Source organism: Cordyceps javanica, chromosome 4, assembly GCF_051103115.1.
Source record: "Cordyceps javanica chromosome 4, complete sequence".
In the NCBI taxonomy this organism is placed as follows: Eukaryota; Fungi; Ascomycota; class Sordariomycetes; order Hypocreales; family Cordycipitaceae; genus Cordyceps; species Cordyceps javanica.
In genome coordinates, this window is record NC_139298.1 from 1,802,076 (window position 1) to 1,903,260 (window position 101,185).

Genomic DNA, 101,185 nt, shown 5'->3' on the forward strand with positions numbered 1-101,185 from the left:
CAGCGAAACTCGCTGCATTTTTATCAGTTGGACCCCGCAAGTTGGAGATCGGCGTCTAATCGGGTCTCTTTCCAGAGCGAGCGGTAAATGCTCAACGTTGATGCTCGCATACTCGCCTCTTTTCTTGCGCGAAGCCGCCGTGTGTCTCATAGAGGGGGCTGGCTACTTACGCCTTTCTATTTGTCACGTCGCTGCACGGTTGCAGATGGGGGCATCACGGCAATTGATGAGGACAGGCAATATAAAGTTCAACAATATTAGGCAATATGTATCCGTACTTGAACGTGTTTGCCACTTTTTTTTTCCCTTCCAAGACAGCGGCCGCCCTATCAAACTGCGGGGTGCTATGGAGGTGCCCGTTCTGCCCCAAGTCCGCAAGTGAGACAGATGTCGTCTCTTGGTAGCCCCGGGGGATAAAGGGGGAGGACAAAATAACGAGTCAACTTTCATCAAGACTAGCTACCCTCTTGCAAAAATTACTTCGAGTGACGATAATGTATTAGTTCATGAAGAAGGACACAAATTACACGATAAGTTGGAAAGTAGTGTACTTACAATAAGCTTAACATAATTTCAAGGTTATATAGGTATCTAGTTTCCTTATTCGGGGTCAAGGTTATTAAGCAGTTATATTGCTCAGTCTGCTGAATTCATATCTTCATTACTTATAACCTAACAAATACCCCCAAAAGCTTCTTTCTTTTGGCGCATCTAGTTGCTTGTTGACCGTGATAGTTGTCCTTGGACGTAGGAGGCGGTGATGATGATGATGATGGTCGTGGTGCCCGAGAGGTGAGCTAGTTATTTTGTCCCCCCCCCCCCTCGAGGGCAGCCCTTATTCCGTCACTGCGACCTTTTGCCTTTGGTATATCACCCAGCACCGCAAGGCCTTGTCAGACTACGCTTCATGGCCGGACATGGTTGTTAGCAGCTGCCGGAGTGGTAGGAAATAGAATGCAAAGGTCAAAAAAGCTCGGGAGGAGGGTCGAGGCAACTATGCATGAGGGTGCACTCTGCACCAAGTAGCAATAATCTGTAGCAAATGGCCAATTCGACGACAAACTCACAGTTTGGTGTTTCTTGAATAAATAGTAGCGCCAGTTTCAAGCGTCACTGCTGCTTTTCTTCTTCCATGTTCGCAAACTTGACGCATTTCCCGCCTTTTCCTCCCATCTTTGCAACGTAGACATCTCAGAACCATCATGGCACCGACCGTTCTAGTGACTGGAGCGTCTGGATTCATCGCCACCCATGTTATCAGAGCCTTTCTCGCCAGGGGCTACAATGTCAAGGGCACCGTCCGCTCTGCAAAGACTGCCGCCGCCGTCAAAGACAGCCACCCACAGTTCGGCGATCAGCTTAGCACAGTGGTGGTCCCGGACATTGCAGCTCCAAACGCTTTCGATGCGGCTGTCCAGGGCGTCGACGGGGTAAGGCTCTCATATTCGCACACCACAACGGTAAACATCACACATCTGACTCCTTAGCATAGATCATCCACACGGCATCTCCGTTCATCTTCGATGCCACTGACTTCGAAACTGAACTATTTCAGCCGTCTGTGCAAGGTACCACGTCAATCCTTGAGGCGGCCTTGAAGTATAATTCGTCTCTTTCCCGCATTGTCATCACTTCGTCTTTTGCGGCGGTTGTCGACCCTTTGCAGGGCTTGCGCCCTGGATATAGCTATACTGAGAAGGACTGGAACTCCATTACCAAAGAAATGGCCATGGATAGCGGCGACGGCGGCCTAGCATATCTTGTGTCCAAGACCTTGGCAGAAAAGGCAGCTTGGGAGTTCGTCGAGGCAAACAAGGTACGCAGCATTGAATTAACAGGACGCTTGGATCTGCACTCAGTTGGACTGACCAAAGGCAATCGAATAGCCCAAATTTTCCGTGGCTACAATTTGTCCTCCGATGGTGTATGGCCCATTGGCTCATCGTGTTGACAACACTGGCGCATTGAACACGTCCTCCATGGACCTGTTCCGCCTCGTCGACGGATCAGAAAAGACAGTCCCGCAAACAAAGTTTTGGGCTTTTGTAGATGTCCGTGATGGTACGTGTGCCACCAAAGTCCCCCTTTCGTTCAATTGATATATACTTAATCCCACTCCTCTTTGCAGTTGCAGAGGCTCATCTGAACGCATTCGAAAGTCCCGCTGCCGCGGGGCAGCGGTACCTCGTCGCTAGTTCAGCTTTCAGCTATCAGAAATTTTGCGATATTGTGAGGGCCGAGTTTCCAAAGCTGCGAGGCTCAACGCCGGAGGGTGTCGTGGGCGAGCCACTGCCACCCGTTTACCAGTTGGATACCACGAAAGCCAAGAAGGAGCTGAAGATGACGTTCCGGCCGCTCGAAGTGACTGTCAAAGACACTGTTGGAGGATTCATAGGATTCCTCAAAAATTGACATGGAGGAGTCTGCTCGTGGACAAGTGCTTGCGGATTTGTTCAAAAATCAGGAGATTGCATAAGAGAGTTCTAAATAATCTATCTGTCTTTTTGCAGAAGCTCCCTGTTTGCGATGCTACTCAGCGCTTCTGTTTCGGACCCTAGCAATCGAAATTGCAGTAACAATGTACGACTTAAGGCGCCGTTCTCTTATGTTGATAATATCCGAGAATATCACGTCACGGAGTGTTTAGACTGGGAAAGACCTTGGCTGCTTCACTAGCTACTTTGTCAATGTAGATGCTCATGATGCAGCGCTCATATTGGTTCGATGACGCTTCTGACTCCCAAGAGAAAGAGGAGTCCCGCTCCCAAATTCAGCACATATATGCGAATCGAGTCTATATGACGATGTTCCGTGTAAAGATGTACCGGAACTGGCCCGCGCCAGTGATACACACCTACTCGGGAAACGAGCTTTCTGCCGCGGTCTGACCTGCTTTCCACTGATATTTCGAAGCCACGTGCTCCTCTTTAGGGTAATTCTGACCCGCCTCAGTGTAGAAGTTCTCGCGATACGTCCCGCCGGGGAATGCGTAGTCGTCCCAGAATAGACCGCGCCGTCTCAGCTCGGGAAGCAACAGATCAATAATGTCTTGGAACGTTTGCGGGAAGACCGCATATGCCTAGAATAGTAGATTAAAAAATTGAACCCTCATCAGTCTCCACGTATGATTTAAAAAACGTACCAGATTAAAGCCATCGACATCGGCCTCCTCTACCCAAGCCTCGAGACTGTCCGCGACTTGCGCCGGGGTTCCGACAAGCAGCGGCCCGTTACCGCCTAGGCTGACATGTTCCGCAACCGTATGCTTTGTCCACTTTGAGTTGGCCGGGGAGAATCTTGCATAAGCTTGAACGGTGGATCTGCAGAGTGTTAGAAACATGTGTGCGTGTGCCTGGCATGGCAAATGGAACTACTACGCACTTGACTGCATTACTTTCAACTTCACGCAACTCCTCGTCGTCACCATACGCGCTGAGATCGATGCCAGTCCATCCTCCAAACAGCGAAAGCGCCCCTTCGAGGGAAGCGTACTTCTTGTAGTCGTTGTACTTGGCAAGTGCTTCTTCTTCAGTGCGGCCCAAAATCGGCGTGACAAGGGCGAGAACTTTGATGCTTTGAGGATCTCTGCCGAAAACATCGCGCGCCGTCTGCCGTATCTCGGCAATGTTCTTCTTACACGCTTCGGGCGCGTGAGCAGAAGTAAAGATCGCTTCTGCATGCTGGGCGGCGAACAGCTTGCCCGATTTGGACGCCCCGGCCTGCAAGAGTAGTGGTGTTCGTTGCGGGCTGGGATGTACGATGTGCGGGCCGGGCACGGTATAATACTTTCCTTGGTGATGAATTTGACGAACAAGATCCGGATTAGTATAGACGCCACGCTCACGGTCGCGTATTACAGCATCGTCTCGCCAAGAAGCCTGCAACAGTTTGTACATGACTTTCATGTACTCCTCCGCTTGGGCGTAGCGTTCGTCATGCTGCAATCGTTAGCATCCCTCGCCGTTCTGAGCCATGTAGGCAGCCTACATCCAGTTGCTCATTGCGTCCCAGATTCTTCGCAGCCGAGTCCAAGTAACTAGTAACAATCTGTCGTGATATAAGTATAAGTACTGGCATGCAAGTTCACATCACACATACGTTCCAACCAAGTCTTAAGAATGCTCATTAGTTGAGTGGTCGAGAGCGGTTCAAAGAGCTGCACTTACCGGCCCTTGGTCAAGTGGTCGATAGTTGAGATCCTTCTGGCCAAATGATATGGCTGCTCGTAGGTGGTGGAAATTGTCACGCCAAAGCCGATACTCTTTGTCGCCGCGGCCATGGCGGGAACTACTGCCAAGGGCTCTGTCACCGGCCACTGAGCGCCAGAGATGATGGCGGGCTCCAGTGACTTTGAGTACACATCATAGCCGCCTTCACAGGTTAGCTTTGAACTTTTTCATGATCAAGAGGAGCCTACCGAGCACATCGGCAATGAAAATGCCATGAAACTTTGCCGATTCCAGCAGCTGGGCCAACTCAACCCAATGATTTGTTTCGTCAAACTTCCACGACTTGTCATCCGGATGTCGCCACAAGCCTGGCGACTGGTGTCCGCTGCCTAATATAGAAATTAGTTATTGTGTCATGTGTAGCGTATATACGAAGGCATACACATCATTACGAAAGCATTGAGAATGAGGGACTTCTTGCCCTGGGCAACGGCTTCGTCAGCCATATTTTCGATTGTGTTTGAGATTGCTTGAATCGAGATTCGGCGCAACACCTTCACTTTCTATACACAGAGAGCTTTCGTTTCCGAAGATTAAATAGTGGTGTTGCGATATTCGAGCTTAGTACGGTCGTCTGGTATCTGGCACGGCAGCCTCCGCTTAAGCATACCAAGAAGCAATGACGTGATAGTGGCGACGCAATTGCGACGCACGTGCAACGATCAGGAACACGACGTTTCAATTGCCTTATTATGTTTCCAGATATATCCGAATGTGGGGGTACATTGATTGTCCGATCATCCATAGTCCAGCCTCTTCGCCGACGAGCGACGGTGTAGGCGATGACGCAATTTTGACCGCGTCTTACGAAGAACAAAGGCTCACAAACGAGTCCGGTTTCGGATATCAAGGCCTAGTAGGGTCTTGATACAGCTATTGGAGTTCATTGAGCATTTGATGCCGTCGAATTTTCATCCTGTGTTATGTCCCCTCGTCAATGCAGCAGATTATTGTAGCATCCTACCACACGGTCCCGGTTCCTCATCGCGACGATCTTTTTATGGACGACCATGTAGCCCGTAGCTAATTAATTGGTCGAAATTACTCATAAATTATATGCCGAAACATTATCAAGAATCAGTTCAGTTAGTCACCGCTCCAGCAATCTTTGCGTCGCCAGGTTCGCTGACGCTGTGCTCAGAATCCTCGCCGTCCGCAGGTTTCGCCACGCCAATGTGGCGCAAGACGAGCCAAGCTGGAACAATAGCAGCCGCCCAAAGACCAAAGTTCAGATAGATGTTTCCTACTTGTGCCATGATCTCTATGGATCCTAACCCGTAACTGATGGCCTGCCAGGCAGACTCAGTTCCGCGTAGCAGAGCAGAGTACCGGATAACTTGCTCTTGGGAATCAGCCAAATTTTGAATAATAAAGTATCTATTGCCCGTGTGTTAATAAGCAATACTGAATTCAAAGACGCTTGTCACTCACAAAAACATGTAATTCAACTGGAATCCGAGCAGTAAAAACACATAGACAGCAAAGCCGGCACCAAAGCCTGGGCTCGTCCAGTCGTAAGTAGGCTGCGTGCGATGATATCTTGTGGACATTACTGTTGCCCATGTCCACCATGCTCCTTGCAGAGTCAAGATTGTCCAGAATGTAGATCTAGCTCTTAATTTCAGCGGAACTCGAGTCTTATCTAGCCAGTACTGTTCAGACACGCTTGTTAGTGGGTTTTTATAGCTGACACAGAAGAAACGACTTACCCCCAGGATATTGCCACCGATCGCGGCAATGATACCCGACAAGAATGACCCCAAGGCACGCGAGCGAACAGAAAACCACACTAGGTCGAACTCGTCAGGTGTCTCCCTTTCATGGCAAAGTAAAGAGTAAAGGGGGGTGTAGAACTCACGTGAGAGGTAGGTGAAGAATACTGCTTCGGCATAAACAGCCTGTCCGATAAGTAGGAGCAGAAGAAGGAACTTTCGGGAGAAGAACAGTCTAATCGTCGCCTTGATCTCGAACCACGGATTGTTGAATATGCCAAGCTCTACCTTCTTGCCGTCTTGGCGTTGTACCTTTTCGGGTGGTGTAAGGAAAAGCGCGCCAGCAGGAGCCAGGCATTGAAGGGCAATGAAGACGAGGAATACAGCATATGAAACCTTTCCAGCTTCACTGCGAGAAGAGTTCAGACCGAGATTGATCGCACCGCCCAGAATCTGGCCACTGACTCGGAATGTCAACCAGTATCCCAGTGCCTTGCCTTTGTTCCAAGGCTCAGGGTAGGCAATGGCAATGGCTGCTTCTGCCATCCAAAATACGCCAGCAGAAATGCCACACAGTGCCGCCCCAAGAATAACCAGCCATTCTGTACCGAATCGGTTGTTTGTATATAGGCCTGCGGCATACGGTGCATAGCCAAGCCTGCATTGTCTAGTCAGGGACGGGTGCCTCCTCCAAATGTGCCAGTTTTGCATGGTACGTACGTGCCGAAGATTAAAGCTCCTTTGATGCCAATCAAGCGGACCAGAGCACTTGATAACAGACACGAGACAACCATGAGAGAGAATGTCAAGGCATTTGCCGTATTCACCAAGTACGGCTTTTGTGCTCCTCCTGCGCCTAGAGAGTTCATGGCACCCCATATTCCGGGCGCCGCAAAGTTGCATAGACCAAGAATTGTGATGTTGAAGAAGGTCGAGCGATACCATTTTACTATAATCATTAATTAGAAAATTTGATGCCAGTGGCTTCCATGTCGCTGAGTAGTTAACTTACTCGAGGTTGACGCAGCTGCCATTTTTACCAGAGGCTGAAAGTGCGTACGATGTAGTTAAGTGGCCAAAAAAAGAAAAAGAAAATGGAAATGAAAATAAAAAAATGAAAGAAACGATGATTCCTAGCTTTGGATGTATATGTATTCTTTTGATCAAGCCCAACCAGACGACGTGTCAGCGTATGTAACAAGACATCTACCCGCCGTTTTTTATCCTTTCTCTTATCTCAGGGCTACCTGGGTCCCTCCGCTCTGCGGCACTGACCGAGCACGTCATTTCAAGGGAGTGAAACAACATGCGCCAACGGATCACGTTTCAAAGAATTGTCCCGTATATGTTGAAAACGTACGAGAGACAATGCAGGGCTGTCCTCGCAAAGTACTCATGAAGCCTGGCTTGGCTTCGACATGCCCACAACGCCCCGGCAAGCACTCCGGCATGAAGATGGCTGCGAATCCACCCAGTAGAGTCGTCTTTTTGTTTCATTTAATCTCCAGTAATTAAATAGTACTCTAGTCTATGGGATACTCCACCAGCTTTCGTGCACATCCTTTAAATCAATGTCCTCCGGATTCCGGATGTACGAGGTCATGTCAGAATCAGGGTCTGCCTCTTGCTTCGTAGACCCATTGCCCAGGTACCAGTGGAAACGATTGCCCGAACCGGACAAATACTCATAGTTCCAATCTTCCCATCGAGGGTCACGTCGCACAATGGTAAGATGCGCAGCGCTACCCGGCCATATGCCGTGAACTCGAGCACCCGGCTGGCCACCGTTATACCATGAGCTGCAGTTGTCGGTAAAGACGGTAGTTTTGAAGAAGGCGTCAGAGAACTCGTTGAAGTCGTCAGCGGCCTTGGCATCCGGGTCAATAGACTTGATGCCTTCCCTGGACACTTTCCGGAGCAGTTTCGCGACGTACGCTAGCTGGCTCTCGACACTCTGAGGCACAGTTCCGGACGGCCCAGTGCCATACGGGCCGTGGACAAATAATAGGTTGGGAAAGCCCGGGGTGGCGATTCCCATGTAGGTGTATGGGTAGCCTTGCTCTCCATCAGGAGCCCAAATATCGGCTAGTGTCTTCCCATTAGCTTGGATTGGAAAGCGAGGGATCAGGTCAGTCTTGGATCCCGTGGCACAGAAGATGGCATCAACTTCTCTGTGCACACCATCTTCTGTCTCGATACCTGTCGCGGTAATTCTGCGAATTGGTGTGCGTATATAGTCCACATTGTCTTCAGTGATTGCTTCCAGATAACCAGGACCAGGTGTAAGGCGTCGACAGTTTGGAGAGAAGTCAGGAACCATGTGCTCAATCATTTGTGGCTTCTTGGATAGTCGTTTCCTCATAACCTCGATAAAGTTGGACTTGAGACTCTCATTCTTCGTGTTACCACGGAGAACAGACGGAAAACCACGCCAATATTTGTCTTCCAGCTTTTTCCTGTAGCTTGTGTATGTCGTGGAGTCCTGGAAAGTATCCTGAAGGGTTTTCTCGATAGGTTGGGCTCCAGCAGTCCTTTCATCTCCTGCCCAAGAAGTTGCAATCCATGTCTTGTTTCTGGCGTAGTGGTCCAGGCGAGCAACAGTTTTCTGTAGTGTAGCAACTACTTGGATCCCACTCGCTCCATTTCCGATAACTGCAACTCTTTTGCCTTCTGGGTCAAACGTAGGGTCCCAATTTGAGGTGTGTCGTATGGTGCCTTTGAAGTCGTCGATACCAGGATAGGTTGGCAGCTTCCAATCATTGAAACGACCGTTGCATGTCAGCACAAAGTCGTACTCCATCGTTCTGGCTTCATTCTCTTTCAAATTTTGAGCGGTAACACGCCACTTTCCTGCGTCAGAATTCCATGCCGCCTCCTTCACCAGGTGCTCGAATCTGGCATACTGGTATACGTCGTACTTTTTTGCGACGGATTGCCAATACTCGCGAATCTCATGTCCAGGTGCGAACTCATCTGACCAATCTTTCTTTGGCTCAAACGTTGACTGATAGACGTGAGATGGGATATCACACCGGACACCAGGATAAGTGTTTTCTAGCCATGTCCCTCCCTGCGTGCTGCGTGAGCTTTTGGACATTGCATAGAGTGCTTGAGGCAGCTCACAAAATCGGCATTCTTCTCGTAAATAACCAATTCGATCCCAGGGACTTTTACTGGTAGCAGGATGCCGGCCAGAATACCCGCTAAACCACCGCCAATGACTGCGACTTTGAGCGAGCGCGGCTCATCAATATATCTGTCCACGATTTCTAGTGTTGTTTTCTGCTTCTGAGTTTGTCTTGTACCGAATGAGGCTTCTCTCGAATTTAGCTTCGTTTCTTGGCGCACTCCAACCTCGGAAGCTTCCCAAGGTGGCAGGCTGCGAATGCTTTTATCGATCTCAGCATCCTGATCTATGAGCGCGTCAAGAACCGCAGGCCGTGTGTCAATTACTACCCCCATTGTGAAAGACAGTTCGGAAGCTCGGCTATCTCGCTTCCCAGGTTTGCAGAAGCTCTATCAGGGATTTTTAAAGTGAGCTTCGAAAGAGTGTGAGGGTTGAAGGCGCAGTGTAGAGGTGACGAAATCTCAACCTCGAAGCACGTAACCACCCCGCAAGCAGCGACCGCGCTATACCCCTAGGTTTGGGCTAAGCGCCAACAAATCTCGCCTGCGCCATTTTTGTGAGATTCCCTCTTTATCAATGGTAGTGTGGACGGACTGTGAGCCAGCACGTCCAATTTGTTCCGTCATTGGTCCTGGCCGTGCTGGTTATGGGCTGTGTCTGGGGGGCAGCCTACCATTGTTAATGGAGCAACTCTCAACTCCGATGCAGGATCTTGGCCACTAGCTTCTAGTAAAACTACAGTGCCGTTTCGGACTGTGGTAAACACTCGCGGCCATTGCACACGCAGTTGTAGCACTGTAATGCAGCTGCCAGGGCGATGCAGGTCTGCGCTTGGTATTGGCCTCCTCAACTGGGCGTAAATTGTTCCGTCTGCTGATTCTGTCTACGGACTCTGATTCACTAATTGGAGAGAAGAAAGAGGGTAGCTAACGTGGGGGTACCTGTACATGAACCGCAGTACATGTGATTAAATACAGCAAGCTTATAGGCCGTCAACCAACTAGTACGGTGTTCAGCATAGATAGTCACTTCGGGCCCAACATCCGTGTTTGAAAACATATTCAACGCCTGGTGCAAGTCTCACTTTTCTCTCGAATAGACAGGAATAGTACTTGGACCCTGAATCAATCGTGTATATTACTACCACTCTGCAACCATTGAAGAAAGAATGGGAGATCAGACAGTCGATAAGCTTACACCACCTTGCCTCGGTCAATAAACGAAATTTGTTCCATCGCCATATTAATCTTTGCTCTGCTGCTAAATTATCTTCATTCGTTTCAGAAAAAATCGGCAGTACAAGAACTGCATGGTACAGTACGGCACAAAAACGGACACATGTTCTCTATTGTCCATATTCCACACAAATACAATTTAGCAACGATCTATTACCAGCGTCCTCGCGCGAGGCGTTGACCGTGACTAACTATGGTATGATAGATGTATTTTGACGTTTTTTCTGAGGGCGATCATTTCTTATACTTGAAAAATATCCGGCGGCCCAAATGCAAGCACATTGCTACTATATCTATTCGATAGCCTAGGCATAGGTTGGCAGCCCAAGCCAAGGTATATTTTCAAGAGAATACCTTCATGACTTAGAACTCTATAAACGTTACAGCTGGGCCTGAGGTTCGTCGTCTATTTCAATGACCAGTTTGCCGAATTGCCTCGCAGTCTGCATGTCAACAAACAATGTCTCGATGGCTTCTAGGTCACTCAACCCTCGCACAGTTCTACTGACAACTGGTTTGATCTTGTGCTTGTCTACAAACGCAACCATGTCACGAAACTCTCTTCTCGAGCCCATGGTCGAGCCCTTTAGCTCGAGGTTGGCCAAGACAGCCCGCATCTGCCAGTCCATTTTGTTGCCGGCCGTCATGCCGTACTGCGCAATGACGCCGCCGGGGCGCATGATGGGTGCCACCTCGGCGATCAGGTTACCGCCCGCGCCGTCGACGACTGCGTCAATGTACGGGTGGCTGTCGGGCAGCATCTCCAACAGCCCGGCGGCCCAGCGCGCTTCCCTGTAGCTGACCCCGCCGCGAGCCCCCATCGCGACGGCCTTGTCGATCTTCCCTTGGTCCCCGGATGTCACATACACGTTGCTCCCAAACGCCACGGCGAACTGCAGGACCTGCAGAGCCACGCCGCCTCCGATGCCCGTGACGAGCACATTCTTTCCGGGACCGCAGACGCCAGCCTTGGAAACAAGGGCCCGCCAGCCCGTCAGCCCGCAAAGGGGAAGCGCTGCGCACTCTGCCGGGGTCAGATGGCGGGGTGCGAGTTCCACCTCGTCCTCGTGCACGGCCAGGAAGTCTTGCCCGGTCCCGTCTTCGCAGAGGAGTGTCGCGCCAATGACGGCAAATCGATGAGGATCCTCGGGCGAAACGGGATCGCTCTCCCAGCCACGCATAGGAGTCAGGACGACAGCTTGACCGAGTAATTCGGTCCGTTTGACCCCAGACCCGGCCTCGATGACTATGCCAGCACCATCGGCCAGCAGCGGGTTCTCCAGCGATAGACCCGGGTATAAATGCCGACGAGCCCATAGATCGCGGTGATTGAGAGCCGCTGCCTTGATTCGGACAAGAACCTCTCTTGGGCCTGGTTTTGGTTTCGGGACCTGCTTTATCTGGAGACTGATATTATGCAGTGTCAACCTTCCGAAGACGCCAGCCGTTCAGTGTGAATGGAACCTACGGGTAGTAGACCTTGCCCGGACGGCCGCCCTCACCGGCATTGAGAGTTAGAGCACGTGGCATGGTGAGAATCAGCAGTCAAAATAGCCACTAGAATACAAGAAGAAGTACTAGAAATGCTTAGCACTTTTGTCGAATGGTTAGACGTTAAAGATAACCTAATATGTGTTTTCGGGATGGCAATCGGCTATATGCCCCAACCCCACAGATTGCGCTCCTAGCCGCGACCAGGGTCTGTGAAGAACGAGGCAGCGTATAGTTTGTCTACGGGAAAAATGATCGGACATACGCATAGGTGAGGTTAAGCATTACGTTCGATGATACTCGAGGGTTTGCCCCCCTGTCACTCGCATACCTACCAATACTGAGGTACGTTGGTCCGTCACAAGGGTAAAGGCTCAGGAGAGCCAATGATAGCATTGTACAGTACTAGCGAAACACCTGTCTGTCGGTAGGCCCTTGACAAGTCAAATCATTCTGAATATGCATTGACTGAGTGATTCTGCTCTGATGATTCGACATCGCTGGGCTCTCCTCAACATCTTCTGTAAGGTATGTCTGGCAGCGATCTCGCAAGCAGTTTGACTCTGTGCTTCGGGCTAGGAGAGATAAATAGGCACAGCTCGTCAACTTTTTCAATGCACACCCCCAACATATCGGATGATTTTATCACACGTCATTCCGCCTGGTATTTTCTCGTGTTCGGTGCACGGGTTTGCAGTAATGCACCTCCACTAGGATAGAAGCCAACTCATAGTAACTTTCTTTTTTTTTTTCTCCTGACCAGACCGGGACTGACGAAGGTTGGGGTGCCAAATTTTCGTTGGCCAAGATAGTAAATCAGGAAAAGAGCAATGTCTCGTATTCCCGTGGCCAAAAGTTCACCCTAGAGTAGCAACTGTCCTGCACAGGTCCTGTTTTACAATGGCGACTCGTTGGTCTTGTTCATCTCACCTCCACAGTCCCCACGTTTTAGTAAATCAGCCCTAGACTATATCCAGTGTTTTAACGCGGGAGGCGACATATGTGACGATACGGCCCCGTGCAGCCCCATGCGGTACAGCTTTACGGCAACTTTCATGATCTTGCGGATTTTGGTTCTCTGTTCCTTCCTGTGTTAGGCTAAGTTGAATAATAATACTAATAACAGTAATAAAAGCTAGAGGCATTTCATATCAAGAATCAAGATGCAGGGGAAAATATTAAGACGAAGGAAATAACTACCTCAGTGTTCCTTTAAAAACAGCGACATACCCTAGATCATTTTGTGTCGGGGTACAGCGTCCTCTAATCCCCCGACTACGAAAACTATATGCCAAAGATAGTGGAGAAGAGCCCATGATGGTTCGGCGTCTGAATCTATGGCTCCTTATAGACCTAGCTACGATTCTAAATAGTTGGCAGACAACTGTTTTCGCCAATGTCGGACCAATCCAGTAGTATGCTCCGCCCAGATATAACATGACCCAACTTCGGTAAAAGTCTTCGCACACTTGAAAGAAGGTTGCTCAAACAGTCATTAAACATCGAGAGAAGCGTGTGTTCATTTGAAAGATAGTCACCTTGGCGCTACTGTTCCGATGCTGAACCATGTCTCTGCTGATGAGAATCACGGAAAAGAGAGACCCCACGCTCGGCGCCGGGCAAAGCGAAAACGCCTTTCCTAAGCGGGGAAGACTTGAATGGACGATATTTCAACAAGTTTAGGCAGCTTGTATAAATGACATCATGGCCCAAGGCTTTCGCTCCAGCCTTCCAGTCCGGGAAAATAATGGGCAGGCTGGTCCGTTCAGCCCGCGCTGCCGAGATCTGTGCAGCCACTAGTGACAGAAGAGCCACCCATGATCACTAAGAATAGTAACTGCTCGAGCCAAACGCCTCGGATATCGCAAAGTCGGCCGAAAAGAGTTATGCGGCGCGGATGTGATTGGTAACAGGCTGAGCCTTGGCAGGACTTGAACAAGAAGCTTGCGGGTGAGCGTCTTGTCCTGGAGCGAAGCAATCGGTCCATGATTTCATATTCAAGTATAAAACTGTCTCGATATCCTATTCAATGTATTCTCTTGTCCCTCATCACAATTGCATCACATAACTCACAGAGCAATACATTCTACAGTCACTACCAACCATCTCTCTCCATTCTTCATACGGACGAAACTCTGCCAACATGCTCTTCACCGCCGCAGCCTTTTCTCTCATCGGCATGACCACCGCCTCCCCTCTTCTCCCCTCTTCCAGCAACTTCCCTCCGCGCGACACTGGCAAGGCTTTCAACATTGTGGTCAACGTCACCAATCTCTCCCGCGACTTTGCGCCGTCCGTCCACGGGGCGTTTCTCACTGCCCTCCACCGCGAACCGTCCAAGAACTACATCGGCGTCGGCGACGGTGCCTCCGGGCCCATCTTCTTCATCAACGGCACGGACGCCGAGGCTGCCAAGGGAACCACCAGGATGCTGGCCGACCTCGGCGTCCCCGGCATCCCGTTCAGCACCCAGCTCGAGGACGTCAACGGCCAGTTCGTGAACCAGATTGCCGAGCTCAATGCCGGGCCCGACGGCGAATACATTACCGTATCTTCCGACGAACCTGCCTCTGTCATCAACCTTTCCAGCCCCGGCCTGTGCAGGGAAAACATCAACGGCCAAGAGTATGCCGTCCTTCACCGGTTTCTCGTGGGCAACGACCACGAGCGCATCCCCAAGGAGTGCGTTCCCGTCAACCTCATTCCTCAATGCGCTGAGCAGATTGATAGCCCCGAGGACCACCACCTGTTTGCCAGGGAAGTCAAATGTTACAACGATGTTGGTTCCATTGACTGGTCCAAGTACGATGCATTCCGTCTTTAAATGGTTACACTTGAGTAGAAACAAACCTATGTGTTATTAATATCAGCGCACTTGAAAGTTTCTGGAGGCTATCTTACCTTACGAAATAGACTTGCATATAACCTTCGAGCAGCACGGTCGGATTCAATACTATTATCTGTTTAGTTGCCGCCCCTCCCCCAAATCGTGACCTGCTACTCACGGAGAGCCTAAGCTGCAAAGTAAGGTATTAGACGTAACTGAGAGGCTACCCTGTGAATTTTATCACGGCTGTTGAGAGGCTAAAATAAATGACAATTATCCCGTTTTCCGGCATCAGGGATCGGAAATCGATAGTAAATGCAAAATCGCCAAGATACGTTTCTAGGAAATCATAGACGGCCAACTCGGTTTACGGGTCATATCAGTCAGTATTTCGGGTCGTGTGCGCGGCTACGTCTTTCACCGGTGTAGCATGATCGGGCACATTTGCTGGTGCCCAAGGCTCGACGGCGGCGCTGCATCTGTCAGCACGCCTTCCTATAATAAATCTGACCGAATATTGCCCAACATGATGTGTATGTACATTACCAAGTGTAAAAAAAAAATTCTTCGGCTTTGTACTACCTTGGCTGCAAGGGAAAGAAAGGTCGCTCAACATAGAGCAGGTGATTAGAAGTAGGAATAGCCACGGTGACACAGGTGACTGATTATTGTACTTGCGAGCTCCAGCAGCAACCGTTCTTTCAGCCATACGACAAGAGAATACGACAAGTTGAAAATCAGTGTCACATACATCTTGCTTATTACAAGACAGTCTACCATTGCCTCTCAGACATCAACAAGGCTGCAATCGCAGGTCCCCTTTGCGTACTCTGAATTATGAGGCGCAGCGACAAGAACGTTGTATGCTCAAGGGCGCGAAGAAGATATATCGATACATTATCATAATACTTGCCGAACAGCTTCCCCTGTCTACTTGTTCATATCCATGTGTAAACTTGTCATACGGAAGCACCGCTGCGGTGTTGACACGATCCAGGAGACCAACTACTGCGACGAGTCCGTGACGAACCAGTACACAGGCCAGCGCTTCACATGCGGGAAGACATCATGGAAAGAGCCAAAGGGCATATCTTGTGAGCCTTGCCACTTGGACCGCTGCTTCTTCTGCCGATACGGATGGAGGTGGCGCTGTTGCCATTGCGGGACAGGGCCAAACGGACAGCAAATCTGCTGCTTTGACGATGGCGGCAGAATCTGCGAGCACCGAGTCTGCGACTTTTGCGTGCCAATAAGGTAATTTTTTCCGGCTCGCCTGTCTCCTCACATGCCTCGCTCTCGGTTTTGCCGAGCGCAGAGCGCAGAGCCCAATCCAAAAGACGGTACTAATTCACTGGTGTGCAATAGGGACGGTCGACCAAACTACGCGCGCGGTTAATTTTTGTGAGGCAGAAAAATGATGAAAAGAGTGACAGCTTATCTGAAACCGTGTTACAAACGTTGCATGTCGTGCGGAGTGTGCTGCTTCGAGTGCTTGACATATGAGAGAAGATGGATTCACACCATGATTTGTGCGGTTACTGTGCGTGTAACCTGGTGAATGGGAGTTGGCAAACGGGACAGCAGGCACAGCTCTAGGAAAAGCAAGCACTGCCACTGATTCAGGGCTGTGTTTCTGAAGGATTACCGTCGTTGTTATTTCGGAGGCAACGGTTGCCTAACCATGCGTGCCAGTGAACCACTGAGCTGCCGTTGTTTGGGGCGGTGTAGTTGGATATATATAGAGTCGAACCTCTGTCGCATTTCGAAAGCAAACCTGCCTGTCAGCACTCCGAAATTGGCCGATTTGATCTCTTTTGATCTGCGGTTATTTACTATTGTCAACATGTGCGGCCAACAATATACTGTCTACTGCTGCGCTCATCGGCTTCTCACCAAGACCAGCCCTTGCGACATGCGTCAGGCCATGGCAGGCTCGGATGCACAAGGATTCGAGTGCCCGAATCAAGTACCCGCTGTCGTTGTGCATGCCAAAGATACTTGTGATCAGTGCACGAAGCTCCTCGGCTTGCTCACGAGCAAGATGAGTATCCAATGAGGTCGCCGAGTGCTGTATTGGCGATTCGAACTTGGTTGGCCGCGTGGAGCAAACACAAAGAATGAAAAAAAAAAAAGAACAAAAGAACCATGGAACGAGCCCCCTCTCTTCAAAGACAAGAAACAAGATCGCTCCCTGCAGTTCGTCAGGTCATCTCTACTATTATCAAAAAGCACATGGGTCTGTCTATAATGCGTCGCAATTGGTGTGCTGTGTCGTATTTCTCACTTCGTATTGAGATTGCATTGGTTCTGACGAAAAGGATTGAAAAACAAAGGGGAAAAATGGCACTGAAGAAGAGGAAAAAAGAAACTTAATTTATCCATAATATTCTCTTGAATCGCTCGCTTTATCCTTTTACGAATATTGGTATCAAGGACTGACAAATCATCTCGTCTACTCTATGCATCCATCGACAACGGGCGCTTGCATCCCTCCCTGGGTGCATTACGCGGCCACCACGCTACGGGATAAACGGCATCTAGCAAAGCGGAGGGGGGCACATCAGGCTTTTGTCTCCACCGATCAACTTTTGGGAGTTTGAACCCATTTTCAACCAGAGTCACCACTTACTTTGTCGACCTACATCTAACTCTTGCTATTGCCTTGATCATCTCCTATTGACAATCGCCTTGGACTTTCGCCTTCGCCCTCAGCCTCAGACTTACCCTTACTCTCACCCTCTCGCCCTCGCCCTCGCCTTCGCCTTCGCCCTCGCCCTCGCGACTCTCCCTCCCCTAGACACGATGGCGCCTCGAAGCTGGATCGCCATCGTCGCGACCTTGGCCTCGCTGGTCGCTGCCTCCTGGCCCGACCCGCCCTTGACTGGCCGCGATTTCGACTTTTCGGCCGACTTCAGAGCCCCCAAAAAGGACGGGTCGCAGCAGCAGCAGCAGCAGCAGCAGCAGCAGACGAAGAGCAAGTCCGGCGGCGACACAATCTCCTTTTCCACGCAGAAGCGGCCCGAGGCAGGCTCCGTCGTCCAGGCCGACCCGGCCCTCTACACGCCCGCCGTCATCACGATGCTCAGGCCCGGCGACTCGCCGCCGCCCGCGCGCTACACGGCCTTTTTCGAAATCTCCTACATACCGACGGCCGACACGCTCGACGACGTCGTCTACTCGTACCCCTGGATCATGTCCAACCTGACCGTGGACGGCGGCTCGGGCGAGCTGGCGCCGACGGCCGACACGCGGCGCTACTCGGCCGTGTCGCCCGCCATCACCGGCGGCGAGGTGCGCAACGCGACCATCCAGGTGTGGCTGCAGGACCCGAGCCTGGACCGCTACATCTCGTCGGTCCAGCGGGCCGGCGTCCCGCTGCCGCTCAACTTTGCCATCTCCCAGGTCTTCTCCGACACCACCGGCGACGTCTCGTACGATTTTCCCCGCGCCAGCATCGACTTCAAGATCCAGAACAAGACGGCCCCGGCCCGCTGCGACGTCAACGGCAACGGCGCCCCCATCCCGGGCGTCTCCCGCGGCGCCACGGACTGCCTGGCGACGGCGACTGCCGCCACGGCCGGCGGCACTGGGGGGCCCAGCGGCACCGCCGGCTCCAGCTCCAGCCCGACGTCGACGTCGTCAAAGAAGAACGCAGCGGCGGCGATGACGATAGCCGAGTCGGCGGTGTACGGCTGGCTAGCCATGGCTGTGGTGGTAGTCTTGGTTTTGTAAATGATCACAAGGTTGGCGCAATCTTGTTATTTTTTTTATCTTATTTTTTTTTGGAAACACGAGATGGCGAATTTTCAGTATAGCAATGATACCAATGTCCATATAGGAAAACAATCAACATAATTTTAATCGATTCTACCGGTAAACACACTCAGAAATGGCGATAACCGGTCTCATGCACGCTATTTGGACGACTATTCTTTTAGGCCAAGTGCTTATTTCCGGCCAGCAAACTTGCGTTGCAACGCTGGCTAGGTCCGACAATACTGTCGGTGCAATAGTCGTATATACGCCGCGTCTTCTCGTCGGAGTAACACCACTGATACGGAGTTCTTTTATAGTTTTTGGTTCTCCGAGCGATGCGATTGGGCTTTCAAGGTGTAGGTGCCGTCAGACAAAGCGTCACGACGGAAGAAACTTCGCGAGTCTTGCCAGCAAAAATTCCTGCTCCTTTGTGAGATGCTGTGCCAGAACTTGCCAAGTCCTGGTCTAGTACTGCCATGTCGGCGGCGCCTTTGTCTGCTTCCTTCTCGTAATTGTCGTCAGTAACCGCGTCACTGCTGTCGCAAACCTTGACCACTCCCCCTGGCACGCCAAGTGCTTCGGGGTCCGCCCCATAAGATAACGGCATAAAAACGGCGTCAACCCCTGCGCCTCTGTCATGTCCCGCCTATTTAGCTGGCCAATGACGCGGTCGGCGGTGTAGCGGCACGAGATGCCGGTGGGATGTGTCGCAAGGACACGTTTTGTTGAAATGAGCCGGGCTCTACTTTGCATGGCGTGACAATTCTGGCAAGCGTAGTGAATCGGAAACCTGGCGCGCCGTTAATCGGGCATCAAACACGTTGTGTCCCGTGGTCCTGGCGGCGCGGGGACCAAGTATACTACCAAGATAATCTTGGTGCCGAATTTTGAGTTTCCGAGTGCCCCCGCACAACAAAATTACGGGTGGTTGACAAGGGGTAGAAATTACTGCTGTCTTGGCGAATACATGCGAGCAATCTTGCCGAGAACATGGCTGGCTTCACTTGATTCAACCACTTTGCACAGACATGGATGTAGCCTCGAATGAGGCAACGAACGAGCCCCGCGCTTCATATTGTGCAATTAAGAAATCCTACTCTAGTTGTATTATTCACATGACTCATTAAAAAAAAAGAAGTTCTAAAAACGGACAAAATTCGCTCGCTGCGCCAAAAGTTCACACAAAACAATAGAGCTAAATCACGAACCTGCTATGATGGCGGTAGCGGATGTAATTCGTGACCGGCCTCCTCATCTCTCTGTAGCGCTTGCCGTCGATCTGGATTGTGCCATTTCTGTGTCCATTTCCGAGTGACAATAACACCATCCACCAAACTCTTGTCGCTACAAGTGTCGTGAGCTGCCCATACTGGACTGGGGTCCTGGGATCCTAAACTGTTGGTGCGGTCGCGTGACTTTGGTTGAGAGTTGTATTGTTGCGGGCTTTGGTTCGAGTTGTCTTCATATTGCGCTTTTGAGGCAACGACCCGGCCACGAATGAAAATGGCAAACGAGGGAAGGCAGCCCACAATGATGGCTAGTGGCATGTTATTAGCGATGCTGTCGCGCTTTGGGATGGCGAGACTGTGCATACCGACAGCCCCTTCAATGCCAGCCCACAACATGAGCCACGTCGTGCTCACTTGTCCGGTGCTCGAGCTCGAATTAAGTGATACACTTCGAATAATGGCGGTGACCATGGTGATGACGCCGACGGCGAATACTACCCCAATACTGATCTTCTCGATGCGGGAAATTCTGAGGTTCCATAGAACGCGAAGCGGCACAGCCATGACTGAAAACGTCAGTTTCCCTCCCAGACGAAATCGACGCCAAACTTACTCAGAAGATCCGTAGATAAATCAGCAGCCAGACTGAACCATAGGCTTATCGCTTTCGCGCGTGCATCTCGAGCTGTATTGCACGCGCCTGCTGTGAACCACGCCTGCATTGATGAACAGCTAGTAAAGTTGCTGATGCAGCATCCAATGAAGACGAGGATCGAGTACACCAGGACCCCCCACCAGATTTGCGTGTATAGAGGCAGCCCTTCCGTGAGTCGCTTGAACATGAACAAGAGACTCCATTTCACAGCCCATAAAGTGAGCCAAAAGAAGAATTGGACGACGAAAAACTCCTTGAGCATGACGAGAAGATCCTTCGGAAGATCGGGATACGGTTGTGCTCGACCTTCTGAGATGGCCATTACCTTGAAGAAAGTGCCGATTGTTGCGTAGTATAATGCCACCGTGATGATGAACGATATCAAGGAAAGGTACATAAATATGTCTTCCATCTGGTAGGGAATCTTTCGTAGCTTAAACCAGCGTGCGCCGGTACGCATAATGACGAAGACGATGCCAACACACAAGCATGCGATCAGGCCTTGCTAGTGTAAAGGAGAACAGTTCGAGTCAGTAAACAGCCTAACAACTCTATGCAGCGGGAATAGTGCGGCTTTGGGTAAAGTGCGTCGGACGTACTCTGTCGGCGCTCTCTGACACATTCTGCGTACTCATGGTGAAGATGTGGCCGGCACCGGCGAGCCACCACACCCGCGTTCAACGGAAAAAACAGAGAAGAAGCAGCAACAACAGCCTTTGCCTAGGTTTGATAGAATTTGAGGTAACAAAAATCGAAAGGTGGCTGACGGGATGGGGGCATAAGGCTACATAATAAGAATTCGTGGAATTTGGGGTCGCGCTAACTAACGACTGTGTGCCAGACCAAATGGCCCGCGGATGAGACCAAGGCGGCGTCGCGCAGGACTCTCTCTGTTGGAGATTTTGGTTGATCTTTCAGCCCAGCTGCAGGACAGTGCCCCTCCCGCCCTCTGGGCTCCCAAGCAAGCCCGTCAGCGCCGCCGACGAATGACGGTGCCCTGTGTGGGCAGGCCTCTGCGACGGAGAGCGGAAGAAGCCGTGGTGGCTATTCATCAGAGTGAATGCGCAAGGGTGTTGGTGCCCCATCTGGGCTGCATTGCAACCCTCGACCGCTGACCTTGATGAAGTCGCCAATCGAAAATCATCAGCTCCGTGGATGTTGCGAAAGGGTATTCGACAACCAAAGATCCTAGGTCCAGGATGGTGCCAAGCTACTTGGGGAATTTGGCGTCGTGCGTAATAGTAGTGGTTACCACCCTCGCGGTGTCAGCAAAGGTTGGATCCTGTGTCTGCTGATTACTCTGTCTTGACCGACCTGTATGGCAAGTCTGACATCCAGTTACTCGTGATGTTTCATAGAACGCCAAGCCACAGACTGTCTTGTTTTGCTTCCCAGAGAGCCGTAACACAGGTGGGCCTTGTTTGGAAGAGCATTGTGATAATGACAAGGGAAATCCTTCTAGTGTCGTCGCAGTTATGAGGGTGTTTTGAGCGGACCCGTCGCTATGAGGGGTTTTGGGTGGCTGAGGCTCCATCACTGATTAGTTAGTGATGGCATTCGGTAAGAGAGAGAGCAACGGGGAATCGAGGTCATACTTATTGCCGACAGTTCCATCGCTTCGAATATATTGCAACTTCAGGTGGCGCAGGGCGAACTTCCCGTGGCTGACCCTGGGGCAAGCCACACCCGACAGGGGGCACGGGAGCACCATCTGGCTGGTAGAGCTAGCTGCTAGTCACTGTAGCAAACGGCGAAACAAGGCATCATCAGACGAACAAGCACAGGCTGTCATTTGCACACGCATCACCACCATCGGCCTCGTCCGCATCTATTTGATTGTAGCAGCGAAGACGAAGTCTGCCTTTCGGATCGCGCCCTTCCCGTGGACTAACTATTTGTTAGTCTGCGACGGTCCAGTTGACCAAAGCCAGCTAGCGTCTCCGTGCCACCACTGAATATCCTTCCCAGAACGCCAAAACCTGCTCCAAACTCCCGACATGGCCCCCCCAACCGTCGGAGCTATCGAGCCTGGCTCTCCAACATGGGGAGTCATGTCCGTTGATAATTTCCACCTTTTTCGGGCTATACGACTACAATTGATGGCGTTGCTGGTCAACGAAAACACCGGCGGGCGGCCAATTCTTCCGAAGTCTCATTCTTGACTGAATATGTAAAGGCTAAGCACTTCCTCGTTTGACCTCTTCCCAGGAACAACGATCACCGACACGATTTATCTCCGCGCGCGGCATTCGCCAACCCAGCCAGCAGCAGCTTTCCAGTGTCACTCCCTCCTCCACCCACCTCCATTGCTGACCATCGCCCACGTTCTCTCCCTTGGCCACACCATTCGCAAGGCTCGGTCGCTTACCTGGCCGTACAGCTGAAGCAATATGCGCCTCATATCCCTGGTAACGCTGCCGCTTCTATCGCGCATCGCTGCGGCTGAATCATTCTCGCCCTACACATTGGAAGGTGTCAAGGCCGAGATATCCGCCTTCCTCGGCCACAATGCGTCCCAGCACACAAGGGCTGTTTCCAATTTTGGCTGCGACGTAGCTGTGAGTGCTGCCCCAGGATCCCATGACGGCAACCTCCGCGACCCTGTCGTCCCATGGCCACGGCTGACGGACTTGTGAAACAGTGTGGCTTTCTTGCCTTCTCCCGCCCCAATTCCGTGGCTTTTCCAAACTCAACAATCTATGACTTCCAAGAGAACCGATACTGGTCCCAGCAACAGGAGCTCACGCGCCCGTCTTGCCGCTTTTCGCCAACCCGCGCCGAGGATGTTTCGTTGGCTATACTGACATTTCGTGTGACCCATTGCGAGTTTGCCGTCAAGAGCGGCGGCCATGGTGCCTTTTCAGGAGCCTCCAATATCCAAGATGGTGTGACAGTTGATTTCATTCATCTCACAGATCTGCAGCTATCTGAAGATAGAAAGATCGCATCCGTAGGAGCCGGTAGTACATGGTTCAATGTATATGAGCAACTGACCCCGCAAAACCTCACCGTCATCGGCGGTAGGGTATCTCCCATCGGTGTTGGAGGACTGACCCTCGGTGGTGGCGTCTCCTTCTTTTCGGCTCGATACGGCTGGGCATGCGATAATGTCTATAACTACCAGGTCGTACTTGCAGACGGCTCTATCCGGGACATCAATCACAAATCATGCTACAAGGACCTGTACTGGGCGCTGCGCGGCGGTGGTAACAATTTTGCCATTGTCACGCGCTTCGACCTGCAAACCTACCCACAAGGCGACATGTGGGCTGGTGCACAAACTTTTATTAATACTCCAGAGACGAGCAAGGCCATCAACGAGGCTTTTGAAAGCTTCGCCATCAATTCCCCCGAGGATGATTATGCTCAGATCATCACTGCCTATGCATATGCCCAAAGCCAGGGGGTGTATGTCATTGCTTCGGATCTCCAATATGGCAAACCTGTTGCGAAACCCCCCATTCTGCAGAACTTCACTGCCATCCCTGGAGCTGTGGCCGATACATTGCGTGTGGTCGACTTGCCATCATTGACGCAGGAGTTTAATGCCACTAATCCTTATGGCTTCCGGTATGTCTTTTGCGTCCACGCGATGTCAGATCCTTGCCCGTCATACTCACTATCACAGCAAAACCTACTGGACCTTCACCTTCAAGAACAATGCAGCTCTCATGGGCGATATCGTTGCTATATACACGGAGGAGGTGGACAAGGTCAAAGACGCTCCTGGCATCGTGCCGGCTGTCATTTTTCAGCCCATCACCACATCGATGACGAAGCATTTTTCCAAGAATGGAGGCAATCCCCTAGGCCTAGAGGGCCAAGGTCCGCTCAACTGTCCGTACAATGCCTCCCGAATATTTCCTTGCCAATTGCTAATAATCTTGTAATAGTGGTCAATGTTGACTTTTCATGGACCAAAATTAGCGACGACGAGCGCATCATGGCTGCAGCCCAAGCCATCGTAGATCGCTCTATTGCAGCGGCCAAGGCGCGGGGGCTAGACCACCCCTACCTGTACCAGAACTACGCCTCTCAGAAGCAGGATGTGTTCGCTGGTTACGGTGAGGCAAACCTTGCCAGACTTCGAAGCATTTCCAAGAAGTATGACCCAGAGCAGACCCTACAACGGCTGCAACCCGGTTACTTCAAACTACACTAAACCCCTTTTTGTCTGGCTGCGTTTAAACTGTACATAGCAATGCATAAGAGGAGACAGATCTGTGATAGACTATATACGGGGTTTTGGAGGATGCATGGCTGGTGTTGGGGAAATTCATGGTTTCTGGGATAATATTTGCTTTTGGCCAACCAAGGAGCCGAGCGATGTCGGCCCAGTATATACCACCCAAAGCTGCTACATCGTCAAATGCCTGCCTCCGCTCAATTACAGGTCAGTTCTCAATTTATACGGACCTCACCACGTACAAACCTCCGCGAGGCCTGCTTTTTTTTATGATCGGGCTTTTTTTAAGGGTTTGACATAGGTATGGATCTCCGACAGACTTCAGGATTGTAAAATGCCTTCATGATTCTGGTGCATCAGCAATTCCAACCCATTTTGATAAGATAAAATTTCCACAAAATCTCTTCAAGCCGTTATTTCCTCCTGCTCTCTTCCCTTTGTTTCTTCGCCTAGAAACAAGTATTGCAACTAGGCACCGGCAGAGCAAGCCAGCCTCTGTCTGACATGCCAGATGTTCTAAAATCGATTTTTGGTGTGCTAGCGGACCTGGTCAATAAGATGGATGCCGCATTCGACACATGTATTTGCCCATGTCTTTCCCGCCCAGGTAGTTCAAAACCTTGTAGTTCTTTAGAACTTCACCCAACAGGCGCTGCATGATTGCGAAGGTATTGGGAGAGCACAGGCGCTTTGCTCGCCGCATCACAAGCTAGCTTCTATTTGGTGGGTTGGGCGGATTTTGGGCAGCAGGCGACTGGTTTTGGCCAATGACGCAGCGTATAGCGGAGAACATCAGCTGCCGCTGCATCAGTCAACATCTCGGCCTCTCGGCGCTCTTGAGCAAACACTCACCGATTTTCTTCCTCAACTGCAACTCTCCCACAAAAATTCAAAATTATACCCGCCTGGTCTGTTCATGGTACCGTTTCCTTCAACGTGATAACCCAGTAAACCGAGTTTCGCCTTGGGTCAGCGACGCAGCTTGAGTCCCTCGCGATGTGTATCGCTATTTTGTCCACCGCCCACCCGGATTACTCCCTTATTATCATCGACAACCGAGATGAGTTTATCTTGAGGCCTACATCCAGACCCCATTGGTGGACTCATCCAACCTCGGGCGCGCAGGTTCTCTCATCGCGTGATCTTCAGAGAGACGAGCAAGGCACGTGGCTGGCCGTGAATAAAGCTGGCGACTTTGCTGTGCTCACCAACTACCAGGAAATCGTGGATGAGGCGAGTGGAATCTCTACTACGCGAAGTAGAGGCGGTATGCCCAGCCTCTGGGTTGGCGGCGCCGCAAACGAGTCGCTGACGGACCGTGTCCATCGGTTGGTCAAAGACGGCGGAGTCAAAGGCGTTGGCGGATTTTCTATGATTTGCGGAAGACTGCGTAAGAATGCTGAATATATCTCTATTGTTAGCAACCGAGCAGATCATGTGGATGACGTTCCAACTGTGGGTAGCGAGAGGGGAAGGACCTGGGCGTTGAGCAACACTACGTACACAAACCCTGAAAAATGGCCCAAAGTATCAGACGGCGAGGAATTGGTCAGCAAGGCCATACAGGATGCAGTGTCCGAGAAACTGAGCGAAACTGATCTTGTCGAGTCCCTCTTCACCGTACTAAATCGCGATACACTGCCGCCTGCCGAAGATGAAGAGGGCACCGTGCAGGACAGTATGAAGAGATTTCGGCACAGTATCTTCTTACCTCCGGTCGGCACTGCTCAACAAAAGTCCGAGTTCCTTCAGTCTGCAGCCAAAGGTCGTGTCGACTGGGCAGATGCTTGCCCTTCAACCGCGGGCCCCGACCAGGCGCGCCCTAATCCAGTTGGCGGCTACTCGACTGGCCTGTACGGCACTCAACGCCAGACTGTCATTCTTGTCGACTTGGAGGGCACAGTCACTTTCATTGAGAGGGCCCTTTTCGACCCAAATGGAAACGTAATTGAGCGAGGCGCGGCTGACGTCATTGTCAAGTTTGCTGTTGAGGGGTGGGAGGGCTGAAGAACCTCATGTGAGGTATTGTGTATGCTCTTGGTCATTATGCGCTTGTTTTTTTGTTTTTCATGGAATGCTGTATATTGCACCGAGCACAAACGGTGTCGTGTCCGGCTGTAATTGAGAAAAAGAGCAAGAGATACCAGTTAAGATAAGTAGTCATCCATACCGAACTGGCATTGGGTATTTCCAAGCTACCTAGGTTTCGATAAATGCCTGCCTCGTATTAATACATCTGTTGCCAGATTCATAAAATGCAGTCGTTTGCCTTGTTTCCGCGTGCCAGCTGGCAGAGATGGGCGCCAATATTGGCAGGCAGCTGTCAAGTGACTGCTCTGCACCTCAAGTAAACGAAAGTCCTGCCAATCGCATCTGTTCCTTCACGCCGCTTTATGCAAACTACAGACCCACTGAATAGGCGAACATTCATACGAACTGCATTAGCTCTTTGCGGTGGAGGCGCGCTTCCCGTCGCGTTCTGCTTGTAGTCATCGTCGGCTGGGCTGTGATCCAGCGGGTTTGCGTATCCTCTTCTTGACCAACACCATTACAGAGCTTTTGGCTTGCTTCAAAACATCTGCTGTTACCCAGTACTTGGACTATTGATCTCTTTTTGGATTATACAGCACCTGTATCCGCCCACTGCTCCGCTACCTTTGGACTGTCCTGATATGGGCGTTGGCGCCAGAGTAATCAGAAGCCAATGAGCGACGCCTGCTTCTCACGATGGGTAAAAGCAGAATCGGCATCAGTCATCTGTTTACAAGTCAGAAACTTGATTCCAAACTCGGCCGGGTTAAGCAGCCTCTGGTGATATCTTCGCCCATTGGACCTGTCAAAAACTCTCGAGGACCAGACTTCACACGCAGTGACGGATTGATCATTGTCGACGGCATCAAGGACTGTGGTCCAACGCAAGATAATGATGCAATACGAAACCTTGAGGCATCGCTGTCCGAAAAGAAGATGGCTATGAGCATGTTCGCTAGAAAGACGCTTTTGAAAACGCAAAGCCTGGCCAGCCTTTCCTCCAAGGCAAGAGACAATACGCAGACCTCAGCCACGACGCCACGAAGTAAATTCGACGACCCAGTTTCATCATCTGTTTCTAAACTCAAAAGCGCCTCAATATCTACCACTACTGTCTTCACAGACACTGGGGAGGAAGAATATACGCACAAAAGCAAGCCACCGGAGTCTGCTGGCCCGCAGAGGAGCAAGATTCATTTGACCACAAGACTTCCGAAATCCAAAACTATGAATGTCTTGCAGGATATCAAAAACTCCGTCCCCCGTCGAGCGAATTTGCCAGCTTCAGTACCAGAACTTGAGACAAAGAAGCTCGACAGCGCCATCAAGCAACCGGATATGTCTCGAGTAGTCGTTCTCCGATCGCTTAGACGCCGCTCTCAGGGAGAATCTGCATCCTCGAGCAGACACTCCTCTACGACCAATATAACAACCCCAGACTCATCAGGGCAGATGAATGATGCTATGGAATCTAACCCTCGAACTGGGGAAATTGTCCATGCCCAGACGTCTGCCTACTGGACTGGTCGTTTTACCACACTGCGAGATCGTCTGTGTGACGAGCACATGGCGCAAGTGCTGTCAAAGGTTTCTGACACAGTCCAATTTGGCACGTTCGAAAACCTTGACCAAACAAGTAAGACTGAAAATTCCGAACTCTCCGGTAATCCGCCATATCCACTCCGAAACGAGGATGACCTTTGTCGGCAAGTTTTTATCATGCTCGAATCACAGTGTATGACTAGAACTTCTAAAGAGTCTTTGCGGCTCTGGCGAGAAAATTTTGCCCGCATACACTGCCGACCAGATCTTTTACCCAAACGTTTCGGTTTTTTTGGAGACTCGCGGATCTCAAAACGCTTCGCATCACAAGCACGGCATCAGGATGTACAGAGTCTGGCTTTTTTAGAAGACGCTTATTACAGCAATGCCTCCAACGCTTTTGGGATGACCAACCCTCACAGTGTCGAAGGGCGTTACTTAAATTTTCGATAATCCGGTTGATGCATTCAAAAATGCATGACTCGCTTTGCGGCATTGCTGCACTCCCTCTTTGGTTCAACACGTGCACACTCTTGGACTTGGTTCTTTTCTGGCTTCAACTTTGGCAACCGGCAGTATACAAGAAAGTCTTGGTGATTGGAGTATTTGATTTTGGTATTGAAACACACGCGGTTTTGGGGAGTAGGGCCTTTTTCCCTCTTTTTTCTTTTCTTTTGCTGTTGCTGAATGGAATTGCGCAATGGAGAACGAACTCTGGCAGACTTGGTGCATACGCTGATTGGCTTGCATGAATAGGTTGATACCCGATCGAAGGTGTATGGCTCGGTGGTGGTGCGATGTAATGTAATTCAAGCGGGCTGCGCTTGATTATTGTGTTTTTATAATAATGGTTTAATTTAAATACATATGGCCGGCCTAAGCCCCAACAATACTCCCAGCCCGTGTGTGAGTGAATGCTTCGAACTTCTAATCATGAACGCCGGTGACCCAAAATCCTAGTCCAGGGCATTCGCCCATGGGCTGGATCTGCATTTATTGAAATGGGATTCAAAACTCGCGCTGTATTTTCTTCTTCCTTTCTCGTCAGTGCTTTCAGCCCATCATATTCATTCAGCTTTTTTCCTGCTCTTGAGGTAATCCCGTATCTGCTCAAATTTGCTGGCAAAGAACATGCCCGACTTGTCATTGCTCCAGACGAGAACGCCAATCTCGTCGGCGAAGCGGCGGGTGTCCTGGTACTCCTTTGGGTCGTCAAAGTCGCGAAAGAGGAAGCCGCCGGTGGTCTTCATGCGCTCGTTCTCGAGCTGCCAGAGGCGGATCTGGTCGACGACGGTCGGGGGCAGAACGGGCTTGTTGGTGAGGGCGGCAGTGCGGTGCATCTGCTCGTGGGCGTGGGCGGCGAGGTAGGCGATGATCTGGTCGGCGGTGATGCCGAACTGGATGGCCTGCCGGATCGAGGTGCGGGTGATGCGGCCGGCGACCATGTCGGGGAAGCGCATGGTGAGCTTGGAGAAGAGGGCGAGAACGGCAATCTGCAGCGTCGACTGCGTGTAGGCGTACAGGCGGTAGTTGGTCTCGACGACGATGGCGCCGGCCTGGTCGCCGGAGCTGCCGAGCGGGCCGCCGCCCCGGTCCTGGCTGGAGGGAGCGGAGGAGGACAGGGCGGCCGAGGTGGCGGCGGCGACACCGTCGCTGATGCTGCGCAGGCTGCTGCTCGCGCCGCTGGTGAGGGTCGTGGCGAGGCGCGTGGGGAAGAACATGGAGCGCTTCTGAGGCGGGATGTAGACGAGCCCAAAGTCGGCGAGGGCCGGGAGCATATCGCGGCGCTGCTCGGTCAGGGCGTTCGTATCGTAGGCGCGGCCGAGCTCGAGGCTGGCGAGCACGAAGAGGAAGGAGAGCATGTCGACGGCGGCGCTCTTATCGGCGTCGAGGGCCTCGAGCCACAGCAGCAGCAGCGTCCAGACCTGCGCGTTGGCCTCCTGGAGCAGAAACGTGAAGCCGGCCTGCGTGATGCCGACGGAGCCGTTGGGTCGGCGGTCGACGAGGCGGCCGGCGATGAGGATGTCGCGCACGCTCTTGTTGGGCCCCTCGCCGCCCGCGCCCCCGGTGCTTTTGAATCCCACCGACGACACGACAAAGTGCAGGATGTCGTCCCAGCGGCGGCGCGCGTAGCGGTCCAGGAACGGCAGGTCAATCTCGGGCGGCACGGCGAGGGTCGAGGGCACGCCGAACGAGTTGTGGTTGCCGCCGCCGGTGAGGGCGAGGCGCATCGAGGCGCGGAAGTTGGCCGTGAGCTGCACCTCTTGCGTCTTGTCCTTGGATGGGGCCGAGATTTGCACAATGTGGAGGCTTCGGAGCGTCGAGAGCACCTGATCTTTTTGTCTGTGGTGATGCGTGCGCGCACGAGCATTTGTTAGCTTCTTTTTTTCTTTTTTGGGATGATTTCTGCGACGCGAGGCCACGACCAGAGAGAGAGGTTTCGCGAGTTCTAACCTTTTCGCTTCCGGCTTGACCCATGCGTCCAGGTCGGCCAAGCTCATCGGGCTGGGCATGTACAACATGCGCATCACAAATGTCTTGGCTGCAGGTACATTGCGACAAAAGAAGAGAGAGAGCAGATGTCACGGGTCAGCACCTCTTGTTTTCTCACGACCACCTGAGACGCCGCGAGCACCTACCCAGTTGCGGGAGCATGCGCCGAAAAATGGCAAAGGCTGTCGAGGGCTGCTGGTAGAGTTTTCTAAATGTCGTGCCTGGCAGCTTCTCCAGGTAGTCGGCCAGCTGCAGCGCGGGCTGCGGATTGGCGGCCATGGCTGCTGCCCCCCTTTCGCTTGGCCCCTTTGCTTCGCTGAGAATGATTTCGTCGTCGGTCGGTTCGATGTCACAGAGCGGGCGCGCCGGAACGGCGATGCCAGGGTCGTTCCGTGGGTATGAGAAACCCGCTATACCATGGTCTGAGACGTCGCCGTATCTCGAGGATATCTGCTTCCACTGTCACTTTGCCGAGGAGGGGAGGCCGAAAAGGGCTGGTGGTGGTTGGGAAAATTCACGGTTGCAGGCAGCCGGCGGGCTATCAAACAAATCGGATGATGATCGGATAATTTGGGCAACCTCTTAGAGGCACACTTAGCGGCTGTGTTAGTGGCCGGCGCGGCCCCGTGTGGTGGTGGTGGGGGGGCGGCGTGCGGAACGTGAGGCGCTGCAACAGTCGGCCAACGTAGCTCCAACAACGTCACTGCATAGCCGATCATCGTACCGATAAATCTGTCAGAAAATGGCCAAGAAACTGTCCCCTTTAGCATTTACCCAGACTGTGCGTTCATTTTGCAACACGACGAGAGCGCTCAATCGCTAAACGCGACAGCAGGTGGCCAAGTCTTTCATGGCCCAGTCTGGCCTGGAGCCGCAGTAAGTACCTGACAGCTGGTGACCTTTGCTGTGAGGTGTGCTCACATAACCCGACACGTTGGATAGATTGCTTGGCGCCAGTCGGGTAAGGGCTCCAATCTATTAACTTTGGAATCGTTGATTGAACTCAATTGGCCTAATTTCTCCGTCGGCAGTTCCGTGTAACAAGTGCAGCCAAGGGCAAGGTCCACTTTGAGTTGGACATTCACAAGGACCACACTGTATGCTTTTCGCCTCGACGAGATTGCTTTCCCTGGAACTCCTTGCATAACAACTCTCTGTATAGAACCGGCTAAACACCATACACGGGGGCACATTGGCCGCAATAGTCGACCTAGGCGGTAGCTTGGCCGTCTCATCCCACGGGAGATGGAAGACTGGCGTGTCGACCGACATTAACAGTACGTACCTGCTTGTGCACGGCGGGGCCAGTGGACAATTGCAGACCGGCTGACATGTTCTGCCAGTCAGCTACTTGAATCCCGGCGGCAACCCTGGCGACCTTCTCAAGGGCGTGGCCGTCTGCGACAAGAGTAAGTCGCAGCCCAACACCAGGCCGACTGCAAGTCAAACACCCACGCACGCAAATCAGCTCACACTGTAGTGATAGTTGGCAAGACGTTGGCATACACGACGGTGCAGTTCTTCAATGGCAAAGGCCAGCTGGCGGCCCGTGGAAGCCACACAAAGTAGGTAGCATGTTGATCGATACCGAGCATCTCTCGAAAGCCAACTGACCAAACAGATTTGTTGCCGGCACGGAGAATGAACTAGGGGATTACGTTGTTCCTCAGGAGTTCTCCGAGGTGGATTGAAAGCGTCACCGTGAAAGTGTCACCGCGAAAGCATCGCCGTGCTACACGTATGCATCTGTGTTACGTATTTGTAAATATATTATAGAAAAAATAGACAATTGTAAACCAAAATTGGCATAATGATGATCCAGTATCAAGTTCATGGAGGTGTCCAGGTGACCCCCGCGTCCGCCTCCCCAGCAAGTGGCGCCAAAACCCAAACTCCCAAATAATATACAGTAATGCAGAAGACCATGTCCGAATAGCCGCAAGTGAAACGCCTGCCAATATGTACTCATCGTTTGAATATGAACAGTAGTCCTGCAAGTCAAAGAAAGAATTTGCTTGAGGATCCTGTTGCACGTGATATCACATGGATTATCTCTTCTCCTTCTCTTTTTCAGGTGGCAGGATTTCTGACACAGGCACCCTACCGTCCGCCTGATGATACAAGCCCATAGCTTCATCATGCGATGGAGGGGCAGCCATTATTTCCGCTGCAGCGGAAGAGGATGGAGGGAGGTTGGTATTCGATGTTTCCGACGGCATGATGCCGCCATTCGTTTCGGGTGGTCTGCCGTCCGCTTGGTGGTACAAACCCATCGTCTCTTCATGCGAAGGCAGCACGTCAGAGGTTTCGGCGTTGGATGTTGGTGGCCGTCCATCAGCTTGGTGGTACAGGCCCATCGCTTCGTCATGTGATGGTAATGAACTAGGCGATTCTGATTGTGGAACACGGCCATCAGCTTGATGGTACAGGCCCAGGGACATATCATCATCCGTCGCTGGAACGCTGATTACTTGTGGCAGATCCTGTTCCACACTCCCTTGATCAGGGGGCAGTTGTCGCGCAAGTTCTACTGATGGCACTGGGCCTGGCGAAGTTGCTGTGTTAGGTTGGTGAGCTGCTTCAGCCTCCTCAGATCTCGGTATCACTTCTCCAGTAGCTTGCGAAGCTGACGGCGGAACGGGTCGTCGGATGATGGGTGCGTGCGTTCTAGAGGAGCCGGCAGAAGGGATGACTTGTTGAGCAGCCGGGGGTGAGTACTCGGGGGGCGCATCAGCAACGCCATCCCAGGCGAATAAGCTCTCGGGTCGTTGGCTGACAGGCGTCACGGCTGAGGCGCTGGTACGCTCGGTCATCGGGGTGACGATGGGTTGCTCCGAGGAGAGGTATTCTGAGGAAGTTACTTGGCTTTCTCCGTCTTCCCTGAGCAGCGGACTGCTCGTGGACGATAGCCCAGTCTTCTTGTCCAGGCCGAGGTAATATAAAATGACGAGAATAATGAAAACAGGCCAGTTCATGAAAATTACAGATAAAATTTCGTTAAAGCTGGTGGCGATGTCGACTGATGGGGCGGAAAAGGCCGGGTTCACTGTTTCGAAAATAATGGAGTATACTTCAAAAGCAGCACGGATGACCCAGAGGCTGCAGCAAACAATGAGGTATCGCAAGGGCTTCCGCACCAATTTTGAAGCGCGAAGTTTGCGACGTAGAAGGCAAGACCGGATCAGCATAGATACGGCGAGGAATGCGAGAACTGCTTGGCAAATGAGCGACATGACGGCGGCGGCGACAATATAGCTGTTGTAGTATCTATCCCAAGCAATACCGTTGATGGAGGAGGAGATTTCCGAAAGAACAATCCAGTAGATGCCGACACTGAAAACAGCAAGAGAAAGAATGGTGACGCCAAAGGAGATGGCATAGACAGAGTACCGAGAGAATTTATGGCGACGGGAGTGTTTTTCGTCGCGAGGACCGACGAGGCGGATGCAGCGAATGAAGCTGGCGAGGGTGAGAAAAATGAGGACTTCGGCAAACACGTTGAAGCAATGGGAGAGGGCGGAAGCGCCAGACGATATGCGCGCAAGCAAGTCGACCTCGCCGTCCTGCACATCGCTGGTAGAATAATAGGCTGTCTGGTAGAGGCGGGAGGTGACGGTGACGGTGGCCATTTCGAGGAAGCAAAAAAAGACGGCGCTGCAAAGAGAGTTTGTCAGGGCATGGTCAGGTGAGACAAAGCGATGTTGAAGACATCACGACGAGGGGGGCAACGTACATGGTATTCATGAGCCATGCTATCTTGACCCAAGAAAAGACTCTACGGGCTTGGTCGCGGCGGCGACGCAGGCGGATGACGGCGCAAATGGTGAAGCATATCGATGCTATCAAGGTAACAAAGAGGAGGGCGTCGGTCACAAAGTGAAAGATTTCATAGCCGCTGATGTTGGGCATGATGTCGATGCAGAACCGTTGGCGAACGGCCTGCGTCGACTCACATTATCGAGCGGAAGGACGTCGAGGCGATTTGGGGTGGCGCAGCGCGCTGGCGGTCGGGGGTTGTATCGTCGTCGCGGAGCGGCCAAAGGGGAGATGGCAAGCAGCCACAACAAAGATGTCTCTTGCAGCGACAGCGAGACAGGGACGAGCCGATAAGTATTTGTCGAGCGCCGGATGGAACAAGAATTGCAGTAGTGGTGGTGGTGGTGGTGATGGTGGGCTTTGTCGGAAAAGGTGGAGACGAAGCCGCGGTGCGACCGACCGACCGACCGAGGTGAGGTTGTCGAAATGCTTGATTGGTTGGTTGTTTGTTTGGTTGATTTCGAAAGAGAAGAAAACAGAACGAGAAGCAGGAAAAGTATGGAAAGTGTGCAATTAGGCTAGGACGGTCAAGGATGAAAAGAATTAGCACCTATCTGGGAATCTTGGCAAGAGAGTCTCTGCTGCGCCTCGAGGGCGGTGATCTTACCGAGTGCGCAGTACTTAGGTACCTAGGTAGGTATGTACTTACTATCCGTACGTAGGTACCACTTATACATGGCCGGTGGTGCTATAAGTACTGATTGCCCCCTGCAACAGGACCTCACAGTCACAGTACTATTAGGCTAACTGCTGCAACCAGGTTATGCCGCAGTGCCGTTTCGCTCTCCGTCCACTAGAAACCCCTGTAGTGCCCTGGAGGCTCCCCTGCAGAGAGGGGCTTGCTCCAGAATTCTTTCTTGGCGACAAGGGCGAGCAAAAAAGGTGTGCGTGCTTGTATATGGTTAGGTGTTGTGGGCAGTCCAGTCACGAACCATTTTTACTTTTTGAAGCATGCAAGCAGCAAGACGTACGATGGGTTTTCCTTTTGTTTGATCCTTCTCTGCCTTTTTTTTTCTTTTCGAAAGGACTTTTCTCCAGTATTACTCCCACAAAGCAAGCCTGTTCGCGGTGCAATGCAAGTTTCCATCTATAAGCACCGACATGTCCGCTGGAGGCACCTTGAGTTTAGTTTGCGTGGCTGCGCAAGACAAACTACCTTACTTACTGATACTAGTAGTAGTACACATGCCTTCGGGTGAAGTCGCCTTGCAAACATGCACACACACAAGCCATGCGACTCTTTTTTTTTTTTTTTTTTTTTTTTTTTGCCCTTCAATCCACCCACGGCAATTAATTATTGCCAAGCCTGTGTTTGTTTATTGAAAAGCCAGTTTCGGTTCCTCTACTAGTCATTCATGCCTGATAACTGCCACACATCCCCCCACTGGCCTCGTGGGCGATGACGCGCAATCTCGGCGCTGTTTACTGCCTGTATCCCTCGACGTCGACGCTATATTCAGGTAATTATATCCGTACTCAGTACGTACAAACAGGCGTTTTTAATATGCCCCAAAAACAGCACGCTAAGACAAAAATGACCCTGCCAATACGAGGTGCAGTGCGCCCGGACATTATTAGACCCAACACAGCCTAGTGTGCATCAACCAGACAGCCTCGCCGAGCACCAGACCACAATTGTCTCCCCCCTCAGAGAACAGACTACCGATATGATATGGAGTATGGATTTCCTCATCAATCACTTACTATTACTGATAAGTAACTTGGAACGAACGGTCCGCTTTCTATAGCGGTAGATCACTAGTGAGACGAGGAAAATCTAACAGCCTTTTGTGAGACCCCTAACTGCCAATTCTAATTACTACCTGTTAATAGTACCCCGTCAGCCCGTCCATGTCTTCGGCGCAACGGTGGGACTGAATCTCACTGGATGGAGCGTCGCATTGATAGCGGTTTGAATTGTTTTTTTTTTCTTTCCTTCTTCTCTACTTCTTATTCTTCTTCTTCCGACGTAGTGCTTTCTTGAATCGCGACCCAGCTTGTGTCAGACTGCGGTTCCTTCTGCAGCTGGTTTCCGAGGCGGACTCGGTCGACCTCAAGAGACGCACTCTGTGGAGAGTGGTAGCTGGATACTCCGGTCCGTCAATCAAGAGAGGTGCCTTGGGATAAAAAAGGGAGCAGGCAGTTGACGCTTGCAGAGCCGTTTCCGACACTCTGAGATCTCGGTATCAACTCGAACAAGGACAATGGTACGCACCACATGCGGTTCGATATCGCGGCACCGAGGAAACTTGATGTCGCAGTTTACCTGTTCTGGAAATACGGCCAACGAACCGAGAAGGAGCCAAGCAAGTCGAGACGACGCCGACCAGTCTTGAAATGGTGGGCAGTGGTGATCGCGGCGTCTACAGTTACTACTAACAGTCCCGGAAATCTCTCCCAATACTCCCTTTTAATGATTCTTATAAACATCTTGAGTTGTAGTACGTATTTCTTTGTGGCTATAATTAGACAAGTAGCCAATGCTAGCCAGTAGCGTGACGCAGCAAATGCGCACTCAGCTGGCGCAAACAGGCTGTTCATGGTATCAAATTGGTATCGTTACTTCCCATGTACAGGATAAACAGTGTATTCCTAGCTCTCCAGTACCGTCAAACAATTGCAACTCATTCCATCATCACTAGTCGCTCGTGCAAGTCGCCCTTTTGCCATCTTAGCCATAGTGTGGCTGCTGCTGCTGCTGTTGCTGCTGTTGCTGCTGTTCGTAGTACTGGTGGTGCTGCATCTCCTGCGCACCATGCTGAGGCTGCGCGTAATAATTGTTGAGCTGCGCTTGCGAATCGTACGTCTGCGGCTGCTGTGGTACCGTCTGGTGGGTGACATGATAACCCCATGGCGTCTGATACACTGTCTCGCCAGCCGCGGCTTCCTTGGTCTGGAACGGCTGCTGCGTCGACCACACGCCGCCAATCTTTTTGCGACCGAGGACAAACAAGATGAGAAGGATCAGCGCATACGGCCACATGCGGAAGATGACATCTGTCACAATGGTGGCCTCTACGCCTGCCACGTCTGACGAGCTGAGGTTGAATATGATTAGGATAATCATGTTGTAGAGAGGCTGCGCCACGAAGAGCATCGCGCAAGCCACGAAATAAGTTGAAGCCTGCGGGGTGCGTTAGCTACTATTATAATAAGATTGCCAACTCGAATGACATACGGTTCTGGTTTGAGGCGCCGATTGACTCAACGCCCGCGTCCGGACGGCCAGGCACAAGACGCCCAGCGACAGGACCAGCCAAACGCAGTGCAACGCAAAGTCAATGTCAATCGCCACCCTGCTGACCCTCGCCAGGTCCGCCGCGCCACCGCTGTGCTGGTCTCTCAGCGTCCGGCCGGACAGCGATTGCTGCTGCTGCTGCTGCTGCTTCTCGTCGTAGACGTGCGCCCAAAAGTAGCAGCGGAGGCCAAAGACGCCGAGGGCGGGCGCCAGCGTCAGGCCTCCCGCGGCCCACGCGAGGGCCGGCATCCTGGTCCAGCCCGCCTGCGCGGCGCCGGCAGACGAGCGCGCCATGGCGATGCCCGCGCCGAGCATGGCAAACGTCACGAGCAGTAACACGCGGAAGAGGGCCTCGCACAGCATCCAGATGCCGTCGAGGAAGCCGCGCGCCTGCGAGAGGCCCGTCTTCTCCGACTCGAAGAACTCAATGTGGCGGTCGGTGAAGCGGCTGTACACGGTCGAGATGACCAGACCGCCGCACAGGACAAACATGGTGCTGCTCGTTTCGGCGGCAACGGTCATTGGGTTAGCACAACTCGACATGTGCAAAAAAAAATCAATCGGGCGAGGGGGGGGAGCGCGCGGCAGACTGGCGCACATACAATGTAAAGAGGGCGAGCGAGTGTCGAGCCCATTTGACCCAGGTCCGGGCAGCGTCGCCATGGCGGCGCACGAAGCAGAATTGCAAGACGGAGACGAATAAAAGGACGAAAAAGGTGGCCAGGTCGAGAGCGGCTGCCGCCGTGTACATGCTGGTGACGCGAGAAAAGGGAATCATGGTGACGCGCGGTGTGTTCGCAATGGCGACTTGTTTCCCTAAGTCCGCTGTTTGGTGTATCCCGGGGGCGGTTTCAATCGAAAATTGTTTCTAGGGCGTTTCTGCACCTCGCACAGCGAGCATAATCCAAGGAAGAAAAAGGAGGACAAGAACGCTGGGCAAGTCAAAAGGCGCGCCACGACGTCCTTTTCAAGAATCTCATCGTGGTGGTCGCTCACCCACCCGGCTGCAATACCGGGTGCATCGAGCAGACGCGCCCGATGCAATACAGGCTCCGCCAGGCAACTTCATCCGCTTCGCGAGCAACGATGCAGGGGGGTTCAATGAGAAAGCAGGCTTCTGTTTGGCCTGGTGTTGTTCTTGCACAGCCTCAAGACCCCGGATGCTGCATGCAACTGTCTGGGTTGCCCACTTATTCGGGGCGAATCTGCGCTCAGCATTAAGCGCCCGACTTGCCGAAGACCCGAAGAGCCACGGGGGTTCATGGACAAGATTGGACAGCTCCACGGTGCGAAAATAGAGTGCTGGCAAAGGCGTTGCTGAATGTAAGTAGATATTACGTTGAATGTGTCAATGTTGCAAAGCGTGGCAATATTCTTTTTTTTAAGACAGCCCTCAAAGGCCGTAGTCATCATGTCGCCGTCAATTAGTGAGAGTATTCACCACAACTTTTGACCCAAGGTGAATTTAGGGTTCTCTTCGGTTTGTATATGCATGTGTAATTAAAATGTCGTGCTTCTATGCCAATTAACAATGTACTCTGCCAATGAAGCCCGCTAACCCCAGCCACCACCAATTATCACCAGACACCGGTATCTCTCCACCACTCATCGTACACGACACAAGACAGACATCCTTGGTCATCCTCGGAAGCTACTGCTTCTTCTTCATGCTCGCCCGATCCGACTCATCCGTACCGTGGAGCCAGTCCAAGAAGCCGAACCCGCCAAAGTACACGTCGAAGCGCTCGTGGTGCCTGTCATGCTTCCTGGCCAGGCCGTGGAAGAAGTCGTAGCCGCTGTGCACCGTCGCCGTCTCGACCAGCTGGTACGCCAGGAAGGCCCACGCCGTCAGGACGTGCGCGCGCAGGAGCGCGAGCGGCAGGACGATGGGCAGCGTGTTGGCGAGGACGTGCTCCAGCGGATGGGCGTACTGGGACGCGAAGGCGACGGGCGCCGTGAACCGGTGATGCGTCTTGTGGAAGCGCCGGTACAGCGGCCGCCAGTGGAGCAGCCGGTGCGCGTAGTAGAAGAGCACTTCCCGGCCGAGCGCGGCGGCGGCGCAGTCGCGCGCGACCTCGGCCGCCGGCGGGAGGTCGCCCGTCACGCGAAAGGCGGCGGGGCGGCCTGACGCGGCCAGTAGGGCGCCGCCGGCGACCTGCAGCCCGAGGATGATGGCCTGGTTCCGGAGCGAGACGCCGGCCGCGTGCGCAATCTCGGCCCGCGTCGGCTGCCTCGGCGCCGGCTGGATCTTGTGCGCGGCGGAGAAGGCGGGCGCGGCCGTGTCGAGCAAGACGTACACCAGCGAGGGCAGCCACCAGAAGACGACCTGGACCAGCTGGCTGCCGACCGCGTCAATGGTGTGCGGGCTGTAGGTGGCCACGATGTGCTTCCAGAGGGCCTCCATGGGTGAGAAAAAAAAATGGTCAGTCCTTGACAACGCTGCCTGCCGCCTGGCTTGCAATACCGAGACAAGGAACAGGTAACCCGTACATCAGATGAAGGTGGCCCCGCTCGCCTATTTATAGGCAGAAAATGCCAAAAGTTTTTTCAACGTAGAGAAAAGAGAAGAGACAAGGAAGTGGTGGCAACCCGCAGGCCGTTTCTGTAGTGGAGAGCACGGGCAGTCTTGTGCCAATAGTTCAGCCGTGATTCCGCTGACCAGAGTGGAGGGGGTTGTCATGACTGAAATCCGGGGTAATTCCACTTTATCCAGAAAAACACGCGATTTTTATACACTCGGCCTGATTCTGGATTGGTGGATAGTACTCGAGCTATGTACGACTAGTCTTGGTGGCTTTTTTTTTTCTCTCATCGCCATCCATTGTGCAGCCATCGTTGGAGAATATGGTAGCTCGCCTCGGGAGCGTCACCGGGAACCATGTGACCGGCGTCGTCGACAGCCATAAACACCAGCCTTCCGTCTTTGGTTCCTTTCCAAGACCCCGTCCCCTTGACCTCGCCCTCCTCCAGGTCCTGCCAGTCGGCGATGCGGTACTCGCCCATGCGGCTCCAGACGATGCGCTCGTACTGGATAACGTTGCCGTGGGTGTTGATGCCAGAGTCCAGGTTTCCGTTGAGGGCCATGATGCGGACGTCCCCGACGCTCTTGCCGTCGTCGACGAATTTGGGCGTCTTGTACGCATCAAGAATGTCCGCGACCTTGGGGGTGGTGGGGACCCAGGCCGATCCAGACTCGACATAGGCTGAGTTGAGGTCCAAGTTGATGTCGTGGTAGGTGAAGGATTCTGGGAACTTGAGCGCCTCTTTGACTTGCTTGCGGTTCAGATATTCGGTGAAATTGCCCATCTCTGGGTTGGGGCAAAACGGGTGGGCCAGGCATGGGCGGTGGACTTAAACAAAGTTAAAAACCAAGTCAGCGACAGAAGTCGTCATCAAAATCAAGATTATTGCCGCTGATTTTGTGGCGCATTGGCAGAAACAAAACTTACCATGGTACGGGTTGCGCTCTCCCTTCTCAACCAACTTGTCATAATAGATCATGATGTTCTCATTGGCAGAAGCGACGAGAGCTCCGCAAACGCCGGCATCGAGTGACTGCTCGCACTGCCGGGAAAGTTTTTCGTGGTTTGGCAGAGCTGCCAGCATCTTCTCGCACTGCTCTTCCGTGATGATTCCAGCGGCGCGCTCGTCTTTGCAGAACAGCTCGTAGGAGCCCGTAACTGGCCCGCCAAAGTCAAGCACAGCATCAATCAGAATCATGGACGTGATGTTGCCCCAGAATGCGGTCGGCGCACCGTACTTTCGAGATTCCAGGATGTGGTGAACATATGTTGGTCCGTAATGGCCTCCGTAGGACTCGGCTGCAATGTGGATAGGCAGGTGTGCTTTGTCTGGGAAAACGTCACGGAAGAGAATATTGAGAAACTCTTGAAAGTCTTCTGCGCCGTCTATATCTTTGGTGGGCAGCTTGCCGCCCTCGGCGATGCTGGAGAACCCAACGCTGGCGGGTTGGTCGAGGAAGACGACAGTAGCATTGTTGTTCCAGGACCAGGGGTTTGGCTCGGGGATCTTGCTGCCGTTGCGGAACATGCAGGCGCCCATCTCTGTGAACGCGCCAGTCATTGAGGAACCGCCAGGCCCCCCATTCATCCAGAAGATGACAGGGTCGTTGGCCGGATCGTTGCGGCTTTCAAAAGCCCAGAAGAAAAGGCGCCGGGTGTCGGTCACGTCAATGGTGCCGGTCCACTGCTTCTCGCCGTACGTCGGGCACACGGCGCCGTCCTGCTCCACGAGGGCGTACTGGCCGTGCTTGTAGGCCGGGAGGTCTGCAGGAGAGAGTTTGGGCTTGCGGTCATGGCCGCGCAAGGGGCGCTGGGATTGATGAACAGCAATGTCGGCATGGTTCCCGGAGCTTATCGTGCTCGCGGCCTTGAAGCGACCGCTGTAAGGGCCAAAGGGCACAAACAGCTGACAGATGGCAGCGCCGGCGAAAGCCGTGAGAGCAATAGTTGAGACGTGCATTTAGATTGAATTGTACTCGGAGGAGAGCATTACTGGGAATAATGAGGAGGAGGATGGGTTTTGTCGTCCTGGCCCGGCCCTGAAGCTCAGGAGGATGACGGGACGCGCAATCGCTTGCCGTACCCGCTAGCGAATGTCAATCAGGCTGAAGCTGTACCGATGTCTGCCAGTTATGACAAGGTAGTGGGCAGATCGACGTCGGTGCACACACCAATAGATATCTTGATGCGGTGTATTCCAATGTTGGTAGAGGAGAATTGCTGCGATTCATGACCTGACTGTTTGGATCAAAACCCGCAGTACATATTCACACATCACTGGTGTGGGAGGGCATATAATAACTGTTGTCTCTGTCAGCTATTTGTAGCTCGACGCCAGATTTAATAACCAGTGTTTATATTCTTTTCTTGTGTTTGTTTTATTTTATTTTTTATTTTATTTGATATTCTTTTTTGCACCCAGTTGCTTCGTAGCCGCGACTTCATACTTGCCCCCCTCCCCTCTACTTTGGCACAGTGTCAGTACAGTGTGAGTTATTTTCCTAGCCGCCCCTCCCTGCTCATGCGTACAATGACCATTTGAACAGGCCAAAAAGAAAGATGCGCTTAACTAACTTACAACAGCTATGCACAGCTACCGAGCATATTTTCATCGGCAGTCAGGCCGTAGATACAAATAAATGGGACGCTGGATCCTTGGATACGTTCTTCAGGGTAGCATCCCCGTCATGGCAACCGAGTGTGTCAGCCAATGGGGTAGCCAGAGACTGCTTGGATAGGCAACCACGGATAAGTACAGCTCTTGGATACATGACCAAGAAAGACACCGGCCAAACGGCGTCAAGTAGACACGCGATGTAGGTTTACGATGGGATGACCGGTAGCGCAAGAGCAAAACCCAGCAGCTTATCAATGACAACTAAGCAGAACAGACAAGGTGGGTGGGTGGGGTAGCCGGCGGGGTTTTATTCAGGCTGAGGACTGTTTCGAATCTTGGTAGCAGGAATTAAAATGTAAAGGTCCAAAGAGAAGAGGGGTAACAAAATAAATGGCGTGTCTGTGTGTTGTGGCGGGCTTCTTCTCTATCAACTCAACTCCGCATCGAAGCCTTTTCTAGCCCCGTATACCCAGTAGTTAGAGAGTTGGCTGGCCGGCAGGCAAAAAAGAAAATTAATAATTGCTCCAAAATGGAGTCTCTTGACTGATTACAGAAGCATGACAAAAGCAGTTGAGTGGAACTCCGCTCTGGAGCACTACCTAGCGCGCGGTAGGCACGCCATCTGGTGCCTGGTGAGAACTTTACTCGGGAAACTAGTAACGCTTCCCAAGCAACCATCGGACCCTGCATAGATAGGTAGAGCCAGTCTTGCCAGTCTTCTGGGCAGATTAGTCACGCAGCTATATGCGGCACCTGCGGCTCTTGCAGGCTATTCGTTGTAAAAAAAAAAGACCCCTAAATTCCGAACACTTCCGCTGAGCAGTTGGCAGGCCAAGAGTATAAGTAGTGGGCAGGCGCGCGCTCCGTGCCACCAAAGAAATGCCTCGCTATTCCACCCTCATCAACCTTGTCCTCTTCGTCCTCACAGCCCTGCTCGCCATCAACATAAAAATGTCTGCCCCCAAGGTCTCCACCAACGATTGGCTCGCCGCCGCCAAGTACCGTCGCTCCGTCTACGGTCTCAAGGGCACCTCCAAGGTCCCCGACAGCCGCGTCCAGGAAATCGTCGAGGAGGTCCTCGCCTTCGCCCCCTCCTCCTACAACACCCAGCCCGTCCGCGTCACCCTCGTCACGGGCGAGAAGCACACCCAGTTCTGGGACATTGTCATCGACATTGCCGAGCCCATCCTCAAGGCTGCCGGCGATGCGGTCTGGGACAAGATGAGCGGCATCCTGCAGTCCCACAAGGCTTCCTACGGCTCGGTACGTGCAAAAACACACATGGCACATGCCGTTCATCTGAAACCGCAACCTACTAACAACCCATTCATTTGCAGGTCGTCTTCTGGGAGGACACCACCGTCACCGAGGAGGCCAAGAAGACGCACGCTTCGTACGCCCACCTGTTTGACTCGTTTGGCGAGCATGCTACTGGCATGAACCAGATCCTCGTCTGGACCGCCCTCGAGCTCGAGGGTCTCGGCGCCAACCTCCAGCACATGAACGGCATCCCCCCCGTCGAGGAGGCGCTCAAGAAGTTCCTCGACGTCCCTGCCAGCTACAAGCTCCGTGCCCACCTCAACTACGGCGACGAGCCAGCAGCCCACAAGGATACTGTGCCTCCTAAGCGCCCCGCCAGCGAGACGTTCAAGTATGTCCACTAGAATGACACCAAGAAATAAACTATAGACGGCATGATGAGCCACGTGTACATGAATCAATAGAGGAAACAATACAATATATTAAAATGATACTGAAAGCAGAATGAAACTAGATTGAAGTAAAACCCACGGCGAGATTAATCAAAGCACGATTTTCTGGTATACTTGGGATATCTACATGCTTGACGGTCATGATTTAAAACATCAGCGTCTCTCCGCGGCAACCGTCTCGGCAGACTCAGGAATCCTCTCTTGGGCTGTCGGGTAGCTTTGAGATGCCTTTCCACGGCCTTCTAGACCGACGTCTAGCTTGCGAGATTCGATCGAGTCTTGCTTGCCAGCATCACCGTTTGCCGGCGTGCTCAGGCGCGACTGAGTCGGCGTTTTTGGAAGCAGACATGCTTTGTTGTGATTGGTTTTTTTTTTTGCAATTCCGGAAAAGTGATTTTTGAAAAGGTGGAATAATCTTAATTTATTCAAAAAGCTTTACGAAGCTCTTTGCAGACTTTATATATATAGTGACTGCTGTCAACCGCTGGTCCACTTGTATGGCCAACGACGACGGAGCTGTAAAGTGAAAATGAATGTCCACTCCTCAAATAGACAGCTTGGTGATTGGCAGTCCCCAGTAAATTGCTACTTGTCTGACATTAGAATCTTGTCATTCCAGTTGACAACCTCAGCGCTCGTCTGTCCGGCGGTCAGTGGGATTCAGGGCGGTCATCTTTCGGAGAACATGGTGGAGGCCTAGCGTTTTCGAAAAGAAGCACTCTTAGTAACTTAGTTTACCGAGTTAGATTTAATCTCCAGCCTGGGTGAGTGGCGCGGCTTTATGACCCAGCCACAGCCCCTGCAGAACGCATAACTAATAAACAAGTAATAATAATGCTGCGATACCCCGGGTTCCACCCCACGGTCGGTTCATCACTTTCCCGTCTGGCACACCACCACCTTGACCACGAGGAGAAGGCGTTCAAGATCCATTACCGGTGGTGAAAGATGATGCATCTATGATCATAGAAGCCCCTTGTACTGTGGGGAAGCCACTGGCACTTCTTCTATCGCAGGTGTTGCTGGCAGGGTGAAAGACGCCATCCGGCATCACGGTCTACTTATCACTGGCAAAAGTTTCCGGTTATAGACGTGAAAAACTTTGTCAAGCCTCGGCCGAGGAGACAGCTGAAGAACAGAGCCGCGGGAACGCCGGCGACGGGGCTGGTGCATCGAAAAACGTGTGGGGAAGAAATCTCCGACAAACTTCAACATCAATCCCGTCAAAAGCTGGTGGATAGTCTTGCAAGAATCCAAAACAGTGACCAGACAAACAGACAACTTGTACTTGAATAACGATTTACCAATTATCCATTCTTCTATTTGTAAAAAACGGTCAACTTCTTGACGTCATCGCTGCCTATATCATCAGGCTCCCTAGCTTAGCTTCTGCTTCTTCTAGTTTAAGTTTGAAGCTAGTGGCTGTGCCTCGTCCAGCTCGATTGCGACGCGCAAGCCTCTTTCCTTTTCTTTCTTTCTTTCATTCTTTCCTCCCTTTCTTCTTTCTTTCCTTTACCAGAAAGAACACACAAGAGACAGTCATGAAGTACGCAGCCATCCTCAGTCTCGGCCTCGCCGCCACCGCCGCCGCCTCGGCCTCAATCGTCGAGCGCGACGCCGCGCCGTACAAGAAGGTGGTGGAATCCATCACCACGGCCGTCGACAACCTCGACTCTGCCGTGCAAAAGTACTCGGGCGACAAGCAGCCCGTCATCGACGCGTCCGACGCCCTCGTCAAGGCCCTCGACGACGGCAAGACGACCATTGACGGCCTCGGCAGCCTCAGCGCCGGCGACGCGGGCCCGCTGGCGGGCGACCTCGGCACGCTCAGCGCCAAGAGCCAGACCCTCACCGACGACCTCAAGGGCAAGCGCGGCGACGTGGAGAGGGCGGGCGAGTGCGACTCGGTGCGCAAGGCGCTCGGCGACATCAACACCAGCGCGCAGGCCCTCGTCGACACCGCCGTCGGCAAGATCCCCAAGGGCCTCCAGTCTCTCGCGCAGGGCTTCGTGTCGCAGTTTACGGACGGCTTCAAGGAGACGCAGGATTACTTTTCAACGTCAAACTGCCAGAACGGCGGCGGCGGCGGCAATGCGACGTCGTCCTCCACCAGCTCCGGGGGAAGCAAGACGTCGGGCTCGACAAGCTCCCCGACTAATTCCCAAGCGGCCGCAACCCCCAGCGGCTCCGGCGCTGCTTCTCTACTAGCTCCTGTATGGCCCTTGGGGGCGGCCTTGGCCCTGCTTGCTGTGTACTTTTAGTGTCATGATTTCATAGCCGGTTGTACAGGTTGGACATAGAGTTGCGGTCGCTAGGTGTGGTGTTGGATTGCTTGTGAGGCCTGGCGGCGCTGAATTAGAAATACGAAGACGCATAGGCTTTATCTCACTTCCACTACAGAGTACTCCAACAAGATATTGACTGTGACTGTTTGTCAAGTGAACCAGCAAGGGTCCGCAGCTCGGAGCCACTTCTGAGTTCAAGAGAGACTTAAAAGCCAAAGAGGTAAGGCGCACCGTCGAAGAGGCTTAGAAGTAGCCTGGTAACTTGATGCAGTAGCTGATATGAGTACTATCAACCTTTCCCATTAGATGGCTCTGTTGATGCGAACAAAAAAAGAAGCCAAGAGCCTGTTCGCAGCCTGCAACCACATACGGTCACGCAACGCTTCAGATGCTACTCTTTACCCAACACGAGCTCTGCATTTGTTAAAAAAACAATTTGAAACCCCGATTTATTCAAGAAAGATAACATTCTGAGACCAGAATTTGAACCTATAGCTATTTTGTCTAGCAGATTCCACTAAAATCAGTCGGTGTTGGAGTCACGGCGTGTGGAGCTAATCTTTTTGTATGCCCTCTTTTTCTCCCCCCCAACGACCAAGTTTCTGCTGTCCTTTTCAAAACCACTAGAGATTAAAAGCTCCAGTGTTTTCCGGAGTGAAGGAAGTGGACATATGGAGTCTGGGAAAGTGATCGGAAGCCGCCTTGCATAAGTTGTCTTGCAGCAAGTTGGCGCCAAGCAGCCATCCACGCTGAAGATCACTACGAAACACGCGCTTTTATATCCTGACAGGCCAAGACAAGGCTTCAATTTAACGATAGTCTTCTTGTCACTGCTGAACAGGGCGGAGCTCATTTGTTCCCAATTTTGTTCGGACAATGTAGCAATATTGCCGTCCTTGGATCCACCAACAGACTCTGACGAACCCGACAGCCTAAATACGGGTTTATTAGAACGACCCATCTCGAACCTAGATCATCACTTCCTATAAAACCCCGACAAGTTCGTATTTCCGAGACAGCACGCTCGAAAGAACGCTCAAAAGGCACCACGAATCCACGTGGGTTTTTCTTTAAATTCGCATCTGTTCAAAATTTGCATCCATATCAGGTGAACGCATCCCTGCTTATTCCCACAAAACCACGCGAGATGGTGGGATACCCAACCCAGTCCCGAGTCTGCTCTACAAGGGTCTCGGCTTGGCAACAAACTGCCGTACTTATCTTTTCAATCAGATCAGATAAGGAAAGGAAAGGAAAAAAACCTTGAAGCATGCATTTCCTGGGGCTATAAGCACTTGTCGCATCCTCTCTCTTCCACCCTTCCACACTAGGACCTCATCCTCTTTCAAACTGTCGTGTCTTCTGCCCACGATGAAGACCGAGACCAAGGTGCAGGCAGATGTTGTTGTCCCCGTCGACAGCGACCATGAACAGCAGGCGGGAGACGGCGCGCCGGCGGCGCCGGCTCAAGAGACGGTCATCCCACTCCGCGTCAAGCTCATCGCGATCGTTCTCGTGAGTCTCATCGGATTCGGCTCGCACTGGAGCAGCGGCGTCACGGGAGCCATGAAGAGCACGATCAAAAAGGTAAAACCCTAAACCTTATAGAAACCACCATGCGGACACTTGAAATTCGCCTTGTACATTACGTACTGATGTGCTCATTTCCAGAAACTGCACATCAACAATGCCCAGTATGCAGTCCTCGAAGCTAGCGAGGACTTCATGAAGACCGCCCTCATCCTCGTCAGCGGCCTGGTCACCGATCGCGTCGGCGGCGCGAATGCTCTCCTCTACGGCAACGCCGTCTACTCCCTCGGCGCCGTCCTCATCGCCGCCGCCGCCACCGTCCGCAGCTACAGGTTCATGATTGGCGGCGTCGTCGTCCAGGCCCTCGGCGACATCGCCACCCAGGTCGCCCAGTACAAGGTCTTCTCCTCGTGGTTCGCCCCCTCCAACGGCTTCGCCTCCACCCTCGGCCTCGAGCTCGGCCTCGGCAAGGTTGGCGGCTTCGTGGGCAAGGCCACCGCCAACGTCATCGCCAAGCGCACGGGCGACTTTTCGTGGGTGTACTGGTGTGCCGTCTTCATGAACCTCTTCACCAACGCCGCGACCGTGGTGTTTTGGTGGTTCACGCGCTGGAGCCACCGCACCTACGCGCCGTCCGCCGATCCTGCCACGGGGGAGGCCCTGACGGAGAGCAACAAGAGGTTTGAATGGGGCAAGATGCTGCGCCTTCCGTGGTCCTTTTGGCTCGTGGCGGCGTTTACGCTCTTTCAGACCTCGACGGCGTCGGTGTTTACGCAGAACGCCACAGAGCTGGCGCAGCAGCGTTTCAACGTCACGGCGGTCAAGGCCGGCTGGTACTCGGCCATGTCGCAGTATCTCGGCTTCTTCCTCGTCCCTGTACTCGGCGTCTTCATAGACGTCTTGGGACATCGCGTGAGCATCATGGCCGTGTGCGGCGTCAGCATGCTCGTTGCCATGGTCCTCGCGGCCTGGGGGCCAACAGTGCGTGGCACGGCGGCGAGCTTTGGCGTTTACGCATTTGCATCCTCCCTCGGGCCAACCGTCATCATCGACAGCATTCGAACGACAATGTGGTACCAAGAAGTCTTTGGATCGGGCTACGCCATCAAGAATGCCATCAACAACAGTATGAACATCATCATTCGAATCATCACGGGCGTCATCCAGGACCGTGATAACAACAGTTATGATAGAGTAGTCGTCGTCTACGTGTTCCTTTCAGTCGGCTCGGTCGCTGTGGCCCTCGTGTTACTAGTCTGGAGTCAGTTTGACGTCATTCTCGGGCGCTTGCAGTGGACAAGGAAACAGAGGCTGGCAAAGGGATACCTGATCAATCAGAGAAAGGATGAGTTTGAGCAGGATGAGAATGCAGAACGAAACCGTCGTCTCAGCCTGTGCTGCTTTGGGGCGACAATTGCGCTCATTCTGGGAGCTTGGGTAGCGTACTTTTGGGGCGTGGCAACTGGCAACAACCGCTGAGGCTATGAACATTTCGTGGCCACCGTCAATCAGTTTGCATAGAAAGTCTTCAGTTCGCGCCAATGGCGACAAATATTGTTGAGGCGTTGATGTATGTACCCTGCTGGGTGCTGCATCCCGTGTGACTATTCTTAGCTATTGCAAAAGCGCCAACAGAGAATTGACTTGGGAGGCCAGACCTATCCTGGCAAAAGCCAGTACAGCTATAATGGCCGAATCAAAGTTGACTGTCAAAAACTATCGACTTTATATACCCAGTGTGAAAAAATAGGCATGTCAACAATGCAGGGTAAAACAGTACACAGATAATGGATGAGGCTGGATCGTCTTCTATATGAATAAGCTGTTTAAAGTATGGATTACTATGCAGATATGTCCCAAAGTCAGAAGAATATTAATAACAGATAGGTCTTCGGCTAGAATTGGTCAGGGTTTCCAGTCTCTCTCAACTTCCAGAGATGCCCAGTCCTCCAGCCTATGGGCTTGATGACGCAAAGATCCAATCACATTATCGTACAAACGAGAGCACCAGCACCAGCAGCTGCAGCTACGGCGGGTCTTGCGTTAATATCTCTAGTGAAGATTCATGATCGGGTAATGTATGTGAGCAGCTTACCTGTAGCCACAGACGCTACACCGGATGCGAGGCTGTTTGCTCCGCCATAAACGATATTCTGGGTTTGTCCACGCAGCTTTTTGAGAGCCTTGGCAGCGGCTTTGGTCTCTTGGCGGAGCTCAGAAATTATTTGTTCGTACCCTTCGGCTTCAGAGGCTGCCCGATACTGCTCGCGGCCGTCCCGACGCCGCCGAGTCGCGTCCTCGCGTTTTCTATCGATGTACTCCTCCATATCTCTGAGCTCTTGCTCCTTGTATTTCAGTTGCCTGGAAAATTGTCTCTCCAGGTTTTCGATCCTCGCCCGCCATAGTCTCTGCTCGTCTTCATGTATATCCCTCATGTTCTTGACTAGGGCCTGCTGGTCTGTCCTGTACCTATGGAGGTCCGCCATGAGAACTGAATTGAGATCTTGCTGCGCTCTCCTGTGGGATGCGTCGGCGTGATACTGTGAGCTCCTCATCTGCTCCTTCAGCTCCCTCAATTGACGCTCGTGGTCGCGGCGGGCGTCGTCAAGCCTGGAATTGACTATCTCACCTGCCGTCGTGTGAAAGATGGCCAAATTTTGGTCCACAAGCTCCAACTGCAACTGAAGAACGGGTGTACCGTAGATGTCAGACTGCCGAAGCAAACGTTCTACAATATGGTGCGCTGAGACGGTTCCTCCGTGGTAGTGACCTGATTCGACTTGGCTATGGCGGACCATTGTTGCACCTCGCCTCACGAGGTCTCCGTAGAATTCTGCGTTATACTTGAGCTCTGCCTCCCGATCTCGACACATCGCGTACTCGGCCCGGGATGGCGTGAACGGCCACTTGGTGGTAGCAATTGTCAAGTTTCTATATGAACGGAAGCCGCAGATAGCCCTGATCATATCAATAGCCCGTTTCCCGGAGTGCGACATGCGATTTTCACATATTGAATGCAGAACAATGACACCGTGAATACGTACCCCGTTCGCGTACGAAGCGCCGAGATAGGTAGCAAGCGTCTGAAGGACTTCGGCATCCGGGCGATCAGTGTCATTGAATCCAGGAGTGTCAATCATATAGACGCAACGACCATCTTGCATGGAATCGAACACCTTGACTGAGCCAGTGCCTGTAGCTTCAGGGTTAGAACATCATATGTAGTGGCGTAACAACATTTTATAAGCCGATGGCAACCATAATCAGATGAATAAACTCACAGGAGTAGAGCCCATGACCGATCACTACCCTCTTGTTTGTATATTCGGATATGAAGGTGCTCTTTCCGGAGCCAGTCGTGCCCATGACGAGGATGAACCTGTCATCTCTCCTCGGTTTCCTAGCACCTAGAAACGCCAAAACCTGCTCTCCACTGGCTTCCCACTCAGCAGCAGAGATTCCAATGCTCGCCATGATAGCCGGTGGGTTAAGAAAGTCGCTTGACGCCTAGCAAGCACGGGATAACGTGAAATAGGTCTGCTGGCTTCGTATCTCGCACACCTGTGGAAAATGTAAATCAAGAATATATATCGACTTATCCCCACTTTGTGATTTCGATTGAGAAGCTGGCTTGAAATAGAAATTCGCCATGGTGTGTTTGAACCCCTTCTCTCACGGCCAGCCCTGGTCTCTTCCGGCAGCCGCATTTCGGATATGGCTCGTTCTGCTGCATCCATCTGAGTTCCCTTACCCCGCACCTGAGCAAACGGTCTAGAACTGTCGCATTTGGGTGTCAATACATGGATTCAGGCGAGGGCTTCCAAGGTATTGGGCATGAATACATGCTCACCTTCGTGCACATGATATCGCACCGAACGATGTCCTATGTGCTTGCCACATCAGCCGGTGCGACCATCACGAAGTAAGCATTCCCTAGTACACAATATTTATCGCCGTTTAGTGATATAACAGAATGTTTGCCTCCAGTCCGTCGAGTATTTTTTTAATTTGCTGTGTCAGAAGCTCCCACTGATCTCAAAGATAGGTGCCTCCTTGCCTCATCGATCTCGGGTAGAAGGACAAGGTTCAACGATATCAAGCGCATCAAGCTTTCGCAATGGTAGACAGCCCAGGTCAGTAAATGATTGGCCGCGTAGCACCATTTACTATGTGGCAGCATCCTAACAGGGAGAAAGGCCAAACGATGTGTTCATAGCAGTAATGGGTATCACTGGTGCTGGTAAGAGCTCTTTCATCGCGACCTGCTCTGGTAAAACAGTTCGGATTGGTAATACTCTTCAGGCATGTGAGTTATGGAGCCCTTGTAGGCTGGAGGCAATGTTAACAGCTAATATGATGGTCAGGCACATCTCGGGTTGATGTCTTCGCATATGAGATAAGTCGTGACCGTACTATATATCTCATCGATACTCCGGGGTTTGATGACACGAATAAAAAAGATACACAGGTTCTCACCGAGATCGCTACATGGCTCGGGGACTCTTATCGAAGCAAGATTTTGTTGCACGGCATCATATATCTCCATCGTATAACTGATGTTCGAATGTCGGGGTCAGCGAAGAGAAACCTTCTCATGTTCAAACAGCTGTGTGGTGAAAACTATTTTAAGAAAGTGATCCTCGTGACAACCATGTGGGACAAGGTTTCGGGCTCCGTTGGCGCAGATAGGGAGCGTGAGTTGAAAGAAACTTCTGATTTCTGGGGAAGTATGATAAGCAAGGGTAGCATCTGTTGTCGCTACTATAATGATAGAGCATCTGGGAAAGAGATAATTCTCAGGCTTGCCAACCATGGCCGCCCAATGGCAACAGAACTTCAGAGGGAACTTGTTGACGAGAGCCGAGAACTCGGCCGGACATCGGCTGGAAAGGAGATTGAGGGCGAGATACGCAGAGAGCGGAAAGAGCGGGCTGCAGAGAAGCGGTATATTGAGAGGTGCATTGAAGAGGCGAAGCAGCAGCATGACCGTGCGACTGAGCAGTTAATGCGCGAAGAGCGCGACAAGCACAAGAGAGAGATGAAGAAGCTGGAGAGAAAAAGCGAAGCGCTACAAGCCACGATGGAGGGTCTCCTCGCGCAACGCGATATGCAGGAGTTCGAAATGAAGAAAGAGATGAAGCGGCAGCGACAAGCTTATAAAGATGACCTGAGCCGCTTAGAGAAGAAGCAGCGGGAGCTAGAGCGGCAAACTGCCGCTTTGAAGAGCCACCAAGCACATAGTAAAGAGGTACGCAATTCCGTGAGTGAGAAACGACAGCCAGCTGAACAGGTCCACGTCTTGCAGGCTGTGCAACAAATGTCAAATGCCAATGCGGCATATCCCAAGTATTCACTCGCCATATTCGGGACGAATTACGCATTTACCGGACAAGATAGAGTCATGAGGTAGGCATTCTGAACCTATGCCATGCCAGATGAGAATCTGACAGTCCTGCACAGTGGCGGCCATTATCCAGCCGCTAGGATGGGCTCTGGCTCCCTCGATGCCTGCACGTACGGAGATGGCGGGCACTGGGTCGCACGCTACACGGACAAGCGATGGTGTAAGCATACAACGCCACGCCAGTCGGTGCAAGCTGACAATCGGGCAAACAGTCCAGTCGGTCAACTTGGCGCAGTACTACCCGGACTTGGCCGTAACCATCGAGGTCAAGGGATTGAGCAATCTCGAGCTCTGCGTCCTGGGTCCTGCTGGGCAACAATTTGCGCGATGGCTGGACGGATCAGTCTGCTTCAACGCGTCGGGCGAGGTCATGGCCAAGATCATAGAGCATGGCAGGAGTATACAGGCCTTGGCTTTTGGATATCAGGGATCGTACCTTCTTTCCTACGGACCGGGGGGCGACGGAAGCAGACTGAGCCACTGTTTCAATCTGACAGATTACCGTTTTCTTTCCGACTGGCTTACTGGAAAGCAAGAATCGATAAGCATCGTTGTGAGTAAGTATACCGACCGGTTACCGTCTTAAAGTCTCACAGAGTCACAGGCCATCGCACTCGATCATCAAGTCCCGGGGAATTGCGCCATTGTCTATTATTACAACAACACAAAGACTGAATTTCATTGTCGCTGGTACTGGTCAGACACTCATATCCATACAAATATGTGCATCTGGTGGCATTCGGAATGCGAAGCATAACGGACGCCGTGCCACTCAGACCATCAACGCTTGAAAGGCGTTTTTTTTTTTTCCGATGGGCTCCGCGGCCCATTCTGGTTGACTCGCTCTCTAATATTCTGCCTCTCGGGCAGAGAGGAACGCAGAGACTAGGAGTCGAATGGAACTACTAAATAATATGTGAGCGACGTATGTATACAGACTACGTTAGCCATCAAACAAGTCTTTCTCGAGTCCTCTCAGGCCACAAATTATTAGGTAAATGCTGCATTTTTGGTTGCTCATGATTAGCACAAACAGTAAATAAGTAGAAGATTTGCTTCAATAAGAGAGAAAAGTAATGCAAACCACGTTAACAGCTATGTTGTTAGCCTTGGTAGGAGGCATGTGTCCTGTAGGTTATCGCGAGGCCCTCGTCACATTGTGGCCTCTTTTTACTACCCAAAGGCAGCTCGATGGGGCGCCTCAGCCTCCTCAAAGCTCGAGGCTGCCTGTCAGGTTTCCGACGTGCCACTGAAAGTCTTGGATTGTTTTAGAAAGGAAAGGCTATTATCAAGACGCGAGTTTTACGAAATTTCGGTCAAGTTTGCCTTTTGTCGGTGTCCAATCAAAGTCCGAACGTCCACATGCAAGAGAAATTCACAGAAGAAAAGGATTCTCCTAAACTACATGCCGCACCCAGTTACTACTGAAACAGGTGCTCATCTGGATTAGGGATATATTTTGTCCCATCTTGATCGGTGCCGTGGGCACATCGCATTCTCCTTCACAGCCGTATCATCAAATACAAAAGATTGACCAAGAAGGGAAGGATTAGCGACCGGCCTCGGAAACAACGGCTTCTCAAATCACACGATCATTCGCTCCATGGCAAATTAGCAGCTCAGCGTCAGTATTTGGTGCCGGATGCGCCGCCACAGGTCGGCCTCTCCCATACATCAACTGAGAGAGGCTGGGTCGAATTTGAAGAACCGGTACTAAGCCAACACTCCAACACCCATTCCCCAGGCCCCCAAAAAGCAAGAATCAGGAATCCTTCGGCTTCAGTACTCGAGGATGCAGGTCTCTCTATATGCAGCCACCTACGCGAAATGGCCTTACTCATCGTCGTGCAGCTATCGCAACCTCTACAGAGAGACGAGCTAACTGAATGTAGGCAGGTGGCATGCGCTCACGGGCCGTCGCAACCATGTTTCTATATGAATTGAAGCTATCAATAAGCATTTTTGTTGCTACTACATATATTCTGGGCATGTGTAAGCTCCTTGCATCCCGTGCCGCGCGTGCCGTCTCTGGGGGTCTTGAGGCTTGCGCGACTGACGGAGTTGCATCCGTGGCTGCTCCAGACTTCTATAAAAGGGGCAGCATCTCCCTGTCTCGAATACTTTCAACATCACTAAAAATTATCCTCTCTGATTTTCAATAATCATCTTTCATCTCTGACACCATGTTCAGATCGACGCTCGTCACGCTTGCCGCAGTCATGTTGACCGGCTTCGCCACTGCCAAAGACTGCACCCCCGGTCTCAATTATTGTGGCCATACTCTCTACGCAAAAGGTGCGTCTGTTTTGTATCATGGAGTACTTACCTTTGAAACTGACAGAGTCTACCTCAGGAAACTACGACTTCATCATCCAGCAGTGTCTTGCTGACAATGGAGTCGCAGACGACTCCAGCACCAGGAACCAGGCGTTGTTCCGCTGCCGTGGTGACCCTTATGGATATGTTCAGTATCTCGAGTACTGCGGCCGAGGTTGTGTTGATGCAGGAACTGGCCAGAATGACTATTGCTCCTAGAGCTGCCGGAATTTTACTTTCGAAGTGTCACGGAGGTCTGCTGTGAGCAGGCTATTGGGCCAACTACAAGAGCTTCTTCCTGTACAATGGCAATAAATACATGCGATACGTTTGTCTGAAAGAGATTTTTCGATAGAAAGTTTCGTTTCTCCATGTCGTTTCGGAGACAGCATGGGCAAGGATACCTGCGCTGCACCGTAAATAAACCAGCCAGCAAGTTGTGTCGTGTAGCTAATATTCAGAAAGTTCATCGTTTAAGCCTATAATAACCAGCTTTTTGAGGACGGCACTGACTGCATATGCCTGGAGTTCGAGCCTTGGACGGCCGTAGGATGGTTACCATTATGACGCAAACGTGATATGGTCTCTTTCGGTGGTATGAGAAGTGTCATGAGCTACGCCTGAGGGGAGTTTCGTAAGGTATTTGTATCCGCACATGGGTCTCTTGATACGTGGAGACAAATCTAGAGGCAAAATGCCACTCATAAATGTTTAATAATGTCTTTGGGGGCGTGTAGTAGTATTAAAGCAACCCCTCCTCTGCTCGCAGCCAGTTCGAGGCATGGACGACGTTTGGATGTATCGGCCTGGCGCTACATGGCTGTCCAAGTCTGGCCGAGAGCCAGAAGCTAGAACCAGCAAAACTGGGATGCGACTTTTATGAAGAAGATTTGTTTCCTTTAACGATCAGAAGCCTTCAAAAGAGGCCATCCGAATGCCATGTCAGGAAGTGGCTACTTAGTAGACGAGCAACAGCGTTGGCCACTTTGTCACCCAATCTTGCTACTTACAGACTTGCTTTTTTCGCGCCGGCTTGCCACGCGTATGTATGCGTGTCGTAGACTTTGGTCCCTAGTCAAAGAAATCGTTATAGTTGGCCGAGTTTCCATTTTATTCGCCACATATAGGTTCCGGCATGCCAGATGCGGTTTCGGAAGCCCCTCCGGGCCGCTGTGCCTGCCGATTGGGGCCTGATGGTACGAGGTTGGGCAACGTTTTCGAGACGGAGATTGGGCCAAGTCGCATCAAAGCGGCGCGCCCGTGTTTGCCTGAGCAAGACTGCAGGGCAACGTGCGCAAGGCGAGATGCGATCTGTCGCTGGCAGGGCAAAGGCTTGGTGCCTTGTTTCACGACATGTCAGGTGTAATATAGGGTTGGGGGCCGACAAGTCTGGAGCCCTTCTCCACCGAGCACTGGGCGGCGACAGTTGGGTAGCATGTAGTGATCAGTACCACTGTGGTTTAGTCGTTTCAGGACCTTGGCAAGGCCCCTGGTTGGCATGATTGTTCCCCTCCAAAGTATGGAGTTTTTCTTGTTTTTTTCTTCTTCTATTGTCTTGTTCGTGCCCAACGGTTCGTAGCGCAAATGACGGCCCAACGGTGAGGCCGAGGTTTGGCGGGAGTGAGACTGTAGAAAGAAGAGGAGGAAAAAAAAAAAATTAAAGCCGCATAGCCATCAAGGGGCAAAGGACGAGGCCAGCCCTTGGATCCGACGCATATTAAGAAAAAAACCAAGGCCAGGCGACATTGGCAAGGGACCAGTCAAGTCACGAGTATGGGTGAGGTGTGTGCATGGTGGAGGGGCACGAGGGCTGCAAGTGCGAGTTGCAGGGAAAGGCGTTGGAAGATGCAGATGGGCTGATGGCTGATGATGAGCGGTTTAGTAGCATGGAAGAGTGCAACCCAACGTGCCAAGATGGGGACCAGATGTGAGTAGAAGATGTGGGAAGAAGCAGACATCTGTGAAATCTGCTCGGTAATCCGTACAGTACCAAGGTGATGTAGGTATGAGGGGAGATGGCCCCGTATCAAAGTGTGGCTAGTGCATGATGACGTCCTTTATTAGTATCAGTACAGGGAGGCAGAGACTTATACAAGTACCTTTCAACCTTTTATAGGTGCGTGGGAACTCCGGAGCTCGACCTACTAAGTGAGAGGTCAGTGGTCAAGCGGCTAGTGGGCCCAAGTACCTTTTGCTTCAGGGCAACAAAGACTCGAGAGCGACAGACCGCTAATTTGGGCAGATGAGCTGGATATAGACTGGAAAATGGCATACACTTGCTTTTATTACCTACCAGTGGTATCAGTAAAACCCACCTTTTGCGTCGCGGCACTTTCCCGGTTTCTCGACAGTCTTGTCACAATCTAGTCATGGTAGGTGGGCTCTTTGGCTTCAGTGGCTTCGGTGGACTTGATCAATGCCCAGCTCCAGACAGGCACACAGGCTCTGCCTACCAGGTACTCAGTAGGCTGCCAGGCGCAGCGCCACAGCCCAGAGTGCGGGCGGGGCTCGCGCACTGCCACTCTTCACGTCATCCATCTGCTTCCTGACCTGTGCCCTCCTTGCCTCTCCTCTCGGACACACCCGCCGTCCACACCAGCTGGCCCTCACTTTTGACTACATCTTTCACGAGCCCACGCTATTCATCTTTCAATCCCCCTCCACCTCCCCCCCTTTTTTTTTTCATCTTAGTTCCTTGTTCTTCTTCCCTTTTCAACGGCTCTATCCGTACCCGTGCTTTGTCTAGTGCCGACAGCCAACCGCCTCACTTATATACTGCCACCACCGCCGCCCCCTCCCCGTTTGCTTCAAGGTACTTGATCTACTTTTACCCCTCCAAAGACCTGGAAAAACAAGCCCCCCCTCCTGCCTGCTCACACTCTCGGTCCAGGCCTCGCAGCGACCTGCTATTCTTTTCCAGGCAAAAGAAGAAAAAAAGCGCCCACAATGAGCCGCGGCGACCGCTACGAGCAGGACCGCTTCTATTACGAGCGTGACCGCGATTATGAGCGTGATCGCGACCGCGGGGGATACACCCGCGACCGAGTCGTCGAGGACGACCGCCACTACATGCGGGGTGGCCGAGGCGGCGAGGTAGATGAGCGCGACCGCTTTTACGAGCGCGACGTCGACTACGACCGCCGCCGCCCGCCCTACGAGGAACCCCGCTACGCCGACCAAATGGCCCGCGACTTTGAGCGCCAGGTCGCTCTCGACGATAGAGAGCGCGAGTACCGCCGCCCAAGGAGTGACATCTTTGACCGGCGTCCAGAACCAGGCCCTCTCGTCCGGCAACCCTCGCCCCCGACCGCCAGGTCTCGCTACGATTATGACGAGCGCGATGCCTATCGCGATCCCTATCGTGAGCCTATCCGCGAGCCCCTCCGTGAGCCTATCCGCGAACCCTTCCGTGAGCCTATTCGTGAGCCCATCCGCGATCCATATCGCGACGAATTTTATCCTCCCCCTCCTCCCCGCTCTGAGCGCCTCGATCATGTCCACGAGGTGGTCCGCGAGCACATCGTCGACCGTGCCCGCAGTCCGGCAGGCTCCCGGGTCAGCCGCAGCCATCACAGCCACTCCAGGTCGCGCAGCAGAAGTTCTTCCAGCCACAGCCGCAAGGCACCAAGCAGCGTACGCGCAGAGTACCCAAAGAAGGGCAAGACTCGCATTCCCGCTCGTCTCGTTTCGACCAAGGTCATTATTGACCTCGGATATCCCTACGTTGAGGAGGTATTTCGAAATCCTTGCCAGCACGACTACGCTACAAGTGCTAACCGATCCAGGGTACCACAATTATTATTCAGAAGGCCCTAGGCCAGGAACACATTGATGAGCTGCTTAGACTGAGCGAGGAATACACAAAAAGTGAGTACCAAGCGCCTCTTCCCCGCCTCAACCTCAACCATGCTAACAGTAGCAGCCGAGGTAGAAATTAAGGTGCCAGCGCCCCCAAAGTCAACCGCTGGTGAGATTGTTGAGGAGCGCCGTGAAGAGCGCCACAGCCCGCATCATGACGAGGTCAAGCAAGAGGTCATCATTACTCCTGCGCCTCCTCCACAGCCAATCTATATCCAGGCTCCCGCTCCGCCCGCTCCTCCTCCTCCTGCGCCCGCTCCTCCTCCTCCTGCTCCCGCTCCTGTGTCCAACGCGCCAGTCATCATCGACGCTCACCCACGCTCCCCTAGCCGTGCTGCGGTCGAGGTTATTGACAAGACGGTTATTCGCGAGGATTACCCACGTTACCTCAAGGGCGACTACGACGAGGAAACTCTGGTGGTCGGTCCTCTTGTCAGATCTCGCTCCCGCTCCCGCTCCCGCGCACGATCTGATATTCGTGCCGAAATCCGCGCTCTTGAGCAAGAGTACGAGGACTCCCGAAGACACCGCCACCACCATCACCACCGCCATCACTCCCGTGATGAGGAAGAATACGACATCATTCGCACCGAGCGCATGGAAGATGGTCAACTGGTGGTATACGAAGAACGCGTTGATCGCATCACCAGCCACCCGAAGCCGATGAGAATCGAGAAGGACAAGAAAGGTAGGATCACCCTTAGCCTGCCTGCCTACAGATAGACTCGGATCTACGATACAGCGTCCGAAATACATTTTTTCTCTTTTTTTCCATCAGCCTTTCTTCTTTGTCATCGGACCGGCCGCTGACTTTGGTTATCTTCCAGGACCGCGCCCTGGCCTGCTGCGCGCCATGTTGACCAGTCTCACTTGAGATATACAACGTTGCAACGATATGAATAATTGGATAGACACAGGGTGTATAGGAATGGAATTGTGTACAGGACTGGAACCGGATAACCTATAGCTACTGTTTGGTATTTGTTGAATATTTGTTTCTTTTTGGATACCTGGGGTTTTTTGTTTCAACTGCAGATTTTGGAATGACTTATGAATCGCAACATCATTACCTTTCATCTCACGATTGTATTATCAAAGGGGGGTCTCATGGCGCCGCGGGTTTGAAAGTCATTTAGCAACATATAAATACTGAGCTTTGCGCAGGAACACGTAACCCTTGTCTGCATGATGCGTTTTGACTTTGGCAGAGCATGTTGCCTCAGACTTCCTAATATGGAAGGTCCTTGGCGTCGAGACGATGGGCCCATGCATGATGATCGGCGGTTCTTGGGACGATGACGAAGCGACTCCAACTTTTCTCGTGAAGCGAGCCACCATCATGGACAGATAGCTTTCATATGTATCAGTTCAGAGCCTAAATGAAAGGAAAGAACATGAAAGCGACAAGCGGGGTTTCCCTTAACGCTCGCCCGTGCCAGTTTGGCGTCACGCTGTGGAAAGCACGCCGGACTGAGTGGTAAGTCGGCGAGTGACAACTACTTTGGATCTGGTAAGGTTAGTAGTCACCACTTCTCACTAATATAGCCTCCCCTTCCCCGCCGAAACAAGTTGCTGAAACAGCTAATAGCTACTGCTATTTCGGGCAACTAGTCCGGAGCATAAATAAGCTTGTCGAGAAGCTCCCTTTTTCGCCACGACGGCGGCCCCGACGTAATTTCTTCGCCCCTTATTCAGATTGTTGTTTGCTGCTTACTACTACATTCTTCATCTTTGCTTCTACACTACAAAGTCCTTCCCGTCGTAGACTCGACGGGCTGCTGCAAACTCTTTCCCCCCCGATACCCAAATGCCCGCTCAGAACCTCCAACATCTCCTTCGCCTCACCGTCGGCATCGTCGCCGTTCTGACCTTGCTCGTCTACTTTTCCCCCGACGCCGTGCCCGCCCTCGCCAGCATGGCCACCACCAGCGGCAGTAGCGGCGGCCCTTCCGCCGACCCCATCCCGCAGCTCGCCGTCACGCTGGCGCCGGTGCCCGGCGCCGACCCGCCCGCGCTGCGCGCCACCATCACCAACAACAACCCCTTCCCCGTCTCCTTCCTCGACTACGACTCGCCGGTGGACGAGCTCGCCGTGCCGCTCGGCCTGGTGGAGCTCACGCCCGCCGAGGGCGGCTCGCCGGTCGCGCTCGACGGCCGCCTCCTGGCGAACCGCCCGTGGCCGCCCCGCGCCGACTTCGTGGTCGAGGTGCCCGCCGGCGGCGGCACCGTCGTCTCCGGGGACATTGCCCTGCGGCCGGCCGACGTGCCCTACGGGAAGCTGGGGGACGCCTTCTCCGTGCGGATGAAGGGCCCGTGGCGCGCAGTCTTTGCCATGCCCAGGAGCCAGGTCACGGACGAGCTGTTGGAGCACATACCCGAGGGGGCCAGGACGTACCAGGGCACGTTTGAGTCGGATCGCATCGTGATGAATGTGGACTCGGCAAAGTTGGACCTCAAATGAATCGATAATGTAGACAGAACTTTCAGGGCAACTTGTACATACCAAACAGAAACAGGCGTCGAATGTACTGAATGTTGTTGCATATACATTGTGTAGCTGCGCAGGCTATTGTTCTACTGAGCTTGGAGTTTTCCTTTTGGGCTCACAAGTATCTTTGCGCCTTGATTGTTGACACTGTCCATGTATAGGGTAGGCAGATTAGTTTCAGCCAAACAGTGGCATTCCCCCACCTTGAAAAATCGCCCGTTATTCCCGAACTAACAGCCCTACCAACTTTGCTGTCATTTCGGGTTTTAGACTGGCCTCTTCTCTTCGTCTTCAGACATCTCTATCTTCGCTTAAATATTTGTTATTCAATCTAAGACCATGGAGACCTGGCTTAAAGAATCCCGAGCCATGGGCGTGGACGGCATTGAGGTTGCCGAATTTCCCAACACCGGGCGCGGCGTCAAAGCACTGCGTAGTTTCAAAGAAGGAGAACGCATCCTGACCATACCATCTGCGTGCTTGTGGACGGTGAAGAAGGCAGATTCTGATCCATTGCTTGGTCCAGTCTTGCGTTCCGCGCAGCCGCCCTTATCGGTTGAAGATACCCTGGCCCTCTACCTCCTCTTCGTCAGGTCACGAACGTCTGGCTATGAAGGCCAACGACATCATATTTCGGCGATGCCGCAAAGCTACTCGGCCAGCATCTTTTTCTCGGATGAGGAGCTGCAAGTCTGCCAAGGGTCGTCGCTCTACACGCTCACCACGCAACTGGAACAACGTGTGCGGGACGACTACAGGAATCTGTTGGTGCAGTTGCTGAGCCAGCACCAGGAGCTCTTCCCGCTTGATCAATGTACGCTGGACGATGTGAGTAGCTTCGAACCTTGCAGTCATTTATGCTTTAAAGTTACTGATAAGCTCGCCTTTTTCTTAACCTTACTGCTTTGCAGTACAAATGGGCTCTTTGCTCAATATGGAGCCGCGCAATGGACTTTGCAATCTCGGAGACTTCCTCAGTGCGCCTTCTTGCCCCTCTGGCGGACATGCTGAATCACTCTATCGATGTCAAGCAGTGCCATGCATATGATCCAACGTCGGGAGATCTCACCATTCTCGCCGCGAAGGACTACCAGGTTGGAGATCAGGTACGCTCATGCTCTACTGATAACGTTTGAACAGGGGGTTACGACATCTAACCCGGATGCTTATTCAGGTGTTCATTTACTACGGTAGCGTGCCGAACAACCGACTTTTACGTCTTTACGGCTTTGTCCTGCCGGACAACCCCAGCGACAGCTACGACCTTGTCCTCCAGACGAGCCCCATGGCCCCCCTCTACGAGCAAAAAGAACGGCTCTGGGCCCTAGCAGGACTCGAAACGCCCTGCACCATCGCCCTCACCATGGCCGATCCGCTGCCAAAGGATGTGCTCCGATACCTCCGCATCCAGAGACTGGACGAGTCCACCATCACAGACATGACACTCCAGCTCGTGAATGGCAAAGACGGCAAGGTCAACGACGAAAACGAGACACAGATCTTGCAGTTCCTCATCCGATCGATCGGCGACCTCTTGGAGGGTTTCAGCATCCCGCTGGGGAAGCTCGAGGCCCAGCTCGCAGGCGGCGGTTATCGCGCAGGCGGGAACTCTTGGGCGGCAGCACAAGTCAGCGCGGGTGAGCAGCGCATCTTGACACGAGCAAAGAACACAGCGCAAAAGCTGCTAGACAGTATTTTGCACCCGCCGGCTCCGTAGTGTGCCAATTGTGGCAACAGCTTTGGTGCGCTCATGTCGTGTTGCACATGCGAGTCTGTACGGTGCTGCAAAAGGGAGTGTCGGGTGGCACTTTTCAAAAAGCGCAAGGCCGTGTGCGGATCACTTACAGTGACGGAATGATACATTTTATCGAGATGAAACGAAAGTGTAAATAGACAGCGTGCCTCACAAGAAGAGTTTGAAATAGGTAGATGAACTGCGGTGAAATGACCCCGTCAAAGTTGCCTAAGAAGCATGCGTCTCAAGCTTCCGCCTCTCCGCGCGGGGCTTGAACTTATCCCGGAGCTTGAACTAAAACTCTTGAAAATCTTAAAACGATAATTTAACAGTACTCGAACCGGAACGGCAGATCTATGTCGGCCCTGAGCAATTTTCGAGACGGTTGCCAACGAGGACGATTGCAACTGAAATACTACCGGCCCGATTCGGGGTTCGATTGGCCACACAGCACGTGAGCTGTCCCGAACTTGCCGACCCGTTGTCTTCATCGTTTTTTCCTCCAACATGCCGTTCGGGCCGAAACAGACACGACTAAATCGTTGTGACAAAAAACGATGCAGTCTGGTCGTGCCAAGGAAAGCGACAATCACCCACCATTGCGTTCATCCAACACGGCTTGTTACCGCTGCCGCGAACAAAAGGCATGCCATCCCGACCCTTCGGCCTTTCGGTGGAGCAGCTCAACTGACAGGACCTCTTCTATAGCTAAAATGTGACCGCGGGCAACCGGCATGCGGTCGCTGTCGTCGACTCGGCGCCAATTGTGCATATCCCGCTCCTCCAGATCGTCGAGGCCCGCGCGGCAAGCGCCGGCGCAGGCCGTTGCGCGAAGGGGCCGAGGGCGATCGTGCCGGTGACCCCTCTGCCAGCCAAGGCAGCGACACGGTACCTCGGTCACCAGAGACATCAATCTCTAAAGAGCCTGTGCGGAACGAACTATCTGGTACTCCAGCTTCAGTCTCCCGACTCAATGGTTCAAGGCAGTATGCCGCGGAGCTTACTACCCCTAGCGATGATGCGGTCGGCTGCACATCTACTAGCCTGGTGACCGAATATCCTGTGCTGTCTGGTGTAAGTACGACCAGGAGAACCTACCAGTATGAAGGCAATACATAGTTCTAATAAACAGCTGTCTTTTAGTCTTATCAAACACAGCTACGCACGTCAACTTCACTTGCAAGCGAGTCCGCCCTTGATACGGGTCAGCCACCGCCTTTGCCACCTACCTCCCTCGGCCTGGCTCTGTTGGAAATATATTTCGCGCGAATATATAACGCATCCATCTTATTCCACAAGCCTCTCCTATTTCAGCAGTATATAGAGGGCACGATCCACCGAGCTCTCCTCCGCGCACTGTTTGCGATGGCTACCCTGTGTGTTACCTCTTCTATCTGCATGCCACCACTCCCCAGTGGACAGCGCTAACAGCATACCCTAGTTTTCTCCATCCGAGAAATGATGAATTCAGATCTCCGGCAACTTCAAATGAGGAACTGAAAATTCTCAGCGTCTATCAATCCTCTGGACTTCCATGGGCCAAGGCCGCTTTGGCTGAGGCCATGCAACTAGTCATACAATCTCCATCTCTCATGGTTGTTCAAGCACTGCAATGTGTGCAGCTATATTGGTTTGGCATAGGCCAACCTCAGTCTGGAGATCTATGCGTTGGTAAGTTGAAGCGTGCATGACCTCCGCCCTTGCATCCTCGATGTGCTGCGGTGTTCTGTAGCTCGAGCTGATCGAGCTGACGAGGAGACAGCTCTCGCTTACCGAGCATCCCAAGTTCTTGGATTTGACAAAAGGCTTCCTCACGAAAACGACAGCTCCAACCGGCTTCTTGAAGTTGAACTCGGTCGAAGATGCTTCTGGGCTTGCTGGATATCGACCTGTATCGTGATGGAGCCGGAACCGTACGTCGAGTCGGCATGGAAGGAGGCCGCCATGCTACCACTGCCAGGGTCCATTTCCTCTAGCTCACAAGGCTGGAAAGTGACTTACAATCAAATCATGGATAAGTACTGGCACGCAATTTCCGTGCAGCCGCAGTCTCCCACTACTGATACTCGCCCTCCTACCGCCGGAGGTGCACTGATCAAAATGATGGGAGTTTGGTAAGACGGCCCTTCTCGGCCTGCAAAACTATATCGATGTATTAACAATCGTGTTTACTCCAGGGTAAAAGTTCAACTTCTCTGCAAAGATCGACCGTCCTCAATCACCACTGGTGAGCTGACCTCTGTGCATCACTTTTCACACCTTGCAACAATACTATTTCATGACTCGAATGCTGCCAGAAGCTCACCCTACCAAGATGACAATACGATTGAAGTCCGGAACCTTCGTCTTTTTCATGATACCATTTATCACCAATGCCAGATTGTTCTACACTCTCTCATCGTTCCGCTCTTCTCTGGCATCCCTGCCGACCGTAATATTGATAACCATCGTCAGGCGCAAATCAGGGCCGCAGAAACAGTGCTGAATCACGCAGATCTATTTGCCCAGATATTGGCACCATATCTTCGTGGAGATGAAGATATTTCGCGATTCCCCCCTCTTCTAGGCTATGGTGCATTTGTCGTCGGCATGGTGTTTCTCTCCACCAATGCTGCTCGACGCAACCAAGTCGCCACGGAAGCATCTGCCAACACAATCAACAGCAGCGAGCGGCTGCTTGTTGTCAGAGATATAGTCCGGGTTTTGGATATATTGAGAATCTCTTGGAGAGCCTTGCAGCAACCGGCAAGTACCACTTCTTATCGCATAGGCAACGTGCATCATAATAATCTTGAAGCAACAGTGGGAGGTCCTCAATTCTGCCCTGCAACCGTATCTTTTGAATCTATCCGGGAGAGGCAACCCGCGAGGCCGTATGTCGCTCACAAGTGCAGTCCCCAAGAGTAAAAGACGATCCGAGAGCTAACGCGCCATCAGGCCAAGCATCACAGAGCGGCAAAGATGTCGCTCCGCCAAGCTCGACAGAGAGGCCAACCCAGTCAGCGAGTACCAACGAGGTATATCCGCAAAACTCCACCACAGGCAGCAATTCGGGACAATACACGTCAGACTTTGGCAACTCAACTGCGCGACCAATTAATGATGATCTTGCATTGAGTGGAAATCTAGAGGAGGTGCCAGATGTTACGTACACAGGTCAAGCTGATTTGTTTGCAGACTGCGACTGGTACGGTATGTCTCTAGCAGAAGCGGGAGTCGAGCAATTAGTTGGATATGAACCATCCAGCCTGTTTCTCCAAGGTTGGAAGACTTTCAGTTAAATTATAAGTGTTTTGAATGAGGCCCTACATGAGACATTCTCAAACCGCCCTCTATGCATATTTCCATTGCCGGGCTACGAACTGCAACGCCTCATTTAGTCACAAAGTTATACAAAGGCAGTAGAGAATAGCAAGAAATGAACATACAAGGTGTACAACACCACCTTTTGACTGCCTGTTAACCATTCTAGACAAGGTCCCAGCATCTTTGGAGTTTTTAAACTGCTGTTAGAATATGGCTTATTGAGGGATGGCGAGCGCTTGCACGGTGCTGAACGCATTAGACGCTTTTTTGCTTGATCCTGTTCAGTTCATTAGCGGGACAAAATTGCGACTGGTGACGGTGATGGATTTTCTCCAAGTATTTTCCTCACATCTATAGAACGACTGTTTGTTCGAGCACACGCTTGGCGTCAACCAGGCTTGTTAGTGGTTCGGGCCGGATAGGCCGGATAGGCCAGTCGGACCGGTGCAGCTCAGCTCCGAATGCTTGCCAATTTATTGTCGTCACTATAAAGTATATTAAATATCGCGAGAAACTTCTTCTTTCTCAGTTCTGGCTTCAGGAAAGAAAGAAATCCACCGTGCCAATGAACATCAACTGCTTCTTTAAATCCAACAAGACCTTTAGCTACGAGGCACTTCGTGCTGCGGGGTACAGCAACTACGGCGGTGCAGACATTGCCGAAGTGGTCGCGATATGCTCCAAGATCCGTCCTGGCAACGAAGATGACTGGGTGCGTGAGTGGCAAAAGGCTGCCAAGCGCGCGTTGTCTCAGGCAGAGCACTCCAGCTCCGTTAGGAACAACGAAAGCGCGCACCACGGATACCTTCGCGCATCAAACTACTTTCGCACAGCCGAATTTTTTCGTCGGGAGAATGTCGACAAAGATGAGCTCTCGCGATCCTTGTATGAAGGATCAGAGAATTGCTTCGAAAAGGCCATGGCGCTGTCTCCCTTTACGTATGAATCGGTGGCAATTCCATACGAAGAGACGACCTTGCCGGGGTACTTTGTCCGCGCGGACAGCACAATGCAACCATGCCGCACAATCATCTTTAACGGCGGCTACGACTCGACGATGAGCGAGGGCTGGTTTGCGATTGGAGCTGCAGCTCTAGCGAGGGGTTACAACTTCCTTGCCTTTGACGGCCCCGGACAGGGCGCAGCTATCCGAAAACAGCACTTGTACTTTCGTCCTGACTGGGAGCACGTACTTTCACCAGTCATTGACTACGCCTTGACCCGAAACGATGTTGATGCCAAGGCCGTGGCGGTCTTCGGCTGGAGCATGGGCGGCTACCTGGTGGCGCGCGCAGCCACTCAAGAGCATCGTGCTCAAGTTCTGATTCTAGACGACGGCGTCTTGGATTTTGGGTCTGCCTTTCGAGCCGAGCAGCCGTACTTTGTTCAAAGGCTGGTCGATCTCGGGTACGACTCGTTATGCGACTGGCTCTTCAGCATAGCTGCGTCCCTGTCGACGGGGATCCGCTGGGCTCTCCTGAACGGCAAGTGGACGTTCGGACTGCAGTCTGCGTCGCAGTTGGCGAGAGCGACCAAGGAATACACATTGAAGGGACGGAGCCAAGACATTGCCACGCCGTGTCTGATTCTCGACGCCGAGAACGACCACTTTCTCAAGGGCCAGCCAGAACTTCTGCGTGCGAGCCTGACCTGCGAAAACAAGTTTGTAAGTCTAGGGTCAGATGAAGGTGCAGACACGCATTGTCACCAAGGCGCATTCTTTCGGACCCATCAAGTGATCTTCGACTACCTTGCAGAGCGTTTTAGCTAGGATGATGAGCGAGGAGTTTGTTGAACGTAGCTAGTGTGAAATTATATCTGTATTATTAGGTAGCCTTCTCTTGTTTGATTAGCTGCAGACCGAACGTCCTTTTTTTCTTAAAGAATGTGTTGCAACGAGGAATTAGCAACAAACAGTGACCCTGTACCAATACAACAGATGCCCCACAACTGCCTATAGCTTCAGTCACAGCTCGACTGGCCATCAAAGACGTGTATCTATCAAAACTCAATCGCTGCCCACCAGCTGGCACCGTGCAAAAGCCTTCCGGGGAGCTTGATACGGCTATGCAGATTTCTATTTCCTCCTAGCAGTCGGCGTTGCTCGCCAAGCTGTTCTCGACGCACCAGCAATTATGGCCTTCGTCGAGATCACGGTCCCGCCCAGCGCGCCAATGCCCAGGGGCTACAAGCTTTTACGCAAAGGCTACGCATTCATGACGGGGCTGTGTCGTCGGAAAACCATGGATGCAGGCCGAACGCTGTATGTCGTGCGATCAGGGTCCAAGACGCTGGGGCTGCGCGCCCCCAGACACATCGTCAACGAGGTTTACGAGGAGGAGCGCCAAACGCGGGTCACACGGCGGGCCGCGGTTGCGGCCCGCGACGAGACTATGCGGCATGCCTTTGAGGCGGCGATCCGCGAGCACTTTCCGGACATGCCCGATGCGGACGCGGAAAAGGTGCTGCAGCGCGCGCTCAAGAAGCGCAGCGGCAGGGTGGGCAGGACGTCGAAGCTGGACATGCAGGACAAGGTGCGGCTGGCGGTAGCGGCGCACGTACGACACTCGCACACGAACTACGATGGGCTCGTCAGGGGCGAAACGAGTCGTGAGGATGCCAGGAAGCTGGTGTACAGCTCCGTGCGCCAAGTCCTCGCGAAGTGGGAGGGCCGTTGTGAACAGAGCATCGCGACGACTGCGGGGAGAGACTCGCCGGCAAGGAGACGGAATCCGCGGGCGACAACAAGAGCCAGGTCGGAAGAGCCCTCGCCCAGTTTCAGGGAAGATGAGGTGGTGCGAGAAGCTACACCTTCATCACTGCATGATCCCATCCTCATTTCATCCGACTCGGAAGAGGAGAGTGTGGACATTTTGACCATTTCTTCTGATGAAGAGCAATGTAGAGCAGTATAGATCTATTTCTACTTGAGCCAGCACCAGACAAAATTCCCTGACAGAGCTTATTCGGTCCTGTTGGATTATTAGAGTTATGTATCGGCATTGATAAGTGGAACCTGAGCAATGACCATTCTGGCCATGATACTCCGTATTATGCACGGCGTGGCAAGCTTGTAGAGAGATGACCAATCCTGTGGTAGAACATGGTCATTTTCCGCGGACTCGAGGTTTTCGAGGGCTTTTCACCTTTCTGGGCTGGCTTATGTCGTTCAAGAGCGTGCAGGCGGAATCTCGACGCCATGGAAGCTCGGCTGACCATCACCTACTACTGCCGATGCAACCCCAGCTTGCCATCTCTTAGCGTTACTTTTATGGGCTTTCTCAGATCGCTAGAAAACACCAACAACTGTGATTCACGTTTCATGTTTCGTTTGCCTGGTGTAGTAGAATAACAATTGTTACATTGCGTTACAACTGCGCCTTGCCTTTCCTTGATGACTTCCACGCCGTATTATTGTGTGCTTTTGGTGCTTCCCATTTATTTCGCTCTACATTTGGTTCGATTGCTGGATACGGCTTTGTGAGAAAAGACCTGAACCAAGGCCAGCGTATTTGGGGGGATGACGCCAAGAGAAATTCGTAGGGGCTTGCTTTATTATCAAAGATTGAAGCGGATACCGAGGAGCCAGACAGTGCAACGGCATCGACAGAAAGGGACTGAAAATGTCGTTTCATCATGGAAACAAGAAAGACGACTCAAGGAGAGCCAATCAAATCGGCCACTGTACTGTTCTTCGCGACCAAGAGGTGTCTAGTTGATAATGTATTGGCTACTTTTGGTGCGGCAAGCACAGTTCTTACAAGACATGCCTGTCGAGCCGTTTGAAACGGGTGAAGAAAAATCAGAAAGAACAAGGAAAATCAAAATACTTGTTGGACTCGTACAAATTACATTGCTTCGTCAGAATTAATCATTACTCGCCCCTACTTCATTCATGTCGACTGCACTAGCGCAGCATGCAATTTATCACTGGCCCCGTCTGGAGGTGCCCCCCCTGTCCGGTTCACCAAACAGTAATTTGCGCGTTGCTCAGTTCTCAGGGGTCTCGTCAATCTCCAGAAAGACAGATATCGGTGTTTCTTACTCGAGTTCTTCATCACATTGTCTGTTGCGTTGGGGTGAGAAACCTACCTTTGCTGCAACCTGTTGTGTTGGCGACACCTTCTAAGCTTGTCTTTGTTTACATTGTGCGGAGACTCTTTCATGCATACAAACTTACCAGACGGGAGCTCCCGTGCCACATAGTATTGCCCCCCCCTCGCGCATTCAACAAGGCAGCGCACCGTCTCCTTTCCCCTGTGCCGTGGCCGTGACGAAATTCCTGCCATTGACGCCCCCTTGTCTCTTCAAGGCGAAACAAGAAGAGCATTGGCTCATGCCACGGAACATCATACCTCGACGCATCCCCCACCATGAACGGTTCGACGCAGCGTCCTGGCGGTACACGGACTTCTCGCCTGCCAGTCCCGCGTGCTTCCGGCATTCCTCGACCGACATTTTCGACGGGTATACCAAACTCTCCTGCTGCCCCTCCAGCTCCTTCTCCCGCGGCTGCGCCCACGGGGCCCGCCGGCACCCACGAGCTTCGCAATCCCAAGGTGCGCAAGTCGCTTGGCGGCACACCTCTGAGACCAGCTAGCTCCCGAGAGCAGCTCCGCACGGCGAGCATCAGTCGCCCTCTGGCACAGCGGCCTGCTGGCAATCGTGTCTCCTCGACATCTCAGAGACGTACGAGCCTCTTTGTCGACCGAATTCCCAGCAGGGCTTCTGCAGCTGCCGACCGCGATGCCGACGAGCTTACTGGCAGTCGACGCGCCAGCCGTGCCGGACTGCTGCCAGACGATGATGAAGATGGCTCGCCGATTGAGAACCAGCCGCTTGACAGCCCTACAAACGAGTTCAATCATCTCCAGACATCAAACGCACAGTCCAGAAAGCCTCGGCCGTCATTGACCGAACGCACAATGGAGACCCTCGCCAACATACCTTCTTCTCCGGCACTGAACAGAAAGCCGTCGTCATTTTTCGACCAGACTCGGCCTCGCTCACGTGCAGGCAGTGGCAGCTCCAGGCCTGGCTCGAGCTATAACTCTGACGGCTCAGGGCGCCCTCAATCAAGGTCATCAAGCCGTCCAGGCTCCAGGGCTGACAATGACGGTTATCCTGGAGCATACAAATTGGCTCTTTCTACCATTGACGGCACTCCTGAGAGAGCCAAAGACCGCGCGCATATCAAGACACCAAATTCGCGTATTGGCATGAAACCCTCCTTAGCATCGGGCTCCAAGTCATTACCTGTTGCAAGAAGTCCAAGCCCTGACAAGCAATCTACACAGACGCCGCTCAAGTTGCGACCGGCTCCTGCAAAATCCCTCAAGTCCAAGGCATCCTCCAACGGTCTTTTCAAGAAACCAGCTCTGCCAGCCACGACCAAAAACACAATTAATGCCGATGCCGGAGATCAGTCTTGGGATGGCGCTATTGCCCCTTTGACACTCGCTAAAACCCGCGTTGGTGCCTCGGAAGACCGTCCTGGCCTTGCACATAGAAAATCGTCTGCTGCACTTCGCGATCAGATTGCAAAAGCAAAGGCTGCTAGAAAAGCGTCCTCAAAGTTGGGATCGCCGTCCACCTCGGACTTTGCACCAATCTCCATGGGCGGCGGCATGGATTTCGGCATTGGAGACCATCCCGATCCCTTTGGGCAAGGCAAGAATGAGCCAGCCGGTGCCAAGGTACTTCAACAGCGTATCACTGCCGGCCGAACCAGTGGGCGTCTCAACATTGCCGCACTTGGCCTCAAAGAAATGCCTGCCGAGGTTCTCGCCATGTATAATCTGGACTCTATATCAGGTGGCAGCTGGGCAGAGAGCGTCGACTTAACCCGACTCATTGCCGCTGATAACGAATTCGCGAATTTGGATGACGCACTGTTCCCTGATGCGATGCCCGGTGAATTTGACATGGATGATGACAATAATACGGCACCAAACATTTTTGGTGGTTTGGAAACGATGGACTTGCACGGCAATAAGCTCGCATCAGTACCTATTGGCTTTCGCCGGTTAAGCCAGCTAACATCTCTCAATCTAGTACGTCTGGCCATCTCTGTAACAAAACATGTTGCTAACAACTCTAGTCGAAAAATAATCTTGACAACAATTGTCTCCAAATTATATCACAGATGACAGCCCTCAGAGACTTGAAGCTCGCCAGTAACAATCTCTCTGGACCGCTGAATGCCGCCATCTCCCTACTTGATGGACTTGAGGTCTTGGATTTGCATGACAATGAGCTATCTAGCCTTCCGGAAGACATGCACAAGATGAGCCGTCTCCGGATATTGGACTTGGGTGATAATGGTTTTGAAACCATTTCGTTTGCCGATCTTGCGAGCCTGCCTCTAAGTCAACTCGTTCTCCGTAAGAACAAGCTAGTTGGCACCCTGATTGAAGACCCCATCGATGCAATGCGCACGCTACAAACGCTCGACATCTCATGCAACCAAATCAAGTACCTGATGCCATCCTCTACGGTGATCAGCTTCCCCGTTTTGCATACGCTGTCGGCATCTATGAACAGGCTACAAGAGCTACCCGACATGTCGTCCTGGTCGAGCTTGCTCACATTGACCCTCGACGAAAATGGTATTGGGGCTATTCCCGAGAGTTTTATGAGTCTGACCAAGTTGCGACAAGTCGACTTTTCCGGAAATGACATTCGCGTCGTACCTCCTGAGCTTTCAAGAATGGACAGCCTATCCATGATTCGACTTAGCGGCAATCCACTTCGCGACAAGAAATTCGTCACAGCCTCGACCGATGAGTTGAAGGAAATTCTCGCAGGCAGATTGGAACCCCCACCCCCTTATCAAGAGCAGGGCGAGAATGTTGTTGGCATTATGGGAAAGCTAGCAGAGGTTGATAAAATTCAGACCCGCAGTCACATCGTGGACGACGACGCCAGGTCTGATGGCGAAGACGATTTTACCACGCCCCCAACATCACGTCCCCATTCACCATCGCGGTCCCGCTCACAAACTATGGATAGTGTCCAGACACAGTTTCACATGCCTGTGCTCGAGGACTGGCAAGTCAGAGCTGGCGGAGTCCTTGATAGATCTCGCACGGGTAGCTCCGTGCTTGACGCTATTAAATGCGCCGAGGCGAATGACAAGCAAACAGTCAGACAATTGCTTCTTCATCACAATCTTTTTTGCGCCTTTCCTGACAGCTTGACAGTATTTGCAAGCAGCCTTACATCGCTGTCGTTGGCAAACAACCAACTTACTGGAACTTATCTGCAGCAACCGCTTGAGCTACCTGTTCTGAAAGATCTCAACCTGAGTGGGAACAGGATCAGTTCCCTAGAACCCTTACTGGAGTACCTTGATGCGCCTTCTCTCGAGACTCTCGATGTGTCGACAAATCGATTGACAAGTTTACCTCGAGGTCTTTTGGACAGGTTCCCACGTTTACGCGTTTTGCTTGCTAGCAGCAATCAGATTTCGGAGCTTCGGCCAGATTCAGTCAAGGGCCTGAAAATCGTGGAAGTCGCCAATAATGAAATTGGCCAGCTGGATCCCAGGATCGGACTGTTGGGAGGCGTGACTGGCCTCGAGCGTCTTGATGTGACAGGCAACAGATTCAAAGTGCCTAGGTGGAACATTTTGGAACAAGGAACGCACGCAACTCTGCACTGGCTACGTGGGCGCGTCCCAGAGGAAGAAATGGACCGCTGGCGAGAGCAGAATGGAGATGATGAGTAGAGCAAGCATGAGAAGAACTATCCTGCTTCTGTACATTTGTATGTGATTAAGGAGAATTGGTGGGCATGGCGCTACACTGAAGGAAAACAGGCCTGACATTGTATCTGGAATTAATAATAATTATTTCTATTGCGGTTTCTTTTTCCAGCTGCGCAAGCGAGAGTTGGCGAGAAACTACAACGTTTTGGCAGGCGCAGCCACGCACAGCGCCTCAGTGGGCGCATCTGGGCGAGACTCGACGTCTCATGAAGTATTTTTCGCGGCATGCATATATAGAAGGCTTGAATCTCGCAGCCGAAATATTCGTTCCATCATTCAACTAGAGTAACGGCAGTCGACGCTCATCCAACCATCCGCCGCCGCGTCGGCCGAAGGAAAACGAAACGATACAAAGCCACGGCCACGGCCGCGCTCCTCGCACAACGACCACTTGACTCTCCGCGAACGAAATTCCTCGCCAGAAGGAGTAGCAGAAGCAGAAGCACCAGTAGCAGTAGCACCAGCAGCGCATCGCCAACTCCCGATCGCGGACCCCCCCCCCTCCCCCCTAATGCTGGCGACAACACGGCCAGCCACCACCCCGGGCGTGTGGCGGGACGAGGGCTCGGGCCAGGTCTTCAACGCGCCGCCCAACGACTTCAACAGCCCGGACCCGAGCGGGCTGGGGCCCCTCCGCGTGCTGATCCCCGTCACGGCGGCGGCGTGGGTGCTGTTCGGGGCGGGGTGCATCCTCTGCATCAACGGCAAGGGCCGGGCCGGGCGCTGGGTGCCCGAGTGGTACCTCGACTCGGACGGGACGCGCCGCGACAAGGCGAGCGTGGCGGCGTGGTGGCTCGCGGTGCTGCTGCTGTGGCCCGTCATCCTGCCGGCCCTGCTGGTCGGCAAGGTGGCACGCGCGGCGCGCGGGCTCGCGGCGAAGCGCGCCGAGAGGAGGGAGGGGAGACGGACGGCGGTGGTTGTGGTGGCGGCGGCAGCGGAGGCGCAGGTGACGGAGGAAGGGTACAAGGCCGCTGGACGGCGCGGGATCGTTTGAGCGACTTCTCTGTTGCCGTGCAGGATGTTCACTTTGTGCTTGGGTTAGTGTACGGCGAGGGTGTGGTTCGTGCTATGTGTCGTCTTTGATTGACCAGGATTGCTTCTAGGTTTTCACGAGTGTTGCACCGATTGGCTGCCCTGCTCCGCGAGGGGGCGAAATGGTCGTCGTCTTTGCTTGGTAACCATTTCTTGGGCGTTGGTTGCTCGGTTTGGGTTCTACGGGAGGGTTGTCACCATGTTCTTCTGGATGCACAGGCGTGCGATTTGTGTTGGAATATGCTATAGACGGGGTATAGATAGTGTAATATGATCATGACGGGAACGATTGATGCTTCTCCTTACCCGTCAATCTGCTTCTTTCTTTTTTTTTCGCTGGATGCAATCTTATAGCTGCCGTAGGCTTGAAAGCGACCAGGTCTGGTGGTTTCAGGGTGAGACACGGCAGACACCCGGACAGATTATTGAGTATGATTCTTGGAGAAGAAGCGCAGCACGTCCAGTGACTTGTCACGGCTGCCGCTGGGAATGCGCGGGACAACAGAGACGCCCGGAGGGTGTTGGCGCAGATGGCTGCCGACAAATCATGAGCCGAACGAGATTGCCTGTTGGACGATTTGCAGCCTCTTCTACGCCGTTTCGTGAGGATGACTCTGGGCGAGCTTCAGGTGCAAAGGTGGCAGCGCTTCGGTCTATTTATATTTGGGTGGTGGCTCAGTTTTTTTTCAGTACACCTCAGACGGCCAGTTTCTTATTGCTTTTTTTTTGGAAAAAAAAAATCGCATTTCTAGCCTTCTTCATACTGTCGAGTTACCATGTGAGACAGTGTTGAGGGAGACAAAGCTGCCATCCATAGGGCATGTATTGGGCAGACAGGCATTCCGAGTGCTCAGAGCCACAGTCTCCAAACACCTTTCCGGATTCTCATTACGATTCGGTGATGGGATGAAGAAGAAGGAGGAAAAAAATAAACTGCGAGGTGTCAAGGTCGCGAGACTCGAGCAAGCTACGGCTACTTTTACAAGACATTCGCCGGTCTGGCAGGTTACGCGGGCGTTAGTTGTCTTTGTGTCAGGTTGAGCACAAAAATAAAGGCGGTTGCCTTGATTGGTTCGCATGGCGCACACGGCCCAGGACGATGGGTGTCAATAGCAGCGTGTGGCGCGAGAAAAGGCGGGCGGATACGAGGTGTACAAAGGCCGACCCTGCATGCGGTCCAAATGCAGCAACATTCCTCATGTTCTTGATTATTCCGGAACCAACAGTGAGCAGTCGTTGACGTTGAGTCCCAAGCGAGCAACCATGAAAAAGACCATCAGTGTGGGAAGCGCGGCATGGACGTGCGGAAAGGAGTACACCGACGAGTACGCGGAGCGCATAGTGCAGTTCCTCAGGTACACGCGCGAGGATGCATTGTGCGAGTACGCCTCGAGCCTGCGCGGTGGTGTCGCGTGCGTCGTGGCCGCCGACTTTGCGGCCGGCAGCCACCACATGGTGCGCAAGCTGTGCTTCGAGGACGGCGTGGAATGGGTGGCCCGGATGCGGCTGCCACCGATCTGGGGTGACGAGGAGCTGAGCTCACGAGCCATTAGCGCGGCCATGAGCTCTGAGCTCGCCGCGATGGCCTTTGTACGGTATGCGTTGCGGTTTCTGCTGGCCAAAAGGCGCTTGATGGCTTCTCGAGCACTAACGCTGGAGAGATGACAGGCAAAACACAGATGTTCAGGTGCCCATCGTGCACGGCTACAACCTTGACATTGACAACCGGGTCGGGTCTGCGTTTGTGCTCATGGAGTACGTTCCCGGGAGCACAGCAGACGTCGTCTCGAGGATGTATCCCGGCGACCACCGGGGCAGCATCCCGACGCACTTTCGGGAGAAGTTTTGGCGGCAGCTGGCGGGCATCATGGTACGCCTCGCGGCTGTGCGGCTGCCCATGATTGGGTCCATCTACCGCGAAGGCAGCAGTCCGGGCGCGTTCACGGCAGGTCCTTTGGTCGAGACGCTCTCGGGGCCATACGGATCGGCCGCAGCCTTCTACCGCGACTTTGCACCGCGGCTAGGCAGGCGGCTCGGCAACGGGCAGGCGGGAGAAGAAGGGCAGGCGGCGCTGCTGCAGGGGTTTGCGCGCGTGGCCACGTCATCGTTTGTGCCGGAGACGGGCGCCGAGGAGGAGGAGGAGCACAAGGAAAGCCGCGGAGGATTTGGGCTGGCGAATTACGGCCTCAGCCCCAGCAACGTGCTGGTGGACGCCGAGTTCAACGTCTTGGCCGTCATCGACTGGAGCGCGGTGGTGGCACTGCCCGAGGCCGCGCTGCACCAGCTGCCGCAGGGGATGGGCATCGAGGCGGCGATTCCGGGAGCAACGGAGGCTACGGAGGCGGCCGTCAGGGAGGCACAGGCTCACGGGCGTCGCTTTGCCGAGATGGTGGAGAGACAGGCGCTGGAGATGGCGGATCACAAGGAGAGCGTGATGCCGCCGTTGACGGCGGCGGGGTTCTACTCGCGAGAAGCGGTAGCGTTTCGGGCGTTGATCGATATGCGCAGACAGCAGGACAGCTTGAATAGGCAATGGGCTAGAGGATTGGAGTGGTTGGCGGAGCATAGCGATGAGGCGCTGGACGGGTTTTACGCAGGAAGCTGATGGGGGGGGGGGGGGGGGGGGGGGGGGGGAGGCGAGTCGTCCTTTGGCCGAGGCGAGAGGTAGACGGAATTGGGTGTACCGGGAGGAGGATGAAGTAAGCAGTACTTGGTAGTATTCGGTGAGTGATGGTGGCGTGGATCGAGAGAGTTGTGAATGCTGGTGGTATACTATGTGATGTGGTGTAAGTTGTGTGAGTGAGAGTGTAAGCTTGTGATGGGCCTGGGTCAGAGTTGAGAGGAAAGAGGTGGTGACTTGGCGGGGTGTTGGTGGAGCGTGTGTTGGTCGATAAATGTGACTCGGTACATATACTGAGTAAGTATCAGTACTTAGGTAGTTCATCTGTACTGAGTTGGAGCTCTGTGGCTGTGTTGCTTTTTTCCTTGTATGTTGACAGTTTTCTTCTTCTTTTTTTTTCTTTTGCTCCTTCCTTGTCCTCCTTCTCCTCGTTCATGTTGTTGTCGTCTTGTCGTCTTGTCGTCTTGTCTTCTCGTTTTCTCGTTTTCTGATCCATCTGCCCGGCAGAAGAGCCCCCTCCCCATAAGCATTGACATCTGTAAGGTAAGTAGTATCTGGATGTACCACCACCTTGCGGAACCCCTGTCCCGAGATTCTAGCGCTGTTCTGGTCATTGTTTTGATCAATTTTTCCATTCTAGCGCAATCACCTGGCTTGCCTCTGGCTGTGGCCTCCAGCCTCCCCCCCTGTTTTCCCCCTGTTTCGCCTACTCTCGCTCCACCTGTCTTCCTCCCCCCGCCTCTGCATTTTCCGCTTGCGTTTGCTTCGTTTTTAGCGGATGAATGTACCAATGTACCTGGCCTGCCCGCCTGCCCGCCTGCCCGCCTGCCCGCCTGCCCGCCTGCCCGCCTGCCCACACTAACTGATCTTGGTAGCTCAGTTAGGTTAGTACTTTGGGTTCCAGTACTTGGGCCCCTAAGCAGCCGTTGTCTCTGCCTGGCAACCGCTCCCAGCGCTTGTCCGCCAACTTGCGCTCGCGCCACAGCTCTCGCCCTCTGCATTTTCCTTCAGCTTTCTCTGAATATTCGCGCCCTCGACATCTCCCACCAGCCACCCTCCCACACACATCACCACTCACTGTCCTTTTCGTTTGACTCTTCCCACCTCTTCCCCATTGTCAAGAAAATTCATATACACAATTCTCTTTCGCTATTCCCCCCTTTCCCCTTTTTTCATTACCTTGTTCTTTTTTTAGCCCTTTTGCATTCCTCCCTTGGGCCTGGCGCGCACATGCACGAATCGCGCTCGTTCGCCCTTGGTTTGTTTGGTTTCGCCTACGCCGTCCTAATTTTCGGTCCGCAACCGGTCATCGCATTCTGAGACATCCAACCCTTCATCAGGGACCACCATCCACTCTTGGACTCTTCTGTAGCAAATAAGAAAAAAAAACAATCATCTGGTTTCCTCTCGCCTCAACCACAGAAGAAACATTGCGCCTCCCAAGTCCGTTCAACCACATCCACGACCGCTTCATTTGACCTCGTCGCAATAGCTTCAGCTCCAATCTCCAGCCATGGCTTCCCGCCTGGCCACCGACCGACACCAATCACGTCGCACAAGCCTGTCGGCACCGACCACGCCAATGGACCACGTCCAGGAACCGTTGTCCCAGGTCACTCTGCCCTCCACAGAAGGCCCTGCCTCTCCCATCGAGCCCAGCGCCTCCTTCAAGACCGAGGTCAACGACGACAGATCTTCCGCCATGGTCATCCCTTCCTCCCTCACACCGCCGCCCTCCTCCCAGCTCGGCCCCGCGGCCAACCGACGCGCCACGGCATTCTCACAGTCTCAGCAGACGGCCCCCGTCTCCCCGCCCGCCACGATACTCAACACCCTGCCCAACCGTCACGACCCCTTATCTGCCTACGTCCCGCCGTCCGAGGACCGTATTCGCCATGCCTCGCCCGATCAGCTGCGCGACATGCTCGAAACATGCATCGCCCAGAACCACAAGTTCAAGATGGATAGGGCCCATCACAAGCTGCAGCTCAACCTGGCTACTATGCAGGCTGACGAAGAGTCCAAGCGTGCCGCCGTCGAGCACGACATGGTTCGCCGTCAAGTCGATGTTCTTTGCCACGCCGAACACTCCAGACACGCCAAGCACGAGTTTGGCTCTCCCTCGGACGCCATGACTGCCAAGTACTTGGATCTCAAAGTCTCCCACGACGCAGTCGTCGACGAAAACCATACCCTCAAGAAGCGACTCCGCGCCGCCAAAAAAGTCATTCAGCAGAAGGAAGACGAGACTGTCAGTCTCATCGAGGAACGCGACATGCTCCTCAACCGTATACGGGAGAATCGAGAGCACCTTCAGATACTCTGCAGCCCCGGTGGCCTTTTCCACGAAGCCCTCACCCCGCGCCAGAGCTCCCACCTGCCCCCGTCCGACCATGCCGCCCGCGTGCACGGCACCGACAACCAGCATGGTCTGTCCATGATTCTCCAGGCTATGGACCATGAGAATCACAACAACAGTGCTCCGTCGACGCCTGCCCCGCAGCCGCGCTCCGCCCCTGTCCAGAACCGCCGCCACAGCCGCAATGCTCAGTCCATGTCGTCCTTGCCGACTACGCCCGTCAACCACCCTCGCGGCGCTCACTCTACCCTTCTTCCGTCTGTCAAACTGGTGCCCCAAACTGAGCCCCGCACCATGTACACGCAAAAATACTTCGAGCCCATCACACCGGATCGGCGTCATGGCCGCAAGAGCCGCGAAAGCACCATTTCTGCCGACGAGGCCGAGGATGCCGTAGCCACCAGGAGAGCGCCAGGCCCACGCACCAACCTATCAATTCCGAGCGAGCGTAGTCACATGGCCAACGAGTCGGACGTCTTCGGTAGCCAGGCCAGCCAGGCGGCCGCCGACCTCCTTCGTCGCCACCCCGGCCAGAGCTTCGACGCCGCCAGCTCTGGCGACTCGCGCGATGGTAGCCCGATCCAGCTGCCCGTCAAGGCCGTCGCTCCCAAAGCCCGGTCCAGACTTCCAGACTCTGTCCGGCCAGACAAGAGACGGCATTCGGGTACTGACACAGAAACGGCGGCAGCAGCTGCCAAGTCACGGCGCGAGCAAGGCAGCCCAGCCAAAAAAGTACGAACCGGTGCTGACACGGACAGACGCCGCGTGGGACTCGGCATTCAGTATCAGTGATTATATACGACGAAAAGTATTACGGGCATGTATTACGAATTTATGACTTGAATGGAGTAATTGGTGCGTTCTTCTGGTTGGAGTCTTTTCTTTCTCCATCATTGCTATTCTTTGGGGAAATTTCGGGAATACGGTGCGGGAAGGCGGGAGTTTTTGACTTTTGAATTCCAGAGTATACTGGTAATATGCATATATATGTAATATATGTAGCTGGCCCAAAGCAGAACTGGTGTCAGAAGAAAAGAAAAGGAATCCAAATTGAAGTTCCATGTGCTCAAAGTGTTATACATCACTTCGATGTAATTTCGTTGTTTTCCCTTGTGCTAAAGATGAATATTGCCGCGGCCATTGCCGTCAAGTCGGGTGTCGAACTAGCTACCATCCCAACTGCCGCCGCCACTACCCGAACACCAGCCCACTTCCGATACAAGCTACCCCAGGTTTATTAGGCCTCAGACCCTCGTTGCATTCCGCTTCATCTTTTATCCTGGCGCTCTTTTCCTTGCTCTCTCTCTTTCTCTCTCTCTCTCCTTTTTGCGTCATTTCATTCTCGAGTTTTATCTTTTGTTTCTCCTCTCTTCTTTTCAGGTTTCTCGCATTTTAGCGTCTCCTCCCCGCCCATTGACGACAGCAGGCATCAGCCATCCTCTCGTCCGCAAGCTCCATCGCAAGACAAGAAGACCAGAACAGAGCTTAAAATCATAGCCTCCGCGGACATACCGACCCCTGCTCTGCCACCCAATCACGTCGAGCCCCATCCAGGAATCACTTCCGCCTTCTTCTTCTCCTCCTCCGCCTCAATCGTCATGAGCCTCAGGACCGCCGCCGAGACGCTCGCCCGCAGCGCGTCCGACGTGGTCATCGTCTCGGCCCTGCGCACGCCCATCTGCCGCGCCTACAAGGGCGGCCTGCGGGACGCCTACCCGGAGGAGCTGCTCGCCTCGGTGCTGGCCGCGACGCGGGCCGCGGTGCCGGAGCTCCCGCCGGCGGCCGTCGAGGACGTGGCCGTCGGGGTGGTGCTCTCGGAGCTGGGCGGCTCCAAGGCCGCCCGCATGGCCCTCAACCACGCCGGGTACCCCAACAGCACGACGCTGCACACGGTGAACCGCGCGTGCGCGTCCTCGCTGCAGGCCGTCTCCGCCGTCGCCGCGCAGATCCGCACGGGGGCCATCTCGGTCGGCATCGCCGCCGGCATGGAGAGCATGACGCGCAACTACGGCAGCCGCGCGGTGCCGCAGGACGTGTGGCCCGCGCTGCTCGACGAGGCCGTCGCCGCAAAGGACGTCCGCGACTGCGTCCTGCCCATGGGCCTGACGTCGGAGAACGTCGCGCGCCGGTACGGCGTGTCGCGCGCCGACCAGGACGCCTTCGCCGTCGAGAGCCACCGCCGCGCGGCCGCCGCGCAGGCGTCGGGCGCCTTTGACGCCGAGATTGCGCCCGTGCGCACGCGCTTCCAGGAGGTCGACAAGGAGGGCCGCAAGGTCGGCGCGGAGCGGGCCGTCACCGTCGCGCGCGACGACGGCGTCCGCGCGGGGGCGACGCTCGAGGCGCTCGCCCGGCTCCGGCCCGCCTTCGCGCCCGACGGCGCCTCCACGGCCGGCAACTCGAGCCAGGTGTCGGACGGGGCCGCCGCGACGCTACTGATGAGCCGCGCCGCCGCCGCCGAGCTGGGCCTGTCGCGCGCCGTCCTGGGCCGCTACGTCGCCGGCGTCACCGTCGGCTGCGCGCCCGACGAGATGGGCGTCGGCCCCGCCCTGGCCGTGCCCAGGCTGCTGGCCGCGACGGGGCTGACCCCGCGCGACGTCCACCGCTGGGAGCTCAACGAGGCCTTTGCCAGCCAGGCCCTGCACTGCCTCCGCGCCCTCGACCTCGAGGACGCCTGGCGCGACGGCCGCGTCAACCCCGACGGCGGCGCCATCGCCCTCGGCCACCCGCTCGGCGCCACCGGCGCCCGCATGGTCGCAACCCTGCTCCATGGCCTGCGCAGGACCGCCAAGGGCGACGTCGGCGTCGCCACTCTCTGCATAGGCACGGGCATGGGACACGCAGCGCTGTTTGTGGCAGAATAAAGTTTGTTGGAAGCGCATCACTGCTAGCTACTACCGTGCGTTGGTAGCTTGGCAGGCGCTTCTTGTGTATATACATGTCCATAAATGGAGTATCAAGGGCCTCCACAATGGGCCAGAATGAGGTCAAGAAAACTATGTACTTGTCAATTTATCTGCTTCTTTGAATAAAACCTAGAGGTGCCAGCCTAGTGACACAAGTAGTAGAGATTACGATTATAAGAATCATGTAAAATCAGGATCGAAGAACAGCCTTGCCTCGCATGCTCTCCGCAAAGGTCAAGGCCCTGCCTCGACTTTCGTCCTTTTTGAATGAACAGACCAGTCCGTTCCGCGAGTCTCGTCCCACGCCACTTCCGATAAACTCGCCCCGTAAGCCGACAGGCAAGCCCAGAAGCGACTTGCACACCACGTTGTAGTCCCCAAAGAAGACGTGCGCGCGAACGTCGCCGCCGCTCGTGACCCCGTGGCCCAGCGTCACACCCCAGATGCCGTCTAGACGAAGCGCGTGTGCGTCCGGACTCCTGTCACGCTGCAGCATGATGGAGTAGATGGAACCCGAGTACCGTACCGCCTTGTCGGCGCAGTACGCCGGAAACGTCCATGCCTTGCCGTCGACAGAAATGGGGTGCCACGGTGTGACCAGGACGGTGCCCACGCGGCAGAGCGTCTCGTCCTTCACCGGCGTTCGCAGCACGGCGGCCACCTTGCGAGAGCCCAACGGGGTTTGGAGCTTCATACCACGGCGTACGCGCCTAATCTCAATGTCGCGGCCGGAAGCGAGTCGCACCATTGTCGAGCCGGCAAAACATACTCCTCGTGCATTCCGATAGCTGCTCATGGAAATGGGTGCCGATCTTGCCAGAGAGCCACCGGCCTGAAGCCCGTGCTTTTTAGCAATGTGTTTTTGGCGCGATGGCTCGGGGGGCGGCAGGTTGTCGAAGGCTTCATCCAACCTGTCGCGGCAGGCGATAAACAGGGGGCTATCTCGGCCATACTGAAGTGGCCCAGGGTCCTTGAACGAGTTGCAAACCTGTCTGGTGTGGGCATTGAGGAGGGATGGTAGGTAGTGTTGTCCCCATCGTTGGAAAAAATCCTCCTCTTTGCGCAAGGCAATCGAAATTTGACCCTCTGGCTCCTCGCCAGCAAGATCTTGCATCAAAGACTTATTGAGCAAGTCAGAAAATTTGCTAGCTGGTAGCCTTTCAATGAGCGATGCAAGTTCTTGGGCAACCTTCTCAGTCTTGTCTGAAACAGCTGCTGTGTGCTCACCCTGTTTCTGAATGGGAAACAGACTGGAGAGAAAGGAAGAAATTTGTGCTCTCGACTCGTGGTATGCGACCGCTTCTTCCGGCATAGAGGACGTATCCATCAAATTATGCGTGACCGTGGCCAATGCATAATTGCCCGCGTCGTTATCAAGAACCGGCTTGTATCTGATTGTGGCTTCGAGAACGGGTAAGGGACCCGGATCTAAGCCACAAAGTTTGGATATATGTGGACTGTAGAAGCGCAAGAATACATCACGCGATTGACCGTATTGAATATTGCCCAAAGGAATATCGAGTTGCATCCCATGCCCAAATGAGCTCATAAACGGCTCTGGTGGGCTGCTGAGGACAGAAGTACCCATTGCCTCTTCGATTGAGGTCGATGGCGTGTACCTGAGCTGTAGAGTGGCTTCCGTGGCGTACGTATTCTGCAGATTTGCTACTGCGTGAACAAAGACAGTGCCAATCATGCCGGCATCTGGGATAAAGGAGTAGTTTCCGTTTCCAATCTCTGCGATGGACTTTAGCAGGCCAGACCGCAGATAATAGCCAAAGCCAAAAGTATGGATGGTGGCCGGGAGCGGAAGCTTGTTTCGGAGCTTTGGTATATAGCCAGCGGGGGGGCACCTTTCGAATGTTAGCAGATATGACATAACGTAGGCCAGTGCAGTCGTACATGTGATTTGGCATGCCGTCGGTGAGAACCATGACGGCCGGGACCTTGCCATCGGAGTTTACATCTTCGAATTGTTTCAGTCCAGTCAGGATACCATGCCATAAATTCGTGGCGTCTTGCGGCTCCATGCCCTTGATGTTACTGCGGGCAGTCTTCTTATTCTCGTCCGTCATAAACTCCAGAGGCTGTAAAACGCTGACGCTGCTGGCAAACGTCACGATGGACAGGCGGTCGCGCTCATCCATGGTCTCAACGATGGTTAGCGCAGCATGCTTGACGAGGTCCAAAATGGAGAGACCGTTAGCCTCCGAGGAGCTCTCGCCAGGCACCGGCGCGGCATCAAACATGCTGCCAGAAACGTCGATGACGAGCACAATGTCGCATGGGACATGGTGCAGAGGAGTGGGCGGCTCCTTGGGAGGCTGTAGGCTCGCAATAAACGCATTCTTGCGGGGGAAGCTGTCCACCTGAAAGTACACTGGTGGCGAGCCGATTGTATACTTTTCTGACAGGGACAGGTCTTTTACTTGTTGGAGTGGAAGTCTCTATCGATGTGTTAGCGGAGGCGCATCCGACAATGGTGCCCATGGCAACAAACCATGATGTATGGTGCAGCCACGTGCTTGTCTGCATTTGAGGACTAGAAGCGATCCATCTACCAATAGACAAGATATCTTGGTCGGGGCATGGTCAACTTATTAGGTGAGATCGTGGCAAGGGGCGCCGGGATTGGATGTGCCTGAATCACTTGCAGTGGCTCGGCAGCTGACGACCGTCGCCAAGCTCGGCGGCGCGACGAAGCCTACTAAAGGCGCCGTACTCGGGGCCTCTGGGGTGGGCTATTTCGGGGCAGACACGAGACAGAGCGAACTGTGGGTTCAATTTGGCGCATTCACGGCGGCGACTTGTATGGGCATACCGTAAGGCTGATCTCGCGAATCCCGATTCGGCAAGTGGATGAACGGGGCCCTTCAGCTGGGCATGCGACGGTGCCACCAGCCTCAAGCTGGTTGGAGACGGGGATTTTCTTCTTTTTTCTAAATTGGGACAATTGTAAACATTCGCATTATTCGGGTCCGTTCTTTCTGTCAGGCAAACGAGGCTGCTCGTCGTTGGATGCAGATGAGGCATGGCTGACGGGCAGCTCCCAAGATCAGATTCTGCCTGTGGGTGGCGCAGCGCGCGCCTGGTTACGTTGCCCCTCATAAGAAGGGCTCATCTTTGCCATGTCATGCAAGGCTACCAGGGCGCCAAGACGGCTCCAGCAGATGGCAGACTCACGCAAATGAGGAATTTCAGCTGTTGAGGGTTGGTGCGAGATGGTAGATGAGCAAGCTAATTTTCCGCATAGGCGGACTGTGCCTGATGGTGTCTTTGCTGAAGGGGTGTTGGCCACTAACAGCTGGCAGCTGGCAGCTGGCAGCTGGCAGATGCGATGGCAGATGGCATATGGCAGACAGCAGCCGACGAGGCGCAAACAGCATTCAAACAACGGCGTGGTTTTTTTTTCTCACAAAGATGTATGACAATCGTATTTCTCCCACAGTTTTTGCATGTTTCAATTTACCAACCGGTCAAGTTATTGCCTTTTCTGCGTCTCTGCTACGTCGTGTTGCTTCTGCATCGAGCGCCGTCACATTGTCAGCCATCTTCTGACATGGCGTATGAGGCGTTTTACCATGTCATTTCCTCGGTGAATATTGCTACCAGTATTACCAAAATGAGGTCGGGACGCCTCGATTCATTCATCATCATCATGGTCAGAAACGAAAAGTACGCGCAGAGGCTTTGCGGCTGAAATATTGGTACCTTGACGAAATTGCCCGATTTTGATCACTTCTCAACCTAATAAGCTAGGGCGGCCGTCCGACATACGCAGCATCAAATATGCGCATCACTTTGCCAAACCAGGAATCGTTGCATGTCGTATTGCACATGAAAAGGCACATATGCACTCCATTTCCCTGGTGAGATGGAGCATCCCTGTGATGACTTGCAACCGCTTCGCTCCATATACGAACAAGGTCGCGACGCTGCTGAATGGGCGATTTGGGAGGGCTTGTTGTCTAGTACAAACTTTACCGGATGCGTTGACGAAAAAATCGTCACTTTCGATAGACTTCGCGCATTATTCCCGCAGCTACTTTACCTTGCGATAAAAGTCAGCCCCAAACGCTGCCTCCCGCATTTGCCACTCGTCGGCCGACCACGCAGTAGATAGAAAGAGCTTGAACTTGGTGTCGCTCGTCCTCCACACCACTCTGTACAGTTAGCTTATGACTCTTTGGCGCGCCACAGCTAACGTGTTTGCGAGCTCACGATCCGAACTGCCGGCCACACAATCCTCTGGGTTGGGCAACATGGTCAGCCATGGAAAAATTAGGGAACCAGCATGAGCAAAACTACGTCATTGCCTCGCGCCTACAGCGAGCAGGCTGGTACGCCCAAACCGCAGTTGGGCATTAAGACAACCCCAAGGTCTGAAGCTTGGAAATGCGATTGCTGAGATTCATACATGCTCATAGTTCATCTTCCAGCATGTGAAACGCGCGACGGCGAGCTAAGAATGCCTTTCATGCAGACGCCTTCCGGCTGAAGCTTCCCCGCATCTGGCCGGCGCGGGCACCCAAGCTCGACACCATTCTGCAGCCATCAATTAATTGGCCGTGCAAAGTTCTAGACCAGCTAGGTAAGTAGGCATGCTAATGGTGTGGACGACAAAAGATAGATGGCAATATGCGGATACTGCAGCCTGTGATGTTGTGACGCCACTGTGCTTGATAAAACGGTATACAACTTTGGCTCTGCTGGATCGTCTCTTTCCCTTCCAATTTTGCACGGGATTGGCAGGACCCTGCGACAACGATCAGCGCAGTGAGCTTGCCACCAAGCAAGCAAGCAGGCAAGCAGCCTTTTCTAGCTACGCCATTGTGCAGCAAAATCTCCGTTTTTGGACAACGTCACGGCAGGAGGCTTGGATTACCTGAAAATAGGCTGTGCCAGTGCCTGCGGGGTTGGAGCTCGAGACGTGCAAGGTCAAAGGTCGCGCCGTCCTGAGGCTCTGGGGTTTGTCGCACGGCCCATCCGGGGATTGCCTGTTACAGTTGCGCAAGCAAGCCCAAATCAACGTGGGGACACAACAGGATCTGGAGGAGGGTCAAATGTAACGAACCGTACGGTGGTTAATCTTTCTCTTCGGCCAGTCGTCGCGCGGGGGTTGACTAGCTTGGCTGAAGCAGCGCAGCCATTTCAGGGTTCGTCGCAGCTAGCTCTAGATTGGCGCGTTTGGCCCACCGACAAGGAAGCAAGTGTCCAACCAGCGCCCGTCAAGGGCAAACAGTACAACCACTGGGCTGGTTATTGCTAGGGTGTGGGCAGTGGAAGAGCGTCATGGCTGCCACACTCGGCATGGGTACAGAGAGATGTGGTACTGATAGTGATAGCCTATAGGACAAACTGCGTCATTCCAGGGTTGGAGGCTCCTTGCAGTTCCTGCCAAAAGAGGGAAAACGACGCCCCGAGGCTACTGATTAACTTTTGAGAGGGGACGAAGCGATGAGCCAGCCAGCCAAAGGCTAGTTCGTTGCAGAGCGCCCGCCCACCACCACGCTTCTCCTCAGTTGGCTTGCACTGGCGCTTTGCGGCAGTTGAGCTCCCCGACTCTATTCCGTCTTAACTGAGAGCTTGATGGAGGGAGTAAAAGAGGGTGTCCTTTGACACCTGATGTCGGCACGCAAAGTAAAGAAGAAGAAGAAGAAGAAGCAGAAAACATGGTGCGACAAGCGAAGCGGAAGTGGTGTGGTACTCGCAGGTGACATTACTGGGTGTGGTACGTCTTCCGGTTTTCTCCGCTGTTGCCTATTCGGCCCCCCTCCTCTCCGAGCAACAATGATTGAGAGTGAGGCGGCAAGGCAGGCAGGCAACAGGCAAGCAGGAAAAATACCTTTGCCTGTGTCAGTGATGAGTGGTGGTGGCAGACGAGGAGCTTGTGGCGGCGAATCATATGCTGCGGCCCCTCGCACTCCGGCGCGCCGCAAGCAGTCCCACTTGGCTGGACTCTCAGTCAAAGAGGCTGTTCGCACCGCAGCCGTCTTGTCTCGGTCTTGCGCTTATCTCTGGTGGCCTGAGAATTGGCTTTCGCGGTGGGAGAAAGGAGGTCCTGTTAAGGCCGTATCTCTGAAGCTATAAAACCCCAATCCCCCCTTGGACGACTGGCTGTTTTTCCTTTTCATCTCATCTTATCCAAAACTCTTTTCTTTGGACAAGCGTCTTCAAGTATACAATCGCAAACCAGCTCTCTCACTCACACCACACCCACACACTCACACTACACTCAACACCACTACGACACAACAACCACTCACTCAACCACTACTCCCAGCCAAGATGCCTGCCTTTGAGTACTGCTGCAAGTGCGGAAGCATGATTGTCATCAGCACCACCTGCTCCAACTGCGGCCACCAGCAGTGCAACGACTGCCCTGCCTCTTAAACGGCGAGGCGCGCGCGCGCGCAGACGACAGAACAGCCTCTCATGATGTCGACATGGCCCCGAGGCTTGACTGGATCAACAACAGCCTGACACACCAGGCATGTACGCCTATTGTGTATGTGGAAAAGACGGTCTTGGCTCCGGTCACCCACATGGCTAATTACGCGACGTCAGACTTTCAACTCGTTATGAGCGACTCGCAAGAGGGCGCGGCACGACCAATGACTTGACGTTATGTTACGGGCAACCGGCGTTTCTTTTTCTTCTTTTCAAATTTGGATTTTCTAGCGAAAGATACCATCGACAGGCGCTTTATGAATGGAATATTAATTCTTTATTTCAAATCTTTTTCCTTTTTACTTTCATTTCGTCAATGCCTGTCAAGTACCTTTTCCCTCCCGACTTCCCTAACATCTTTTTCCAAGTCTTGACTCGCCCGACACCCGCGACAACCCGCGTGGGGCCCGATAAGACACTGGCAGTCCGTCTTTCCTATTTGCGCGGACGTCGCCGCTCACGGCGTAACTCATTTCCTGCATGCCCGAGATTTTTTTTTCCACCCGGGCCGACTCCCCCATGTAAATCACTCTTTTTAATTCAGTGACGGCTTATTGGCCGGAATCAGAGCTACGGTGGTGCGGCGGGGAGGGGGGAAAGAGCCTCTTACTCTCTTTTTCCGTCGCGGCGCGCGCGCCGAATGGGAAAAAATAAGAAAAAAAAATCAAAAGCTCCATTCATTCCCTCATGCGTAAAAACCTACTGAGTAAGTTACTTGGCTTATTAGTCCCGCCGCATGTAAGGTTGCAAAGCTATTTTGGATTTTCTTAGTGGTTTTTTTTATTTTACCATGTCTCTCTGTTCTTATCAGTGGAGAAGCCCAACTCAAGCCACCTTTTTTTCCTTCTTTTATTACATGGGGGGGAAGTCGGCAGAGCTAATAAGCCTGCTAGCTCCGAACCAGGTTAACTCTTCCTGCTCCTCCCCCTCCCCTCCCCTGCATGATGACGATGAAGGAAAAGAGTGGGAAAAGATTGATGACAGCTTTGAACAAAACCCACAAGATGGAAAGGGGAAAAGTAAAAAAAGGGCAAAGGAAATTGCATCTGCTTCATGGTAGATGGCCTATGCCTACCAGTATTCGCAGGCAATCAGGCCACACGAGTTGACGAGTGATTTTTTTTCATTCTAACCAACGTACCGTCTCTGATACTTTGTACAGAATTTACAGTTTTTTTTAGAGCAAAGTCTAGGCTAAGTGAGAGACTCACAATGCCTTAACAAGGCGAGAGAAGCATCATAGACCACATTCATACTTTTTCTCCTCCTCCTCCTCCTCCTCCTCCTCCTCCTTCTCCCTCTTCTTGCCTTTTGCGGATAGAAAAGACCCTTTTTCCCATTGAGTGGATTCCTTTTTTCGATATGTGAGATTTCTTCCCAGCATCGTCTCCACTTGCTAATACTATAACGTCTGATTTTATTCTATTTTATTTGTTTGATTTCTCATATTTTTTTTACTTGTAGTTTTTTTATGGAAAATTGCATTCTTCTTCCCCAAAAGTCAGGCAGAGTTGGCAGAAGTCCGACGGCCGAGTCTAACCGCCGGGTGACGTTGTCGAGACAGAGTGCTGGAACCCCGCGACAACAAGCGAGTCATACCTGTTTTTTTTTTCTTTGTTCATCGATTTCTAGCAGAATAAAAAGTACATGTACTCATCTCTAGCCGGAATTGCAGAGCAGATGTGATTTCACGTATATATGAGTTGCTGATTCGTCTTTCCATGTACAATACTGAGAATCATGACCTATTTGCGCCGGGTCTTTTCTTTGCCAAGAGTGCCTTCGATTCTTTCTCTTTCTCTCCTCTCTCTCCTCGTCGTCTTCCTCTTGGTTTCTCTTTTCCCCCTCTTCCCCATCTTCCTCCTCCCCATTTCATCACTCAGTAATCCCGCACCATGATAATCGTCGACGTCTTGACCTCGCGCTCCTTGACTCGAAAGCCCAGCTTTTCGTAAAACGGCACCACCTTGCTGTTATCGCCGCCCACGCCGAGCCATATCCCGCGCGACTTTTCCTCCTCGCCGCCCTGTCCCTGTCCCTGTCCCTGTGCCTTCTTCATGCTGTCCACCAGCGCCTCGAGCAGCCTGCGTCCCCATCCCCGGCCCTGGTACTCTTGCAGCAGATCAATGTGCATGGTGCCGCGGTAGCCCTCGCGCACGAGGTCCTCGTGGCCGTCGAGCAGCAGCCAGCGCGCCGAAAAGGCCAGCTGCGAGAGCGCGAGCTCGCTGATGCGGCCCGTGTCGCGGTCGACCCAGGCCGCGCGCGAGACTCCTCCTGCTCCTCCTGCTCCTCCTCCTTCAGCTTCGTTGCCGCCGTCGTCGTCCGCGCCAACGTCCGGACGCAGCCGCACGTCACCGTTGTCGCGCCCGCGGCCCTCGAGCACCTCGCGCACGTACCGCGGGTAGGCGGCGCAAAAGGCGGCAATGTCAGGGCAGCCGATGCAGTAGCCCACGGCGCGGCCGCCGCCGTCGTCGACGACGAAGCACGTCGACGGCGACAGCAGCGTGTACTGGTGCGTCCAGATGTAGGGCGCCAGCCGCACCGCGGGCTCCGAGGCGCTGAGCGAGGCCGGGAGCGTCGCGCGGCACTGCGATTTTGGGGTCGACGTGAGTCAAATGGTAAAAATAGAATAAAAATAAAAATAAAAGAAATAATGTGTGTACAAAGAATGGCTTCTAGTTTCCAAAGGCCGTGGACACAAAAAAAGAAGAAGAAAAGAGACAACGCCAGGGAATGAGGACTTACAATGTGTGACATGTTGTCGAAATCCGACTCTTGATATTGCCGTATAAACGCCATGTCTCTCGTTCTGAACTCTACCCAACACAATCACAGCTCTTTCTTTTCTTATTTTTTCTTTTCTTGGCGTTTTATATCCGCAAGGGTATCTATCCCCCTCTTTTTGGCTTTTCGTTTCGGCGTACACTTGCGCCGGCAAAGCTTATCCCGATTTTTGGCTCAAGTTTCCGATCAAGGTCTATCGAGAAGCGAAGCAGTGCAAAACATTCGGCCCGGACGTGCCTTTTAAATGATGATGGTGTAAGAGATGTATGGGAAAACGACTGGTTGCTGGCAAGGGGCTTTTTTTTTTATGACAGGTTACTTGGGCATGTCACCCAACTCGCCCCTACTAGCCTTTTGGGAAAAAATAGGCCCTCTTTCCTGACTCTCTCTCTCTCTCTCTTTCTCTCTCTTTCTGTCTCTGACTTTTTTTCTCTCCCTCTTTTCCCCTCCTCACTCCTATTTCTCACCCCCAACTCTGGCACCACTGAACTGGCAGGACGTCCCCCCGCCCCCCTCCGTAGTCATGGCCTTTTGCTCCTCACGCAACCCCCCACCTTTGGCAACAGGGTGAGGAGGAGGCTGCGGGACAACCTAGAGTTACTAATAGTTGAAGAGGGGTCTTTCTCTCACTAAAAATCCCGCTTTAATTCGGTGGACGTCCGCCTTTTGCGTGGGGTAAGGCCGGGTAACAACGATGAAATGGCCCATCGATGCAGGCAGTTCTGGGTCAGGAAGGGGGACGAGGGAGAGCGGCGGCCGACGGTGACGGCGACGGAGCCCACCGAGAGATCCCGGAGCGCCGAGGTTTGCCGGAGCAGCCACGCTAATCATTCTCACACACGTTGAAAACCGTTTTGGGCCTGAGAAGCAGTTCTATTCTCTATCACAGCCTATCTCACAGACAGACATCCAGCAACAGTTTTCATCTCCTCAAGCTTGCGCGAAACCCTTGACCCATTTTCTACTACAATCTCATCACTCCCATCCAGCGGGTGCTTGCCACGATGATCATGTATTGCAGTCTGGGGGGCCGGGCCGTCCTGATCCTTCTTCATACGCCTCCTCAGCCGCTTGAACGAGAAATCATTTTTGGCAGCTATCAACCTTTCTGTCATCCTCGTTCACATCCCCATCTATTCGATGATCTAGATAATCTCTCACGGCATTTGGCTATTTTTTTTTGTTTTTCCAAGCGTCAGTTCAGATACCCGCCGAGTGTTATGTTGCAAAACCACTTACGACACAACCTTTCACTATAGTTAAAGTCCCACATCGTTAGCACCAACAAGCTCGTCATTATATCCTGTGCTTTGTGTAGACATCCTGCAGCAAAGATGAAGGGGAGCAGAGTCAAAAAAAGAATTCAAGCTTACAGATTTTCTGTGAGAACAATGTTCCTTGGGCATTTTCTTTCTCTCTGCCGATATACGTCGCAGAAATCGCCAACAACAATGTAGTACACATGACCACACTCGTAAAGCATCTGTGTGTGTGCAACAAGAGCCGTTAGCATTTCTCCCAACAAAGAGAAGTAACAGGGGGGGGTTCAAAGTTAAATATATGGCAACAACGACGCCTGCGCCGTGCTTTCACCGAATTTGGTATTTCGTGTGTTGTGTTGGGCTCCGCATAACTGCCCAACAACGATTGCCCTAAATTCTGGCGCGATAGCGGTCTCTGTCCGTATATTTCTATAACACTCGTCAACGAACCTGTTTGTGATTACACATGGCTTCTTTTGAGGACGGTCTATCGCCCTATAATCGCATGCGGCCGGCTCGGCAGATCAATCAAGGGCACAGTGGCTCGAAGATGAGAGCAAGTGGCAAGTTGCTCGTCCTACTGCGATTCCACAGAGGAAGAGGCGGCGAATGTCAAGGCGGCGAAGAAAAGTAACAAAGCAGGCCGTTAAAGAAGATGAAAAAGTAACCAACAAATCTTCTATCTGGAGCTGCGCTCCCATACTTATGTTGGCAGTAGCCGCCCGGTATTATATCAGGGTCGCGAAGCTGTGTCGTGTACAGCATCATATCGACCTCTTCACTCTCCACGCGGGAAGGATGCGGGGGATTTTCTTTTCATTCAAACCACGCGCAGTTACACGAGTAAGTCTTCGTCGTTGCCAATAGCGCCCGTCGACTTGGCCTGCAATCTTGTTTGCGTCGCACCGGTCGTGACTCTACTCCTACCCCGTCAGAGGTCTTTGACGATAGCTTCCCGTATGTCATTCACCACTTCACAGCACTTGAGCACAGCTTGCGAATCAGGCTTTGTCACCGGGTACCTTTCAATTGTAGTATCGAAATATCTAGAAATGCTCATCTGGTATTTTTGCACTCTGTCAAGTGCTTTTCCTCCTCTCCGTTCCCTTCCAAGCGTCAAATGGTTTCTTCTTTACATACTATTTTCCATGCTCCAATGCCGAAGCTTTCAAACAAGCGTGGTAAGTCAAAGACCTGCCTGACTACCTAGCACCTGCATCAATTTCGAAATCAAGTACATCAACATGTTGCGCCGTCTGCTCGCCAAATTCCGCGATGAAATGAGAATCTGAAAATGTGAAAAGAAACGACCGTTCAGGCAAAATAAATGACAAAAACAAAACATGGGGAAAAAAAGGCACAAGGGGCAATGTGAAGCCGTCCATTTCGTATAATAGCAACGTGAGTAAAAGGTAGTCAAGAATTGGTATGTTGAAAGTAAAAGATGATATCGTTTGCAAACGCTGTTGTCGCTTGTAAACGAGCCGATATTAAAAGAACCCTGTCTCCAGTAATGTATATTCGTAATGTTGTGTGTATGTTGTTTGACCTGTAGTAGGTTGCTGGCAGCTGTTCCGAGGGGTGTTCGGGCGGCCCATCTTGTCAATTTTCAAATCATGCCACCGGGCAGGCTGCTGCTTGACATATTTCCATGTGGAAGCGGTGGTCGGTGAGAAGGCGCTTGGGGGTGATGATGAGAACGCTCGGCGTTTTGGTCGCTCGTAGCTCTGTAAAGCGGCCGTCGTTGTTCGTCCCCGCTGTCGTCGTAGGCTCCCTCTGCGTTGTCATAGCCGACGTGCTCGCCGTTACGAAACAATGGGCTAATCAAGCCGTTCTTTCGACGAGGGTTGATGGGTGGAAGCGGAGGGACACCAAGAGGGGCACGCAAATTGGGTGTAGAGATCGTGGCTCCGTGGAGCCTTGAAGGTTGAAACCGGCTGTCGGGCAGGTATGTAGGCTCAGAAATATCTCGCTTATTATTCATCATGGAGAATGGGCTGTTGGGGTGCGAGGACATCTTTGTGCGGCCATCACTGGAGGAGGAGACCCCGCGGGGCGCGATTCGCCTTTGGCGTTCATGTCCCTCGCGGCTGCTTTCCGATCCGCTACGGTCTCTTTCCGAGGCCGACTGTCCGTTTCCTGACAGACCAGCTTGCTTGTAATGAGGAGATGCTGACTGGTCATGAGAGAAAGTTCGATGAGCTGCCGGACGGTCAACTCGCGGGTTGGATTTTGGAGGCGAGCCACCGTGTCGTTGCTGTATCTCCATTTCCTTCATTTTCTGAAGCTCTCTTCTAGCCTGGCGGAAAGCCTTCAGCCCGGCATGCATGTTCTCGTCTTTGGGCAGCGGCATAGGGAGTTCCTGTGGAGCAGATTCACCAGATCCTTTTCGGGTCGAAGGTGCTGGAGACTTTCCGCTCTTTGCTTTGGAATCAGCCTCTCGGTCGCGACCACGGTCAAACAGGGACGTGCGGCTTGACTTGGTGCGAAGGATTCCGAGCGCATTATTTCTAGCAGCAGCCAGTTCCTTGGTTGACTCGGGCGGCGGCATCGGTGGCGACGACTCTTCATTATCGGGCTCAGCATATGAAGTCAGTTTTTCACGTACACGCCGAGCTCCATCTGCCAAGTGTCTAGCAAATTCATCCTGTTCGCCGCGGGCTGCAGGTATGGTCTGCTTCGCAGTCGGAGTCCACGTGCCGCCGTCAGCCGCAAACTCCTCGTCATCGAGTCCCCAGCTAGTATTGCGAGCGTGGTTGTGTTGTTGCTTGAAATTTGGTGATACAGATTGTTGTGGCGAGTCGATATCTGGTGTCTGGGTAGTCGCGTCATATATAGAGGAAGCATTGCTATGACTGCGAAGATGTTGTCGAACCATTCCGCTCAGCCCGGAGTTTCCTCCAGGTCCCAATGTAGGAGAATCCTCAGGGGGTTCATCACGCAGGCGTGAACCTAATTCCACCTTATCGCCCACGGATGAGTTGTCGTCGGAGGCTCTGGATGACAAGGAAAGCGGTGTCGGGAGGGCTGATTTGCGGAAAGCAGGGTGGTCCTCATCGTTCGGGCGTTCGACACTCAGCTGCACGCCTAATGGTGTAGTAAAGTTGGAGTATCCGGTGGAACCAGAAACATCGTCACCGTCATCGGAGAATGAAGTCGACTGATACTCCTTCTTGCCGAAACGATCAAACTTACTCGGGGTAGCGTCTATACGGTCACGGAGACTGCGATGCATAGAAGATGATCTGGATCGGCTGGCATCGTGTGAGGATCGTCCACCAGTCTGACTCCGAGTTTCAGACGCATCACGTCCTTTGCGCATCTGCTGTTGGCGTTGAGCAAATTTAGAGTCGTCATATTGTTGGGCAGGTCTACTGAAAACACCCATGGCCGTTGCTTTTCCCCGATCATTCGGCTGAATGGGCAACATGGGGTGGTGGTCATCGGCCTCACTGATGGGTGGGCTCAAGGGCGGGTTGGCCCCAAAATTGGCCCTTGGCTCTGTTGTAAACTTTGGCACTGCCTCTTGAGGAGTTTGGGGGGAAGCACCGGAGATAGGTGGCGTAAAGGATCGCAGGTTGGGCGCACTCGCCTTGGTGAGAATGGTACGTCTCTCCATGATACGATCACCAAAAGTCGTGGCTGTTGGAGAGGGAACCTGCATGCCATCCGGTGAAGGTTTATTGCGATGAGACTTGGACAGCGTATCCATGCGGGAGAGGGCAGATGACTGTTGGTTTTGCAGGTCCTGCGTCAAGCCTTGTTCGTATAGCCGCCTTGTACGAGTGAAGCTCCGCTCCACGGTGCTGGCAGACGACGGGATTGCATACTGACCCTCTTTGGCCGAGGGTACCCCTGACGCAACCGAGGTGGCGGCAGTGGAAAAGCGCCCGACAGACGCAGCGGACGAGGTTGTGGAGTTTGTTCCGCGCTTCTTGTTGTAGTCAAAGGCCGTGTCCAACTCAAGCGTGTCGTCAACTTTCTCTTCAAAAGAGGCTCTCTCTCTCTCCGACTGCCTCCACTTTTGAAAGGCTGATTTGGCAACATCCTCATCGTACAAAACGCGGCCCCCCATACCACCATTATTTCCGGTCTTGACGCCAGCACCAATACGGAAGATCTTTTGGCGGCCGCCAAACAGGTTATTCCCATCATTTGGTCGCGATCTGTCCATGATATTGACGGCGTCAGTATTTTCCGACCCGTGTGACGAATTGATACGAGTAAGTGAGGCGGCTTGGAGCGACTCGATTTCGGATATATCATGTAAACCAGAAGTGTAGCCAAAGTCCATCAGCCTCGATTGGCGCTTGGGGAAGAGAACACTATCGTCGCTGGCTTTACCAAGCTTAGAATGGGGGTCGTCTTGCTCTCGTAGCATGGAGAATCGGGCCGAGAGACCGGTCATGAGAAGACTGGTTCTGAAATCATCGGTAGGGGGGAGCGCAGTATTAATGTCCAAGTTTTGCTTGGGGTCAATGTCGGGCAGCTTTTTTTTGCTGAAAAGTTTAAAGGGGCCAGTCGTGTCACTGTCCATGGAAGGGCGAGGGGCAGACACGTCGTCCTTGGTTCGCTTCTTAGCTCGGAATCGATTCATCTTGAATTGAAGATGATTGTGTGGTAAATTTATGAGTTGAGTGGGTGCCGACGGCTGTATGCGTAGGTGTGTAGTGACGAGTTGGGCAAGTATTGGGCAGACTAGCCTACATAATTGCGGTCAGCATGGGGACATATCGACAGGAGTAGCTGCGTCCTCGGAGTTTGAGAGCAAGCAGTTATAAGACGATGAAGGCCTGCGTAGCTCAGAGCTGGCAACGCCCACTCGGATTTGCAATCGTCCTTTCGTCATTCCCCGATGGTAGCTGGGTAAAAGAGAATACTAACAGTGACAAAAGTTTTCTCTGTCCGAAACGGTCAGCCTACGATGTAGTTGGTAGGCAGAGCGGGCGGCATGAGGCTCTGGCTGCTGCACAGTTTCTCGAAACAGTCGATGCGGAAGCCACTGCCGTCCAACAGTCAAGGCACGATGCCTGCCTGAGCCGATTCGTGCCTGGTCGAACGGATGGGCCGTGCGGCGTAATGCGGCGGAAGACGGTGCAGGAATCGTTTGCAAGGTCAATTCTGCTTGATAGGCGTCGTACTTGCCAAAAGTCGCAGTCTATGCGGGCGAAGAAGGGTTTGAACGGGTGCTGTGCGTGAAGGGATCGTTGCCAGTAGCTGGGTCGTATCTCGGTCGGCGGATCTGAAGTATGAGGAGGCGTCTTGACGGGGGTAAAGCACCGACGGAGATGGAGTCGGACTAGAAAATCGGGCAGATGCAGCCGTGGTCTACCTACAACACAACAGCAAGACGAGAGTAGCACGGTAAGCGAAAGTGCAGTCGATAGTAGCCTGGACAAAGGAAGGATCGAAGATATGAGAAGGGGAGAGAGAAAGAAAAAAAGAGTGAGAGCGTAGGCGAGGTCGCGTCCGAGTGGTACAGTAAGGACCAGGGTATAGAAATAAATTCGGGGGAAGAGCTAGCAGCCCAGCGAGACGGTGCCTGAGCCGAGGGCGTAGGTGGACGGACAGGGGGGGGCTTTACAGTTTGTGCTCTGATACCCGTACGGATACCTTCCCAAGTACTCAGTACTACTACAAGCAGAGACAAAATAGGGAGGGGGCCCTTGGATAGGCAGATAAGTATCCGTACAGATTACATAGAGAGACGACCGGGGCATGACGATCCAGTTAATCTGTACAGGACCATTTGTAACTGGAAGTGTTTACTTTTTACATACCTGCCTTGGGCTGGGGGGGAGGAGGGGAATACCTAGGGTTGGCGTTTTTAGTGGCTCTCACAGGGTGATTGGTGGTTGGTGATGGTGGTGCTAGTGGTACCGGTGGTGCTAGTAGTGATGTTAGTGTGTAATGTTGGTTGTGGTCCTGGGTGCTAAAAGGTCAACAAGGGGGCGGTTTGGTGGTGCTCGCTTGGGTGGGCAACGAATACCAGTTCCCTCTTCAGAAGGCAGGCAGCAGGTAAGTAAGGTAGGTAATACCTACCTAGGTACTCCGTAGGGAGTACTGAGTAACCTACTTGCCTACCTACCTAGTACCTACCTAGGTACTCAGGAGTCAGTACCGACGTGATTGCCTGTCTAAGGTACCTACCCACTCCTCCGTACTTTACCTACTTACAGATTACTCCGTACCCAGGCATGTATCTTCTGCCAACCAGCCCACGGCAACACGGAAGAGGGTGGAGGGCAGCAGCTCTCCCCTCCATCCCACAAGGCAGTCTGCGGCTAGTCCCAGGCACTGGACTCCTAGGTGTGGGGAGTGGACACACCAATTCAGGTACGCGCGCACGGCTGGAACTGGTGGTGTGCTGTGCTGGGAGTGCTTGATGGTGTGGTGGCACACATGAGATTTTTATTGGCACCACGGCAGTGATGCTGCAGGCGGTGGCTGGTACAATGGACGCAATGTAATCCCAAGCAGTTAATATAATGTTTGAGAATGGAAACCTGACCTGCCACGACAAGACAATATTCCTAATTAGTACGGATACTGATAATGATATGGTTGCGGTACGGAGTAACCCGTATGGATTACAGCACCTAGTTACCTACTGGTACTGATATAAGGTACTCAGTAAGTACAGCACCGTGCGCTGATGACCAGGTTC

General features: G+C 53.0%; 34 protein-coding genes across 34 annotated transcripts; 20 read left to right on the plus strand and 14 right to left on the minus strand.

Annotated features, from left to right (window-relative positions):
• Positions 1 to 1,202: 1,202 nt before the first annotated feature.
• On the plus strand, positions 1,203 to 2,412 carry V2A60_006438 (SDR family oxidoreductase; the record flags this gene model as incomplete). The annotated part of the gene is made up of 4 exons (XM_083257732.1): positions 1,203 to 1,430; positions 1,493 to 1,816; positions 1,887 to 2,061; positions 2,129 to 2,412. 4 exons carry the CDS (start codon positions 1,203 to 1,205, stop codon positions 2,410 to 2,412), a joined length of 1,011 nt encoding a protein of 336 aa, XP_083113858.1.
• Positions 2,413 to 2,854: 442 nt separating this feature from the next.
• On the minus strand, positions 2,855 to 4,675 carry V2A60_006439 (luciferase-like domain-containing protein; the record flags this gene model as incomplete). The annotated part of the gene is made up of 8 exons (XM_083257733.1): positions 2,855 to 3,079; positions 3,143 to 3,320; positions 3,382 to 3,938; positions 3,988 to 4,047; positions 4,099 to 4,111; positions 4,167 to 4,371; positions 4,418 to 4,558; positions 4,612 to 4,675. The coding sequence occupies 8 exons, from the start codon at positions 4,673 to 4,675 to the stop codon at positions 2,855 to 2,857; spliced, it is 1,443 nt and encodes a 480-aa protein (XP_083113859.1).
• Positions 4,676 to 5,311: 636 nt separating this feature from the next.
• On the minus strand, positions 5,312 to 6,975 carry V2A60_006440 (major facilitator superfamily domain-containing protein; the record flags this gene model as incomplete). Its single annotated transcript, XM_083257734.1, has 6 exons — positions 5,312 to 5,606; positions 5,661 to 5,881; positions 5,939 to 6,018; positions 6,088 to 6,599; positions 6,662 to 6,890; positions 6,954 to 6,975. The coding sequence occupies 6 exons, from the start codon at positions 6,973 to 6,975 to the stop codon at positions 5,312 to 5,314; spliced, it is 1,359 nt and encodes a 452-aa protein (XP_083113860.1).
• A 494-nt stretch (positions 6,976 to 7,469) lies between these two features.
• On the minus strand, positions 7,470 to 9,403 carry V2A60_006441 (uncharacterized protein; the record flags this gene model as incomplete). The annotated part of the gene is made up of 2 exons (XM_083257735.1): positions 7,470 to 9,011; positions 9,065 to 9,403. The coding sequence occupies 2 exons, from the start codon at positions 9,401 to 9,403 to the stop codon at positions 7,470 to 7,472; spliced, it is 1,881 nt and encodes a 626-aa protein (XP_083113861.1).
• A 1,280-nt stretch (positions 9,404 to 10,683) lies between these two features.
• V2A60_006442 (uncharacterized protein) lies at positions 10,684 to 11,833 on the minus strand (the record flags this gene model as incomplete). The annotated part of the gene is made up of 2 exons (XM_083257736.1): positions 10,684 to 11,710; positions 11,772 to 11,833. 2 exons carry the CDS (start codon positions 11,831 to 11,833, stop codon positions 10,684 to 10,686), a joined length of 1,089 nt encoding a protein of 362 aa, XP_083113862.1.
• A 2,104-nt stretch (positions 11,834 to 13,937) lies between these two features.
• Positions 13,938 to 14,618, plus strand: V2A60_006443 (uncharacterized protein; the record flags this gene model as incomplete). The annotated part of the gene is made up of 1 exon (XM_083257737.1): positions 13,938 to 14,618. One exon carries the CDS (start codon positions 13,938 to 13,940, stop codon positions 14,616 to 14,618), a length of 681 nt encoding a protein of 226 aa, XP_083113863.1.
• A 2,805-nt stretch (positions 14,619 to 17,423) lies between these two features.
• On the plus strand, positions 17,424 to 18,353 carry V2A60_006444 (uncharacterized protein; the record flags this gene model as incomplete). Its single annotated transcript, XM_083257738.1, has 1 exon — positions 17,424 to 18,353. One exon carries the CDS (start codon positions 17,424 to 17,426, stop codon positions 18,351 to 18,353), a length of 930 nt encoding a protein of 309 aa, XP_083113864.1.
• Positions 18,354 to 19,588: 1,235 nt separating this feature from the next.
• On the minus strand, positions 19,589 to 20,896 carry V2A60_006445 (uncharacterized protein; the record flags this gene model as incomplete). Its single annotated transcript, XM_083257739.1, has 4 exons — positions 19,589 to 19,914; positions 19,972 to 20,172; positions 20,220 to 20,766; positions 20,861 to 20,896. 4 exons carry the CDS (start codon positions 20,894 to 20,896, stop codon positions 19,589 to 19,591), a joined length of 1,110 nt encoding a protein of 369 aa, XP_083113865.1.
• A 1,755-nt stretch (positions 20,897 to 22,651) lies between these two features.
• On the plus strand, positions 22,652 to 24,423 carry V2A60_006446 (FAD-binding oxidoreductase; the record flags this gene model as incomplete). Its single annotated transcript, XM_083257740.1, has 4 exons — positions 22,652 to 22,819; positions 22,903 to 23,831; positions 23,890 to 24,098; positions 24,155 to 24,423. The coding sequence occupies 4 exons, from the start codon at positions 22,652 to 22,654 to the stop codon at positions 24,421 to 24,423; spliced, it is 1,575 nt and encodes a 524-aa protein (XP_083113866.1).
• Positions 24,424 to 25,443: 1,020 nt separating this feature from the next.
• Positions 25,444 to 26,454, plus strand: V2A60_006447 (NRDE protein-domain-containing protein; the record flags this gene model as incomplete). Its single annotated transcript, XM_083257741.1, has 1 exon — positions 25,444 to 26,454. One exon carries the CDS (start codon positions 25,444 to 25,446, stop codon positions 26,452 to 26,454), a length of 1,011 nt encoding a protein of 336 aa, XP_083113867.1.
• A 2,633-nt stretch (positions 26,455 to 29,087) lies between these two features.
• V2A60_006448 (TFIIH/NER complex subunit TFB2) lies at positions 29,088 to 30,792 on the minus strand (the record flags this gene model as incomplete). Its single annotated transcript, XM_083257742.1, has 3 exons — positions 29,088 to 30,363; positions 30,475 to 30,562; positions 30,660 to 30,792. The coding sequence occupies 3 exons, from the start codon at positions 30,790 to 30,792 to the stop codon at positions 29,088 to 29,090; spliced, it is 1,497 nt and encodes a 498-aa protein (XP_083113868.1).
• A 463-nt stretch (positions 30,793 to 31,255) lies between these two features.
• Positions 31,256 to 32,204, plus strand: V2A60_006449 (HotDog domain-containing protein; the record flags this gene model as incomplete). The annotated part of the gene is made up of 8 exons (XM_083257743.1): positions 31,256 to 31,294; positions 31,349 to 31,389; positions 31,456 to 31,474; positions 31,545 to 31,610; positions 31,676 to 31,790; positions 31,857 to 31,922; positions 32,000 to 32,078; positions 32,135 to 32,204. 8 exons carry the CDS (start codon positions 31,256 to 31,258, stop codon positions 32,202 to 32,204), a joined length of 495 nt encoding a protein of 164 aa, XP_083113869.1.
• A 357-nt stretch (positions 32,205 to 32,561) lies between these two features.
• V2A60_006450 (uncharacterized protein) lies at positions 32,562 to 34,422 on the minus strand (the record flags this gene model as incomplete). Its single annotated transcript, XM_083257744.1, has 2 exons — positions 32,562 to 34,167; positions 34,247 to 34,422. 2 exons carry the CDS (start codon positions 34,420 to 34,422, stop codon positions 32,562 to 32,564), a joined length of 1,782 nt encoding a protein of 593 aa, XP_083113870.1.
• A 2,578-nt stretch (positions 34,423 to 37,000) lies between these two features.
• On the minus strand, positions 37,001 to 38,345 carry V2A60_006451 (uncharacterized protein; the record flags this gene model as incomplete). The annotated part of the gene is made up of 3 exons (XM_083257745.1): positions 37,001 to 37,453; positions 37,508 to 38,063; positions 38,170 to 38,345. The coding sequence occupies 3 exons, from the start codon at positions 38,343 to 38,345 to the stop codon at positions 37,001 to 37,003; spliced, it is 1,185 nt and encodes a 394-aa protein (XP_083113871.1).
• An 873-nt stretch (positions 38,346 to 39,218) lies between these two features.
• V2A60_006452 (fatty acid hydroxylase superfamily-domain-containing protein) lies at positions 39,219 to 39,971 on the minus strand (the record flags this gene model as incomplete). Its single annotated transcript, XM_083257746.1, has 1 exon — positions 39,219 to 39,971. One exon carries the CDS (start codon positions 39,969 to 39,971, stop codon positions 39,219 to 39,221), a length of 753 nt encoding a protein of 250 aa, XP_083113872.1.
• A 404-nt stretch (positions 39,972 to 40,375) lies between these two features.
• V2A60_006453 (uncharacterized protein) lies at positions 40,376 to 42,049 on the minus strand (the record flags this gene model as incomplete). Its single annotated transcript, XM_083257747.1, has 2 exons — positions 40,376 to 40,917; positions 41,017 to 42,049. The coding sequence occupies 2 exons, from the start codon at positions 42,047 to 42,049 to the stop codon at positions 40,376 to 40,378; spliced, it is 1,575 nt and encodes a 524-aa protein (XP_083113873.1).
• A 1,536-nt stretch (positions 42,050 to 43,585) lies between these two features.
• On the plus strand, positions 43,586 to 44,370 carry V2A60_006454 (nitroreductase family protein; the record flags this gene model as incomplete). Its single annotated transcript, XM_083257748.1, has 2 exons — positions 43,586 to 43,969; positions 44,044 to 44,370. The coding sequence occupies 2 exons, from the start codon at positions 43,586 to 43,588 to the stop codon at positions 44,368 to 44,370; spliced, it is 711 nt and encodes a 236-aa protein (XP_083113874.1).
• Positions 44,371 to 45,959: 1,589 nt separating this feature from the next.
• On the plus strand, positions 45,960 to 46,679 carry V2A60_006455 (cell wall mannoprotein 1 family protein; the record flags this gene model as incomplete). Its single annotated transcript, XM_083257749.1, has 1 exon — positions 45,960 to 46,679. The coding sequence occupies one exon, from the start codon at positions 45,960 to 45,962 to the stop codon at positions 46,677 to 46,679; it is 720 nt and encodes a 239-aa protein (XP_083113875.1).
• A 1,395-nt stretch (positions 46,680 to 48,074) lies between these two features.
• On the plus strand, positions 48,075 to 49,712 carry V2A60_006456 (major facilitator superfamily domain-containing protein; the record flags this gene model as incomplete). The annotated part of the gene is made up of 2 exons (XM_083257750.1): positions 48,075 to 48,290; positions 48,375 to 49,712. The coding sequence occupies 2 exons, from the start codon at positions 48,075 to 48,077 to the stop codon at positions 49,710 to 49,712; spliced, it is 1,554 nt and encodes a 517-aa protein (XP_083113876.1).
• Positions 49,713 to 50,296: 584 nt separating this feature from the next.
• V2A60_006457 (GTPase domain-containing protein) lies at positions 50,297 to 51,707 on the minus strand (the record flags this gene model as incomplete). Its single annotated transcript, XM_083257751.1, has 2 exons — positions 50,297 to 51,426; positions 51,515 to 51,707. The coding sequence occupies 2 exons, from the start codon at positions 51,705 to 51,707 to the stop codon at positions 50,297 to 50,299; spliced, it is 1,323 nt and encodes a 440-aa protein (XP_083113877.1).
• Positions 51,708 to 53,055: 1,348 nt separating this feature from the next.
• V2A60_006458 (uncharacterized protein) lies at positions 53,056 to 56,172 on the plus strand (the record flags this gene model as incomplete). The annotated part of the gene is made up of 6 exons (XM_083257752.1): positions 53,056 to 53,481; positions 53,539 to 53,639; positions 53,694 to 53,797; positions 53,850 to 54,069; positions 55,829 to 55,932; positions 55,991 to 56,172. 6 exons carry the CDS (start codon positions 53,056 to 53,058, stop codon positions 56,170 to 56,172), a joined length of 1,137 nt encoding a protein of 378 aa, XP_083113878.1.
• Positions 56,173 to 58,899: 2,727 nt separating this feature from the next.
• V2A60_006459 (uncharacterized protein) lies at positions 58,900 to 60,534 on the plus strand (the record flags this gene model as incomplete). The annotated part of the gene is made up of 3 exons (XM_083257753.1): positions 58,900 to 59,685; positions 59,739 to 59,820; positions 59,876 to 60,534. The coding sequence occupies 3 exons, from the start codon at positions 58,900 to 58,902 to the stop codon at positions 60,532 to 60,534; spliced, it is 1,527 nt and encodes a 508-aa protein (XP_083113879.1).
• A 1,084-nt stretch (positions 60,535 to 61,618) lies between these two features.
• Positions 61,619 to 62,272, plus strand: V2A60_006460 (uncharacterized protein; the record flags this gene model as incomplete). Its single annotated transcript, XM_083257754.1, has 1 exon — positions 61,619 to 62,272. The coding sequence occupies one exon, from the start codon at positions 61,619 to 61,621 to the stop codon at positions 62,270 to 62,272; it is 654 nt and encodes a 217-aa protein (XP_083113880.1).
• A 366-nt stretch (positions 62,273 to 62,638) lies between these two features.
• Positions 62,639 to 64,016, plus strand: V2A60_006461 (SET domain-containing histone-lysine N-methyltransferase; the record flags this gene model as incomplete). The annotated part of the gene is made up of 3 exons (XM_083257755.1): positions 62,639 to 63,127; positions 63,211 to 63,405; positions 63,474 to 64,016. The coding sequence occupies 3 exons, from the start codon at positions 62,639 to 62,641 to the stop codon at positions 64,014 to 64,016; spliced, it is 1,227 nt and encodes a 408-aa protein (XP_083113881.1).
• Positions 64,017 to 67,905: 3,889 nt separating this feature from the next.
• V2A60_006462 (alpha/beta hydrolase family protein) lies at positions 67,906 to 69,111 on the plus strand (the record flags this gene model as incomplete). Its single annotated transcript, XM_083257756.1, has 1 exon — positions 67,906 to 69,111. One exon carries the CDS (start codon positions 67,906 to 67,908, stop codon positions 69,109 to 69,111), a length of 1,206 nt encoding a protein of 401 aa, XP_083113882.1.
• Positions 69,112 to 69,475: 364 nt separating this feature from the next.
• Positions 69,476 to 70,255, plus strand: V2A60_006463 (DUF2293 domain-containing protein; the record flags this gene model as incomplete). Its single annotated transcript, XM_083257757.1, has 1 exon — positions 69,476 to 70,255. One exon carries the CDS (start codon positions 69,476 to 69,478, stop codon positions 70,253 to 70,255), a length of 780 nt encoding a protein of 259 aa, XP_083113883.1.
• A 1,458-nt stretch (positions 70,256 to 71,713) lies between these two features.
• On the plus strand, positions 71,714 to 75,069 carry V2A60_006464 (leucine-rich repeat domain-containing protein; the record flags this gene model as incomplete). Its single annotated transcript, XM_083257758.1, has 2 exons — positions 71,714 to 73,393; positions 73,441 to 75,069. The coding sequence occupies 2 exons, from the start codon at positions 71,714 to 71,716 to the stop codon at positions 75,067 to 75,069; spliced, it is 3,309 nt and encodes a 1,102-aa protein (XP_083113884.1).
• A 550-nt stretch (positions 75,070 to 75,619) lies between these two features.
• Positions 75,620 to 76,102, plus strand: V2A60_006465 (uncharacterized protein; the record flags this gene model as incomplete). The annotated part of the gene is made up of 1 exon (XM_083257759.1): positions 75,620 to 76,102. The coding sequence occupies one exon, from the start codon at positions 75,620 to 75,622 to the stop codon at positions 76,100 to 76,102; it is 483 nt and encodes a 160-aa protein (XP_083113885.1).
• Positions 76,103 to 77,403: 1,301 nt separating this feature from the next.
• V2A60_006466 (aminoglycoside phosphotransferase family protein) lies at positions 77,404 to 78,745 on the plus strand (the record flags this gene model as incomplete). The annotated part of the gene is made up of 2 exons (XM_083257760.1): positions 77,404 to 77,735; positions 77,809 to 78,745. The coding sequence occupies 2 exons, from the start codon at positions 77,404 to 77,406 to the stop codon at positions 78,743 to 78,745; spliced, it is 1,269 nt and encodes a 422-aa protein (XP_083113886.1).
• Positions 78,746 to 80,273: 1,528 nt separating this feature from the next.
• Positions 80,274 to 81,911, plus strand: V2A60_006467 (uncharacterized protein; the record flags this gene model as incomplete). Its single annotated transcript, XM_083257761.1, has 1 exon — positions 80,274 to 81,911. The coding sequence occupies one exon, from the start codon at positions 80,274 to 80,276 to the stop codon at positions 81,909 to 81,911; it is 1,638 nt and encodes a 545-aa protein (XP_083113887.1).
• Positions 81,912 to 82,717: 806 nt separating this feature from the next.
• V2A60_006468 (thiolase family protein) lies at positions 82,718 to 83,980 on the plus strand (the record flags this gene model as incomplete). The annotated part of the gene is made up of 1 exon (XM_083257762.1): positions 82,718 to 83,980. The coding sequence occupies one exon, from the start codon at positions 82,718 to 82,720 to the stop codon at positions 83,978 to 83,980; it is 1,263 nt and encodes a 420-aa protein (XP_083113888.1).
• Positions 83,981 to 84,212: 232 nt separating this feature from the next.
• On the minus strand, positions 84,213 to 86,525 carry V2A60_006469 (hint-domain-containing protein; the record flags this gene model as incomplete). The annotated part of the gene is made up of 3 exons (XM_083257763.1): positions 84,213 to 85,875; positions 85,925 to 86,469; positions 86,523 to 86,525. 3 exons carry the CDS (start codon positions 86,523 to 86,525, stop codon positions 84,213 to 84,215), a joined length of 2,211 nt encoding a protein of 736 aa, XP_083113889.1.
• Positions 86,526 to 92,351: 5,826 nt separating this feature from the next.
• V2A60_006470 (GNAT family N-acetyltransferase) lies at positions 92,352 to 93,229 on the minus strand (the record flags this gene model as incomplete). The annotated part of the gene is made up of 2 exons (XM_083257764.1): positions 92,352 to 93,059; positions 93,218 to 93,229. 2 exons carry the CDS (start codon positions 93,227 to 93,229, stop codon positions 92,352 to 92,354), a joined length of 720 nt encoding a protein of 239 aa, XP_083113890.1.
• Positions 93,230 to 96,127: 2,898 nt separating this feature from the next.
• V2A60_006471 (uncharacterized protein) lies at positions 96,128 to 99,115 on the minus strand (the record flags this gene model as incomplete). Its single annotated transcript, XM_083257765.1, has 1 exon — positions 96,128 to 99,115. The coding sequence occupies one exon, from the start codon at positions 99,113 to 99,115 to the stop codon at positions 96,128 to 96,130; it is 2,988 nt and encodes a 995-aa protein (XP_083113891.1).
• Between the last annotated feature and the right edge of the window lie 2,070 nt (positions 99,116 to 101,185).